The sequence below is a fragment of the Melospiza georgiana genome, chromosome 24, assembly GCF_028018845.1.
Source record: "Melospiza georgiana isolate bMelGeo1 chromosome 24, bMelGeo1.pri, whole genome shotgun sequence".
Lineage (NCBI taxonomy): Eukaryota > Metazoa > Chordata > Aves > Passeriformes > Passerellidae > Melospiza > Melospiza georgiana.
In genome coordinates this window covers 9,617,247-9,753,226 of record NC_080453.1, presented here as the reverse complement: position 1 = coordinate 9,753,226, position 135,980 = coordinate 9,617,247, and the positions used below count along the sequence as shown (strand labels likewise).

The 135,980-nt window shown below is 50.9% G+C and overlaps 5 protein-coding genes and 4 long non-coding RNA genes across 13 annotated transcripts; 5 read left to right on the top strand and 4 right to left on the bottom strand.

Annotated features, from left to right (window-relative positions):
* Positions 1-29,867: 29,867 nt before the first annotated feature.
* LOC131093225 (uncharacterized) lies at positions 29,868-30,491 on the bottom strand. The gene is made up of 3 exons (XR_009115547.1): positions 30,179-30,491; positions 30,040-30,083; positions 29,868-29,938 (listed from the first exon to the last, which is right to left on the bottom strand). It is a non-coding gene; the product is annotated as an uncharacterized LOC131093225 (long non-coding RNA).
* Positions 30,492-47,120: 16,629 nt separating this feature from the next.
* On the bottom strand, positions 47,121-50,531 carry LOC131093240 (uncharacterized). Of its 2 annotated transcripts, XR_009115551.1 has the most exons (6): positions 50,331-50,531; positions 49,479-49,543; positions 48,805-48,868; positions 48,038-48,113; positions 47,606-47,915; positions 47,121-47,265 (listed from the first exon to the last, which is right to left on the bottom strand). It is a non-coding gene; the product is annotated as an uncharacterized LOC131093240 (long non-coding RNA). The 2 variants fall into 2 exon arrangements; XR_009115550.1 differs by lacking the exon at positions 50,331-50,531 and having other exon boundaries at positions 49,479-49,715.
* A 4,035-nt stretch (positions 50,532-54,566) lies between these two features.
* Positions 54,567-58,036, bottom strand: LOC131093171 (uncharacterized). Of its 2 annotated transcripts, XR_009115543.1 has the most exons (6): positions 57,967-58,036; positions 57,285-57,348; positions 56,519-56,594; positions 56,092-56,401; positions 55,633-55,751; positions 54,567-54,752 (listed from the first exon to the last, which is right to left on the bottom strand). It is a non-coding gene; the product is annotated as an uncharacterized LOC131093171 (long non-coding RNA). The 2 variants fall into 2 exon arrangements; XR_009115542.1 differs by having other exon boundaries at positions 55,633-56,401.
* Positions 58,037-71,977: 13,941 nt separating this feature from the next.
* On the bottom strand, positions 71,978-73,388 carry LOC131093228 (uncharacterized). Of its 2 annotated transcripts, none has more exons than XR_009115548.1 (3): positions 73,037-73,388; positions 72,373-72,544; positions 71,978-72,214 (listed from the first exon to the last, which is right to left on the bottom strand). It is a non-coding gene; the product is annotated as an uncharacterized LOC131093228 (long non-coding RNA). The 2 variants fall into 2 exon arrangements; XR_009115549.1 differs by having other exon boundaries at positions 72,373-72,540.
* Positions 73,389-80,213: 6,825 nt separating this feature from the next.
* Positions 80,214-81,742, top strand: ID3 (inhibitor of DNA binding 3). Its single transcript, XM_058040322.1, has 3 exons — positions 80,214-80,711; positions 80,899-80,970; positions 81,432-81,742. The coding sequence occupies exons 1-2, from the start codon at positions 80,391-80,393 to the stop codon at positions 80,953-80,955; spliced, it is 378 nt and encodes a 125-aa protein (XP_057896305.1). The 5' UTR covers positions 80,214-80,390; the 3' UTR covers positions 80,956-80,970; positions 81,432-81,742.
* A 6,848-nt stretch (positions 81,743-88,590) lies between these two features.
* Positions 88,591-95,656, top strand: E2F2 (E2F transcription factor 2). The gene is made up of 6 exons (XM_058040345.1): positions 88,591-88,869; positions 93,732-93,819; positions 94,171-94,390; positions 94,494-94,652; positions 94,817-94,931; positions 95,171-95,656. The coding sequence occupies exons 1-6, from the start codon at positions 88,591-88,593 to the stop codon at positions 95,654-95,656; spliced, it is 1,347 nt and encodes a 448-aa protein (XP_057896328.1).
* A 3,394-nt stretch (positions 95,657-99,050) lies between these two features.
* Positions 99,051-117,204, top strand: ASAP3 (ArfGAP with SH3 domain, ankyrin repeat and PH domain 3). Of its 2 annotated transcripts, none has more exons than XM_058040126.1 (26): positions 99,051-99,258; positions 103,016-103,088; positions 103,452-103,597; positions 105,088-105,162; positions 105,287-105,336; positions 105,598-105,724; positions 107,703-107,788; positions 108,557-108,632; positions 108,756-108,842; positions 109,090-109,199; positions 109,431-109,500; positions 110,036-110,123; positions 110,629-110,677; positions 110,766-110,953; positions 111,069-111,202; positions 111,610-111,704; positions 111,968-112,148; positions 112,481-112,566; positions 112,674-112,789; positions 112,879-112,946; positions 113,119-113,226; positions 113,340-113,583; positions 113,671-113,944; positions 114,432-114,576; positions 114,724-114,846; positions 117,044-117,204. In XM_058040126.1, exons 1-26 carry the CDS (start codon positions 99,136-99,138, stop codon positions 117,179-117,181), a joined length of 3,060 nt encoding a protein of 1,019 aa, XP_057896109.1. In that variant the 5' UTR covers positions 99,051-99,135; the 3' UTR covers positions 117,182-117,204. The 2 variants fall into 2 exon arrangements, with proteins under 2 accessions (XP_057896109.1, XP_057896110.1); XM_058040127.1 differs by lacking the exon at positions 117,044-117,204 and adding an exon at positions 115,115-116,051.
* Positions 117,205-117,370: 166 nt separating this feature from the next.
* LOC131093072 (transcription elongation factor A protein 3-like) lies at positions 117,371-121,966 on the top strand. The gene is made up of 11 exons (XM_058040076.1): positions 117,371-118,681; positions 118,784-118,889; positions 119,203-119,368; positions 119,620-119,688; positions 119,894-119,962; positions 120,088-120,162; positions 120,437-120,514; positions 120,613-120,767; positions 121,060-121,167; positions 121,370-121,448; positions 121,849-121,966. The coding sequence occupies exons 1-11, from the start codon at positions 118,661-118,663 to the stop codon at positions 121,964-121,966; spliced, it is 1,044 nt and encodes a 347-aa protein (XP_057896059.1). The 5' UTR covers positions 117,371-118,660.
* A 23-nt stretch (positions 121,967-121,989) lies between these two features.
* LOC131093095 (transcription elongation factor A protein 3-like) lies at positions 121,990-123,704 on the top strand. Its single transcript, XM_058040128.1, has 4 exons — positions 121,990-122,139; positions 122,661-122,807; positions 122,885-122,956; positions 123,094-123,704. Exons 1-4 carry the CDS (start codon positions 122,014-122,016, stop codon positions 123,100-123,102), a joined length of 354 nt encoding a protein of 117 aa, XP_057896111.1. The 5' UTR covers positions 121,990-122,013; the 3' UTR covers positions 123,103-123,704.
* The last annotated feature ends 12,276 nt before the right edge of the window (positions 123,705-135,980 follow it).

The following is a 135,980-nucleotide window of genomic DNA, read 5'->3' as shown; positions in this document are numbered from 1 at the left end:
TGCCTCGGGGTGGGTGCTTGGGTATGGTGCCTAGTGACAGGTGTGACTTGTCAGGCTTGATTGGTGGCAGCTGGGGGGTACTGGTTAGGGGTGGGGTCCCTATATACTATATATAAAAAGAAGAAAAACTATATGTCTGGTGCAGCAGTAGAAAATTTCAGGCTCCCGGGGAGTAAATGCTTTGTTTTATAATTTTTTTTTTTTGCTTTACTCCCAGGGAGCCTGAAAGTTTCTACTGCTGCTTTTTTAAAACTAAAGCTAGAAAGGAAAACAACGTTAGAAATAGAGAGAGAAAGAAGAGAGAGAAAAGAGAGAAGAGAGAGGAGAGAGAGAGACAGAGAGAAAAGAAAGAGACAGGAAAAAAAAGATTAAGAGAGACAAGAAAAAAAGTCAGAGAGAAGACAGAAACAAAAGAGAAAAATAGAGAGAGAAAAAAGCAGACAAAAGAGAGAAAAGAGATAGAGAGAGAAAAGATAGAAATAGAGAGAGAAAGAAGAGAGAGAAAAGAGAGAAAAGAGAGGAGAGAGAGAGACAGAGAGAAAAGAAAGAGACAGAAAAAAAAAGATTGAGACAAGAAAAAAAGTCAGAGAGAAGACAGAAACAAAAGAGAAAAATAGAGAGAGAAAAAAGCAGACAAAAGAGAGAAAAGAGATAGAGAGAGAAAAGAAAGAAGAGAGAGAAAAGGGAGACAATAAAGAAAATAGAGAAGAGAGAGGCACAAAAGAAGACAGATAAAGAAAAACAGACAAGAAAAGACAGAGGAAAAGGAACACAGAGAAAAAAAAAGAAGACAGAGAGACAGAGGAGAAGAAAACAGAGAGAAACCAAGACAGAGACAGAAAAGAAAAGGAGAGTGGAAAAACTGAAGAACAGGAGTTAAAGGGAAAAAAAGTGGTTAGGATTAGAGTTACAGCAAAAACTCAGGGTAGAGTGAAAAAGGAAAAGACTAAGAGCAAAAAAAGACAAACCAAGGAAAAGGAGAATGCAGACAGAAAAAGAAGCAAGAAGAGCACAGGGGAAAGTTATAAAGGAAAAGAAATAAGGTCCAAAGTGAAGAGAGAAAGAGAACAGAGTTACAGAAGCAAGACAGCATCAGAAAGAGTGAGACACAGAAACAGAGGGTGGGAGACAGATGGAAGTTAAGTGAAAAATAGAAAAGGAAAGTAAGGAGCAAAAGAAAGAAACACAGAGGAAAAAAATTACAAAACCACACCAAAAAAAGACAGGAGCCTTGGGGGGAAGGGGGGGTTTAGGGAAGGGCAGGGGGTATCTTTATTAGGGGTGATTCAACTTTATTAGAGGAAATCAGCAAAAGACATAGACATAGAAACAGTGCATACAAATGCAAGCACAGATACAATCCATAGACACAATAAAATCTAATTCACGTACAAAGCAGTACAAAGCAGTACAAAGCAGTACAAAGCAGTACAAAGCAGTACAAAGCAGTACAAAGCAGTACAAAGCAGTACAAAGCAGTACAAAGCAGTACAAAGCAGTACAAATATTAACACAAACATATAACCTTTTTCTATTTCCATTACATGTTAATCTATGGTTACAGGAAACCCAAAACAACAAAACCACAGAGAAAACAACACTCACCCACCACAGACACTCGCTTCAAATAGCACACAAACCCACCAGCCCTCTCACCAAAACTACTAAATTAAACCCCAGCAATCATTGGTCCACAGGAACGTGGTTCCCGGGAGCCCCCAAAAAATCCTCCTGCCTGACGAAAACCCCGGTCCCTGGCCGTTCCGTGCCTGAACTTTGGCGATGAACGTCGCCTCGCGGACCGACCGGGACCGAGGAAAAAAAAACCCAGCCGGGGGGAAAAAAAAAAAAACCCCCCGGCTGGGGATTTTTTATTCTAATTTTAAAAATGAGTTGAAAAACCTGAAAAGCAAACAGCATACAAGGTTACAACCCTACAGATCTTCAACAGGCACACACACACACATACACACACTTCAGCTTACACACAAACCCACACTACCTCCCACATCAACCGCTCAGCTAACCCTCAGCACACATTCACACCGCTCCTCGGGAACGTGGTTCCCGGGAGCCCCCAAAAAATCCTCCTGCCTGACGAAAACCCCGGTCCCTGGCCGTTCCGTGCCCGAACTTTGGCGATGAACGTCGCCTCGCGGACCGACCGGGACCGAGGAAAAAAAAACCCAGCCGGGGGGAAAAAAAAAAAAACCCCCCGGCTGGGGATTTTTTATTCTAATTTTAAAAATGAGTTGAAAAACCTGAAAAGCAAACAGCATACAAGGTTACAACCCTACAGATCTTCAACAGGCACACACACACACATACACACACTTCAGCTTACACACAAACCCACACTACCTCCCACATCAACCGCTCAGCTAACCCTCAGCACACATTCACACCGCTCCTCGGGAACGTGGTTCCCGGGAGCCCCCAAAAAATCCTCCTGCCTGACGAAAACCCCGGTCCCTGGCCGTTCCGTGCCCGAACTTTGGCGATGAACGTCGCCTCGCGGACCGACCGGGACCGAGGAAAAAAAAACCCAGCCGGGGGGAAAAAAAAAAAAACCCCCCGGCTGGGGATTTTTTATTCTAATTTTAAAAATGAGTTGAAAAACCTGAAAAGCAAACAGCATACAAGGTTACAACCCTACAGATCTTCAACAGGCACACACACACACATACACACACTTCAGCTTACACACAAACCCACACTACCTCCCACATCAACCGCTCAGCTAACCCTCAGCACACATTCACATCGCTCCTCGGGAACGTGGTTCCCGGGAGCCCCCAAAAAATCCTCCTGCCTGACGAAAACCCCGGTCCCTGGCCGTTCCGTGCCCGAACTTTGGCGATGAACGTCGCCTCGCGGCCCGACCGGGACCGAGGAAAAAAAAACCCAGCCGGGGGGAAAAAAAAAAAACCCCCCGGCTGGGGATTTTTTATTCTAATTTTAAAAATGAGTTGAAAAACCTGAAAAGCAAACGTCACACACACAAGGTTAAATCCACTCACCCTGTGCTCACACACACAGAGACGACCACACACAGACAAACACAGCCACAGGCTCTCACACATGCTCACACGCTCTGCCCGCTTACACGCTCGCTGCGGCCCTTACCTGAGACGCTGAAGAACATGCTTCGACGCATCTTCTGGCTGCCCCTCCCTGACATCAAATGCTAGATTAGGGAAATCGGTAGCCTCGGGGACCTGTGAGACAACAGAAAGTGGTCAGCAAGTGCCAATCTGACAGCCGGGAATTGTCCCCGCTCTGAACCGATAAGTTTTCTACCCAAAACCCCACAAAACACAAAGCAACAGGAAAATTTCTATAACTGTTCCACCTAACTATGACTAGCTGCCAGGGCAGGGCAGCTCCGACCATAAGTGGTACAACATAGGTACGCATAATATAAGCCAATGCACAAAGTGCCAGTACGGACAATAAAATGCAATGCACTTACATACATTATAAGTACATACAGTATAAGCCAACACAGGTACACACAATATAATCCAACACAGGTACAAGCAAGATAAGTACATACAGTATAAGCCAACACCGGTACATGCTAGATAAGCCAACAGAGGTACATGCAACATAAGTACATACAGTATAAGCCAACAAAGGTACATGCAACCTAAGTGCATACAGTAAAAGCTGACACAGGTACATGCAATATAAGCCAACACAGGTACATACAATATAAGTACATACAGTATAAGCCAACACAGGTACATGCAACCTAAGTGCATACAGTAAAAGCTGACACAAGTACATGCAATATAAGCCAACACAAGTACATACAATATAAGTACATACAGTATAAGCCAACACAGGTACATGCAACATGAGTACATACAGTATAAGCCAACACAGGTACATGCAATATAAGCCAACACAAGTACATGCAATATAAGTACATACAGTATAAGCCAACACAGGTACATGCAACATGAGTACATACAGTATAAGCCGACACAGGTACACGCAACCTAAGTGCATACAGTAAAAGCTGACACAATTACATACAGTATAAGCCAACACAGGTACATACCATATAATTACATACAATATATGCCAACACAGGTACACGCAACCTAAGTGCATACAGTAAAAGCTGACACAAGTACATACAGTATAAGCCAACACAGGTACATACCATATAATTACATACAATATATGCCAACACAGGTACATACAATATAGGTACATAGATACAATACAAACAGGACTTAAGATCACTCTGGAAGATGAATTCCTGAGACCTATACCCTTTCAGAAGATGGAACCCATAGAACTACTGCAGTCACGTCAGGAGGGTATAAGACACTGCTCTAGAAGTCAAAGAAAATGTCATTGGGAAAAAAGGCACTACCGAAGCTGGTAGTGAGAAGGAAGACGGATGAGAACATCTTCGCTAATCCTACCTGGCTCAGAGTAAAAAGATAAAGAGGGCAGAATAAGAAAGATCCAGAAAGGCACATGAGTAGAATATAGGCAATATAGCACACATTAGTGCCGACAAAGCGTCGAGACGTAAGAAAGGCCTTAGGCGTGAAAGACAATGGACGCACACAACATAACACGGACGCAGATGACCTAACGCAAAGGCAAGCGGGAACTTTCCCCTTAGGGATCTGATATTGCAAACACAAGATGAGCCACAGGAAAGGAAGACCTGTGATGATGGCACGTGATGATGAAATGTAGCTCGCAAAAAGAAGTTAGTGTCAAAGCAGTTAGGAAGACCCTCCAGACGCTCGGCCGGCCGACGGAAGGAAGCGGACTGCCGGATGACCGTGGCGAGAGCTGCGGACCCGAAGGCGAGCCCCTCGGGGGAAACGGCCGTGACTATGCCTAGTCGAGGAAAGCTGACGACGCAAAGTCCACGAGAACGTGGAGATGGGTCGGAACTGCCCTGCCCGGCAAAGGCTCTCGTGAGGCTGAGGACAAACCCTCTCTCTTTAATTGCAAAGAGCCCATCCCGCTACAGACCTCTCAGCTAAGCTGACGTGAAACTGCCCCCTGTGATAGTAAAGGCTTTTCCCCTTCTCCCGACCGCCGCCCCGACACTTAGCTTTTGAAAGACGAGCGGACAAAATCCATCCTCGGTCGGACGTGCGCGTTGAGATGTTCTCGATGTGTGTGATTCGGTGCTGCCGCTTCCCAGCTGTGGCTACGAGCCTGCTCAGGGTACCTAAGATACAACAGAAAATGTGACTATTGCCCTCAAAAACAGTAATCCCTGCAACTCCTCTGCACCGCAGGCCCAGCTCACCTCAAAACTTGATTTGACTCAGGAGGCATCGCAGAAGACACCTGCAAAAAGAAAATGTACACACTTAGGGTGCTACTGCATAACCCTCCACTATGACTCACCCTGCCTAAACACCGACTCACCTGCCGTCCTCTGTTCCTTGGTCATGCTTAGGGCAGCGACAGCACCTGCAAGGAAACAAAGCAAAAAACCATGCTGAAATACTGGGAAAACACAACCTCCCTACCGTGACAAGTATGCCACACCGATACCTTAGGCTTGCACCCGCCTCGCATGAGCATCCTCGGCCGGGATAGATCACAAGTGGACCACCTAAAAGAATAAAAAAAAAGAAAGAAAACAAGAGGAGACAGTTAGAGCTGCGCCAGAAACTGAGACCTCAGCAATAAAACTGCGTGTGTACGCTACGCAATGCTCACCTTTCCCGCTGGCCTGGACTGCAGCTCTCTGCCTTGACTTCCTAAAAGGAAAGGCAAAAGAGCTGTGACAGCCATAATTTATGCTTCCTCTACAGAGGAAAACAGTGACTGACCTGCTTGGGGGAAGCCCCTCACCCTAGATGCAGGGCTCAGCCCTGGATTTGATCCTTCTGCATCTGAAAGACAGTTAGGAGAAAAGTCAAAGGGCTGCAGGATAACTTAGAGGCTCCAGACATGTCATGTCCATTTACAAATCCCATCTAGAGGCCAACTAGACCCCACATTACAAATTACAAGCCCCCGAGACGCCTCCGATTGCACCCGGCTACAGGGCAGGGCAGAGCAGCTCCGGCACAAATGTGTGCGGACACCCGTGACACGGGACGGGACGAGACAAACAACGAGGACAAAACACACACAGAAACCTGTAGGCAAGGAAAATGACTGCAAGGACTGATAAGATGAAAAATGAGATGACCAAAGTTAGACTGATGGTGAGCTGATGAGCCTCAGAGATGCCTGGCAAAAGAAAATGCTAAACTTAATGATTCAGTCCAAGAACTGCAAAGATGAATGCCCAGGAGCCCTAGAGTCACAATGCTCTAACTCAGCTCACATGCTCACAAGTGCTAATCAGCCATAACGGAACCTTGCAGGGTGCAAGTGTCCATACAGCTGAGAACAAGACCTGAAAAGACCTCTGACAGACTGCTTCTAAAAAGAGATGCAATTCTGATGCCTGTCTGGGCTCCCGGGTGAAGAGATCCGTGGCACGGCTGCCAGGGCAAAGAACGCTGAGATCACGGATGCTAGGAAAGGTTACTGAGAGGCCCCTCATAGTGCTAAGATAAAGAGACATGACATATCCAGACAGACAACACACAAAAGACGAGGGACACAAGACACACCGGGACTGCTCTGCCCTGCTGCCCGCCTCAGCACCGTAACCAAAACTGAGGCTTTGCTTTTGTGAGGCCTAAGGGGCCACATGTTGGCTACCCTCATCTCCAGAGCCAATTCAAACCCCCCACCCTGGGAGTCTGACCTAGCACCCCACTTTCATCCCCTCTGTGGTTCATAGCCCTCTACTTATCTCACAGACATCTGGCAATACTGCTCTGTATCGGGTGCGAAATAAGGCGGCCTCAGCAGCTGCGGAGTTCCTGCTGCCACCGGGCTGGTGTCTCTCAGACACCTAGATTAAAGAAAACCAAACATCAGTGCCTGATCTTGGCACCGCATGGGCCAAAAGCCACAAGTCTGCTACTCACTGTTGTCCTACCAATGGCCGATCGCCTGGAGTCACACACATCACCATGCTGAGACACCGATGCCACCATCACAGAGTACACCTGCATGAAGAGGACAGGAGATGATGTGGGATTGCTCAAAACTGCATGGACCCACGCTCCTCATCCCTACTTGCCCGACTTACCGGAATTCCTCAGTGGATCCAGACACCTACCCAGAAGACAGGGCTGACAAAGTCAGCAAACCCAGTCCTTCATCTGGTGGGGGATGGCAGCTTGACGTGCTCAGAGCGGCTTGACTAAGGCACAAAAACAAGAATGGAGACTTAGACTGGCCCCGGAAAGTGAGACCTCAGCAACAAGGAAGGCTACTGGTCACTGCTCACCTTGCCTTCTTGAACTTGACTGCTGAGATCCAGCTTTGCATCCTAAAAATAAAGACAAAGAACAGACCTGTAACAGGGTCACACTTAGCACACACCCTGCACAGACAACTGTTGACTAACCTGATTTCAGGAACCCCCTCACCCACAATGGGATGCACAGCCATGGATGCAATGCACCTGCACCTGAAAGAAAGTAAGAACATAGGTCAAATACCAGGAGGATAACTCAAAATCTGCAAAAACCTTCTATCAACCTAGGAATATCATCTAGAGTCGAAGTACACCCAACATTGCAAATTCCAAGTCCGCAGGATTACTCCAATTACACCAGGCTAGGCAACAGGGCAGAGCAGCTCCGGCACAAATGTGTGCAGACACCCGTGACACAGGACAGGCAGGACAGGACAGACAACGGGGACACAACAAGAACAGAAATCTCTTGGCAAGGAAAATGGCTGCAAGGACTGAGAGAATGCAAAAGGAGATGACTGAGTTCAAACTGACGGTCAGCTGATGAGGCTCAGAGAACCCTGGAGGAAGAAGATGCTAACTGAAGGATTTATTCCAAGAACAGCAAAGATCGATGCCTAGGAATCCTATGCTCAGAATCCTCTGCCTGCCCTCACATTCTTACAAGTCCTAATCCACCACAATGGATCCAGGTGGGGCATAGATGTCCGGACAGCTCAGAACAAGACCTGACAAGACACCTGACTGGATGCTTCCAAAGAGAGAACTTTTGACCGGGGAGCTCAGACAGGTATCAGAATCGCATCTATGGCCTGGGTGCCAGGCCAGGGAATGCAGAGATCACAGATGCTAACAAGGATGCCAAGGTTTCTGACAGGCCCCCCTAAGGTAAAAGACATGGCATACACAAACAACACATAATGCACAACAGACAAATGACACGAGACACACCGGGACTGCTCTGCCCTGCGCACTGCAGCACTGGGACCAAGAGTGAGACGTGGCTTTTATGGGGCCTAAGGGGCCACTTCATGAACACCACCCACCTCCAAATCGGACTCAAATACCCCTCCCAGTAATTCCTGAACCAGCACCATGCCTTCATCCCCTCTGTGGGTCACAGCCCTCTACTTATCTCTCAGACATCCGGGGATGCCAGTCTGTCTCAGGTGCAGACAAAGGCCACCTCGTCAGCTGGGAAGGTCCTGCTGACAACGGGCTGGTGTCTCTCAGACAGCTAGATTAAAGAGAACCAAACATCAGTGCCTGACCTTGGCACGGCATCGGCCAAAACCCCACCGCTCTGCTACTCACCGCGCTCCTAAGAAGGCCCGGCACCTCCTAACCCTGACCCTCTGCCACACCTGGAATGCATCTGCACCTGAAAGAAAGTTAGAACATATGTCAAACACCACCAGGATAACTCAAAAGCAGCAAACACCTTATGTCAATCTAGGAAGAGCATCTAGAGCCCAAGTACAGGCCACATTACAAATTCCAACTCCCCAGGGTTTCTCCTATTGCAGCAGGCCAGGCGGCAGGGCAAAAGAGCTCCGGCACAAATATGTGCAGACACCCGTGACACGGAACGTGACAAACAGGGGGACGTGAAACACGACACATCATGCTTGAAGTGAGGGCCTCGAGGGAAGAGGGCAAAAGGGACCCCCAAAGACACACCAGGTAACAGGCACAGATGACAACACCAGACACACCGGAGCTGATCTGCACTGCGCGCCTAAAAGCTGCCATCAAAAGTAGAGTCTCTCCCTTCACTTGTCCTAACATGCCCTTGGACATGATTGCTTCTGCCTCCGCTATTGGTTAAATCTGGCCCAAAAACTCCCAATCTCCTACACTCCCATCTCCAGGCCAAGGCCCCCGACTTATCTTTTGGATGATGAGTGATGGCAATCCACATTGGTCCTGAAATGAGTCTACCTCGGAGGGCCCGTGATAGCCTGTTAGCCTCTTGGTCAGCTACAAGAAAGAAAACCAAAACCAAAGTGTGAGTCCAGAATTATGGGGGACATACCCCAGCCACTCAGCTACTTGCCCATTCCTGAGTGTGCCTGGCTCGCTCAGGCTCCAGCTTCATCCTGATTCCAAGGCTGTGGCCTTCATTAGGGGTGGCACCTGGGTAAGAGAAAGGCAAAGTTAAAAGGCATTGCTGTGAGTGCAGTGGATGACCTTGTGTGCTGCGAGACATGGGTATGCCTCTGCTAGGCTTCTGAACAGCCTTGTGTGGGGGGGCCCTCAAATAAACACCGTTTCTCACCCTGCTGCCTGCAAACCCCCTCCCAAGAACTCCTAACTGGATACCTGATCACCCACCCTCTCCCAGTCACAATCCTCAACTCACCTGAAGCCTCAATCTCAAACATCATCCTTGACACTGGGCAGATCTCTCTTGCGACATGATCGATCCGCTGAAATATTGTTGTTCTTGAGAGCTGAGCAATAACAACCACTTCTCTCCGCTGCTCACCTAGGCTGCTGGTATCCAGATTTATTTCCTAAAAAGAAAGACAAAGAACAGAGCTGTAACACAGTCACCATACACACTTCTGCTGCAGAGACAAACGGGGCCTCACCTGCTCGGGGCAATCCCCGCAACGGGATGGGGCCCTCTGGCACAGATTTAATCCATCTCAATCTGAAAAAAAAGGTAGGACAAGAGTCAAACTGTTGCAGGATAACTGAGGAGCTCCAGATATCCTGCGTCCATCTACAAATCCCACCTACAGTCCAACTACACCCCGCATTACACATTCCAAGTCCCCAGGACTTCTCCTATCGCAGCTGGCTATGCCGCAGGGCAGAGCAGCCCCGTCCCAAATGTGTGCAGACACCCGTGACACAGGACAGACAGGACAGGACAGACAACGGGGACACAACGGGAACAGACATCTCTTGGCAAGGAAAATGGCTGCAAGGACTGAGAGAACGCAAGAGGAGATGACCGAGCTGAGACCGATGGTGAGCTGATGAGGCTCAGAGAACCCTGGAGGAAGAAGATGCTAACTGAAGGATTTATTCCAAGAACAGCAAAGATCGATGCCTAGGAATCCTATGGTCAGAATCCTCTGCCTGCCCTCACATTCTTACAAGTCCTAATCCACCAAAATGGATCCAGGTGAGGCATAGCTGTCCCTACAGCTCCGAACAAGACCTGGCAAGACACCTGACTGGATGCTTCCAAAGAGAGAAGAGAGTCTGATGCCTGTCTGAGCTCCCCAGTCAAAAGTTTTGTGGCCGGGCTGCCAGGCCAGGGAATGCAGTGATCACAGATGCTAACAAGGATGCCAAGGTTTCTGACAGGCCCCCCTAAGGTAAAAGACATGGCATACACAAACAACACATAATGCACAACAGACAAAGGACACGAGACACACCGGGACTGCTCTGCCCTGCGCTCCTCAGCACTGTGATAAAAAGTGAGACGTGGCTTTTATGGGGCCTAAGGGGCCACTTCATGAACACCACCCACCTCCAAATCGGACTCAAAAACCCCTCCCAGTAATTCCCAAACCAGCACCATGCCTTCCTCCCCTCTGTGGGTCACAGCCCTCTACTTATCTCTCAGACATCTGGGGATGCCAGTCCGTCTCAGGTGCATGGAAAGGCCACCTTGTCAGCTGGGAAGGTCCTGCTGGCAACGGGCTGGTGTCTCTCAGACAGCTAGATTAAAGAGAACCAAACATCAGTGCCTGACCTTGGCACCGCATCGGCCAAAACCCCACCACTCTGCTACTCACCGCGCTCCTAAGAAGGCCCGGCACCTCCTAACCCTGACCCTCTGCCACACCCGGAATGCAGCTGCACCTGAAAGAAAGTTAGAACATATGTCAAACACCACCAGGATAACTCAAAAGCAGCAAACACCTTATGTAAATCTAGGAAGATCATCTAGAGCTCAAGTACATCCCACATTACAAATTCCAACTCCCCAGGGTTTGTCCTATTGCAGCAGGCCTGGCGGCAGGGCAAAAGAGCTCTGGCACAAATATGGGCAGACACCCGTGACACGGAACGTGGCCAACAGGGGGACGTGAAACACGACACATCATGCTTGTGGTGAGGGCCTCGAGGGGAGAAGGCAAAAGGGACCCCAAAGACACACCAGGTAACAGGCACACGGCACAACACCAGACAGACCGGAGCTGTTCTGCACTGCCCGCCTAAAAGATGCCATTAAAAGTAGAGTCTCTCCCTTCACTTGTCCTAACATGCCCTTGGACAAGATTGCCTTTCCCTCCACTAGTTGTTAAATCTGGCCCAAAAACTCCCAATCTCCTACACTCCCATCTCCAGGCAAAGGCTCCCAACTTATCTTTTGGATGATGAGTGATGGCAATCCACGTTGGTCCTGAAATGAGTCTGCCTCGGAGGGCCCCTGATAGCCTGTTAGCCTCTTGGTCAGCTACAAGAAAGAAAACCAAAACAAAAGTATGAGTCCAGAATTATGGGGGACATATCCCAGCCAGTCAGCTACTTGCCCTCTCCTGAGTGTGCCTGGCTCCCTCAGGCTCCAGCTTCATCCTGATTCCAAGGCTGTGGCCTGCATTAGGGGCGGTACCTGGGTAAGAGAAAGGCAAAGTTAAATGGCATTGCTGTGAGTGCAGTGGATGACCTTGTGTGCTGCGAGACATGGGAATGCCTCTGCTAGGCTTCTGAACAGCCTTGTGTGGGGGGGCCCTCAAATAAACAAATAAACACTCTTTCTCACCCTGCTGCCTGCAAACCCCCTCCCAAGAACTCCTAACTGGATACCTGAGCACCCTCTCTCTCCCAGTCACAACCCTCAACTCACCTGAAGCTTCAATCTCAAACATCATCCTTGACACTGGGCAGATCTCTCTTGCGACATGATCCATCTGCTGAAAAATTGTTGTTCTTGAGAGCTGAGCAATAAGAACCACTTCTCTCCGCTGCTCACCTTGGCTGCTGGTATCCAGATTGATTTCCTAAAAAGAAAGACAAAGAACAGTGCTTTAACACAGTCACCATATACACTTCTGCTGCAGAGACAAATGGGGCCTCACCTGCTCGGGGCAACCCCCTCAACGGGATGGGGCCCTCTGACACATATTCAATCCATCTCAATCTGAAAAAAAAGATAGGACAAGAGTCAAACTGTTGCAGGATAACTGAGGAGCTCCAGATATCCTGTGTCCATCTACAAATCCCATCTAGAGTCCAACTACACCCCACATTACACATTCCAAGTCCCCGGGCCCTCTCCTATCGCACCAGGCTATGCGGCAGGGCAGAGCAGCTCCGGCACAAATGTGTGCTGACACCCGTGACGCAGGACAGACAGGACATGACAAACAAAGCACACAACACACAGACAGAAATCTACCGGCAAAGAAAATGGGCGCAAGGACTGATAGAATGCAAAAGGACAGGACCGAGTTGAAACTGATGGTGAGCTGATGAAGCTCAGAGAACCCTGGAGGAAGAAGGTAACTGAAGGATTTATTCCAAGAACAGCAAAACCGGATGCCTAAGAATCCTATGGTCGGAATCCTCTGCCTGCCCTCACATTCTTACAAGTCCTAATCCACCAAAATCGATCCAGGTGGGGCATAGCTGTCCGTACAGCTCAGAACAAGACCTGACAAGACACCTGACTGGATGCTTCCAAAGAGAGAAGAGAGTCTGATGCCTGTCTGAGCTCCCCAGTGCAAAGTTCTGGGGCCAGGCTGGCAGGCCAGGGAATGCAGAGATCACAGATGCTAACAAGGATGCCAGGGTTTCTGACAGGCCCCCCTAAGGTAAAAGACATGGCATACACAAACAACACATAATGCACAACAGACAAGTGACACGAGACACACCGGGACTGCTCTGCCCTGCGCTCCTCAGCACTGGGATCAAAAGGTAGACGTGGCTTCTATGGGGCCTAAGGGGCCACTTCATGAACACCACCCACCTCCAAATCGGACTCAAAAACCCCTCCCAGTAATTCCCAAACCAGCACCATGCCTTCATCCCCTCTGTGGGTCACAGCCCTCTACTTATCTCTCAGACATCTGGGGATGCCAGTCCGTCTCAGGTGCATAGAAAGGCCACCTCGTCAGCTGGGAAGGTCCTGCTGGCACCAGGCTGGTGTCTCTCAGACAGCTAGATTAAAGACAACCAAACATCAGTGCCTGACCTTGGCACCGCATCGGCCAAAACCCCACCGCTCTGCTAGTCACCGCGCTCCTAAGAAGGCCCGGCACCTCCTAACCCTGACCCTCTGCCACATCTGGAATGGAGCTGCACCTGAAAGAAAGTTAGAACATATGTCAAACACCACCAGGGTAACTCACAAGCAGCAAACACCTTATGTAAATCTAGGAAGAGCATCTAGAGCCCAAGTACAGCCCACATTACAAGTTCCAACTCCCCAGGGCTTGTCCTATTGCAGCAGGCTACACGGCAGGGCAGAACAGCTCCGGCACAAATATGTGCAGACACCCGTGACACGGAACGTGACAAACAGGGGAACGAGAAACACGAGACATCATGCTTGTTTTGAGGGCCTCTAAGGGGAGAAGGCAAAAGGCATGCCAAAGACACACTAGGGAAGACGGCACAGTGGACAACATGACGCAGACCGGAGCTGTTCTGCGCTGCCCGCCGGAAAGCTGCCATCAAAAGTAGAGCCTCTCCCTTTAGCTGTCCTAAGAGGCCCTTGGACAAGATTGCTTTCCCCTCTGCTAATTTTTAAATCTGGCCCAAGAACTCCAAATGGGCTACTCTCCCATCTGCAGGCCGTGACCCCCGACTTATCTTTTCAATGATGGGTGATGGGAATCCACGTTGCACCTGAAATAAGTCTGCCTCCGAGGGCCTCGTAATGACCTGCGTGCCTCTCGGTCAGCTACAATAAAGAAAACCAAAACCAAAGTGTGAGTCCAGAGTTATGTGGGCCAAATCCCAGCAAGGCAGCTACTTGCCCTCTCCTGAGTGGGCCTGGCTCCCTCAGGCTCCAGCTTCATCCTGACTCCAAGGCTGCGGCCTTTATTCAGAATGGCAACTGGGTTAAACAAAGGGAATGTCAAATGGCATTCCTGTGACTGCAGTGGATGACCTTGTGTGAGAAAGACATGAAAATGCCCCTGCTATGCTTCTGAAAACCTTGGGTGGGGGAGCCCTCAAATAAACACCCTTTCACACCCTGCTGCCTACAAACCCCCCCCCAAGAACTCCCAACTGGATACCTACTCACCCTCACTTCACCTACTCTCAATTCTCAAATCCCCTGAAGCCCCAATCTCACGCATCTTCTTGGACACAGGGACAATCCCTCTTATGACAGGTTTAATCTGCTGAAAAATGTACTGGAGTTGACACACCCTGGAATCTGTGAAAGCTGCCCTCCTACTAAAAACAATGGAAGAAAAAAAAAAACGAACACAAGAACAAAACCAGAAACTACAAACATACTTTACCCCCCCTAAACACAAAACTCAAAACCACAAACCTAAATACTCCCTGTATTCCATGGCGTTTTCTTCACTGTATTTCCCAAGCCTCTGTTACTTTAGATGCCCAGAAACACCTGCTGAAAATGAGCTGAGATAAGCTAAAAGAGACTCTTCACTGAAATGAGAGGAGAGCTCTTACCCCAGCAGTTCCCAGGGAGGGAATGAAGGCCCCCAGCCAAGGCTGGGGTTAATATACCCCTGATAGTGCCCGCCTCTTGTTCCCATGATGCCCTGGAAAAGGGAGGGGACTAATCCCACCGGGTATAAAAGCCCTCAGAAGAGCTGCAGCAGTTTGGCTCCTCTGACTCAAATTCAAGAGGAGCAAAGGGCTTGTTAAAGAAGAAAGCTCTTCATTGAAAAAACAGTGCTTTCCATTTTCACAGCGACTACTTGCAGCAGAAGAACAGAAAACTGGTAAGACATTAAACTTTTTCTTAAGGTTACATAGATAGATACATTGGGTGATAAGCTGCTGCCTTACATAATTAGTCTTTGGTAATTGCTAAGTAGAACATCATGTAGGACTGAGTAGGGTGGAGAAGAAGGATAATGACATAAATAGTCTAACTCCCATTGGGACTCCTAATTAGGCCTAACTGCATTAGAAATAAAAATGAGAAAAAAAACCTCCTGGGTGGCTTATGTGTTAAGTACACGCCGGGCTCGCTCTTCTCTAAGATACCGGCTCCAAAGGCACGGAAAAAAAGTGGCCAGAAATGAATACTTAAATCCTAAAAATGCTGAAAAAGACACAGCTTCCTTCAAGTGAACCCATAGAAATTAGACAGCGGGGCAGTTAGGTCCACTGAAACTGATAACGTGACAAATAAACTGATTCTACCCTATAATTCGTTCTCCGAAAATATTGTGAAACGAAGGGTTCTCCTCAATTTAAATTCCTCAAGCAATGAAAAAACAGAATTTTTTCTGTCAATCAAAACCCTTAACAACGAGGGACAGCTGGGGAAGGTTTGCAGGAGGCACTTACGACTCACAAACTGACCTGACTTTCCGGTGGTGACGGCTTGTGTCTGTGAGACGTCTGGCGCGAGGCACGTTTTCCAGCAAGCGGCCGGCCGCTCTGGTCCGTAGACCTCTGAACGCCGGTGCTGGCCCTTTTCCCTAGCAATGACAGCTAACTAACTCAGATTCAAGATGGCGATTTGCAAGAGGCACTTGGCACTACCAAAGTACCTTGAGGTGTCCCTGGTGCCAGCTGGAATCTGGAAGGCATACTTCACAAAACAGAATTTCAGGAGACACCGCACCGCTCCGGGCTACAGGCCCGTGAACGCGAACACCGGCCCTTTCCCCTGGCAAACGAAACTCACCTGCCTGGGTTGGTTCAGAGGAGGCGCTTGGGACTGACTACGCAGCCTGATTTTGCAGAGGTGCCGGTGTGGGCTTGAGAGGCATCCTGTGCCATGCAAAATATGAGGAGCCGGCTGGGCACTCGTGGCGGCTGAGTCCTGACCAAAAATGCCACCCCGTTTCCTAGGTAAACAAAACTAACCGTTCCGGGTTCCTGGTGTCCCTTTGCAGAAGGCGCTTGTTATTGTTAATGCAGCCTGAGTGTTCACTGCTGCCGGCTTGGGTCTGCAAGGCATCTGACACAATGCAGAATTTTAGGAGCCAAACAGCCGCTCCAGGCCACGGGCACCCAAACACCAAAGCTAGGTCTTTTCCCTGGAAAGAAAATGCAACAGACTACGTTCCTGATGGCAGATTGCGGGAGCGCCTTAAGACACTCAAACCAGCCTGACCTGCAAGTTGTGCCAGCTTACGACCTGGAAGCATCCTGTGCAATAGGGAATTTCAACAGGCAGCGGAACACGCTGGGCCTGAGGCGCCTGAAAAAAAATGCTGACCCGTTGCCCTGGGAAACGACGCTCAACGGCGCAGGGTCCTGATGGCAGATTCCGGGAGACGCTGGGCGCTGTCAAAGTAGCCTGACTTTGCAGTGGTGGCAGCTAGAGTCCGGGAGGCATCCTCTGCAATGCAGAAGTTCAGCAGGCGATGGGCCTCTCCGGACAACTGGCCCCTCAACACAGAGACCGGCCTTTTCCCCTATCAATCCACACTCACCAGATCACATTCGAGATGGCAGATTACAGAAGCCACTTAGCACTGTGAAACCAGCTAGAGTTGGAACTGATTCCACCTGAGGTCTAGGGGGCACCTGCGCAAGGCAAAAGGTCAGTAGGCAGACAGCCCCTAGGACCTGAACACAATAGGCAGCCCTTTACACAGGGAAGTGTAACTCACCGGCCGAGGTTCCTGATGGCAGACGGCAGGAGACGCGTGCTGAGGAAAAAGCAGCTGGAGTTGGAACTCGTGCCACCTTGGCTCGAAGAGGCATATTTGGCAATACAGAACTTTCAGCAGGCAGCCAGCAACTCCGGGCAAGGCCTCCTGAACACCACTGCCGGCCCTTTCCCAGAAGAAGAAAACTCAGCATCCCAGGTTCCTGATGGAATATTGCTGGAGCCATTTGGGACCCTCAACCGAGACTGACTGTACGGTGGTGGCAGCTTGGGTCTGGGAGCCATCCTGCGCAATGCAGAATTTTAGCCGGCTGATGGCCACGAAGGGCCCCTGGGCCCTGAATGTGAACACCAGCCCTTTTCTCAGGTAAGCGTGACTCAGCTGCCAGGTTCCTGATGGGAGATAGGAGACACGTGCCGAGGCCAAAGCGGCTGGTATTGGGACAGGGGCCAACTGGGTCTGGGAGGCAGATTGGGAAATGCAGAAGTTCAGAAGGCAAACAGCCGGCCACTCCGGGCCAAACGCCCCTGAACACTAATGCTGACCCTTTTCCCAGGTAAAGAAAACCGAGCAACCCGGGTTCCTGATTTCAAATTGCTGGAGGCGCTTAGGAGTCTCAAATCGTCTCGACTCAGCACCTGTGACAACTTGGATCTGGGAGGCATCCTGCGCAATGCGGAATTTCAGGAGCTAGCCGTCCACTAAGGGCCCCCGGCCCCTGAACGGGAACGCCAGCCCATTTCTCAGGGAAGCGTTACTCAACCACCCGGGTTCCTGATGGCAGATGGCAGGAGACACGTGCCGAGGGAAAAGGAGCTGGACTTGGAACTGGTGCCGGCTTGGGTCTGGGAGGCACATTTGGCAATGCAGAATTTCAGCAGGCAGTCAGCCGCTCGAGGCAAGGCCTCCTGAACAACGCCAGCCCTGTCCCAGAAAAAGAAAACTCAGCAGCCCAGGTTCCTGATGGAATATTGCTGGAGCTATTTGGGACCCTCAAACCAGCCTGACTTGGCGGCGGTGGCAGCTTGGGTCCGAGAGGGATCCTGTGCGATACAGAATTTCACCAGACAGCCGTCCACAAAGGGCCCCTGCGCCCTGGACACAAATGCCGCCCGTTACCCCAGGTAAGTGTAACTCACCAGCTCGGGTTCTTCATGGAAGATTGCTGGGGACATTCTGAACATTCAAACCAGCCTGACTTTGCGGTGCAGGGAGCTAGGGTCTGGGAGGCATACTGTGCGTTGCAGAATTTCAGATGGCAGACAGCCAGCCCCTCTGGACCAGAGGCTCCTAAACACTAGTGCTGTCCCTTTTCCCAGGTAAGCAAAACTCAGCCCCCCAGGTTCCTTGTTGCAGATTAGTGGAGGCACTTGGGACTCTCAAATGAGCTCGACGCGAGTGAGGTGGCAGCTTTGGTCGGGGAGGCATCCTGAGCGATGCAGAACTTCAGCAGGCAGACGGCCGGCCGCTCCGGGCCACGGGATCCTTAAAATTAGTCCTGTCCCTTTTCCCAGATAAGGAAAACTCAGCCACCCAAGTTCCTGGTGGCATATTGTTCGAGGTGCTTGGGACTCTCAAAAAGATCAACTAGGCACAGGTGGCAGCTTGGGGCTGGGACGCATCCAGACCAATGCAGAATTTCAGGACGCAGCAGGCCACTACGGGCCGCTAAGGGCCCGGGACACCAATGCTGCCCTTTACACAGGGAAGTGTAACTCAGCAGCTCAGGTTCCTGAAGGAAGATTGCTGGAGCCACTTGAGACTCCCAAACCAGCTTGACTTTGCGGTGGTGGCAGCTGGGGTGCGGGAGGCATCCTGCCCGATGCGGAATTTCACCGGGCGGCCGGCCGCTAAGGGCCCCTGGGCACTGGACAAAAATGCTGCCCATTACGCAGGGAAATGTAACCCAGCCACCCGGGTTCCTGATGGCAGGAGACACGTGCCGAGGACAAAGCAGCTGGAGTTGGAACTGGTGCCGGCTTCGGTCTGGGAGGCACGTTTGGCAAAGCAGAAATATCAGCAGGGAGCCAGCCAATCCAGTCAGGGCCTCCTGAACACAAATGCCAGCCCTGTCCCAGAAGAAGAAAACTCAGCACCCCAAGTTCCTGATGGGAGATTGCTGAAGCCATTTGGGAGCCTCAAAGCCTCCTCACTCTGCAGCGGTGGCAGCTTGGGTCAGGGTGGCATCCTGCGTAATGCAGAAATTCAGCACGCAGCAGGTCACTAAGGGCCCCTGGGCCCTGAAAAAAGATGCTGCCCTTTACACAGGGAAGTGTAACTCACCAGCTTAGGTTCTTGATGGCAGATTTCTGGGGCCATTTGGGACCCTCAAACCAGCCTGACTCTGCGGTGGAGGCACCTTGGTCCGGCAGGCATCCTGCGCAATGCGGAATTTCAGCAGGCAGACAGCCACTCCAGGCAAGACCTCCGGAACACCACTGCCAGCCCTTTCCCAGAAGAAGAAAACTCAGCAGCCCAGGTTCCTGATGGCATATTGCTGTAGGAGCTTGGGAGTCTCAAACAAGTTCGACTCAGGTGAGGTGGCAGCCTGGGTCTGGGAGGGATCCTGCGCATTGCAGAATTTCAGAATGCAACCGGCCACTAAAGGCCCCTGGGCCCTGTATACCAATAATGCCCTTTACACAGGGAAGTGGAACTCACCAGCTCCGGTTCCTGATGTCAGATTGGTGGAGCCATTTGGGACCCTCAAACCAGCCTGACTTTTAGGTGGTGGCAGCTTGGGTCTGGGAGGCATCCTGTGCAATGTGAAATTTCAGCAGACATCCGGCCACTCCTGTCCCCAGCCTCCTGAAGACACATGCTGACCCTGTACCCAGGTGAGCAAAACTCAACCCCCAGGTTCCTTGTTGCAGATTGGTGGAGGCGCTTGGGACTCTCAAACCAGCTCGACTCGGCTGAGGTGGCAGCTTGGGTCTGGGAGGCATCCTGCGCAATGTGGAATTTCAGAAGTCAGCCGGCCACTAAGAGCCCCTGGGCCCTGAAAACCAAAGCCGCCCTTTACACAGGGAAGTGTAACTCACCAGCTCAGGTTCCTGATGGCAGATTGCTGGGCCCATTTGGGACCTTCAAACCAGCCTGACTTTGCGATGGTGGCACCTGGGGTCGGGGAGGCATCCTGCGCACTGCAGAATATGAAGAGCCAGCCGGCCACTAAGGGCCCCTGGGCACTGGAACCAAATGCCGCCCATTACACAGGGAACTGTAACTCACCAGCTCAGGTTCTTGATGGCAGATTGCTGGACTTACTTGGGACTCTCAAACCAGCCTGACTTTACGGTGGGGGCAGCTTGGGTCGGGGAGGCATCCTGCACAATGTGGAATTTCAGAAGTCAGCCGGCCACTAAGGGCCCCAGGACCCTGAAAATCAAAGCCGCCCTTTACACAGGGAAGTGTAACTCACCAGCTCAGGTTCCTGATGGCAGATTGCTGGGCCCATTTGGGACCTTCAAACCAGCCTGACTTTGCGGTGGTGGCAGCTGGGGTCGGGGAGGCATCCTGCGCACTGCAGAATATGAAGAGCCAGCCGGCCACTAAGGGCCCCTGGGCCCTGAAAATCAAAGCCGCCCTTTACACAGGGAAGTGTAACTCACCAGCTCAGGTTCCTGATGGCAGATTTCTGGGGCCATTTGGGACCCTCAAACCAGCCTGACTTTACGGTGGGGGCAGCTTGGGTCTGGGAGGCATCCTGTGCAGTCCTAAATTTCAGAAGGCAGCCGGTCCCTCCGGTCCCCAGGCTCCTGAACAGTCATGCTGACCCTTTCCCCAGGTAAGCAAAAGTCAGCAGCCCAAGTTCCTGGTGGCATATTCCTCGAGGCACTTGGGACTCTCAATCGAGCTCAACTCGGCTGTGGCAGCAGCTTGGGTCTGGGAGGCATCCTGCACAATGTGGAATTTCAGAAGTCAGCCGGCCACTAAGGGCCCCTGGGCCCTGAAAACCAAAGCCACCCTTTACACAGGGAAGTGTAACTCACCAGCTCAGGTTCCTGATGGCAGATTGCTGGGCCCATTTGGGACCTTCAAACCAGCCTGACTTTGCGGTGGTGGCAGCTTTGGTCGGGGAGGCATCCTGCGCAATCTTAAATTTCAGAAGACAGCCGGCCCCTCCGGTCCCCAGGCTCCTGAACAGTCATGCTGACCCTTTCCCCAGGTAAGCAAAAGTCAGCAGCCCAAGTTCCTGGTGGCATATTCCTCGAGGCGCTTGGGACTCTCAATTGAGCTCAACTCGGCTGTGGCAGCAGCTTGGGTCTGGGAGGCATCCTGCACAATGTGGAATTTCAGAAGTCAGCCGGCCACTAAGGGCCCCTGGGCCCTGAAAACCAAAGCCGCCCTTTACACAGGGAAGTGTAACTCACCAGTTCAGGTTCCTGATGGCAGACTGCTGGGCCCATTTGGGACCTTGAAACCAGCCTGACTTTGCGGAGGTGGCAGCTTTGGTCGGGGGGGCATCCTGCGCAATCTTAAATTTCAGAAGACAGCCGGCAACTCCGGTCCCCAGGCTCCTGAACAGTCATGCTGACCCTTTCCCCAGGTAAGCAAAAGTCAGCAGCCCAAGTTCCTGGTGGCATATTCCTCGAGGCGCTTGGGAGTCTCCATCGAGCTCAACTCGGCTGTGGCAGCAGCTTGGGTCTGGGAGGCATCCTGCGCAATGGAGAATTTCAGCAGGCAAACGGCCGGCCACTCCAGACCGCAGGTCCCTGATCATTAGGGCTGACCCTTTCCACACGTAAGCAAAAGTCAGCAGCCCAAGTTCCTAGTGGCAGATTGTTTAAGGTGCTTGGGACTCTCAATCGAGCTCAACTCGGCTGTGGCAGCAGCTTGGGTCTGGGAGGCATCCTGCGCCATGTGGAATTTCAGAAGTCAGCCGGCCACTCTGGTCCCCAGGCTCCTGAACAGTAATGCTGACACTTCCCCCAGATAAGCAAAACTCAGATGCCCAGGTTCCTTGTTGCAGATTGCTGGTGGTGCTTGGACTCTCAAACGAGCTCGACTCGGCTTAGGTGGCAGCTTACGTCTGGGAGGCATCCTGCGCAATGCGGAATTTCAGAAGGCACACAGACAGCCACTCCGGGCCACAGGCTCCTGAAAACTAATGATGACCCTTTCCCCAGGAAAGCAAAAGTCAGCAGCCCAAGTTCCTGGTGGCATATTCCTCGAGGCGCTTGGGACTCTCAAACAAGCTCGACTCAGCTGAGGTGGCAGCTTGGATCCGGGAGGCATCCTGCGCACTGGAGAACTTCAGCAGGCAGACGGCCAGCCACTCAGACCACAGGCCCCTGATCATTAGGGCTGACCCTTTCCCCACGTAAGCAAAAGTCAGCAGCCCAAGTTCCTGGTGGCAGATTGCTCAAGGCGCTTGGGACCCTCAAATGAGCTTGACTCAGGTGAGGTGGCAGCTTGGCTCTGGGAGGAATCCTGCGCCATGTGAAATTTCAGCAGGCAGCCGGCCCCTCCAGGCCGCAGGTTCCTGAAAACTAATGCTGCCCCTTACCCAGGTAAGAAAATCTCAGCCCCCCATGTTCCTAGTTGCAGATTGGTGGAGGCGCTTGGGACTCTCAAACGAGCTCGACTCGGCTGAGGTGGCAGCTTGGCTCTGAGAGGCAGCCTGCGCAATGCAGAATTTCAGCAGACAGCCTGTCACTAAGGGCCCCTGAGTCCTCAACACCAATGCTGCCCTTTACACAGGTAAGTGTAACTCACCAGCTCAGGTTCCTGATGGCAGATTGCTGGACACATTTGGGGGCCCTCAAAGCAGCCTGACTCTCCAGTGCTGGCAGCTTGGGTCTGGGAGGCATACTGCGCAATGCAGAATTTCAGCAGGCAGACGGCTGGCCACTCCGGGCCACAGGCTCCTGAACACTAGTCCTGTCTCTTTTCTCAGGTAAGCCAAACTCAGCCGCCCAGGTTCCTTGTTGCAGATTGCTGGTGGTACTTGGGACTCTCAAATGAGCTCGATTTGGCTGAGGTGGCAGCTTACATCTAGGAGGCATCCTGTGCAAGGCAGAATATCAGAAGTCACACAGACAGCCACTCCGGGCCACCGGCTCTCTAAAACTAATGCTGACCCTTTGCCCAGGTAAGCAAAACTCAGCCCCCCAGGTTCCTTGTTGCAGATTGATGGAGCTGCTTGGGACTCTCAAACGAGCTCGTCTCAGGTGAGGTGGCAGCTTGGGTCTGGGAGGCATCCAGGTGTTCCCCCCGACCCTGTGAGAAGCTCTCGCAGTCCTTCCATGAGACAGTGCCGGGAGCGGCCCATAAACCCCTCCACTCAGCAGCTCCATGCAAAAGGGAGCTGAGGCAAAGCCTCCCCCTAAAACAGCCTCGCCCCGGCAGGAGCCACCCCCTCATCATCCTCACACTCACACCTGGGCTGCTCCCAGCCCCCATCATATATTTTTCATATTTATATTCACATGTATATTTAGAATTTATATTACTGTATAATAAAAATTATATTATATATTGCATCTCTTCATGTTACTTACATAGATTTCTATTTCTATTTCTATTTCTATTCATAGTTTGGTATTATATAATAAATATATAGAGATATAAAGATATATTTCTGTATGTCGATTTACATTTCTATAGTACTTATATTATTTAAAATAAAACCCCTGCCTCTAACGACATAAAAAGCTAAGACACCCCTTTCTTTAAAACACATTTAAAATTTTAAAAATAATTTTGTTTGTCATAATTCTATTCACATCTATATTTGTAATTTTCATTTGTTATATTTATAGATATATATATTGGAGAGAATACCTTTTTATATAATAATAGATACATTCTTTTGACACAATATATTTCTTTTACTTATATAAATATATATTAAATATTTATTGATATCGACATATATCTGATATATTTCCATTTCTAGTTTTATATTTTTTATGAAATCTCCAGCCCATACCCCAATAAAAGCCAAACAATCCCCAATTCATTTAAACTGTATTTAGACATAAATCCTGTCACAGCTGCGTTGCTCAGCAGTGCCCCAAGCTAATCTGACACTTGTTCATCTCCTGGACCTGAATCTGAACCCGCTCACCTTGATCGCACCTGGCAGAACCATTTTCGTACCTTTTTCTGGCATGTCTTGTTTTTGTTTTTTTTTGTCTTGAGTTTTTGTGCCCTTTATTGCCTCTCTTTCTTGCCTTGTTTCTTGGGGCTTTTACTCCCTTTTTCCTTGATTTTTTTCTGGCATTTCTTGGGGTTTTTTCTTCGTTTCTTCTTGCCCATCTTGGTGTTTTTTCTGGTTTTTCCTTGCCCCCCTTGGGGGTTTTTTTTCAGTTTGTTTTTTTTTTTTTTCTTCCCCATCTTGGTTTTTTGTTGTGATTTTGTTTCTTGCCCATCTTGGGGTTTTTCTCTGGTCTGTTTTCAGGGATTTTTCTTGCCCATCTTGGTTTTCTTCTGTGGGTTTGTTTTTTGTTGTTTTTTTTTTTTCTTTTCTTTTTCTTTTTTTCCCCCCTAGGTTTCTCCTTGCCCTCCTTGTTTTTGGTTTTTTTTGTCTGTCTTCCTTCCTTCCTTCTTTCTTCCTTTCAGTTCCTTTCCTTATTTTCTTTTTTTCTTTCTCTTCCTTTCTTTCTTTCTTTCCCTGTATTTCTAATCTTGGTTTTCATTTCTAGCTTTAGAATAAAAAAGCAGCAGTAGAAACTTTCAGGCTATCTGGGATTAAAAAAACTCCAAAATGAAAATGATTTAAAGAAAACTATTTATTTCCTGGGAATCTGAAATTTTCTACTGCTGCATGTGACATAGAGCGTTTATTCCTTCTTATAGATAGTTGATATTTCATACTTACTTTATACAGCGCTCCCTGCTGTGTGCACCGGCGCGCTGCAGGCACAGCGCCCCCTGCTGTCTGCACAGGCGCACTGCAGGCACAGCGGTGCGGCGACGTTCAGTTCTGTTTAATGAAACTCGGCTAGGTTCAGCTTGGTTCGGCTCTTGGTCTAAACTCATTTAAGTTCGGCTCTTCGGAACAATTCGCACAGTAACGCTTTACGGCACCTTTTTACGACAGTCGCGCTTTACGGCACCTTTTACGACAGTCGCGCTTTACGGCAGTCTTTACGACAGTCGTGCTTTACGACAGTCTTTACGACAGACGCGCTTTACGGCACCTTTTACGACAGTCGCGCTTTACGGCAGTCTTTACGACAGTCGTGCTTTACGACGTCTTTTACGACAGTCGCGCTTTACGGCACCTTTTACGACAGTCGCGCTTTACGACGTCTTTACGACAGTCGTGCTTTACTGCACCTTTTACGACAGTCGCGCTTTACGGCCGTATTTACGACAGTCGTGCTTTACGACGTCTTTACGACAGTCACGCTTTACGACGTCTTTTACGACAGTCGCGCTTTACGACGTCTTTACGACAGTCGCGCTTTACGACACCTTTTACGACAGTCGTGCTTTACGACGTCTTTTACGACAGTCGTGCTTTACGGCACCTTTTACGACAGTCGTGCTTTACGACGTCTTTTACGACAGTCGCGCTTTACGACACCTTTTACGACAGTCGTGCTTTACGGCACCTTTTACGACAGTCGTGCTTTACGACGTCTTTTACGACAGTCGCGCTTTACGGCACCTTTTACGACAGTCGCGCTTTACGACGTCTTTTACGACAGTCGTGCTTTACGACGTCTTTTACGACAGTCGCGCTTTACGACGTATTTTACGACAGTCGTGCTTTACGACGTCTTTACGACAGTCGCGCTTTACGGCACCTTTTACGACAGTCGTGCTTTACGACGTCTTTACGACAGTCGCGCTTTACGACGTCTTTTACGACAGTCGTACTTTACGACGTCTTTACGACAGTCGCGCTTTACGGCAGTCGCGCTTTACGGCACCTTTTACGACAGTCGCGCTTTACGGCACCTTTTACGACAGTCGCGCTTTACGACGTCTTTTACGACAGTCGTGCTTTACGACGTCTTTACGACAGTCGCGCTTTACGGCAGTCGCGCTTTACGGCACCTTTTACGACAGTCGCGCTTTACGGCACCTTTTACGACAGTCGTGCTTTACGACGTCTTTACGACAGTCACGCTTTACGACGTCTTTTACGACAGTCGTGCTTTACGACGTCTTTACGACAGTCGCGCTTTACGGCACCTTTTACGACAGTCGTGCTTTACGACGTCTTTACGACAGTCGCGCTTTACGACGTCTTTTACGACAGTCGTACTTTACGACGTCTTTACGACAGTCGTGCTTTACGGCAGTCGCGCTTTACGGCACCTTTTACGACAGTCGTGCTTTACGACGTCTTTTACGACAGTCGTGCTTTACGGCACCTTTTACGACATTCGTGCTTTACGACGTCTTTTACGACAGTCGTGCTTTACGACGTCTTTACGACAGTCGTGCTTTACGACGTCTTTTACGACAGTCGCGCTTTACGACACCTTTTACGACAGTCGTGCTTTACGGCAGCTTTTACGACAGTCGCGCTTTACGACGTCTTTTACGACAGTCGCGCTTTACGGCACCTTTTACGACAGTCGCGCTTTACGACGTCTTTTACGACAGTCGCGCTTTACGACGTATTTTACGACAGTCGTGCTTTACGACGTCTTTACGACAGTCGCGCTTTACGGCACCTTTTACGACAGTCGTGCTTTACGACGTCTTTACGACAGTCGCGCTTTACGACGTCTTTTACGACAGTCGTACTTTACGACGTCTTTACGACAGTCGTGCTTTACGGCAGTCGCGCTTTACGGCACCTTTTACGACAGTCGCGCTTTACGGCACCTTTTACGACAGTCGAGCTTTACGGCACCTTTTACGACAGTCGCGCTTTACGGCACCTTTTACGACAGTCGCGCTTTACGGCAGCCTTTACGGCAGTCGCGCTTTACGACACCTTTTACGACAGTCGCGCTTTACGGCACCTTTTACGACAGTCGCGCTTTACGGCATCTTTTACTACAGTCGCGCTTTACGGCACCTTTTACGACAGTCGCGCTTTACGGCACCTTTTACGACAGTTTTTTTTCTTCCCAATTTGGAGTTTTTCCTGGGGTTTTTTTGCCAGTCTTGCGGGGTTTTTTCCAGATTTATTCTTGCCCATCTTGAATTTTTTTTCTGGGTTTTTTTCTGGGTTTTTTCTTGCCCATCTTGGTGGTTTTTTTCCCTTTTTTTTTTTTCCTTTTTTTTTTTTTTTCAGGTTTTTTTCTGGTCCATCTTGCTTTTTTTCTTGCCCATCTTGGGGGGATTTTCTGTGATTTTTCTGGGTTTTTTGAGGATCTTCTCCTTGCTCATCTTGGTTTTTTTTTTTTTGCGTTTTTTTCCTGCCAGTCTGGGGTTTTTGTTCTTGGTTTTTTTCTGGGTTTTTCCTTGCCCATCTTGGGATTTTTTTTCCGTTTTTTTTTCCTGGTTTATTTTTCCTGGTTTTTCCTGGTTTTTCCTGCGTTTTTTCTGGTCCATCTTGTGGGGGTTTTTTGGGATTCTTCTTGCCCATCTTGAGGTTTTTTTCCTGGTTTTCTGTGGGTGTTTTCTGCCGTTTTTCTTGCCCATCTTGGGGTTTTTTTCTGGGTATTCTCGCCCATGTTTGGTTTTTTTCCTTGGTTTTTTCTGGGCTTTTCTTGCCCATCTTGGTTTTTTTTTCCTGGTTTTTTCTTGCCCATCTTGGGGTTTTTAGCTTTTTTTCCCGGGTTTGCTCTTGCGCCTCTTGAGATTTTTTCCCTGGGATTGTTCTGGGTTTTTTCTTGATTTTTTTCTTCCCCATCTTGCAGTTTTTTTCCTGGATTTTTGTGGGGTTTCTTTGTTGCCCATTTTGGGGTTTTTTCTGCTTTTTTCTGGGTTTTTCTTGCCCATCTTGGGTTTTTTTACTGGGTTTTTTGGGCCTTTTCTAGCCTATCTTGGAGTATTTTTCTGGGTTTTTACTTGGCCGGGACCAAAAAAAAAAAAGCAGCCAGGGTGGAAGGCAGCTGGGGATTTTTTATTCTCAATTTAACAATGAGTTGCAAAACCTGAAAAGCAAAAGTCATATACACAAGGTTAAATCCAGTCAGCATGCGCTCACACACGCAGAGACGAGCAGACAGACACAGCCACGTGCTCTCACACACACTCCTTCTTACACGCTCACTGTGGCCCTTCTCTGAGATGCTGAAGAAGGTGCTTTGACACATCTTCTGGCTGCCGCTCCTTGAGCTAAATGGCAGATCCTGGGGAAATCAGCAGCCTCGGCGACCTGTGAGACAACAGGAAGGGTCAACAAGTGGCTATCTGACAGCTAGGACTTGTCCCCACTCTGGACTGATGAATTTTCTACCCAAAATCCCACAAAAGACAGATGAACAGTAAAGTTGTTATAACTGTTCTATCTAATTGTGACTATGTGCCAGGGCAGGGCAGCTCCGATCATAAGTGGTACAGTCTACACACAATATAAGCTGACGCATACAGAGCAAGTGTACACAGAGTGTAAGTACACACAATATAAGGCGACATGCTTACATGCAGTGTAAGTACAGACAATATAAGGCGATGCACTTACATTGCATGTACCTATGCTGGCTTATACTGTACGTACTTATACTGTATGTAAGTACATACAATATAAGCCAACATAGGAACATACAATATAAACCACGACTTAAGAAAACTCTCTGGAAGATTACTTATTGAGCCCTGTATCCTTTGAGAAGATGGAACCTATAGAACTACTGCAGTCACGTGAGGAGGGTGTAAGATGCTCCCTCTAGAAGTTCAAGAAAATGGAAAAAAACCCACTACCAAAGCTGATAGTGAGAAGGAAGATGGATGAGAACATCTTGTCCCTGTGAGACATTCCTGTCTCAAAGAGTAAAAATGTAAAGATGCTGGAATAAGGGATATCCGGCAAGGAATGTGAGTAGAACATGGCACAGAAGAGAGCCGATAAAGCATTGAGATGTAACAAAGGCCTATGCCGTGGAAGACAATGGACACACACACACCATAACATAGACACAGATGACATAACACAGAGACAAGTTGCAACTGCTTGGCACTTTCCCTTTAGGGACCCGAGAGTCCTAGCACAAGACGAGCCAGAGGCCAATGAGGCCAAGGGAAAGGAAGCCCTATGACAACAGCACGTGATGATGAAATGCAACTCATTAAAGGAAGTTAGGGCCAAAGCAGTTAGGAGGATGCTCGAGAGGCTCAGCAAGCCTAGAGAAGGAAGCGGACTGCCAGGTGACTGCGGCTACAGCTCCGGACCTGAAGGCAAGCTCCACGGGGGAAAGAGCCGTGACGACTTCAAGTCGAGGAAGGCAGATGACGCAAAGTTCACGAGAATGTGGAGATGGGTAGGAACTGCCCTGCCCGGCAAAGGCTCTGGTGAGGCTGAGGAGAAACCCTCTCCCTTTACTTCCAGGGAGCCTGTCCCACTACAGACCTCTCCGCTAAGCTGACATCAGATTGCCTCCTGTGATAGTAAAGGCTTTTCCCCTTCTCCCAACCACTGGCCCCGACACTTAGCTTTTGGAAGACAAGCAGACAAAATCCATCCTCGGTCGGACGTGGACGTTGAGACGTTCTCAATGTGTGCGCTTCGGTGCTGCCGCTTCCAAGCTGTGGCTACAAGCCTGCCCAGGGTACCTAAGGCAAAACAGAAAACGTGACTATTGCCCTCAAAAACAGTAATCCCCGGGACTCCTTCGCACCCCTGCCCCAGCTCACCTCAAGTCTTGATTTGACTCCAGAGGCCGCCTGGAAGATACCTGCAAAAAGAAAATGTACACACTTAGCATGCTGCTGCATAACGCTCACCTAGGAATCAGCCCGCCTAAACTCCGAGTCACCTGCCCTCCTCTCTTCCCCGGCATGCCTAGGGCAGCGACAGCACCTGCAAAGAAACAAAGCAGAAAAGCATGCTGAGATACTGTGAAAACACAACCTCCCAACCCTGACAAGTATGCCACACTGATACCTTAAGCTTGAACCCACCTGGCATGGGCATGCTGGGCTAGGATAGATGGCAAGCAGTCCATCTAAAATAAAAAGAGGAATAATACATACCTAGAGCTGCACCAGAAACTGAGACCTCAGCAATAACAACTGTTTCGGTACCCTACTCAATGCTCACCTTGCCCACTCAGCCTTGACAGCTGCTCTCTGCCTTGACTTCCTAAAAATAAAGACAAAGAGCAGAGCTGCAGCAGCCACAATTTATGCTTCCTCTGCAGAGACAAACAGTGACTGACCTTCACAGGGGAATCCCCTCACCCAGAATGGGGGGCTCTGCCCTGGATTTATCCTTCTGCAACTAAAAGAAAGTTAGGATGAAAGTGAAAGGGCTGCAGGATAACTTATGGGCTCCACGTATCCTGTGTCCATCTACAAATCCCATCTAGAATCCAACTACACATTACAAATTCCAAGTCCCTGAGACTTCTCATATTGCAGCAGGGCAGAACAGCAGCTCCAGCACAAATGTGTGCAGACACCCGTGACACAGGACAGACAAGACGTGACAAACACTGGGGACACAACAGGAACGGAAATCTCTTAGCAAGGAAAATGGCTGCAAGGACTGAGAGAATGCAAAAGAAGAAGAGTTGAAGCTGATGGCGAGCTGATGAGGCTCAGAGAACCCTGGAGGAAGAAGATGCAAACAGAATGATTTATTCCAAAAACTGCAAAGATGGATGCCCGAGAATCCTACAGTCAGAATCCTCTCCCTAACCTCACATCCTTACAAGTCCTACTCTGCTATAATGGATCATTGCGCAGCATGGCTGTCCGTACAGCTCAGAACAAGACATGACAAGACATTTGACTGGACGCTTCTAAAGAGAGATGCATTTCTGATGCCTGTGTGAGCTCCCCAGTCAAAAGATCTATGGCATGGGTGCCAGGGCGAGGAACGCTGAGATCACGGATGCTAGGAAAGGTTTCTGAGAGGCCCCTCACAGGGCTAAGATAAGAGACATGAGATATCCAGGAAAACACACAATACACAAGTGACACAAGACACACCAGGACTGCTCTGCCCTGCTGCGCACCTCAGCACTGTGACCAAAAGGGAGACTTTGCTTTTATGGGGCCTAAGGGGCAACATCTTGGCTAACCTCATTGCCAGAGCCAACTCAGACCCCCACCTCAGGGAGTCCTGACAAAGCACCCCACGTTCATCCCCTCTGAGGGTTGCAGCCCTCTGCTTATCTCTCAGACATCAGGGGATGCCTGTGGCAGGTGCAAAGAAAGGCCACCTCGTCACCTGGTAAGGTCCTGCTGGCACCGGGCTGGTGTCTCTCAGACAGCTAGATTAAAGAGAACCAAACATCAGTGCCTGACCTTGGCACCGCATCGGCCAAAACCCCACCAGTCTGCTACTCACCATGCTCCTAGGAATGCCCAGCACCTCCTAACCCTGACCCTCTGCCATGGATGCAATGCATCTGCACCTGAAAGAAAGTTAGAACATATGTCACACACCTCCACAATAACTTTAACTTTCAAGCTGGAAACACCTTATGTAAACCTAGGAATAGCACCTAGTGCCCAAGTAGAGCCCACATTCAAATTTCAACTCCCCAGGCTTGTCCCATTGCAGCACGCCATGCGGCAGGGCAGAACAGCTCCGGCACAAATACCTGCAGACACCCGTGACACAGAACGTGACAAACAGGGGGACACCAAACACAACACATCATGCTTGTGGTGAGGGCCTCGAGGGAAGAGGGCAAAAGGGACCCCAAAGACACACTAGGGAACACAGCACACCAGACAACAGGACACAGACCAGAGCTGTTCTGCACTGCCCGCCTGAAAGCTGCCATCAAAAGAAGAGCCTCTCCCTTTAGCTGTCCTAAGAGGCCCTTGGAGAAGAATGCTTTTCCCTCTGCTGCTTTTTAACTCTGCCCCAAGAACTCCCAACCTGCTACACTCCCATCTCCAGGCCGTGGCCCCAAACTTATCTTTTGGATGATTGGTGAGGGGAATCCACGCTGCACCTGAAATGAGTCTGCCTCGGAGGGCTCTGTGATGGCCTGTTAGCCTCTTGGTCAGCTACAATAAAGAAAACCAAAACCAAAGTATGAGTTCAGACTTATGTGGGCCAAATCCCAGCAAGGCAGCTACTTGCCCTTTCCTGAGCGTGCCTGGCTCCCTCAGACTCCAGCTTCATCCTGATTCCAAGGATGTGGCCTTCCATAGGAGTGGCACCTGGGTTAGAGAAAGGCAAAGTTAAATGGCATTGCTGTGAGTGCAGTGGATGACCTTGTGTGCTGTAAGACATGGCAATGCCTCTGCTAGTCTTCTGAACAGCCTTGTGTTGGGGGGGCCCTCAAATAAACAAATAAACACCCTTTCTCACCCTGCTGCCTGCAAACCCCCTCCCAAGAACTCCTAACTGGATACCTGATCACCCTCCCTCTCCCAGTCACCATCCTCAACTCACCTGAAGCCTCAATCCCAAACATCATCCTTGACACTGGGCAGATCCCTCTTGTGACACAATGAATCTGCTGAAAAATTGTTGTGCTTGAGAGCTGAGCAATAACAACCACTTCTCTCTGCTGCTCACCTTGGCTGCTGGTATCCAGAGTTACTTCCTAAAAAGAAAGACAAAGAACAGAGCTGTAACACAGTCACCATACACACTTCTGCTGCAGAGACAAATGGGGCCTCACCTGCTCAGGGGAATCCCCTCAACAGGACGGGGCCCTCTGGCACAGATTTAATCCATCTCAATCTGAAAAAAAAGGTAGGACAAGAGTCAAACTGTTGCAGGATAACTGAGGAGCTCCAGATATCCTGTGTCCATCTACAAATCCCACCTACAGTCCAACTACACCCCGCATTACACATTCCAAGTCCCCAGGACTTCTCCTATCGCAGCTGGCTATGCCGCAGGGCAGAGCAGCCCCGTCCCAAATGTGTGCAGACACCCGTGACACAGGACAGACAGGACAGGACAGACAACGGGGACACAACAGGAACAGAAATCTCTTGGCAAGGAAAATGGCTGCAAGGACTGAGAGAACGCAAAAGGAGATGACCGAGCTGAGACCGATGGTCAGCTGATGAGGCTCAGAAAACCCTGGAGGAAGAAGATGCTAATTGAATGCAGTTATTGGAATAAATCAAAGATGGATGCCTAGGAATCCTACAGTCAAAACCCTCTACCTAACCTCGTAATATTACAAGTCCTAATCCACCATAATGGATCCAGGTGGGGCATAGCTGTCCCTACAGATCAGAACAAGACCTGACAAGACACCTGACTGGATGCTTCCAAAGAGAAAAGAGAGTCTGATGCCTGTCTGAGCTCCCCAGTCAAAAGTTCTCTGGCCCGGGTGCCAGGCCAAGGAATGCAGAGATCACAGATGCTAACAAGGATGCCAAGGTTTCTGACAGGCCCCCCTAAGTTAAAGATATGGGATACACAAACAACACATAATGCACAACAGACAAGTGACACAAGACACACCGGGACTGCTCTGCCCTGCACACCGCAGCACTGCGATCAAAAGTGAGACGTGGCTTTTATGGGGCCTAAGGAGCCACTTCATGAACACCACCCACCTCCAAATTGGACTCAAAAACCCCTCCCGGTAATTCCCAAACCAGCACCATGCCTTCATCCCCACTGTGGGTCACAGCCCTCTACTTATCTCTCAGACATCTGGGGATGCTGGTCCCTGTCAGGTGCAAAGAAAGGCCACCTCGTCAGCTGGGAAGGTCCTGCTGTCACCGGGCTGGTGTCTCTCAGACAGCTAGATTAAAGAGAACCAAACATCAGTGCCTGATCTTGGCACCGCATCGGCCAAAACCCCACCACTCTGCTACTCACCGCGCTCCTAACAAGGCCCAGCACCTCCTAACCCTGACCCTCTGCCACACAGGGAATGCATCTGCACCTGAAAGAAAGTTAGAACATATGTCAAACACCACCAGGGTAACTCACAAGCTGCAAACACCTTATGTCAATCTAGGAAGAGCATCTAGAGCCCAAGTACACCCCACATTACAAATTCCCACTCCCTATGGTTTGTCCTACTGCAGCAGGCCATGGGCAGGGCAGAACAGCTCCGGCACAAACGTGTGCACACACCCGTGACAGAGAACGTGACAAACAGGGGGGACAAGAAACACGACACATCATGCTTGTGGTGAGGGCCTCAAGGGGAGAAGGGAAAAGGGACCCCAAAGACACACGAGGGAACACGGCACACCGGACAACACCAGACAGACCAGAGCTGTTCTGCACTGCCCGCCTGACATCTGCCATCAAAAGTAGAGCCTCTCCCTTTACCTGTCCTAAGAGGCCCTTGGAGAAGACTGCTTTTCCCACTGCCAATTTTTAAATCTGGCGCAAGAACTCCCAACCTGATACTCTCCCATCTCCAGGCCGTGGCCCCCGACTTATCTTTTGGATGATCGGCGATGTGGATCCACGTTGCACCTGAAATGAGTCTGCCTCGGAGGGCTCTGTGATGGCCTGTGAGCCTCTCGGTCAGCTGCAATAAAGAAAACCAAAACCAAAGTATGAGTTCAGATTTATGTGGGCCAAATCCCTGCAAGGCAGGTACTTGCCCTTTCCTGAGCGTGCCTGGCTCCCTCTGGCTCCAGCTTCATCCTGATTCCAAGGCGGTGGCCTTTATTAGGAGTGGCACCTGGGTTAGAGAAAGGCAAAGTTAAATGGCATTGCTGTGACTGCAGTGGATGACCTTGTGTGCTGTAAGACATGGCAATGCCTCTGCTAGGCTTCTGAACAGCCTTGTGGGGGGGGGAGCCCTCAAATGAACAAATAAACACCCTTTCTCACCCTGCTGCCTGCAAACCCCCTCCCAAGAACTCCTAACTGGATACCTGAACACCCTCCCTCTCCCAGTCACAATCCTCAATCACCTGAAGCCTCAATCTCAAACATCATCCTTGACACTGGGCAGATCCCTCTTGTGACACGATCAATCTGCTGAAAAATTGTTGTGCTTCAGAGCTGAGCAATAACAACCACTTCTCTCCGCTGCCCACCTTGGCTGCTGGAATCCAGATTTATTTCCTAAAAAGAAAGACAAAGAACAGAGCTGTAACACAGTCACCATACACACTTCTGCTGCAGAGACAAATGGGGCCTCACCTGCTCGGGGCAATCCCCTCACCCGGGATGGGGCCCCCTGGCACAGATTTAATACATCTGATTCTGGAAAAAAAGTTAGGACAAGAGTCACACTGTTGCAGGATAACTGATGAGCTCCAGATATGATGTGTCCATCTACAAATCCCATCTAGAGTCCAACTACACCCCACATTACAAATGCCAAGTCCCCAGGACTTCTCCTATCGCACCAGGCTGTGCGGCAGGGCAGAGCAGCCCCGGCACAAATGTGTGCAGACACCCGTGACACAGGACAGGCAGGACAGGACAGGACAGACAACGGGGACACAACAGGAACAGACATCTCTTGGCAAGGAAAATGGCTGCAAGGACTGAGAGAATGCAAAAGGAGATGACTGAGTTCAAACTGACGGTCAGCTGATGAGGCTCAGAGAACCCTGGAGGAAGAAGATGCTAACTGAAGGATTTATTCCAAGAACAGCAAAGATCGATGCCTAGGAATCCTATGGTCAGAATCCTCTGCCTACCCTCACATTCTTACAAGTCCTAATCCACCATAATGGATCCAGGTGGGGCATAGCTGTCCGGACAGCTCAGAACAAGACCTGACAAGACACCTGACTGGATGCTTCCAAAGAGAGAAGAGAGTCTGATGCCTGTCTGAGCTCCCCAGTCAAAAGTTCAATGGCCCGGGTGCCAGGCCAAGGAATGCAGAGATCACAGATGCTAACAAGGATGCCAGGGTTTCTGACAGGCCCCCCTAAGGTAAAAGACATGGCATACACAAACAACACATAATGCACAACAGACAAAGGACACGAGACACACTGGGACTGCTCTGCCCTGCACACCTCAGCACTGCGATCAAAAGTGAGACTTTGCTTTTATGGGGCCTAAGGGGCCACTTCATGAACACCACCCACCTCCAAATTGGACTCAAAAACGCCTCCCGGTCATTCCCAAACCAGCACCACGCCTTCATCCCCTCTGTGGGTCACAGCCCTCTACTTATCTCTCAGACATCTGGGGATGCCGGTCCCTGTCAGGTGCAAAGAAAGGCCACCTCGTCAGCTGGGAAGGTCCTGCTGGCACCGGGCTGTTGTCTCTCAGACAGCTAGATTAAAGAGAACCAAACATCAGTGCCTGACCTTGGCACCGCATCGGCCAAAACCCCACCACTCTGCTACTCACCGCGCTCCTAAGAAGGCCCGGCACCTCCTAACCCTGACCCTCTGCCACACGTGGAATGCATCTGCACCTGAAAGAAAGTTAGAACTTATGTCAAACAAAACCAGGGTAACTCACAAGCTGCAAACACCTTATGTCAATCTAGGAAGAGCATCTAGAGCCCAAGTACAGCCCACATTACAAATTTCAACTCCCCAAGGCTTGTCCTACTGCAGCAGGCCATGGGCAGGGCAGAACAGTTCCGGCACAAATACCCGCAGACACCCGTGACACAGAACGTGACAAACAGGGGGACATGAAACACGACACATCATGCTTGTGGTGAGGGCCTCGAGGGAAGAGGGCAAAAGGGACCCCAAAGACACACTAGGGAACACGGCACACACCAGAGCTGTTCTGCACTGCCCGCCTGAAAGCTGCCATCAAAAGTAGAGCCTCTCCCTTTAGCTGTCCTAAGAGGCCCTTGGAGAAGATTGCTTTTCCCACAGCCAATTTTTAATTCTGGCACAAGAACTCCCAACCTGATACACTCCCATCTCCAGGCCGTGGCCCCAAACTTATCTTTTGGATGATGGGTGATGGGAATCCACGCTGCACCTGAAAGGAATATGCCTCGGAAGGCTCTGTGATGGCCTGTGAGCCTCTTGGTCAGCTACAATAAAGAAAACCAAAACCAAAGTGTGAGTCCAGAGTTATGTGGGCCAAATCCCTGCAAGGCAGCTACTTGCCCTTTCCTGAGTGTGCCTGGCTCCTTCAGGCTCCAGCTTCATCCTGATTCCAAGGCTGTGGCCTTCATTAGGGGTGGCACCTGGGTTAGAGAAAGGCAAAGTTAAATGGCATTGCTGTGAGTGCAGTGGATGACCTTGTGTGCTCTAAGACATGGCAATGCCTCTGCTAGTCTTCTGAACAGCCTTGTGTGGGGGGGCCCTCAAATAAACAAATAAACACCCTTTCTCACCCTGCTGCCTGCAAACCCCCTCCCAAGAACTCCTAAACTGGATACCTACTCACCCTCCCTCTCCCAGTCACAATCCTCAACTCACCTGAAGCCTCAATCTCAAACATCATCCTTGACACTGGGCAGATCTCTCTTGTGACACGATGAATCTCCTGAAAAATTGTTGTGCTTGAGAGCTGAGCAATAACAACCACTCCTCCCCGCTGCCCACCTTGACTGCTGGCATCCAGATTGACCTCCTAAAAAGAAAGACAAAGAACAGAGCTGTAACACAGCCACCATACACACTTCTGCTGCAGAGACAAATGGGCCTCACCTGCTCGGGGCAATCCCCTCACCCGGGATGGGGCCCTCTGGCACAGATTTAATCCATCTCAATCTGAAAAAAAAGGTAGGACAAGAGTCACACTGTTGCAGGATAACTGAGGAGCTCCAGATATGATGTGTCCATCTACAAATCCCATCTAGAGTCCAACTACACCCCAAATTACAAATTCCAAGTCCCCAGGACTTCTCCTATCGCACCAGGCTGTGCGGCAGGGCAGAGCAGCTCCGGCACATACGTGTGCTGACACCCGTGACACAGGACAGACAGGACAGGACAGACAACGGGGACACAACAGGAACAGAAATCTCTTGGCAAGGAAAATGGCTGCAAGGACTGAGAGAATGCAAAGGGAGATGACCGAGCTGAGACCGATGGTGAGCTGATGAGGCTCAGAAAACCCTGGAGGAAGAAGATGCTAATTGAATGCAGTTATTGGAATAAATCAAAGATGGATGCCTAGGAATCCTACAGTCAAAACCCTCTACCTAACCTCCTAATATTACAAGTCCTAATCCACCATAATGGATCCAGGTGGGGCATAGCTGTCCGGACAGCTCAGAACAAGACCTGACAAGACACCTGACTGGATGCTTCCAAAGAGAGAAGAGAGTCTGATGCATGTCTGAGCTCCCGAGTCAAAAGTTCTGTGGCCCGGGTGCCAGGCCAAGGAATGCAGAGATCACAGATGCTAACAAGGATGCCAAGGTTTCTGACAGGCCCCCCTAAGATAAAGATATGGGATACACAAACAACACATAATGCACAACAGACAAGTGACACGAGACACCCCGGGACTGCTCTGCCCTGCACACCTCAGCACTGCGATCAAAAGTGAGACGTGGCTTTTATGGGGCCTAAGGGGCCACCTCATGAACACCACCCACCTCCAAATTGGACTCAAAAACCCCTCCCAGTCATTCCCAAACCAGCACCATGCCTTCATCCCCTCTGTGGGTCACAGCCCTCTACTTATCTCTCAGACATCTGGGGATGCCGGTCCCTGTCACGTGCATAGAAAGGCCACCTCGTCACCTGGGAAGGTCCTGCTGGCACCGGGCTGGTGTCTCTCAGACAGCTAGATTAAAGAGAACCAAACATCAGTGCCTGATCTTGGCACCGCATCGGCCAAAACCCCACCACTCTGCTACTCACCGCGCTCCTAAGAAGGCCCGGCACCTCCTAACCCTGACCCTCTGCCACACATGGAATGCATCTGCACCTGAAAGAAAGTTAGAACATATGTCAAACACCACCAGGGTAACTCACAAGCTGCAAACACCTTATGTCAATCTAGGAAGAGCATCTAGAGCCCAAGTACAGCCCACATGACAAATTTCAACTCCCCAAGGCTTGTCCTACTGCAGCAGGCCATGGGCAGGGCAGAACAGCTCCGGCACAAATGTGTGCACACACCCGTGACACAGAACGTGACAAACAGGGGGACATGAAACACGACACATCATGCTTGTGGTGAGGGCCTCGAGGGAAGAGGGCAAAAGGGACCCCAAAGACACACTAGGGAACACGGCACACACCGGAGCTGTTCTGCACTGCCCACCTGAAAGCTGCCATCAAAAGTAGAGCCTCTCCCTTTAGCTGTCCTAATAGGCCCTTTGAGAAGAATGCTCTTCTCTTTGCTAATTTCTAAATCTGCCCCAAGAACTACCAACCCACTATTCTCTCATCTCCAGGCCCTGGCCCCCGACTTATCTTTTGGATGATCGGCGATGTGGATCCACGTTGCACCTGAAATGAGTGTGCCTCGGAGGGCTCTGTGATGGCCTGTGAGCCTCTTGGTCAGCTACAATAAAGTAAACCGAAACCAAAGTGTGAGTCCAGAGTTATGCGGGCCAAATCCCTGCAAGGCAGGTACTTGCCCTTTCCTGAGTGTGCCTGGCTCCCTCAGGCTCCAGCTTCATCCTGATTCCAAGGCTGTGGCCTTCATTAGGGGTGGCACCTGGGTTAGAGAAAGGCAAAGTTAAATGGCATTGCTGTGAGTGCAGTGGAGGACCTTGTGTGCTGTAAGACATGGGAATGCCTCTGCTAGGCTTCTGAACAGCCTTGTGTGGGGGGGCCCTCAAATAAACAAATAAACACCCTTTCTCACCCTGCTGCCTGCAAACCCCCTCCCAAGAACTCCTAAACTGGATACCTGAACACCCTCCCTCTCCCAGTCACAATCCTCAACTCACCTGAAGCCTCAATCTCAAACATCATCCTTGACACTGGGCAGATCTCTCTTGTGACACGATGAATCTCCTGAAAAATTGCTGTGCTTGAGAGCTGAGCAATAACAACCACTCCTCCCCGCTGCCCACCTTGACTGCTGGCATCCAGATTGACCTCCTAAAAAGAAAGACAAAGAACAGAGCTGTAACACAGCCACCATACACACTTCTGCTGCAGAGACAAATGGGCCTCACCTGCTCGGGGCAATCCCCTCACCCGGGATGGGGCCCTCTGGCACAGATTTAATCCATCTCAATCTGAAAAAAAAGGTAGGACAAGAGTCACACTGTTGCAGGATAACTGAGGAGCTCCAGATATGATGTGTCCATCTACAAATCCCATCTAGAGTCCAACTACACCCCAAATTACAAATTCCAAGTCCCCAGGACTTCTCCTATCGCACCAGGCTGTGCGGCAGGGCAGAGCAGCTCCGGCACATACGTGTGCTGACACCCATGACACAGGACAGACAGGACAGGACAGGACAGACAACGGGGACACAACAGGAACAGACATCTCTTGGCAAGGAAAATGGCTGCAAGGACTGAGAGAATGCAAAAGGAGATGACCGAGCTGAGACCGATGGTCAGCTGATGAGGCTCAGAGAACCCTGGAGGAAGAAGATGCTAACTGAATGATTTATTCCAATAACTGCAAAGATGGATGCCTAGGAATCCTACAGTCAGAACCCTCTACCTAACCTCGTAATATTACAAGTCCTAATCCACCATAACGGATCCAGGTGGGGCATAGCTGTCCGGACAGCTCAGAACAAGACCTGACAAGACACCTGACTGGATGCTTCCAAAGAGAGAAGAGAGTCTGATGCCTGTCTGAGCTCCCGAGTCAAAAGTTCTGTGGCCCGGGTGCCAGGCCAAGGAATGCAGAGATCACAGATGCTAACAAGGATGCCAGGGTTTCTGACAGGCCCCCCTAAGGTAAAAGACATGGGATACACAAACAACACATAATGCACAACAGACAAGTGACACGAGACACACCGGGACTGCTCGGCCCTGCACACCTCAGCACTGCGATCAAAAGTGAGACGTGGCTTTTATGGGGCCTAAGGGGCCACCTCATGAACACCCTCCACCTCCAAATTGGACTCAAAAACCCCTCCCAGTAATTCCCAAACCAGCACCATGCCTTCATGCCTACTGTGGGTCATCACCCTCTACTTATCTCTCAGACATCTGGGGATGCTGGTCCCTGTCAGGTGCAAAGAAAGGCCACCTCGTCACCTGGGAAGGTCCTGCTGGCACCGGGCTGGTGTCCCTCAGACAGCTAGATTAAAGAGAACCAAACATCAGTGCCTGATCTTGGCACCGCATCGGCCAAAACCCCACCACTCTGCTACTCACCGCGCTCCTAAGAAGGCCCGGCACCTCCTAACCCTGACCCTCTGCCACACCTGGAATGCAGCTGCACCTGAAAGAAAGTTAGAACATATGTCAAACACCACCAGGGTAACTCACAAGCTGCAAACACCTTTTGCCAACCTAGGAATAGCATCTAGAGCCCAAGTACAGCCCACATGACAAATTTCAACTCCCCAAGGCTTGTCCTACTGCAGCAGGCCATGGGCAGGGCAGAACAGCTCCAGCACAAACGTGTGCACACACCCGTGACACAGAACGTGACAAACAGGGGGACGTGAAACACGACACATCATGCTTGTGGTGAGGGCCTCGAGGGAAGAGGGCAAAAGGGACCCCAAAGACACACTAGGGAACACAGCACACCGGACAACACGACGCACACCGGAGCTGTTCTGCACTGCCCGCCTGACATCTGCCATCAAAAGTAGAGCCTCTCCCTTTAGCTGTCCTAATAGGCCCTTGGAGAAGATTGCTTTCTCCTCTGCTAATTTCTAAATCTGTCCCAGGGATTCCCAACCTGCTACTCCACCATCTCCAGGCCGTGGCCCCAAACTTATCTTTTGGATGATCAGTGAGGGGAATCCACGTTGCACCTGAAATGAGTCTGCCTCGGAGGGCTCTGTGATGGCCTGTGAGCCTCTCGGTCACCTGCAATAAAGAAAACCAAAACCAAAGTGTGAGTCCAGAGTTATGTGGGCCAAATCCCAGCAAGGCAGCTACTTGCCCTTTCCTGAGCGTGCCTGGCTCCTTCAGGCTCCAGTTTCATCCTGATTCCATGGCTGTGGCCTTCATTAGGGGTGGCACCTGGGTTAGAGAAAGGCAAAGTTAAATGGCATTGCTGTGAGTACAGTGGATGACCTTGTGTGCTGCAAGACATGGGAATGCCTCTGCTAGGCTTCTGAACAGCCTTGTGGGGGGGGGGGCTCAAATAAACAAATAAACACCCTTTCTCACCCTGCTGTTTGCAAACCCCCTCCCAAGAACTCCTAAACTGGATACCTGAACACTCTCCCTCTCCCAGTCACAATCCTCAACTCATCAGAAGCCTGAGTCTCAAACATCATCTTGGACACTGGGCAGATCCCTCTGAAGACATGATGAATCTGCTGAGAATCTGTTGTGCTTGACACAGCTTGGAATTTCAGGGAGTCTCACTCCTCCATTAAAGAAAAAAAAAACAAAAAAAAACCAATAACAACAACAACAACAACAAAAAAAACTAAACCAGAAAACAAAAATAAAAAAACTCAAAACACCTAAATCCCCACAAAAAAAAAAAAAAAAAAAAAAAAACAGAAACTACCAAAAAATCAAAGAAAGCAATGAAAACCAACCAAAAACCCCAAAAAGAAAACCTAAGAAACAAAAAATTCCACCAAAAAAAAATCCAACCAAAAAAAAAAAAAACAGTGCAAAACCAAAAATTTCAAAGGCACTTTACCACCCCTAAACACAAAACCCAAAATCACAAACCTAAATATTCCCTGTGTTCTATGCTGTTTTCTTCACAGAATCTTCCAAGCCTCTGTGCTTTAGATGCCCAGAAACACCTGCTGAAAACAAGCTGAGACGAGCTGAAAGAGCCTCTTCCCTGAAATGAGAGGAGAGCTCTTACCCCAGCACATCCCTGAGAGGGAATGAAGCCCCTCAGCCACGGCTGGGGTTAATATACCCCTGATGGTGCCCGCCTCTCGTTCCCATGGCACCCAGGAAAAGGGAGGGGGCGAATCCCACCAGAGCAGCTGCAGCTGTTTAGCTCCTCTGACTCACATTCAAGGGCAGTAAAGGGCTTGTTATAGAAGAAAACTCTTCAGAAAAGTAACCGTGCTTTCTTTTTTGCAACAACTACTTGGAACAGAAGAACAGAAAACTGGCAAGATATAAAACTTTGTGGTAAGGTTACATAGCTGGATAAATTGGGTGATTGGGTAATTTGCTGTTACCTTACATAATTATTCTGTGTTTAACAAAAGCCATCTAATAAATTCACACCCAAAACTCCAGCAGCCCAGCTGGCCCTACCAAATCTCTATGTTTATGCATACAGTAAACAAAACCAAAATCCCAGTAATACCTATGAGAACTCTGTGAAAGAAACCTATTGAAATTGATCCTACCTCAAATACAAAACAACCCATCCAAAGTTAGCTTCACTCAAAAAACAATTTACACAGAGTTAATAATACCAAGAAATAAAACAACACACCATATATCACCAATGAATATAACAGTGAAGAAAAAAAAACACTTTTTTTTTTGTTTTTTAAACTAACTTCTTTTATTAGCTAGAACAAAAGATTTTGCCAGGACTGTAACAACAACTTCTTCTCCTTCTGAAATGTCCCTTCTTCTTCCCAAATTCCTTACAACTTCTGAATTTACATCCAAGCAAAAAGCAAAATTCGTGCACTTGTGCATTCGATGCTCCTGTCAGATTCTCTGTTTCCCTCCACATCTTCTTACACTTTCAGTCTTCACGCTGTCCTGCCGTGATGAGTTTGACGGAAGAATTGGTAAACGTTAAGAGAGGATTTCCCTGCCTCCCTCCCCAGAGCTGGTTTCCTTAGCGCATTTCACTCAATCCCAAGCCGGCAACGATGCACGCTCACCTCAAGGCTCACAGCTGCTCGGCTAAACTCGGCTCTAGTCGGCTAAACTCGGGCATTGTCATCTGCATTCGGCTGGACTCGACCCTTCGGCACGGCTCGGCTCGCTTCGGCCGGACTCGGAGCTGATCAGTGCGCTCGGGGCGCCTCGGCTCGCTTCGGCAGAACTCGGAGCCGATCAGTGCGCTCAGCGCGGCTCGGCTCGCTTCGGCAGAACTCGGAGCCGCTCTGTGCGCTCGGCGCGGCTCGCCTCGCTTCGGCCGAACTCGGAGCCGCTCTCTGCGCTCGGGGCGCCTCGGCTCACTTCGGCAGAACTCGGAGCCGCTCTGTGCGCTCGGCGCGGCTCGCCTCGCTTCGGCCGAACTCGGAGCCGCTCTGTACGATCGGCGCGGCTCGGCTCGCCTCGCTTCGGCCGAACTCGGAGCCGCTCTGTGCGCTCGGTGCGCCTCGGCTCGCCTCGCTTCGGCCGAACTCGGAGCCGCTCTGTGCGCTCGGCGCGGCTCGGCTCGCCTCGCTTCGGCCGAACTCGGAGCCGCTCTGTGCGCTCGGCGCGGCTCGGCTCGCCTCGCTTCGGCCGAACTCGGAGCCGCTCAGTGCGCTCGGCGCGGCTCGGCTTCATTCGGCCGAACTCGGAGCCGCTCTCTGCGCTCGGCGAGGCTCGGCTTCATTCGGCCGAACTCGGAGCCGCTCTGTACGTTCGGCGCGGCTCGGCTCGGCTCGGCTCGGCTCGGCTCCCTGACGGCGGGCAAGCGGCGCCGCCTCACGTTAAACTCGCCCGGCTCGGGGCTCTCCTGCTGCCGCGTCCCGCGGGCGGCCCGGCCATCGCACGGACACGATCGGGAGCGCGGCGTTGCACAGGAGCTCATTGGGCTGTGACCGCACTCGCGCTAATTAGCGCGCACGAGAGCAGCGGGCTCGGTTCGGCTGAGCTCGGCTCGGTTCAGGCAGCCTCGCAAGCCTGGCCTCGGTTCGCTCGAGGCCGTCAGACTCCGCCGGTCTCGCCTTGGTTCGGCTGAGCTCGTTCCATTAGGCCGGAGGAGGCGTCGTTCGCTCGTGTTTTTTACAAATATCTTTCCATATTGACTGTATATTTCTATATTTAGTTTTATACTTCTATAATACTTCCATTATTTCAAATAAAAACCCCGTCTCTAACCAAATAAATAAAAAAACCCCTTCTTTTAAAGGATATTGAAATATTTTTTATTTATACTTTGTATAATTATACATTCATATTTTAATTTATCGTTTCTTTGGATGTATTACATTAATAATGATATATATATAAAATTTTAAAATAGATTTAAATTATTATTTAAATTATGTATAATATCTACTGCTACAACTAATTTTTTCTTATATTTTTAATTTTTATATTTATCTGTATGTATTTATTATATATTTCTAAACTTAGATTTCTACCTTTATATTATTTGTATTTATAATTTTTACTATCAAAACCCTGCCTATTGACCAATAAAGAAAACCCGCTTTATTTAAGTATTTTAAAAATATTTTCATGCTTATAATTGTCATATTTATATTTATAATTTGTTCATTATTAGATGAGAACACACCTGCTCCTGCACCCCAGTGGGGCTCCTTCTCCTTGGGACCTTGGGGTGCCCCAACGGCATCAGAGCCCCGAGTCTTCACCCCCTTCTCCTCTATTTAGAAACTACACTACAACTTTTTTCTGGAAACAAAGACATTACCTAAATCCTCTCCCCGTGTCCCAGACAGATGGATATTCAGTTATTAGTTGGCTGGGCAGCAGTTTCTTAAATATAATGATAAACAAGATGTGAACATTTTAGCTACAAGCAAATAGGCAAATCTGAACAAGGTACTGATGGCCAGCCACTGAAGTTATTTTGAAGGAATTTTTTAAACAATAAAATACTGATACCACAAAAATAAAGCAAAAAGCTAACTACTGGCTAAGAAAAAATTAACTTTTGACAGCAACAACATTCTAACCACACAGGCTTTTTCCCGATGTCATACTTTATAACTACCTCTCTTGGGAATTCTCATCATGTATCCCAAAAGGAATAAATACCTTAGAGCGTCCTAAAGCAAAACGTAGCACACATGAGCTCCTCACACTCCCGGGAGGCCAGCACAGCGTGCACTGAGTCTGCAATGAATTCTGCTCAGTGAGGGTCTGCAAACAAAGGTTCAACTGATGAATTTAACTGATTTTAAAGGGGGGTTTTCTAAGCACTGAGGCACAACAAAGAACAAGAAACAACAATTCTTAAAAAAATCTGCAAGTTTTATTTAGCATATATGCGACTGATTTCCACGCTGTTGCTTCTCACTTTGATTCGTCTGTAGGTTCAGGAAGATGACAATGCACACTCTGCCTTCCGTGAGCCCCCCACAGCAGCTGAGCGCTGCTCCGTGTGCTCAGATCATCAGGAACTGGATTACACGTGCCCGGATGGACTGGAACTGCTCTGCTGCAGATTCAGGAGACGATGGCAGAGAGGGGCTGGCCGAGGCGTCGTCCCAATTCCATTTCTGTGTGACGAGAAGCGGTTTGTTCCCAACAGCTGCAACAATCCCCAGCTCCCTTCCGTGGTGAGTACCGATGGCACACAAATGGCAGCCCGAGGAAATCGTGTTCTGGGCTCTAAGTGCTTGGGACAGGGTCTGATTTTTTGTTTTGTACTTGTATGATGATTAGTACAGCAGGGCTCTGATGGATGACATGGCAACACAGAACTAAAAACTCCTCGATAGGATTACATCGACTTCTAGGAAAAGACAAAAGCTTAGGACCCTTCTGAAATCTACTTTTAATCCAAAGCACGGGGATTGTCAGCATGCTGCACCTTCCAGCTTTTCAAAGCAGCTTACCTCTGAAGACCAGGAAACATTGATTTCTACAGAAACAATGGGCAACTCCCAGGCTAATCTCAGCACTACTGTTTAATAGGGGACCTGCCAGCGTGCCAGCCCAGCTTCAAGTGTGCTTTACTTCAGTCTAACATCCTCACACAATTCTTCGCACACCTTCCAACCCTGAAATCTTATTTTCCCCTAAAGCTTCTCTTCATTAGCCATTTCCAAGTAACATGGTATTTTTACAACATTCAAAAATGTCATGCTGGACTGTGCTAGAGAGTACTCTGCAAATATAAGCTTAGCAAAGTTTGAATTGACTTGTCCAGAGAAAAAACCTACAAGTGAACACCTACACCTGCCTACAAAGAGCTAACAAGCCCCCGGCAGCTGCCAGCATCAAAGCACAGCGGATGTTTCTAATACAGGGTAAGGATAACAACATCACCTTTTGTTCTCTCCAGCTTCTTTTCCCTGCAGTCATATTTTGCTTCTTATGATTTTTTTAGTCTCTGTATCTTCTTGGACAGCACCGAGACCGACGACAAGGATACGAGAGTCTTTCCCTGCCATAGGGAGAGAACCAGGAAAACAGTTAAAATAAGAACAGGGCAGTTTGAAATTCATACTTGCAACGAGAAGCAGCGCCTAACCAACAGAACAAAAGTAAACAAAGCACGACACCTCCCTGGGCACAGAAGACTTATAAACACTCCAGGATTTACAATTCTAGCGACCATCCCCTTCAGGACAGCAGCCAAGTGTCCCATGGGGTGGTGCTGCACCAAAGAACCATCTGAGAGTGCCCAAAGAGTGAAATGCACAATATGTTGCAAAGACAAAAAATCTTGCAAAATAACAAAAATACAATAGATGTAAACTACAGGGCAAGAGTACAAGTGTTACCTTTGGGAGCCGGAACCATCCAGGTGAGCACCTGATAACTGGATCCTCACCAGAGTTTGAACCCTTCAGGACACAGAAGGGTTTTCCCCAGAAACTTCACAGACTGAGTTTTGACAGAAGCACGCTCGCCGGATCCTCAGAAACGTCGCCCATTCTCCAGGCGTCTGGAGAGAACTGCAAATGGCTCTCACGTAGTTGGAGCTGGTTCTGTAAGGTCTCAGGGTGAATTTCACCAGATGCAACCAAATTGGGCCACTCCCAGTGGGACAGAAGGAACCCAAAGCTTGGGTAAGCAGAGCTGCAGCAAATACTGAGGAAACAAACATAACAGCGTAAAAAATAATAAACCATCCTTTTTTTTTTCTCTTGCTTTTGTTTTTTCTTTTCTTAGTCAGATCAGCATAGCAATTAAAGAGAAGGTGAAAAACTCACCATTACTGAACATTTCATCATCGGTAAGCTGAGCATCCTTAGCACAGAGGACTCCAAAGTTAAAATTCACCGATCCCTGGGAAATAAAGCCAAATATCGTATCGTAAACAATCAAACAGCAGACATAAAAATTTGTTTCCTCTCAGGACTTTCAGGTATGTATGTATCTTTGCATTACACATTAGAACATACACTTTATACCATCACCTAATACATAATAATTTACCTTTAAATTTTGATAGTATAGCATGAATTTTTAACTTAAACTGGTGATCTATCATTATTAAGTTGGTGCATAAAGTTATTTCTGCTGTCACGTTCAAAAAAACATTAATTTTTTTTAACTGTAATGAGCAATTGATTTCGAAGTCATCACAAGCCCATCAAAATACAAAGCTGGGTTCACCGGACGGGTCTGTGAGCTAGAAGAAGTTAGGCTTGTACTTCCCTCTTGTTCTTCCAGAACCAATAAATCCTGTCAACAAAACCAGGATCTTTAGCCCGCTGCTGTGAAAGATTCTACAAGGATGATGGTTTGATTTGTGTTTAGAAGTTTTGATTTGAAATGGCCAGTCCAATGGATAAAGACAGTTTAAGTAGTATTACATTACTATTATTATTATTTCTATTATTATTTTTGCTAGTACTACTACTATTATTATCACCTGCTACTGGAAGAAACAAACCAGTAGCACCTATACTTAATTACTTTTATTTCCAGGAAATAATAAAGAAAAAGAACCAAACCAAAAAAAGTCACTTCCTACCTTTTATATCAAGGGATGAAAAATTTCTCTTGGGCTCTTCTCCAATTTATCAAGACTCATAGCACTGAAAGGCAAACAAAACAGTGCTTTATAGAAGGTCAAGTGCACGTTTCAAGGCTGAACCACCAACTGACTGCAGTGACAGCAGTTACCAAATGAATCCTTCCAAGGGCCTCTCTTAAATGGAATGTTCTGTGGAACTGCCATTTCTTTCCCAAAACACTAACTTCCAACACTTCCTAAACTTATTTTGCATTTTAAAAATAGAAATTAGTAAGACTCTGTGTGGAGGTCAGGTTTATTTCCTTCTAACGCACAGAGCTCTGTTCCATCACCCTTCCCTATGGCTCTACACAGAATCATGGTGAGCTTTTTAGGTGGGCTCAATAATCAATTCTATTTCTCTCTTTTCCTAGTTCTCTCTCTTCTTCAATAATTCAAGGCAAGTCAAATGAAAAATGACAAGTTCAGCATCAGAGTCACACTTTTTCCCTTTGTCTGGTCAAGAACAGGCTCTAAATCCACTTATTGCTGCCTTCAACGATTCAGACTTGCAAAACCATTCTTACATGTTTTACAGGTTTATCATAAAACCCACAGAACGCAAGCTCTGAATTACAGGAAAAGGTACACAGGCAAATATCTAAAGGGATCACTTAATTTTAAATACATACCTTGATAGAGAGCGCACTGAGAACCTTTCCGTGGGACTCTAAGGGACGCATGCTTTCTGAGCACCCTGTAAACAAGAAAAGCTACGATATGCTACAGGACATCCCCACTTTTTCCACATATTCAAATAGGATTTTTAATAAAAACAGTTCAGTTACAAAAGAAGGAAGAAAGCCAAGCTAATTTTACTCAGCTGTATTTACTGCCGATTTAGAGAAAAATGCCGGGCCGCGTCGCCCGTTGCGTCACACGCCGCGCCGGCAGCAGGGCCTGGCGGGAGCTGGAGTCTCGGGCTGACAGCCACTCATGTGCCGCGTCAGCCGTTGCGTCACACGCCGCGCCGGCAGCACGGCCTGCCGGGAGCTGTAGTCTCGGGCTGACAGCCACGGCTCCGTCCCCCGCCACCGGGAGTTGCAGTCCTTCCCGGGCATCAAATGGATCCTTCGCCCCCGGGCAGGGAAGGACCTGAGGCAGCACCGCTCCTCCCGAATGCCCTCTCTTTTTCCCTCCAACTCTTTTTCTTTTTTTAACTCTGTTTTTCACCCCTTTCCCTTCCCTTCCCTTCTGCTCTCCTGCTTTCTTTCCTTTCCTTTCCTTTTTTTTTTCCCCCCCTTTTTTTTCCCTTTCCCTTTCCCTTTCTTTTTCTTGTATTTCTAATCTTGGTTTTCCTTTCTAGCTTTAGAATAAAAAAGCAGCAGTAGTAACTTTCAGGCTACCTGGGAGTAAAAAAAATCCCAAAACTATAATGACTGAAAGAAAACTATTTATTCCCTGGGAGCCTGAAATTTTCTACTGCTGCACATGACACAGAGCTTTTTATTCCTTCTTATATATAGTTGATATTTTATACTCACTTTATACACCGCCCCCTGCCGTCTGCACCGGCGCTGTGCAGGCAGAGCGCTGCGGCGTCGTTCGGTTCTGTTTAAATAAACTCGGCTAAATTAGGCTTGGTTCGGCTTAGGTCTAAAATCGTTTCGGTTCGGCTTTTCGTCTAAATTCGGCTTTTCCGGCTCTTCGGCAGAACTTCGGCCCGGTTGGGCTAAAGTCGGTCATATTCGGCTCTTTGCCTAAATGCGGCCAACGTCGGCTACACTCGGTACCGGTTACACTCGGCTATCATCGGCTCTTCGTCTCAAGTCGGCCGTGTTCGGCTACAGTCGGTTCTTCGTCTCAAGTCGGCTGTGTTCGACTACACTCGGCTCTTCGTCTCAAGTCGGCTGTTGTCGGCCACACTCGTCTCTTCGGCTCAACTCGGCTATTTTCGGCTGCACTGGGCTCTTCGGTTAAACTCGGCTGTTGTCGGCTAAACTCGTCTCTTCGGCTCAACTCGGCTATTTTCGGCTGCACTGGGCTCTTCGGTTAAACTCGGCTGTTTCCGGCCACACTCGGCTCTTCGGGGAAACTCGGCTGTGTCCGGCCACACTCGGCTCTTCGGCTCTGCGGAACAATTCGGCCCGGCTCGGCTCCCTCGGGGCGGGAAGGCGGCCGTGAGAGGACCCCGGCACAGCGAGGCGTTTACCCAGATGCCTCTCACAAACCCGCCGAAACACGCCCGCCCGCGGCGCCGCTGAGACCACAGCATGTGTCGGGTACACTTGAAACGCCATAGAAAATACCACCGGAGCCGCGCCGGGGTCGGTATTCCATGCAGGCAGTCCAGTTACACCCACCCCGGTCCTCCACTTCCCCGCCCTTTTCGCCGCCCTGCTGAGAAGGTCAATTAAAAGTCCGCGACATCCGCGACATCGGCCACTCCCAAGGTGGCGGCCTCTCGGTGCAGGGCTGCAGTACCGCGCTCTGCCCACGAGATGGCAGCACTGCCGCCCGCCCCGGCCGGGGGCGCAGCGCGCCTCGGGGCTGCGGGCAGCGAAGGCGGCAAAAAAGAACAGGGGCGATCCCCGCCGAAAACTGCTCTGAAATAAACGCCCCAAAACAACCGGGAAGAGGAAAAATAAACTTCTGCCTCTAATCTAATAGGATAAAACAAAACAAAACCCCAACAATTTCTTTAAAAAACAAAATTAAATATTTTATAATTTTTTTTTTTCATATTCATATTCACATTTCTATTTAATAATGTATATTGATCTACACTGTCCATTTATACATTTGTTTTTATGAATACATTTCTATTCCATATTGCATATATCCCTAAAACTTAAATTTATTTTTATATTTTTATACATATTTTTACATAGTAAGTATATATTTCTGTTAGGATTTTTACTTCTCTAACACTCACAGTACTCAAAATAAAACCCCTGCCTCTACCCCATACATGGCAAATAAAACCCCCTTTCATTTCAACTGTATTTAAATTTTTTTAAAAAACATTTTTCAAATTTATATTTAAAATGTTTACTGATGTATGATCGATTTTGCATTCATATTTAGCGATTTATTTATAAATTTATATTCTATGTTACATGTGTTCCTATTACTTATATTTTTATATACTTTTACTCAAATCTTTATATATTTATTATATCTTTCTGTGTTAGGATTTTTCCATCTGTAACACTTACATTATTTAAAATAAAACCCCTGCCTCTACCCACATTAAAGCCAAAAAGAACCTCAGTCTTCTCAACTGTATTTAAATATTTTTTAAAATTCTATTTTCCAGGTTCATATTCACTTTTACATTTAAAATGTATACTAATGTATACTCTTATTTGTATTCTCCATTACATCTCTTCCTATTATTTATATTTACTTCTATTTTGTGTTTGCATATGTATATTTATATCTTGATTTTATATCTCACTATTTAGAAATAGATAACAATAATATCTACATTCATATTATTTAAAATAAAAACCCTGCCTCTAACCCAATAATAAAAAAGACCCCAACCCTTTCTTTTAAAAAATATTTAAATAGCTTTTATCCTTATGTCTGATTTTTATATTCCTATTTGTATTTATAATAATGTATATTAATGTCTATTGCTTACTTATACATTTATCTTTACCAATGTCAAGTTATGAATAAATTTACATTCTATATTACATCTGATGCGAGTAGTTATTTATATATTTTTATACATATTTTTATACATTGATTAAATATTTCTGCGTCAAGATTTTTACTTCTCTAACACTTATAATATTCAAAATAAAACCCCTGCCTCTACTTAAATAAAAGCCAAAACATTCCCTTTCTTTTAAACGATATTTACATATTTTTATATTTATATTCCCGTATAATGTTATTTATATTCTGTACTACAACTCTTCATATTACTTACATATATTTATATATAAATTTATATTCATACTTCAGCAATTTCTCTTTATATATTTATTATATATTTCTATCTTAAGATCCACATTTCTATATTCCTTATATTATTTAAAATAAAACTCCTGCCTCTAACCAAATAAAAACCAAGGACACCCCTTTATTTGAACCAGATTTAAAATTTAGGAAGTAAATTTATTTTTCAAAATTATAATGATATTTATATGGATATTTTTATTTATTTTATTAATAGATATTATATATATTAGAGAGAATACCTTCTAATATAATCATAGATATATATTTCCTGTATTATATATATTTTCTTACTTATATTTGTTTAAATTAAATATGTATAGATATTTGTATTTCTATATATATTTGTATATCTGAATTTATATTTTATTTCTATCATTTAAAAACCCCAGCCTATAACCTAATAAACCCCCCCAATTTACTTTAACTCTATTTAAATATTTTTATATTTACAATCTATATTTATATATCTTTGTGTATATATATATATAAAATAGACTATCATTTACCTATATGATATGTTACAATTATATACCATATATTATAGTTTTACGTATGTATCTGTTATCTATATTTATGTTTACCACTCTAATGTTAGATTTATTTTTAAATGTATATTTATTTCTATTTTCATCTCTCTATTAAACCATGTCAGTTCATTAGCCCGACACACCAGAGCCACAACAATACTGTACCTTTGTCAGCACCGGCACGCAGCACACGCCCATCCCATCACAGCACAGCAAAACAAAACCTATTTCTATTACTAACGGAACCAACATCCCACAACACTGAACCCTAATAAAAACTCAAATAAACCTAACTGTAAATAAATTTTAAATCCCATTAGAAAGTAGCCCAAAACCTCCGCACATGCTCATCATAAACTTCCTCCTAAACTGGTATCTCAAAAACCCCAAAAAACTCAAACACACCTTGAAAATGACACAACTGCTAATAAAAACAAACCCCCAATAAAAATTAAATCAAACCAACTCACTAGACTCAAAAATGTACAATTGACCCTAAACATTACTAAAAAAAGTCCCCAAAGCTCTACCTTTATGTTAATGCACAAATAATAACCTATCATCTATAAAAGTTATTTGAAAAAATTAAAAAAATAATTAAAACCATGAAAATAAAAAACCTAAACTATTAAAATACTAAAAAATATCACTACCTAAATTAAAAAACTTATTGCCTATAAAAACCCACAATATAAATGCCCCTGTCCCAAAAAAATAAAAATAAAAAAAAAACTATCGAACCAGAAAGAAATCAGAACTTAGGAACACCAAAACCATAATGTTCAAAAAGTCACACCACATCCCTCATCATACACCAACTACAAACAAGATAAAACAATACAATGAATTCTTAAATCCACCTTAAGACCACTACATTGAAAAACATCTCAAAAATTAAAAACTGCATTTAACAAAAGCCATCTCATAAATTCACACCCAAAACTCCAACAGCCCAGCTGGCCCTACCAAAGCTGTATGTCTATACATACAGTAAACAAAACCAAAATCCCAGTAATACCCATCAGAAATCTATGAAAGAACCCTATTGAAATTAATCCTGCCTCAAATACAAACCAACCCATCCAGAAAGTTAGCTTCACTCAAAAAACAATTTACACAGAGTTAATAATACCAAGAAATAAAACAACACACCATATACCACCAATGAATATCATAGTGAAGTAAAAAAAAAACACTACATTTTTTTGTTTTTTAAACTAACTTCTTTTATTAGCTAGAACAAAAGCTTTTGCCAGGACTGTAACAACAAAACAACAACTTCTTTTTCTTTTTCTCCTTCTAAAATGTCCCCTCTCACTCCCAAATTCCTCTCAACTCCTGAGTTTACATCCAAGCAAAAAGCAAAATTCGTGCACTCGTGCGTCCGATGCTCCTGTCAGATTCTCTCTTTCCCTCCACATCTTCTTACACTTTCAGTCTTCACGCTGTCCCGCCGTGATGAGTCTGACAGAAGAATTGGCACATGTTAACAGAGCATTTCCCTCCCTCCCTCTGCTTTCCTCAGGCGACACTGCCTCGTCCTCTCCCTCCCTGGGGGACAGGCACCTCCAGGGTCTGTGACCGTCCGTCAGCATCCAGGTGATGTGTCAGAGCCAGAGGGCTCAATTCGAGGTGAGTACTGATGGCACACAAATGGCAGCCTGAGGAAATCGTGTTCTGGGCTCTAAGTGCTTGGGACAGGGTCTGATTTTTTGTTTTGTATCCGTATGATGATTAGTACAACAGGACTCTGATGGATGACATGGCAACACAGAACTAAAAACTCCTCGACAGGATTACATCGACTTCTAGGAAAAGACAAAAGCCTAGGACCCTTCTGAAATCTACTTTTAATCCAAAGCACGGGGCTTGTCAGCATGCTGCACCTTCCAGCTTTTCAAAGCAGCTTACCTCTGAAGACCAGGAAACATTGATTTCTACAGAAACAATGGGCAACCCCCAGGCTAATCTCAGCACTACTGTTTAATAGGGGACCTGCCAGCGTGCCAGTCCAGCTTCAAGTGTGCTTTACTTCAGTCTAACATCCCCACAAAATTCTTCTCACATCTTCCAACCCTGAAATCTTATTTTCCCCTAAAGCTTCTCTTCATTAGCAATTTCCAAGTAACATGGTATTTTTACAACATTCAAAAATGTCATGCTGGACTGTGCTAGAGAGCAATCTGCAAATATCAGCTTAGCAAAGTTTGAATTGACTTGTCCAGAGAAAAAACCTACAAGTGAACACCTACACCTGCCTACAAAGAGCTAACAAGCCCCTGGCAGCTGCCAGCATCAAAGCACAGCCGATGTTTCTAATACAGGGTAAGGATAACAATATCACCTTCTGTTCTCTCCAGCTTCTTTTCCCTGCAGTCATATTTTTGCTTCTTATGATTTTTTTAGTCTCTGTATCTTCTTGGACAGCACTGAGCCCGACGACAAGGATACGAGAGTCTTTCCCTGCCGTAGGGAGAGAACCAGGAAAACAGTTAAAATAAGAACAGGGCAGTTTGAAATTCATACTTGCAACGAGAAGCAGCGCCTAACCAACAGAACAAAAGTAAACAAAGCACGACACCTCCCTGGGGACAGAAGACTCACAAACTCTCCAGGATTTACAATTCTAGCCACCAACCCCTTCAGGACAGCAGCCAAGTGTCCCATGGGGTGGTGCTGCACCAAAGAACCATCTGAGAGTGCCCAAAGAGTGAAATGCACAATATTTTGCAAAGACAAAAAATCTTGCAAAATAACAAAAATACAATAGATGTAAACTACAGGGCAAGAGTACAAGTGTTACCTTTGGGAGCTGGAACCATCCAGGTGAGCACCTGATAACTGGATCCTCACCAGAGTTTGAACCCTTCAGGACACAGAAGGGTTTTCCCCAGAAACTTCACAGACTGAGTTTTGATAGAAGCACGCTCGCCGGATCCTCAGAAACGTCGCCCATTCTCCAGGCGTCTGGAGAGAACTGCAAATGGCTCTCACGTAGTTGGAGCTGGTTCTGTAAGGTCTCAGGGTGAATTTCACCAGATGCAACCAAACTGGGCAACTCCCAGTGGGTCAGAAGGAACCCAAAGCTTGGGTAAGCAGAGCTGCAGCAAATACTGAGGAAACAAACATAACAGTGTAAAAAATAATAAACCATCCCTTTTTTCTCTTGCTTTTGTTTTTTTTTCTTATTCAGATCAGCATAGCAATTAAAGAGAAGGTGAAAGACTCACCATTACTGAACATTTCATCACCTGTAAGCTGAGCATCCTTAGCATAGGGGACTCCAAAGTTAAAATTCACCGATCCCTGGGAAATAAAACCAAATATTGTATGGTAAACAATCAAACAGCAGACATAAAAATTTGTTTCCTCTAAGCACTTTCAGGTATGTATGCATCTTTGCATTACACATTAGAACATACACTTTATACCATCACCTAAAACATAATAATTTACCTTTAAATTTTGATAGTATAGCATGAATTTTTAACTTAAACTGGTGATCTATTATTATTCAGTTGGTGCCTAAAGTTATTTCTGCTGTCACGTTCAAAAAAACATTAATTTTTTTTAACTGTAATGAGCAATTGATTTCAAAGTCATCACAAGCCCACCAAAACACAAAGCTGGGTTCACTGGACGGGTCTGTGAGCTAGAAGTAGTTAGGCTTGTACTTCCCTCTTGTTCTTCCAGAACCAATAAATCCTGACAACAAAACCAGCATCTTTAGCCCACTGCTGTGAAAGATTCTACAAGGATGATGGTTTGATTTGTGTTTAGAAGCTTTGATTTGAAATGGCCAGTCCAATGGATAAAGACAGTTTACGCAGTATTACATTGCTATTATTATTATTTCTATTATGATTTTTACTAGTACTACTACTATTATTATCACCTGCTACTGGAAGAAACAAACCAGTAGTACCTATACTTAATTGCTTTTATTTCCAGAAAATAATAAAGAAAAAGAACCAAACCAAAAATGTCACTTCCTACCTTTTATATCAAGGGATGAAAAATTTCTCTTGGGCTCTTCTCCAATTTATCAAGACTCATAGCACTGAAAGGCAAACAAAACAGTGCTTTATAGAAGGCCAAGTGCACGTTTCAAGGCTGAACCACCAACTGATTGCAGTGACAGCAGTTACAACATGAATCGTTCCCAGAGCCTCTGTTCAATGGAATGTTCTGTGGAACTGCCGTTTCTTTCCCAAAACACTAACTTCCAACACTTCCTAATCGTATTTTGTATTTTAAAACAAAAGAAGTTAGTGAGACTCTGTGAGGAGGTCAGGTTTAAATTTATCTCCTTCCAAAGCACAGAGCTCTCTTCCATCACCCTTCCCTTTGGCTCTACACTGAATCATGGTGAGCATTTGAGGAGTGCTCAATAATCAATTCTATTTCTCTCTTTTTCTAGTTCTCTCTATTCCTAAATCATTCAAGACAAGTCAAATGAAAAATGACAAGTTCAGCATCAAAGTCACACTTTTTCCCTTTGTCTGGTCAAGAACAGGCTCTAAATCCACTTATTGCTGCCTTCAAGGTTTAAGACTTGCAAAACCATTTTTACATGTTTTACAGGTTTATCATAAAACCCACAGAACGCAAGCTCTGAATTACAGGAAAAGGTACACAGGCAAATATCTAAAGGGATCACTTATTTGTAAATACATACCTTGATAGAGAGCGCACTGAGAACCTTTCCGTGGGACTCTAAGGGAGACGTATTTTCTCAGTACCCTGTAAACAAGAAAAGCGACGATATATTACAGGACATCCCCACTTTTTCCACATATTCAAATAGGATTTTTAATAAAAACAGTTCAGTTACAAAAGAAGGAAGAAAACCAAGCTAATTTTACTCAGCTGTATTTACTGCCGATTTAGAGAAAAATGCCGGGCCGCGTCGCCCGTTGCGTCACACGCCGCGCCAGCAGCAGGGCCTGCCGGGAGTTGGAGTCTCGGGCTGGCAGCCACTCATGTGCCGCGATAGCCATTGCGTCACACGCCGCGCCGGTAGCAGGGCCTGCCGGGAGTTGGAGTCTCGGGCTGACAGCCACCGCTCCGTCCCCCGCCACCGGCAGCTGCAGTCCCTCCAGGGCATGAAACGGGTCCTTCGCCTCAGGGCGGGGAAGGACCTGAGGCAGCACCGCTCCTCCCGGATGCCCTCTCTTTTTCCCTCCAACTCTTTTTACTTTTTTCACTCTGTTTTTCACCACTTCCCTTTTCCTTTTCCCTTTCCCTTTCCTTTCCTTTCCCTTCCCCTTTCTTGTATTTCTAATCTTGGTTTACCTTTCCACCTTTAGAATAAAAAAGCAGCAGTAGTAACTTTCAGGCTACCCGAGAGTAAAAAAAAAAATCTGCAAAACGAAAATGATTTAAAGAAAACTATTTATTCCCTGGGAGCCTGAAATTTTCTACTGCTGCACGTGACACAGAGCTTTTATTCCTTCTTATAGATAGTTATATTTTACATATATTTGTAGTTTATATTGATGCATTATATTAATAACTATATTTAATATGCACCTTATTCAAAAATATACGGGAATTTTTTTTTTATTATTTACCATATCTACTGCTACAACTTATTTTTCCTTATATTTCTAATTTTTATATAAATCTTTAATGTGTTTATGATATATTTATATACTTATATTTCTACCTTTATATTATTTGTATTTGTAATTTTTACACTAAAACCCCTGCTTTGGCAAACAAAAAACAAAACCATCCATTATTTTAAACTACCTAAATTTTTTATATTTATATTTATCATAATATACAACAAATGATAGATATGTATAGATAGATAGATATATCACATCCATATTTATATCTATTTTATATCCATTTCCTATAATATTTTTAATAAAATATATACAGTATTACTTATATATTGTATCAATTTATGTTATTTTACATTTACAATTTATTATTAATTTTTTATATAGCTGCATATAGTTGCAATACATTTATATATTTGTATTTTTGTTTGGGTTGTATTTACATTTATATTCTCTATTCATATATCTATAAACATACCAATACTCTATTAAAATTAGAATGCCTTATTGTAACATATAATGACTTATGTTACGTGTTAAATTTTAAAAATTGACCGAATATATAAAAATACAATTGGCTCATTCCCATTGCTACACATCTATTTGTTTTGTTTCAATATAATTAGTCATAATTGTACATTTAAAATCCAATTCCTAAATGAAATGACAGAACAAACAGCATCAAATTCCCACCAATATCTTCCAAAAACATCAAGATACCTCCAACAGCCAAACAAGTGTCAGCGAAAAAACAAAGAACACTCTTTTCAATAACAATTCTCATCACGACAGAAAAATGGAACCAAAATAAAAGAAAATCCTATAGAAACACACACAGCAAATTACAAAAAGTACTAAAAAAAAGTCAAACCAATCTACTCAACTCAAGCCAGTGCCACTCACCCTGAACGACGTTACTAAAAAAAACCAACAAAATTCTACCTCTACACTAACTCAAAGAATAAGCAATCCTCTGTAAAAATAACTTTAAAACCTGAACTAATTAACAAAATGGAAAAACATCTCAACCACTAAAAACTAAGAAATTAACTACTCAAATAAATAAATACTTTAAAAACCCACCATATAAATACCCACGTTCCCAAAATAAACCCTGATAAACAATACTCAAATACATTAAAAGACAACAACAACAACCAAAAAAAGAAAATAAAGAAACCAACAACAAGAATAATACCAAAAAAAAACAGATAAACTGAAATCTGCAACAAAAAAATTATTCCCAACTGAAAAAACCCATAGTGCCTCAAGCTATCAAAATAAAAATACCAACTAGAAACAAACACAAAGACTAAAGACAAACGTAACCATAAACAATGTCCCCCAAATTACCCGTAACCATAAAACATACACTACAATCAAACAAACCAAACAAATAAAAGCCCTGGAAGACGATAAACACACATGCAATTATCGAGATTAAAAACCCGCTGCTATGAAGGACAGGACGCTTCCCCAAGCCCCCCAAAACAAACACTACACACTCACGCTAATAAAAGCCACCGCAACAGAATTAAAATGCGAACCGCTGCTTCGCGCTACGACCCGTAAAAACCACTGCGCGCCCTTCTAAACATAATACCCCGGCAAAAAAATATATATCCGACTACAAAACCCAATCCGAAACGAACCTTTATCATCCCTACCGGCAGCGAGAACCGTGCGCACTCAGGAAGAACCCCATATCCCTTAGCGGACAGCCGCTGCAAACCGAACCCAGCGATGCAATCAACGCCTCCAAAGCGCCTCCGAGCCACGGCACCGCCGAACTTGGAGCGGCCGAACCCCGCGCTCGCTGCCGGCCCCGGACGGAGCGCGGCTCCCGGCAGGAAAGCGGCTCCTGCGGCGGCTGCTCCGGCGCGCGGGGCCGGCGCCATCCCGGGGAGCCCCGCCCGCTGCCCCTGCCCGGCGGGGCCGGCACCGGGCCCGGGGCTACCGGCGGCGCCCGAGCCCCGCGCCCGGAGCGGACGGAGCGGCCGGCACCGCCCGGGCCGGCGCAGCAGCGCCCGCGCCGCCTCTGCCGCCCTTGGCCGGCCCGGCCCGGCTCCGCTCGGCTCCGCCCGGCTCGCACCGGCGCGGCTCCGCCACTGCCGCCCTTGGCCGGCCCGGCCGCGCCGAATCCGCCGTGCGCCCCGGCAGCTGCCCGGGCCGTGCCAGCAGCGCTCCCGAGCGGGAACGTTCCGGGCCGGGCCGCGGGCACGGGCAGCGCCCTCCAATGCAGCGGCACAGCCCCATTGCAGCCCTGCAAACGCTGCCGGAGCTGCGGCTTCCCGCAAGCCAGCCCCGAAACCGCAGACGGGGCGCACGTCACTTCAACAAGGGCAAAGAAATGCCTTCTCCCCTCCAATTTCACCCCCTAGGAGAGCAGAAAAGAAGTGGTGCTCCTCAAATGAAAGCCTTCGACTGATGGGAAAGGGCGATTTCGACCTCCATTCAAACCCTTGAAAAGGAGGGACACCAGGGCTGCCCCCGCCATTTAAACCCGAGGGTGGTGCAAATGGGGTGGCTGCCTTCAAATCAAACCCATAATACCACAAGAATACTTTTCCCATTCCCCTTAGAATAGAATGCAGGGATTCCCTGTCACCCCCGGGATACCCCTAACAGCCTGGAAAAGGCAGCTTTTCCTGCAATCAACACCCTTAAAACCACAAGTCAAGAGCGATCCCCTCAGGTCAAACACAGACAATAAGAGAAGAGGAACTGCTTCCTTCTCCTTAATCCCTTTTGTCCTCACAAGCTCCATTTTTGTTCCTGGGGACCCGGGGAGGGACTGGCAAGATGAAATTGCAAAGGGGAAGGAGAAAATTCCCCGCTCCGAACCCACACGGGCTCACCTGTTCGGCTGCTGCTCCCCGGCACAAAGATTCGTCCCTCGGCACCTCCTTTAAGCGATGCTCCACGTACCCAAGCGCGGATCCAGGTGTTGCCCCCGACCCTGTGGGAAGCTCCCGCAGTCTTTCCATGAGACAGCGCCGGGAGCCGCCCATAAACCCCTCCACTCAGCAGCTCCATGCAAAAGGGAGCTGAGGCAAAGCCTCCCCCTAAAACAGCCTCGCCCCGGCAGGAGCCGGCCCCTCATCATCCTCACACTCACACCTGGGCTGCTCCGAGCCTCCACCATCCTCACACTCACACCTGGGCTGCTCCGAGCCCCCAGCATCCTAACAGCTCACACCTGGGCTGCTCCGAGCCCCCATCATATATTTTTCATATTTATATTCGCATTTATATTTAGAATTTATATTACTGTATAATAAAAATTGTATTATATATTGCATCTCTTCATGTTACTTACATAGGTTTCTATTTCTATTCATAGTTTGGTATTATATCTTTATATCTCTGTATATTTATTATATATTTCTGTCTGTCAATTTACATTTCCAAAGTACTTATATTATTTAAAGTAAAACCCCTGCCTCTAACGAAATAAAAAGCAAAGACACCCCTTTCTTTAAAACACATTTAAAAGTTTAAAAATAATTTTGTTTGTCATAATTCTATTCACATCTATATTTGTAATTTTCATTTGTTATATTTATAGATATTATATATATTGGAGAGAATACCTTTTTATATAATAATAGATATATTCTTTTGACACAATAGATTTCTTTTACTTATATTTATATGTATTAAATATTTATTGATATCGACACATATATAATATACTTGCATTTCTAGTTTTATATTTTTTATGAAATCTCTAGCCCATACCCCAGTAAAAGCCAAACTATCCCCAATTTATTTAACCTATATTTAAACATAAATCCTGTCACGGCTGCATTGCACAGCAGTGCCCCAAGCTAATCTGACACTTGTTCATCTCCTGGACCTGAATCTGAACCCGCTCACCTTGATCGCACCTGGCAGAACCATTTTCGTACCTTTTTCTGGCATGTCTTGTTTTTGTTTTTTTTTGTCTTTAGTTTTTGTGGCCTTTATTGCCTCTCTTTCTTGCCTTGTTTCTTGGGGCTTTTACTCCCTTTTTCCTTGATTTTTTTCTGGCATTTCTTGGGTTTTTTTCTTCGTTTCTTCTTGCCCATTTTGGTGTTTTTTCTGGTTTTTCCTTGCCCCCCTTGGGGGTATTTTTTCAGGGTTTTTTTTTTTTTCTGGGTTTTTCTTTTCTGGATTTTTTCTTCCCCATCTTGGTTTTTTGTTGCGATTTTTTTTCTTGCCCATCTTGGGGTTTTTCTCTGGTCTGTTTTCAGGCATTTTTCTTGCCCATCTTGTTTTTTTTTCTGTGGTTTTTTTTTTTTTTTTCCTCTGCCTTTCTTACGTTTTTTCTGGTTTTGTTTTTTTTTTTTTGTTTTTGTTTTTTTTTTCTGGGATTTTTCTCGCCCATCTTGGGGGTTTATTCTGGGCTTTTTTCATGCCCATCTTGGGGTTTTCTTCTGCGTTTTTTTCTTGCCCTTGTTGTTGTTTTTTGGGTATTTTTGTTTTTGTCTTTATTTTGGTTTTTTTCCTGTGTTTTTTTTTCTGCGGTATTTCTGGGATTTTTCTTGCCCATCTTGGATTTTTTGGGGAGAGGGGTGGTTTCTCGCCCATCCCGAGGTTTTTTTCTGTGGGTTTGGGTTTTTTTGGTTTTGTTTTTTTTTTTTTGTTTTTTTTTCTTTTCTTTTTCTTGTTTTTTTTTTTTTTTTTTTTTTTTTTCCCTAGGTTTCTCCCTGCCCTACTGGTTTTTGGTTTTTTTGTCTGTCTTCCTTCCTTCCTTCCTTCCTGTCCTTCCTTCTTTCTTCCTTTCATTTCCTTTCCTTATTTTCTTTCTTTCTTTCTTTCTTTCTTTCTTTCTTTTCTTTCTTTCTCTCTCTCTTTCTCTCTTTCTCTCTTTCTCTTTTCTTTTCTTTTCTTTTCTTTTCTTTTCTTTTCTTTTCTTTTCTTTTCTTTTCTTTTCTTTTCTTTTCTTTTCTTTTTTCTTTCTTTCCCTGCATTTCTAATCTTGGTTTTCCTTTCTAGCTTTAGAATAAAAAAGCAGCAGTAGTAACTTTCAGGCTACGTGGGAGTAAAAAAACTCCAAAACGAAAATGATTTAAAGAAAACGATTTATTCCCTGAGAGATGAAATTTTCTACTGCTGCACATGACAGAGAGCTTTTATTCCCTCTTATAGATAGTTGATATTTTATACTTTATACAGCGCCCCCTGCCGTGTGCACCGGCGCACTGCAGGCACAGCGATCCCTGCCGTCTGCACAGGCGCACTGCAGGCACAGCGCCCCCTGCCGTCTGCACAGGCGCACTGCATGCAGAGCGCAGTGGCGTCGCCTTTTACGACACTCGCGCTTTACGGCAGTCTTTAAGACAGTCGCGCTTTAAGGCACCTTTTACGACAGTCGCGCTTTACGGCACCTTTTACGACAGTTCTGCTTCACGGCACCTTTTACGACAGTCGCGCTTTACTGCACCTTTTACGACACTCGCGCTTTACGGCAGTCTTTACGACAGTCTCGCTTCACGACACCTTTTACGACAGTCGCGCTTCACGGCACCTTTTACGACAGTCGCGCTTTACGGCAGTCTTTACGACAGTCGCGCTTTACGACAGCTTTTACGACAGTCGCGCTTTACGGCACCTTTTACGACAGTCGCGCTTTACGGCACCTTTTACGACAGTCGCGCTTTACGGCAGTCTTTACGACAGTCGCGCTTTACGGCACCTTTTACGACAGTTCTGCTTTACGGCACCTTTTACGACAGTCGCGCTTTACGGCAGTCTTTACGACAGTCGCGCTTTACGGCAGTCTTTACGACAGTCGCGCTTTACGGCACCTTTTACGACAGTCGCGCTTTACGGCATCTTTTACGACAGTTCTGCTTTACGGTACCTTTTACGACAGTCGCGCTTTACGGCACCTTTTACGACAGTCGCGCTTTACGGCAGTCTGTACGACAGTCGCGCTTTACGGCAGTCTTTACGACAGTCGCGCTTTACGGCACCTTTTACGACAGTCGCGCTTTACGGCACCTTTTACGACAGTCGCGCTTTACGACACCTTTTACGACAGTCGCGCTTTACGACACCTTTTACGACAGTCGTGCTTTACGGCAGTCTTTACGACAGTCGCGCTTTACGGCACCTTTTACGACAGTCGCGCTTTACGGCAGTCTTTACGACAGTCGCGCTTTACGGCACCTTTTACGACAGTCGCGCTTTACGACACCTTTTACGACAGTCGCGCTTTACGGCAGTCTTTATGACAGTCACGCTTTACGGCACCTTTTACGACAGTCGCGCTTTACGGCACCTTTTACGACAGTTCTGCTTTACGGCACCTTTTACGACAGTCGCGCTTTACGGCACCTTTTACGACAGTTCTGCTTTACGGCACCTTTTACGACAGTCGCGCTTTACGGCAGTCTTTACGACAGTCGCGCTTTACGGCAGTATTCACGACAGTTTCGCTTTACGGCACCTTTTACGACAGTCGCGTTTTACGGCACCTTTTACGACAGTCTCGCTTTACGGCCGGTTTTACGACAGGTTTTTCTTGCCCATGTTGAAGTTTTTTTTTTTTTTCCTTGCCAGTCTTGGGGGGTTTTTTCCGGGTTTATTCTTTCCCATCTTGGGGTTTTTTCTGTGTTTTTTTCTGGGTTTTTTCTTGCCCATCATTGGGTTTTTTCCGGTTTTTTTTTCCCTGTTTTTTTTTTTTTTTTTGGTTTTTTCAGGTTTCTTTCTGGTCCATCTTGGTTTTTTTTCCTGGATTTTTCTCGCCCATCTTGTGGTTTTTTCCTTGGTTTTCTGTGGGTGTTTTCTGGGTTTTTTCTTGCCCGTCTTGGGGTTTTTTTCTGTGTTTTTATCTGGGTTTTTTCTTGCCCATCATTGGGTTTTTTCCGGTTTTTTTTTTTCATTTTTTTTTTTATTCTTGGTTTTTTCAGGTTTTTTTCTGCTCCATCTTGGTTTTTTTTCCTGGGATTTTTCTCACCCATCTTGGTCTTTTTTCCTTGGTTTTCTGTGGGTGTTTTCTGGGTTTTTTCTTGCCCGTCTTGGGGTTTTTTTCTGTGTTTTTTTCTGGGTTTTTTCTTGCCCATCATTGGGTTTTTTCCGGTTTTTTTTTTTCATGTTTTTTTTTTTTTCTTGGTTTTTTCAGGTTTTTTTCTGCTCCATCTTGGTTTTTTTTCCTGGGATTTTTCTCACCCATCTTGGGGTTTTTTCCTTGGTTTTCTGTGGGTGTTTTCTGGGTTTTTTCTTGCCCATCTTGGGGTTTTTTTCCATTTTTTTTCCCTGTTTTTTTTTTTTCCTGGTTTTTCCTGGGTTTTTTCTGCTCCATCTTGCATTTTTTTCCTGGGATTTTTCTCGCCCATCTTGAGGTTTTTTTCTTGGTTTTCTGTGGGTGTTTTCTGCATTTTTTCTTGCCCATCTTGGGGTTTTTTTTCTGGGTATTCTCGGCCATGTTGGGTTTATTTTCTTGGTTTTTTTGGTCTTTTCTAGCCTATCTTGGAGTATTTTTCTGGGTTTTTACTTGGCCGGCACCAAAAAAAAAAAAAAAGCCAGGGTGGAAGGCAGCTGGGAATTTTTTATTCTCAATTTAACAATGAGTTGCAAAACCTGAAAAGCAAAAGTCATATACACAAGGTTAAATCCAGTCAGCATGCGCTCACACACGCAGAGACGAGCAGACAGACACAGCCACGTGCTCTCACACACACTCCTTCCACTTACATGCTCACTGTGGCTCTTCCCTGAGATGCTGAAGAAGGCGCTTTGACACATCTTCTGGCTACCGCTCCTTGAGGTAAATGGCAGATCCTGGGGAAATCAGCAGCCTCGGGGACCTGTGAGACAACAGGAAGAGTCAACAAGTGGCTATCTGACAGCTAGGACTTGTCCCCACTCTGGACTGACAAATTTTCTACCCAAAATCCCACAAAAGACAGATGAACAGTAAAGTTGTTATAACTGTTCTACCTAACTGTGACTATGTGCCAGGGCAGGGCAGCTCCGATCATAAGTGGTACAGTGTAAGTACACACAATATAAGCTGACGCATACAGTGCAAGTGTACATAGAGTGTAAGTACACACAATATAAGGCGACATGCTTACATACAGTGTAAGTACAGACAATATAAGGCGATGCACTTACATACAGTATAAGTACATACAGTATAAGCCAGCATAGGTACATGCAATGTAAGTACATACAGTACCTATGTTGATAGGTACATACAGTATAAACCACGACTTAAGATAACTCTCTGGAAGATTACTTATTGAGCCCTGTACTCTTTGAGAAGATGGAATCTATAGAACTACTGCAGTCACATGAGGAGGGTGTAAGATGCTCCCTCTAGAAGTCCAAGAAAATGGAAAAAAAAGCACTACCAAAGCTGATAGTGAGAAGGAAGATGGATGAGAACATCTTGTCGCTGTGAGACATTCCTGTCTCAAAGAATAAAAATGTAAAGATGCTGGAATAAGGGATATCCGGAAAGGAATGTGAGTAGAACACAGCCTATATGGCACAGAAGAGAGCCGATAAAGCATCGAGATGTAACAAAGGCCTATGACGTGGAAGACAATGGACACACACTGCATAACACAGACACCATAACATAGACACAGATGACATAACACAGAGACAAGTTGCAACTGCTTGGCACTTTCCCTTTAGGGACCCGAGAGTCCTAGCACAAGACGAGCCATAGGCCGATGAGGCCAAGGGAAAGGAAGCCCTATGACAACAGCACGTGATGATGAAATGCAACTCATTACAGGAAGTTAGGGCCAAAGCAGTTAGGAGGATGCTCGAGAGGCTCAGCAAGCCCAGAGAAGGAAGCGGACTGCCAGGTAACTGCGGCTACAGCTCCGGACCTGAAGGCAAGCTCCACGGGGGAAAGAGCCGTGACAACGTCAAGTTGAGGAAGGCAGATGACGCAAAGTTCGCGAGAATGTGGAGATGGGTCGGAACTGCTCTGCCTGGCAAAGGCTCTGGTGAGGCTGAGGAGAAACCCTCTCCCTTTACTTCCAGGGAGCCCGTCCCACTACAGACCTCTCCGCTAAGCTGACATCAGATTGCCTCCTGTGATAGTAAAGGCTTTTCCCCTTCTCCCAACCACTGGCCCCGACACTTAGCTTTTGGAAGACGAGCGGACAAAATCCATCCTCGGTCGGACGTGGACGCTGAGATGTTCTCAATGTGTGTGCTTCGGTGCTGCCGCTTCCAAGCTGTGGCTACAAGCCTCCCCAGGGTACCTAAGGCAAAACAGAAAAGGTGACCATTGCCCTCAAAAACAGTAATCCCCAGGACTCATCCGCACCCCTGCCCCAACTCACCTCAAGTCTTGATTTGACTCCAGAGGCCGCCCAGAAGATACCTGCAAAAAGAAAATGTACACACTTAGCATGCTGCTGCATAATGCTCAACTAGGAATCAGCCTGCCTAAACTCCGAGTCACCTGCCCTCCTCTCTTCCCCGGCATGCCTAGGGCAGCGACAGCACCTGCAAAGAAACAAAGCTGAAAAGCATGCTGAGATACTGTGAAAACACAACCTCCCAACCCTGACAAGTATGCCACACTGATACCTTAAGCTTGAACCCACCTGGCATGGGCATGCTGGGCTAGGATAGATGGCAAGCAGTCCATCTAAAATAAAAAGAGGAATAATACATACTTAGAGCTGCACCAGAAACTGAGACATCAGCAACAACAACTGCTTCGGTACCCTACTCAATGCTCACCTTGCCCACTCAGCCTTGACAGCTGCTCTCTGCCTTGACTTCCTAAAAATAAAGACAAAGAGCAGAGCTGCAGCAGCCACAATTTATGCTTCCTCTGCAGAGACAAACAGTGACTGATCTTCACGGGGGAATCCCCTCACCCGGGATGGGGGGCTCTGCCCTGGATTTATCCTTCTGCAACTAAAAGAAAGTTAGGATGAAAGTGAAAGGGCTGCAGGATAACTTATGGGCTCCAGGTATCCTGTGTCCATCTACAAATCCCATCTAGAATCCAACTACACCCCACATTACAAATTCCAAGTCCCCAGGACTTTTCCTATTGCACCAGGCTGTGCGGCAGGGCAGAGCAGCAGCTTGAACACAAATGTGTGCAGACACCCGTGACACAGGAAGACAGGACGTGACAAACACTGGGGACACAACACGAACAGAAACCTCTTAGCAAGGAAAATGGCTGCAAGGACTGAGAGAATGCAAAAGAAGAAGAGTTGAAGCTGATGGCGAGCTGATGAGGCTCAGAGAACCCTGGAGGCAGAAGATGCTAAACTGAATGTTTTCTTCCAAGAACAGCAAAGGTGGATGCCCAGGAATCCTACAGTCAGAAGCCTCTACCTGCACTCACATTCTTACAAGTCCTAATCCACCATAATGGATCCAGGTGGGGCACAGCTGTCCATACAGCTCAGAACAAGACGTGAAAAGATATCTGACTGGATGCTTCCAAAGAGAGAAGAGAGTCTGATGCCTGCATGAGCTCCCGAGTCAAAAGTTCTATGGCCTGGGTGCCAGGCCACAGAATGCAGAGATCACAGATGCTAAGAAGGATGCCAGGGTTTCTGACAGGCCCCTCAAAGGCCTAAGGTAAAAGACATGAGATACACAAACAACGCATAATGCACAATAGACAAGTGACACGAGACACACCGGGACCGCTCTGCCCTGCTGCACACCTCAGCACTGTCATCAAAAGTGAGACTTTGCTTTTATGGGGCCTAAAGGGCCACTTCATGAACACCCCCCACCTCCAAATTGGACTCAAATACCCCTCCCAGTAATTCCCAAACCAGCACCATGCCTTCATCCCCTCTGTGGGTCACAGCCCTCTACTTATCTCTCAGACATCTAGGGATGCCAGTCTGTGTCAGGCGCAAAGAAAGGCCACCTCGTCAGCTGGGAAGGTCCTGCTGGCACCGGGCTGGTGTCTCTATTAAAGAAAACCAAACATCAGGGCCTGAACTTGGTACCACATCGGCCAAAACCCCACCAGTCTGCTACTCACCGCGCTCCTAAGAAGGCCCGGCACCTCCAAACCCTGACCCTCTGCCATGGATGCAATGCATCTGCACCTGAGAGAAAGTTAGAACAATACGTCAAACGCCTGCAGGATAACTCAAAAGCTGCAAACGCCTTATGTCAATCTAGGAATAGCATCTAGAGCCCAAATACACCCCACATTACAAATTTCAACTCCCCAGGGCTTGTCCTATTGCAGCAGGCCATGCGGCAGGGCAGAACAGCTCCAGCACAAATACATGCAGACACCCGTGACACAGAACGTGACAAACAGGGGGACACGAAACACGACACATCATGCTTGTGGTGAGGGCCTCGAGGGAAGAAGGCAAAAGGGACCCCAAAGACACACCAGGTAACACGGCACACCAGACAACACGACACAGACCAGAGCTGTTCTGCACTGCCTGCCTGAAAGCTGCCATCAAAAGCAGAGCCTCTCCCTTTAGCTCTCCTAAGAGGCCCTGGGAGAAGAATGCTTTTCCCTCTGCTCATTTTTAAATCTGCCCCAAGAACTCCCAACCTGCTACTCTCCCATCTTCAGACCATGGCCCCCAACTTATCTTTTTTGATGATGAGTGATGTGAATCCACGCTGCACCTGAAACGAGTCTGCCTCGGAGGGCCTTGTGATGGCCTGTTAGCCTCTTGGTCAGCTACAATGAAGAAAACCAAATCCAAAGTATGAGTCCAGAGTTATGTGGGCCAAATCCCTGCAAGTCAGCTACTTGCCCTCTCCTGGAGTGTGCCTAGCTCCCTCAGCCTCCAGCTTCATCCTGATTCCAAGGCTGTGGCCTTTATTAGGAGTGGCACCTGGGTTAGAGAAAGGCAAAGTTAAATGGCATTCCTGTGAGTGCAGTGGATTACCTTGTGTGCTGTAAGACATATGAAAACCTCTGCTAGGCTTCTGAGAAGCCTTGTAGGGGGGGGCTCAAATAAACACCCTTTCTCACCCTGCTGCCTGCAAGCACCCTCCCAATAACTCCTACCTGGATACCTGTTCGCCCTCCCTCTCCCAGTCACAACCCACAATTCATCTGAAGCCTCAATCTCCAACATCATTTTTGCATTTTTGACACTGGGCAGATCCCTCTTGTGACATGATGAATCTGCTGAAAAAAGTGTTGTGCTTAACAATCTCAGGATTCTGTGGAAATGGAATCTCTGGAAGCTGTATTCCTCCTAACCCCCCCCCCCCCCAAAAAAAAAAAAAAAAAAAAAAAAAAAAAAAAAAAAAAAAAAAAACAACCAAAAACCTACAAAAACAAAAGAAGCACAACACCAGAAATTGTAAATGCATTTCACCACCCCTAAACACAAACCCCAAAATAACGAACATAAACACTCCCTGTATTCCATGCTGTTTTTCTCACAGTCTCTTCCAAGCCTCTGTGCTTTAGATGCCCAGAAACACCTGCTGGAAACAAGCTGAGATGAGCTGAAAAAGCCTCTTCACTGAAATGAGAGGAGAGCTCTTACCCCAGCACATCCCAGAGAGGGTATGAAGCCCCTCAGCCACGGCTGGGGTTAATATACCCCTGATGGTGCCCACCTCTCATTCCCATGGCACCCAGGAAAAGGGAGGGGGCGAATCCCACCAAGCCCTCAGAGCAGCTGCAGCTGTTTGACTCATCTGACCTGAATTCAAGAGGAGTAAAGGGCTTGTTATAGAAGAAAACTCTTCAGAAAAATAACAGCACTTTCTTTTTTGCAACAACTACTCAGAGCAGAAGGACAGAAAAATGGTAAGATATAAAACTTTGTGATTAATTAGCATAGCTAGATAAATTGGGTAATTGTGTAATTTGCTGTTAACTTACATAATTATTCTGTATTTAACAAAAGCCATTTAATAAATTAACACCCAAAACTCCAGCAGCTGAGCTGGCCCTACCAAATCTGTATCTTTATACATACAGTAAACAAAACCAAAATCCCAGTAATACCTATCAGAAGTCTGTGAAAGAAACCTATTGAAATCAATCCTACCTCAAATACAAACCAACCCATCCAGAAAATTAGCTTCACTCAAAAAACAATTTACACAGAGTTAATTATACCAAGAAATAAAACAAGATGCCATGTACCAGTAATGAATATAGTAGTGAAGAAAAAAAAACCACACTTTTTTATTTATTTATTTAAACTAACTTCTTTTATTAGCTAGAACAAAAGATTTTGCCAGGACTGTTACAACAACTTCTTCTCCTTCTGAAATATCCCTTCTCATTCCCAAATTCCTTTCAACTTCTGAGTTTAAATCCAAGCAAAAAGCAAAATTCGTGCACTCGTGCATTCGATGCTCGTGTCAGATTCTCTGTTTCCCTCCACATCTTCTTACACTTTCAGTCTTCGCGTTGTCCTGTCGTGATGAGTTTGACAGAATTGGTAAATGTTAAGAGAGGATTTCCCTCCCCCTCTCCCTTCCTCCCTCGCCCTCTCCCTTCCCCCCTCCCTCCCCAGAGCTGGTTTCCTTAGCGCATTTCACTCAATCCCAAGCTAGCAATGATGCACGCTCACCACAAGGCTCACAGCTGCTCGGCTAAATTCGGCTATTATCGGTTAAACTCGGCTTTTGTCGGCTGCATTCGCCTCTTCGGCGCGGCTCGGCTCGCTTCGGCCGAACTTGGAGCCGCTCAGTGCGTTTCTTTCTTTCTTTCCGTGTATTTCTGATCTTGGTTTTCCTTTCTAGCTTTAGAATAAAAAAGCAGCAGTAGTAACTTTCAGGCTACCTGGGAGTAAACCCAAAACTATAATGATTTAAAGAAAACTATTTATTCCCTGGGAGCCTGAAATTTTCTACTGCTGCACGTGACACAGAGCTTTTACTCCTTCTCATATATAGTTTATATTTTATACTTTCTGTACCGCCCTTTTCTCCCTACCCAAGGCGCATGAGCACACTGCCGCCATTATTGGGAGGGGCAAGTGAGTGCCGTCCCGAGACGCCATCTTGGGTGTGGCGTAAAAAGTAAGGGTTTTTTCTCTCCCCTTTCCAGTTTTCACCCCCTGCAGAGGCAGGAAAACTGCCTTGCAATCAAGTACAAAACGTGTCTGGCAAGCCCAGGATCCCAGCACCCATTTCTCCTGGATTTCCTCTCCGCAATCTTTGGTACTGGCAGAAGCCACCCCCGGCCGAGCCGCCATCTTTGTTGTGGTACCCTTAAGCATCCCCATTCCTCACACAGGCGTTTCTCTTGCCGGCTGCCTCAACCCGGTCCCGACACCGATCCCGCGCTCTCAGCGCCATTTTCTGCTGCTTTTCCCGGCGGGAGAAAACGGTTGGCGGGGTCAGCGGCACCGGAGCCCCGCGAACAGCGGCAGGGAGCGGCGGCGACGTCTCTTCCGGAGTCCTGCCGCGGCCGCCATCTTGTGTGTGGCCGGAGCCCGGCCCGGTTCATGCAGGGTCCTGCTACGCGGGCGCTTCGCCATCTTGAAATGGCAGCAGCTCTGTACCGTCCGCGCCTCCGCCGCCCGCCGAAACCGGCCCCGCCGATGTCGTTCTTCCCAGCCACCGCCCCGCACGGCGGCCGCTCAAGCCCGGCCACGCCCCTTTGCTCTCCTAACTGTGCTTCACAGCTCCCCTCTGTGCACAGTACCGCCCTGTGCCCACAAGGCGGCAGCAGCGCCCCCCTGCCCGGGCCGGGCTGGACGCGCCTTGGGGCAGGCAGGGAACGGAGGCTGAAGCTGCCGGAGAACCTTTTGTATTTATTCCCTTCGGGCCCAGCAGCTGTTCCTACAGTTTAAGGGCATTTGATTGGTTCATTCCTAGGTAAAAACGTTATAACATTGGTTTCAAAACGACTACGCATCTCTAATCAGAGTTTCCTACATTCCTGTGTACAACAGAACGGATAGATTCTTTCCAAATCATTCTTTCCAAATGGTTTTAGAGATAAATTCCAAATCTTTGCCAATACCTATAAAAACGAAAAACTTGACAGGTTTTGGTGTTCTACACCCACCCCTCCGTGTGAATTTTCTGACAGCTTTTGGTCTCTCTGGGGGAGAGTAACCCAGCATGACCCCCCCTCATTCCCCACTCATCTGCTCCTCCATCACAGCCTGGTGTGACAGTGTTCACAGGACTCTTAGGATGCGGGAAGAGATGAGGATTTGACTCCATGTTTCAGAAGGCTTGATTTATTATTTTATGATATATATTATATTAAAACTATGCTGAAAGAATAGAAGAAAGGATTTCATCAGAAGGCTAGCTAAGAATAGGAAAAGAAAGAATGATAACAAAGGCTTGTTGGTCCACCATCCACAAACTACAGCACTGACACCGTGCCTATCTCAGTTTGCCTACTCAGAGTCTGAAGAGTGGCATCTCATCACACACTGGGGCTGGAAAGGCACAATATAGGGCAGGAATTATTTGGTCCAGTCTGAACTTTCACCTGCATCCCAGCCCCATGAGGAGGCTTGGACCCCATTCCAAGATATCAGCATGTCAGGGGCCAGATGAATGGAGAGATTAGAGAGGGGCAGGGGATGCTGGCAAGATATTTATACTGAGGATACAGAGGGAGCGATCTGTGTCGCTCATTGCCAAGCAAAGAAAATAACAATTTGGGCAGGTTTGAAAAGCACCGAAACCACAACAGGAAACCCAAATTGTACAAATGCAGATGTGAGTGGAAAAAGCTCTTGAGCTGGTGGCTCTGACTTTCACCTCCACTAAAAATAAACCTGCCTTATTAGGGGCAGATGGAGGCCAAGATAAAACATCTCTCCCCCCACTCCCCACCATGTTTTTCCATGGAGGGGCTCTTTTGTGTGATGCTGGGTGATGTGGCTTTCTGGGGGTAGTGGGGATGGATGGCTTGGCCAGAGGCTTGTGTTGGGTTTTGGAGAGGATCTGGGAGGTTTAAGGGTTTTGGGGATGTGTGTCAGGTTTTCTGGAGGAGGGTTGCTGGGGTTGGTGTGATTTAGGGCTAGGCAATGTAGGGTGGGGGGTGTGATGAGTTGTAACAGCCTCTGATTATAGTAAGGGCAGCCTGGCAATGCCACATCCTGCAGCACAGAAGGAACAGGGAGGAGCAATTTGGGGTGCTGAGAAAGGGAGGGATTGGGGGCTGGGATTACAGGGAGCAGCAGAACTCCTCCTGGGACCCCAACATAACACAGGCTGGGCTCCTCGTCCCCAAGCCTGTTTCCCCGCTTTGGACCATGCCAGGGTTGCAGCACCCCATGTTTGCGGGGAGGCTGTGGCAGACAGTGCCAGGTTTGGGTGCCCATTGCCCCCCTGCTGCTGCACCCCAGCCCCCTGAGGATATTGTGGGAGTTGCTTCACTGTCACCCTGGCAGTGGCAGCAGGGCCCAGGCTCCTCTGGGCCCAGTGTCTCCACACCCGCAGCAGCCAGGGTTGTTCACGCTTGCAGCCTTTGCACCCCCAGCCCCATCCTCCTCCTCCTTTTGCAGGGATGCAATTTGGGAAGGGAGAAATCAAAAAGATTTTGGAGAGAGAAGGGAGCAGAGCAAGGGGTGGGTTGAGCACCAAATTGTGAGTGTATCTCCAGCAGTGGCACAGCAGCACCTCAGCACTTACCCTGCTGGGGACACCCTCATGGACCCCCTCAACAAGGCCTGGGTTATGGGGGTCACATGGCATGAGCTGATCAGTCTTGGCCCCCTTAGGGTAACATGAGGATGTGATGCTCATTAGGGTAACATTGGGGGTGCCCCAAAAGGGTCCCAGGAGGGAAAAGACCCCTCAGGGTGCAGATGGACTCAGAGGGGCTGCTACCGTGTCAGGGGTGGGGAGGGGAAGAGTGGGGTCTGTCCAGCCATGGGGGGAGGTGATGAGGACGGTGGCTGGGGCAGGGGGGTTGGCACAGGAAGCAGTGGCAGTGGAAGCACTGCTCCCAGCTCCCCAGATGCGCCCGTGAGATAGGGCAGCAGGAAGCAGCTGAGGAGAATCCTGGTGCTGGGAACAGCCACTGCTGCCTGCCCAACACCGCCTAGGCCCAACCTCACTGTCTCTCCCCACTCTGGGTACTACCCAGGGATGTTCCAAATGTCCCAGCCTCTCCTCTGCAGGGAACAGAGATGTCCAGGGTTTGCCCTGAAGAAGCAGCTGTGACTCCTCATGGAAATATATGGTTCCCTCTGGCTCTGAGGGTGAGGGAGACATGGCTCTGCTCTTCACAGGGCTTTGGATGAGAGGAAGTGTGGGGAAACTGAGGCATGGACAGTGACTGAGCAGCTTGGCCACAGTTCATGTCACAGTTCCTGGTTCCCTTCCAGAGAGATGAGAGTGTTCCTCTCCCTCCCTTGAGTACTCTGGAACAAGGTAATGCCTCATGGTGTTCACTTGGTCCCCAATGATCACCAGCAGGGACTGTCCTTGGTGCTGCCTCCAGGCTAGGTTGGGCTCAGGCTGAGGGGAGGGTCCTGGGGCTAATCGCGTGCACAAACAGCTGCACATTCCCCAGGGCTGGATCAGGTCTCCTAGTGACATGGCTTGGGGGGGCAGGGCACCTCACTGCTGCTTTTTGGGTGTAGATGCCACTCCTTTTCCCCCCCTAATTCTCTGCCATTTGTCTGCTCATCCAGCCCCATTCATGACCCATTACTGAGCCTCTGGCATTGTCTGGCTCTGTCAGAGGGTCCCTGTGGTGGGTGAAGGCGGTAAACTGAGGCACAGATCCTCAAAAAGAAGCCAGGCTCCTTTCTGCATGGGCTGTGGACTAACATCCATCCATCCATCCATCCATCCATCCATCCATCCATCCATCCATCCATCCATCCATCCAATCTCCCAGCTCCAATTTATAATCTCCATTGATCCTGAAACACCCCAAATCTGGGACATCGCAGCTCAATATAGGGGAGTCACTGTGGCTATGGGGACCCCAGGGATGGTTTGTCAAACTACACAGGAACCTGTCAGCGCATTCTCTGCATGACTAATGGCCAGAGCAGGGCCACAATGCCTGTCACTGCCTGTCCTTGCCTATCTTGGACTCGCTGTCCATCCAGGAGCACTTGGCCCCAGCACAAATTGAAATGTCAAGAGAGCTGCCACACAGTGTTCAGCAGGATCACCAAATGGTACTGGACTGCCTTCCCATGACCTTTGGGATAATGTGGGAAAGAGATCCCAGAGCCCTTTAAGAAGCCAGAATCCCTTTTTTCCCTTGAGTTTCCATCTAGATTTCTTCTCCAGTACCACAGCTCCCTCAAAGTGCTGCTGTGGTGTGCCATGTGGGTGCCCAAGATGGGGATGGGGGGGGGGGGGGTGGCTTGAAGCATCTCCAAAAATCTGTAAATTAATCTCTGAGTTTTTGTTCGCATTTGGGCTGAGCCAGAGCAAGCCAGCCAGGTCCCTCAGCTTCCCTTGCTCTTGAAAGATCCTGAAGGTCTCTGAAGATCCCTGGTAAATGGGATTTATACCTCAGCCCCATCTGAAAAAAAATCCAGATGACCCCTGGGGAAGAGCCCTTCTTCCCTTTGTAGCTGCCTTGGGCAGCCTGCCACATCTCCATTCCTCTCCTCTCCCGTCAAATCCCTGCCCTGCAACCAGGGCTTCCAGACAGCCCCCAGCTTCCAAAACACAAGAAATTCCTCCCAAAATGCTGGTGGTGTTCCCCCAGGACACAGGGACCCCCACACTCGCCCTCCCCGCCCTGCAGCAGCCAGGCCAAATCTGGCCATTTGCACTCCATGTTACATCCCTCACATCCTGTCACCTACAGTGACTTATTTCAGAGGGGAAAAAAAATCAAACCAAACCCAAACCCAAGGGGCAGATTATTTTGGGGTGGGGGGAAGCAGCTACTTGTGAGGCTCCCCAAGTTTTGAGGACCTTTGCAGATATTTGCAGCATGAGCAAATCCCCTGGAATTAAAAATCTGTTCCCAGGAAAAGGAGAAAGGTGGGTAGGGAGCAATAGCTGAGCTGTAGTGATGTACATGGTCACCCGTCCCACAAGGGGCTTTTTGGTATCATTTTGGGGTGCTTGCTGAGGTGAAAAATCCCAGCTCCTGCTTCTTCTGCTGCTTCTTTTCCTTTTCATTTTAACAAAACACCCAGTGTGGGCCCTTTCACCACGAAATCATCATGCTCCAGAGCATGCCCACTCCCTTCCTCCCCCATTTTCTGTTCTCCACACCAAGAAATCCACTCCTCCTGCAGCCACTGCATAAGGACACCCCAAACCCGGAGCTGACACCGCAAGGGCACCCTAAAAGCGCCGCTTTGTCCCAGTCAAAAGTGAAGTGACCCATCCGGGCGAATGAGGGGTTGTGACACAAACTTGGGGTGATCATATAAAAGCATTCTTGTGCTCCCAGCCCTCTCGCACACTTGGGGTATCCCAGGATTGGAATGACTCCCCCTGGAATACGGCGGCAGCGTGGCCGTGGCGGTGGCGGTGCGGGGGGAGGCGCGGGGGGAGGTTGCCTTGGCCACGCATCCCTCTGTGAATGCATGACGTGCGCAGGGCTGGCGCCAGGCTGTCTGGGGCCGGGAGTTAGATCAACACAGCTGGAGGGCCCGGGCCACAGCTGGGCAAAGGCAGCGGGTCCCGCCGCCCAGGCAGGGCCTGTGGGAACCGCCGCCAACAAAACCCCCCTGCAAACAAAAGCTCCCCTCCCAGTCCCTCTGAAGCCTTTCAGCGCCCCCCCCCCCCCCCGCCATCCCTTGGGAAATGAGAGGGGGTGTATGGGAATAAGCAGAGGCTGTACGCTGCTGTTTTGTATTGAGGGGAAGTCATAAGAAGGATTCAGGTGGTGGTCTGAAAAGAGTTTCTAAATGTTTTGTAAACGTTTTAAAGATCTGTGTTAATTTCATGAAGTTTTACAGTAATAATTTATTTTTAAAAGATGTTTAATTCTTTTTTAACTTTATTTTGTTCGGGTTTTTTTGGGGGGAGGGGGGGAGGGAGTTGGTTAATGAGGGTAATTATGCATCTTCCCAAGCTGCTATCCTTTACACAGAGGTGATTTCCCAGGAAAGTCATAACGAGTGAGGTGGGGGGTTCGGGGAGATGGCGGGGGGGGAGTGGAGAGAAAAATAAAAGGTACAAAAATAATCCAAGCACAAAGAGTGTTGGATGCGGCTTTCAAGGTTTTTTTGTTGAGTAGCTCATGGCTTGGGGGAGATGTGGGAGGAGGGGTGCCCTCCAGCCTGCAGTCCCCAGACCCCTTTGGGGGTGGAAATAAACCCCAGCACTACCAAACTGGGATCTGGGCAGATCTAGAATAAATCGCTGCCGTGGGCAGGAGTAATTTGGTCCAGGTCCCTGTACCCTCAGCCCCCTGCCCCCGTCATTATCAGGGACCCCTGGGCCAAGCAGGCTCCCAGAGCGCCTCCCTCCAACCCTCTTGGCTGTAACATTCCCTTCCTGCACTTTCATAACCAAGCCCCCACAACAACCCCATAACTAAATCCCACCAAAGTCAATATTTGGGGGAGAGAGGATTTTTCCCTTAGGCTCATCCTGACTCGCCGTCGGGGTGTTGCAGGGCTGTCGCTACTGCGGGACCCCTCCACGTGCCACCCGCTGCAGTGACACCCACCCGGGACCCCAGATCGCTCCAGCTTTGGGCTTTTTCTGTGGACATTCTCTGATTCTGTAAGTTTTAAGGCAGCTATGGTAGAAGGGTAGTTTCCTTCATATCCTGCCCGCCCGCTCCCCCCCCCCCCCCCCGCCGCCAATCACTTCTGCTAGGGATAACCCCTTTGCCTATAAATCTCGTCTCCCACCTCCAAAATAAAAAACCTTCCAGGCTTCTCGCAGGCGCTGACCTAAATCTGGTTTCTCCATCGTAACCTCAGTTTTACCGCAATTAATTTTTTTCTGCTGGTCACAAGATAATTCCTGACGCCAGAAAGTCTGGAGGTCAGATGAGAAGCGGATTGAGGAAAAGGGCGGCACTAATTTCCTTAAAACAGGGAGGTTGGGAGGTGGGAAACCCCATCGTCCTGTCTAAAAATAGGGGCAATTCACTGGGAAGGGGAGTGGGACAGTTTCGGGGTGCTAGGGTTTTGAAGGGGTTAGGGGGGATAATCCCCAAGAGGTTTGGCGGGTCTGGCCATGGGGAGGGGGACCTGCGTGGTCGTGTCATCCCCCGTCGGGCCACCAAGGGTCAATCTGGGGGGCTGGGGGGGGACCGGGGGGGTGAGGTAGAGGGGTTTAAGACTTCATTTATGTGTAGGGGTGGAGTTTGATGCTTCATTGACCCTCGGAGGCGGGGTTTAGGGATCGTTAACATAAAAGGGAAGAGATTAATGGTTATTTTACATAAAAGGGGGTTGCGTTGATCAAAATTTGCATGTGGTGGGCGCGGTCAAGCGGCGCTGCCTATATAATGACGGCGCGCGCGCGTCCCGTTTTCCCCGACCCTCTCCGATCACCAGCGAAGTACGAAAGTTGGGGGTCCAGGGGGTGAGAGTCAAAGCTCTCAGAGCCTCCCCTCTTTGGCGGTCTGGTGCTCGAAGGTCCCAGCAAAACCTCCGCTGCCGCGACAGCCCCTGAGGCTCCTAGGCATCCTCCCGTCCTGCATCTCCAGACCTGCTCTGAGCCCACCATGAAAGCCATCAGCCCGGTGCGATCCGTCCGGAGCTGCTACGAGGCTGTTTGCTGCCTCTCGGAGCAGAGTTTAGCCATCGCCCGGGGCAGCCACAACAAGAGCCCGGCCTTGGAAGAGCCCATGAACTTGCTCTACGATATGAACGACTGCTATTCCAAATTGCGGGAGCTGGTGCCGGGCATCCCTCAAGGCACCAAGGTGAGCCAGGTGGAGATCCTGCAGCACGTCATAGACTACATCTTCGACCTCCAAATTGTGCTGGAGGAGGGGTCCAAGGGCCGCGACCCCTCCTCCGAGGCCACCCTATTTTCCCTTAAGGTAAGGGTCGCTTCGGACTAGGGGCTAGGTATGTCGATTTGGGGAGAGAGGATCTGTTAGGTCGGAGGTGATAACAAGTCGGGCTGGGTCCCCGAGTGTGTTGGTGGGGAATGGGGAGGAGTGGGTGGGGAGGAGTGGGGACCACCCGCTGCCGGGGTAATCTTAAGCCCGTCCCTTTTCTCTCCAGGCGGCTGAACTCGCCTCAGAACTCCGCACCAAAGACGAGAGAAGTTTGTGTCACTAACGCCACCTCCACCAGGTGAGTGTCGCCTCCGATCACCACCGCCACCATCATCCGCAGCCCAGTCCCCCCCTCCCCATGTGCCCACAGCCCAGGTGGCGTCCTGGGGCCTCCTCCCGCCCCCAGCATCAAAATCCCCAGCCGGCCAAACCGCAGCAACCCATGCTCCCCTCTCTCTAATTTCCCCTCGCCCCAGTTTTTCACCACGCGCACCCCACCACCGATACCGATCCAAATAATGCAGACCAGTGCTCCCCCTTTCTGCACTCCCCCCCAAGTCTGCCACCTGAACTCCAGCACCAACCCACCCCCAGCATTCCCAGCCGGGAGCCAGATACAGTCCCCGAGAACTTGGTTTCCTGGCTCCCACCCTCTTCCCAAATTTCCATCCCCAACTCCACTTACCACCGCACTAATTACCACTATTATTTTTTTCTCCTCCCTCCCCCTCTGTTCTCTCACCTCCCTGTGCCAATTAGCAAACAGGCAGCGAGTGTCGGTTCCTGGTTCGTTATCAGCCGGAGGTAAATAGCAGCTTCCTCCGTGGCGCCGGGCTGTCTGCGACCTACCGGCCCCGGCATCGCCTCCCCCGGGCCCGGGCACCGCGAGTGGGGAGCGGCTGGTTCCGACCCCCCCAGCCTTCCACCGCCGGCATCCCACCCACGGAGCTCAGCATCCCAGTTTGGGACCCGAATTCCCATGAGATATTTTTAATGATGGACTGATGATGAAGCGGAGGTTGTCTGTATATTTTTGGATTATAGCAGCGAGTCCTTTTTTTTAAAGGTGTTTAATGGGATGGCGGGGTGGGGATTAGGGGGCTTTGGGGAGGGGGGAACAAACATTCTTGAGTATGAACTAAACTGTCTGGGGCTGTGGCCTCGTGTATTGTGGAGCTCTATACTAGAGTATAACTTTTTCTACCTTTTGTGCAGGAAGGTGATTTTCTGCGAATATGCCTTGTACTTGCTTTATAAACTTTTTATAAAAGTTATCATTTTTGCATAATAAAAACCAGATAATTTTGATTGGTTTTTCTCCTTCATCGCTGGGATGGAAGGAGCTGGGGTGTACCTCTGGGTGGGAAAACCCCCTGGGGGGTGGGAGCCTACCAAACTTTGATGGGAACTTCTAGGGTTACAGTAGGAATCTCCATAATTGTGTAATAGCATTGAAATGTCAGCTCAGGTATGGGAGGAATTAACCCTGGGCTCTCGTTCCTGGCCGAGGTGGCTGCCAGCTAGTTTGTGTGCCGCTGTGCTTACCTGATACTGAAAGAGTGAAGATGGTGCTGCAGCCCCGGGGACCATCTAGAAGTGTAGCTGGAGCCCTGGGAAGGAGGGAAAAATACGCTTTTTTCCACTTTTAGCCATGTGAAAATAGGCTGATAGGTGCTATGATACTGGATTTGAGCTTCTATTGGGCTGGAAGGGGTGATGTTGCTCCCCCAGGATATACCACATATGGGTAGAGGAGTTTTTGGACTGCTTTTGCTGCCCCAGGTAGTATTGAGAGAGCAGCCCCTGCCTGGCCCGATCTTCTCGCGTCAACACTACAGGGAAGAGGTGTTGGGAGCAAAAATGCTTTTCCCTCTCCTTGGGTAATGCTGTGGTTTCCCTTTGGCCCGGGAGCAGAACAGATGTGACCCCAGGCTGGCTCAGCTGTGGAGCTGGATCATGCTCCCTGGGGAAGGTGTTGGCCTGCCCAGGATGAAGTTAAATTGACTTCACCCCCACCTGTAGCACCATCATCTTTATTCCCTATGCTGGGCTCTGGTTTTGCTGCTGTGGGCTTAGCCAGGCATGATGTGGATCCTGCCCCCTGGCATTGGGGTGTCCCCAGGGTGCTCCAGCGTCCAGGGGTACATCATGGGAAGAGGAGAAGGGAGAAGACACAAGGGTCTCGGAGCACAGAGTGATACAAAGCTTTGCCCTAACACACTGGCTTCAGACTCTACCCAATGGAAGAACAGGAGCTTGGGGTGCAGCAGGCACCTGCCAAATGCTCCTTGTCCATGGGCATTTCCACAGAGAAAAACAGCACGTGGAGCTTCCAAAAAGCACCACCTGGTCCAACTGGATCACCAGCCCTGGGAACTTTCCTCCCTCCTCCCAGCTTGATGTCCCCAGGCTCCCCAGGGACGGTATCCTCCTGCACCTCTGGATGGGGTAGGATGCGGTGACATGGGCTGTCCGGGCATGGTGAGAGGCAGGTGAAGGTGTCCATCCAGAAACCACTGCATCTGGGAACAGAACTGCTGTTATGCTCACAGTGAAAAAATTAGCTTTTGCTATCTCCACTGGTTTTTGGCTCTGGAGGAAAAGGCAAGGGGTGGGTTAGGGGTGAGTGTCTCCACATTCACCTGGGTGTCATGGTCCTCCAGCTGTGCCAGTGCTGATGTGCCAAAGAGATTTAAGTGGGATGGGTGGGAAAAGCATCCTGGGCATGAGCCAGGGGACAGGGATGAGTCTTGGTACCTGGAAGGTGGAGCTTCTTGCAGCCTGAGCACTCCATCCCAGGTCCTAATGGGTCCCTCATCAGAGATGATGGTGGTGGAAATCCTGGACTTGTGGGAGCATTAGTGAGCCTATTTTGGGGCAGAAGTTACTTGGAGAAGTGGGGCTAGGATAGGGTGGGAGAAACCAGTCCTGCTGGGGCCTTTTGGATGGAAATGACACTGGGGAGGTGGAGGGGGACTGCAGCCCTTGGCGACTGGAGGTGGCCCCTGCCCCTATCCCCTCTCAGGCATCAGGGCAGGGGATTCCCGAGGCCAGGGGCTGTGGGGGTTCGGCTCTAGCTCCCAAGAAGCCTCCCAGGGCCGCTACCTCCTCCCCCGTGGTGGATGGATCCCGGCGCTTTGCCCGGAACAGCTACCCCGGCATTCCCAGACTCTGGCACAAGCCGTGTTCAGACCTCACTAGTTCCCTGGACTGGGCTGTCAGTGTCCAGTGCTTTCTTTGAAACGCCTCTTAAAAAATAAAAAAAAAAAATAGGACCCCCCCCCACAACTAAAAATAACTGCTGGGACTGGGATTTACCTCAGGGGGTTTGATGGGATGATTTACCCCGTGGGGCAGATGGGATTTACCTCGGGGAGAAGATTTACCCCATGGAGCAGATTTATCTTGGCTGTTGTGGGATGCCGATGCTTTCCTGGAAAACCCTGATTAAAAAAAAAAAATTAAGTAAAGAAACCGGGAAAAACACGCAGCTAAAAATAGCCGCAAGGGCCGAGATTCACCTCGGGGAGAACAGCTGGAACGAGAAAAATGCTCCTGGCCGAGTAAGCCCGGCGATACTTTTACCACCCCAACTACACTGCAGGGGTGGAGAAAAGAGGGTGAAGAGGGCAAAAACTAATACCGGGGGGGTGAGTGGTGAAGGTCGAGCGCGGCCCCGCCGCGGTGCCGGTGGCCCGTGATCCGGCTCGTTCGCCTCTTGGCAAGCGACGGAGTCTGATGCAATCGCTGCGCTGACGGAGGCGGCGGTTCCCACCTGTATTTGCCATTGTGTGCCCGGAGCTGTTTGCAGGTGTTTGCTGGCGCCGCGCTGTCTGAGCCGCACTTCCCTCCTCCTCCTTCTCCTCCTCCTCCCGCTGCTGCCCCGGCCAAGGCCTGGCCCCGCGGCCCCCCCGCCCGGCTCCGCGCCAGCCGCGCTGACACAGATGCTGCGCGCACACGCGTGACCTTGGCCAGGCGCGCTCACGCGGGGAGGGGGGTTCTGGCCGCTGAGCGCGGGTGTGCACACGCGCGTGTCTACTCACATACACTCACTGACACGTGTGGCATGAGCATATTCACATGTGTGTCCATGTATGCACACATGACTGTGCATTTGCACACACCTGTGTGCACTTACACACGTGTTTACGAACACTGACACGCATGTGTAAGTGCACGTCACACGGGCAGATGTGCATACGTGACTGTGTTCAGTTACACACAGCAATGTGCACTCACACATGTGTATTCAGATGCTGACACGTGTCCAGGCACACTCACACGCATGCATGCATTTACATCCATGCCCATAAATACTTACAATATGCCTACGGGCACTGACGTCTGTGCACACTTAAAATACAGGCACACTTATGTGGTGCATGTATGCATACGTGAGTGCACTTACACACGTGCCTACACACGTGTGCATGTATGCACAGGAGGGCTCATCCTGCAAACCAACCTGCGTAGGGGCTCAGCACCCCCTTGGTTGGACCTCCCAGTGATGCTGTGGAATTAGAGGAAGCTGTTCCTGCTCCCTCCCCACCCCGATGGAGACCATCCTCCGTCGTGGTAGCCAACCCGCTTATTCCTGTCAGCCCTGGTCTTCCCTCTCCCACAGGTGACATCAGGGCTTTGTCCCACGGTGGGACTGAGGCTTCACGCATGTCCCAAAATCTGTCGGGGACGAGGGAGGGTGGATCCGCAACGGCGCGGGCCCCGCAGCCGTGACTCGCTGCTGCCGTCTCCAGGGCAGAGGAAGAAGAGCCCGGGTCACCGGGAAGGTTCTCCCCTCGGGAAGATCTGGGATTTCAGATTTCCTCTGGTGTACCCTTGGAAACGACCAGGATTTGCCCCGATGCCTATCCCGGCAAGATTTGGGATCTCTTCTGCTGTTCTCCTTGTGAAGGATCAGGACCTTCTCTGATGCCCTTTCAGAAAGGACTGGGACCTTCTCTGTTGCCCCCATTCCAGGCACAGGGATGTGTGGCATTGGGCTGTGGGGGCTGCTGACCACGTGTGCTTGCCTAGTGGCCCATAACATGCTCTTTGGATAGTTGTTCCCCCCAGTCTGGGCAGAGCCATAGGGCAGCATCACCCCTTATACCCTCTCTCTCCTGGGAATGTTCCTTGGGGAGGAAAATTAGGGAATGGGATCTCATTTGGGGTCCACAGCCCAGCTTCAGCCCCCTGCTTTTGGGATATAGTCAACCTCCTCCTTGTGCTCTGCATCCTGATGAGGTCCCTCACCTCCAAGCTGAATATGCAAAAGAAATTCCAGATCCTGAGGTGAGCGATGGTGTGGGGGCTGTACCCCTAAGCCTCTGGTGGTGCTCTCTTGGTCTGTGCAGAGATGCAGCAGCCCAGGTGTAGCGCCACTATTGCATGTGCTGAATCTGCACTGGAAAAAACAACATAATTACTTGTTCTTCGCCATCAGCTCTTCACCCTGCTTTTGGGGTGCAGTTCAGACCCTCCCAAGACCCTCAGGGGAGAAGCTAGGAGAGGTCTCCTGGCTCCTCCTCTCACTATGGCCAGAACAGTGATGGGATCTTTCACCTTGCTCCAGGGTGAGGAGGCTGTTCAAGGGGCTGATTAGGGGTGCTTCAGGCCATCCACGAGGTCATTCCAGACCTCTGTAACATGACAGAGTGAAATAAATAGTCTCCAAGGTCCTTTCCAGAAGCTGGTGCAGGGCCTGCCCTTCTGGACACCTTGGTGTCACAGGAAGATACAAATCTGTGTCTTCCAGTATGGGAGAGGACTTTGCTGATGGAAAGCCATGGCTGTAAAAGGCTTATTGAGCAAATATTGGGTAGTGGGAAACATGCCCTTGACTCACAGCACAGCACAGCTGAGGGGATGAGGGCCAACAAGTTTTTGCACCTTCTGGGTCAGCCCTTGCCCCAGTGAGGTCACACTACCAACATGTGTGGATGTCACCTCTGCTTTGCCCAAACTGGAGGATTTGAGGACACAAGCTGCCAGGCCCACCCCATACCCCAATGTCCTTATCCCAAGAGTCATCCACTGGAGCGAGCCCAAGGCAGGCAATTGACACAAATTTATCCACGCTGCTGGTCATGGCCTTGTCTTTGTGCACTGGGATCAGGACAGCTTTGCCTTCTTCCCACAGAGAGGGAGAAGAAGGTCTGGGTGGATTGATTTGCCAAGCTCAGCCACACTCCTGGCACAGGGGTTGCACTGCCCAGCTGGGGTAGCGTCGCTGCTGCCAGGCCTTTTGTTCTGCCTCAAAGTCTCGCACGGTGGGAGGCAAATGACTATCCTTGATCCAAGGCTCCTGGCACATTTTTAGGTGCCTCTCCCAGCTGAGTGTCCTTCCTTGTCCATAGCAGAGGCCATGCCCAGCATGTGTATCCATCTGTCTGTATTCCAGGAGGCTTCTTCACACAAAAGTCCATCTCTGCACATTATTATCCTTATCCCAACCTGAGCATGAAGTTGGCTCTTCCTGGAGAGGAGAATGATGGAGAGAAGAAAAATGGAGAGGAATGAATGGGTGGAGGCATTTGTCTCCATTACCAACCAGGTAATGGAGACAAATCAGGGAATGGAAAGGAACCAGGGGACAGAGACAAACAAGGTGATAGAGAGGGACGAAGGGAAACCAACTGCTGTGGCTTGGTTGCTTCAGCAGAATTAAACCCCGGCCTGTCTCAGTAGCTGCGGTGGCCTTTTACTGGTGCCAGTAAGGGTCAGAGTTGCCCTCGCTCGGGAGTTTGCCATTGCCTCGGTGATTCCTGTTACAGCTGCACTCTGAAATACCCTGTAGGCCGGCTTGGGTGCCCTTCATCCCCTTTTTCTCTCTCCACTTATCCAGGAAGACCTGGTGCATTCATTCTAAGGACATGGGTGGGGTGCATGTGGAGCAATGGGTGGCAGGTTGAATGAACTATGAGTGAACCAGGGGCCAAATCTCCTCATGCTGAGCCCCTCTGAGATCCCTGCCCTCCACCAACAGCACTGTCACCTGTCTGCAGGGTGGGGAGGTACCTGACAGCCTCTGGCTGGTGGAGGCCAAAATTTTTGTTTTAAATAGAGGTGGCTCCCTCTCCCCTACCCTGGGTTGCTGTAACTGGGGATAGGGATGGGGGAGCGATGGCAAGGGTGGGATAAGGATGAGAAGATGAGGACTGGGGCTTGATGGAGATAAGAGATAGTGAGCAATGCGGGATGATGGGGTTGGAGGGTCGCAGCCCCCGGGGTGGACCCCACCAGATTGATGGGGGGGAGTATCTTCGAAAAAATAAGTAACAGAAAATGTATCCTAGTCCTGATGCCCAACGCAAAAGCCCTCCGCCCCCAAAACAGGCACCCCTATCCCCAGCAGGTGGTCTCAAGAAGGTCCATCCCCTTATTTGCATCGATGACCCCACCCGCCGCGCGGCCACTTTAAGGTCCCTCCCGGCCGCAGCGGAGAGGCGGGGCCACGGCGGCGACAGCCAATCAGCACGCGGCGTTTTCCGCGGGAATTCCGAATTTCGCGGCACGGGTTTTGGCGCTTAAAAAAAAAAAAAACCGGAAAAAAAAAAAAGAAAAAGAAAAGAAGCGCTCGGGGCCGGGCGCGATCGGGCGGGAGTGGAGCCGGGCACGGGGGTCCCGGCCCAGGCGGGGCCGCTCTCCGGCCACCCCGGCCCCATATGGCCCCAGTGCGACGGATTTTTGGGGCCAAAAGCGAATTTTCCGCCGGTTTCGGCGGCATCGCCGCCGCATTCGTCTCTGCGGGTTTTTTTGGGGGCAATTTGGGGACCGGCCGGTGACATCGCCCGCCGGAACGCCTTCTCGCTCCCCCAAAATGCCCCGGCTGAGATTGTGACCCCCCGCTCCCGGCTACAGAATCGCGGGGTGCTCCTGCCCCCTTCCCCGGGCCGGGCTTCTCAGAAAGGACTTTGCAATGCTGCGGGTCCCCAGGGGAGTGTCCCCCTCCCCGGGGAGGGGGGGTACCGCCCTCCCGCCTCCCCACCGCCACCCGAAGAAGGTCATGTCAGTGATGGTCTCCTGTGATCCGGGGGCTCCCAGCCTGGGCAGCCCCCCGTTATCCGCAGGCTGTTTCACCCAGGTCTACACGCCAGCGGCTGTCAGCGCCCCCGCTTTGCGGGGCGGGTGCCTCTGTGACACCCCCCAAGGTCCCGAGCTCAGGACCCTCTGTTCGGCCTCGGCGGGACGGCTGCCGGTAAGATGTCTGCATCCCGTCTCTTTCTCGGGTGCTGCTTCAGGGGCACGGGAGGCTAGGGATGGTGCTGGGTGGGAAGCAAGGGGTAGGTGGCCTCAGCATGTACAGCCCCCCTCTCAAATTTTGCAGCTTATATTGGAGTTTGCACCCTCTAATGTGTCTTTCTGGGGGTGGGGGAGGGTGAGGTCTGAAATCAGAAGTCGCAGAGAAATGGCTCAGATGTTTCTCAACTTCCCCTCGCCCCTGCGTGCCCGGGGCTCCAGCTTCCGCTTCTTGGCCTTTTTCGGCCTCATTGCCCTTCTCCAGCTTGCAAAAAGTCCGGGTTGTGCCTCCACACCCGGTCAGCAATCCCAGGCGCTTTGAGAAGCCCTTTTTATGGTGGGGAAATGAGGAATGGGTACAGGCAGAGCCCCTGTCTGCTGTGGGCAGGGGGCACCAGCCGTGCCCACTGGCTCTCCCCACTTTGGAGCTGTGACCCCCAGAGGTGACCCGGGCAGGTGGGGGGACACAGAACAGGGGTTGCTTTCTAAGCTTGGTTTCTTTCTGTGGCTACAGTGGGGCTGGCAATGTCAGATTTTTGGGAGGGGTCTCATCCTCCATGGATCACCCCAAGGCTTTATAGCTCAGACCCTGGTGCTGGGAGTTGGGTAGGGGGTTGCTGTCCCATATCCCTGCCGCCAAGCCACGGGGTCATGGTTGTGTTTATAAAGCTCAACACTAAGCTACAAAGCTACCCCTAAACAGAGAAAGTGAGGCACAAGTGAGGCTGGCCCCGTGCCCATTGTCAGGGCACATAGGAGGCTCTGCCCAGCCTGTCCCTGCTCCCGGAGGGCCCCCTCCGAGTCGTCGGCCCCACCAGCAGCTGGCATTTAATTCCTGCCTGCTCCAGCCTGGGCACACATCCAGCCCTCACTGTGAGCCTCTGTTTTCCTCAGTCCTGGGAGGGATCCCAGACCCCACTAACACTGATTTAGTGTTCCCAAAGCTTGATTTATTTATTTATTCCTCTCCCGCCCCCTCCCCTTTTCCCAATCCCTGATGCTTGGTGCCAGCTGGGGACATTGCTGCAGCGGAGGGAGAGGGAGTGTCTTTGCATCCCGTTTGTACCATGGCTGGGGGGCTGGATGCGGCTGTTTCGAGTTCCATCCCGGGGGACTTTGGGACCACCTGTCTCCTCTCCGGCCTCTTTGTCTCCAAACTGTGTGAGACATCCTGCATTGCCAAGGTCTGTTGTTTAAGAAGACACCATCATTTCTGCCCCCTCCCTTAAAAACACCCCACAGACTCCCAGTACCATTTCTGTGGGTGTGCAGAGCTGGTTTTGGGCTAGTGGCCCCTTTGTTATCATCATTATCACCCACTCCAGTGCTCAGGGTACTCCTTCCTGCCACCATCCCCTAAATGTGGCTGGGGAGTGGCCTGGGGGGTCTTGTGTTACACTTGGGACATGAGGTGCTTGTCCTTAAGTGACATCTGGGAGAAGAGGTTTTGGGCTACCTGCCTCTTTGTCATCACCACCATCATCACCCACACAAGGAGATGTTCCATGTGCTGTTGCCCACAACCATCCCTTGAGCAGGGTCTGGGGGCTCATGTGACAACTGGGGACACGACACGCTCCTCTCTCCCCCTTGGTGGCTTTGGAGAGGCATTCCCCCCTGTCCCCACTTCCTGCTGCCATTATCCCGGTTGTGGTGCTGAAGATACTGTTTCCAGCCCCAGTATGGCGCTCAAAGCCCTGACAGCTGGGGTTCCTGCCGCACACACCCTGTTTATGGCACAGCCTTTGTGTGCAGGCAATCAGATACCAGCCTTTCCTCCCAGTTCCCAAGCAGGGCAATTGCAGCCGCTCCTAACGGCTATGTGCCACATGAGTGATCTGGGATCACATGGAGGAGCCTATCACCCCACGGGAAAGCAGGATGGGTTGTCTCTCACCGTCCAAAAAAGCCTTATGTTTACCATAGTCTCCAATTTGAGGGTTCTGGAGTAATTAAATGTGTTTTCCTTCAGGGAAAAATCTGTATTTTGGAGTGGTTTTAGCCCATGCCAATCCCATCATCAGTGTTTGCCCATGTTTGGTCTCTACAGGGGCTTAGGGCTATGCGAGAGCACTGGAGAGAGGGGTGTTTCTGCCATGGGATCCCAGCTCCTCACCCTGAACAGGGACAAGAGTCCTCTGTGGTTCTGAACAAACTGGCAGGCCTGAGCCATCTGTGCAAAGAGCACCCAAGACTGGCAGCGCCTGTGGGTTGTGGGAGAACCTGCTCAGCAGCACCTCAGATTCTACAGGGGTGACATAGTCCCATCCCGCCTTGATCCCATCAAAGGGTTTTCTGCATAGGCAAAAGGGGGGATTTTTGGGGGAGGGATGGGTGGGCAAGTGGTGATTGTGCTGCTGCCCTTGGAGAGGCTTCTTTGGCTATGGCTTTTAAAACTCCTCACTACTGGGAAACATCTCCCAGGATGGGGCTGTTGGAGGGGATGCAGATATTGGCTGCACCCTAGAGTAAGGGAGCAGCGCCTGGGCTGAGGGTACTGTCTGCTTCCCCAGTGCACGGTGGTCTCACTGTCTCCCAGATCTGGGATCAGCCTCCATTCCCCTGTCTGCCTCTCGTGCACTACTAGCCCTCAGCCACCTCAAGGCAGTGGGGGACCCACCTGTGGGGGTGTGACCCAGCAGCCCCTCAGCACAAGCAGCAGGATCCTGGAGTGGCCCTTGGCGCCCAGCCCCAGGCGCTGCGTTCCCACGCCCCCGGTGAAAGAGGGAACGGGGGGAGCCCTGTGAAGGGCCGGGCAGAGCCCGGGCAAGCCCGGAGAAGGCAGCGGATGCTGCTGAAAGGAAGGTTGGCAGGAGAAGCCCTCCGCGGGGGGGCTGAGGGATGCTCTGATGCTTGGGCTGGGCTCAGGGTGTAGCCCCTGGCGCCAGGGCTGGGCTCAGGGCTGCTTGGCAGGCAGAGCTGGCAGGGGGCCCAGCCTGCCCCCTCACTGCCTTATATACACCTGAAATTTTGGGGTCAAGCCTGATTTCCCACCACCATATTGCGTGTAGATGGTATATTCCCACATCCTGGAGAGCCATGGATGGGGGCTGGCAAGTGGTGTGGGGTGGTCCTGCCACGTCTTGGAAGGGGTCTTTGGGTGTGGTCCCTGTTCCCCTACCTACTCTGGTTCATCTTCCCCCCCCCACCCTTTCCCCAGTGCCGGTAGGGTGCTGGGAGCCTCTCGCTGTGCCCCTCTCAGCTGTTGTGTGCCTAGTCCTGCCCAGCTCGGGGGATGGCAGCTGGGTCACAAGAGGGAGCCCCTTGTCCATTGTCCCTCGCTGGTGGGCCTCAGAACTCAGGGTCCTGCCGCTGTCTGAGCCCACTAAACCCCCAAAACTGCACTGGGGAAGCAGGAGTCCCCTTTATCCCCTCCTACCCATGGGGATGGGGGATTCGGGGGCTTTGGAGGTCTCTGGAAACACCAGGACCTGCTGTGGGTTGCTCTTTGCCTCAGTTTCCCCATGACTTGGGGTAGGTGGGGTGCAGCTGATCTCTCCAACAGTGATGGCAACATACATTGGCCATGGCCATCCATGCTGGAGAAGCAAGGGATACCGGCGGGGGGCAGGGTGCTGGCAGATGGATGGGGTCTTATCTGAGGCAGGTGTTTCCCATGCGCTCAGCATTAACTGTTGTGGTGCCGGCAGCTGCGGGGCAGATCTGGGGCCACGAGGCTGGGGTTGGAGGCAAGTTCACTGGGAAAAACCTGCTAGGGGAAGGGTGGGAGGGAACAGATTCCCACAGGAGCTCGGGACCAACCTGGCTCCCTGGGGGGAGGAAAACAGCCCCTGGCGCCTCTCCCACCAGCCCCCTCGGGTGGGAACGAGGCCGAGGTGCCCAACCCTTCCCTGCACAGTGCATTGTGCTCCCAAGGGAGCCGCCGCCGTCGGAGCCGGCACAGGGACCTGGGTGCCATGCGGGACGTACTGGGAGGGACCCTGTGGGACAGCCCGGCCTGGGAGCAGGTACTGCTGGGGGCTTGGGATGGGGCTGGGGGGCTTCTTTTTGCTGCTGAGCCAAAGCATTCCTCCACAAATCACCCTGCGCGTGTTTGTGCGTGTGAAGGGGTCTTGGGGGATTTGTTTGTATTGGTGGGGGGGGGCGGGGGGATTGGTGACAGCCTCCAGTTCTCCTGTGGATTTACTCTGCTGTATTTTTCCCTGGGGCCCTTTGCCCAAGTGCTGCTCAGGGTTCCTTGAGGGGTTTCAAGGAGCTGCTTGCCATGGTGAGGGGACAGCAGGTGCAGGGATGTTTGTCTCCCCTCCCAGAACCCAGCATATTTCCCTCACCCCAGTTTCCCTCCAGCTGCGTACACGTGTCCAGGGGTCCCGGGGGGGCTGAACCCAGCTGGTCCCAGGTGTGCTGGTGGCAGCTGGGTGCCCTCGGCTGCCTCAACCATGACCTGGTGGGAGGGGGGAAGTGAAATCCTGCCCCCCAGTGGGCAGGGTGGGAGGGTGAGAATCTGGCTTTGGAGCTGCTGCATTCCCAGGGGTCAGCACATGGAGCCCTGCCAGGAGCTGGGGGTGAGGGGGAATCCCGGTGGGTTCCCTTTGACTTGCCAGGGTGTGCAGGAAGTCATGGAAGGTGACAGGACCCCTTATCTCCTCTCTGTCCAGTTCTCCCAGTGGCCTCTCACCTCACTGCTGGGTGCTGCTGTGCCCCTTCCCAAAAGGAGTATTGCAACTGGATGAGCCTCTTGCAGGATTCCCTCACCCAGGATATGGCACCTGGGGCTTGGCTGATGGCCCTGGGGCAGTGTGGGGAAATGAGATGGGTGTCTGGCTTGGCCACAATGCAGGGTTTTCTCTCATGCTCCAGGCCAAGAGGAAGCTGGACCTGGAGGGCCCTGAATTTCGGACGCCCAAGGGGAAGGGCTGGACACTGGCACAGGTCCCCAGCCCCAGGAGTAAGTGATGTGGGGTGAGATGGGGCAGGGGAAGCTGGGGGGAGCAGACTCCACTTCTCTTCCCTCTTAGAACCATGTCCCCTCTAGCGCTACCTCATGTCACCTCCTGCCCATATCCCACACGAAGGAGAGGATGGGGGGGGTCTCTCAAGTCCAGCCCAGTGATACCTCCATCCCACGGGCCTGGCTAAGGAGAGGATGGGGAGATCTCTTCTCTCCAACCCTATATAATCTCTGTCCCAAATCTGACACTAAAGAAAGGAAAACGTGGCCTCTGATGTCTAGCCCCATGTTACCTCCATCCCACATCCAAATTAAGGAGAGGATGGGCGGTCTCTTTTTTCCCCACAGCCCCCAAGTCTCCTGGGGAGAAGACTCGCTACGACACCTCACTGGGGCTGCTCACCAAAAAATTCATCCATTTGCTGAACGAATCTCCCGACGGTGTTGTGGATCTGAACCGAGCTGCCGAGGTGCTGGAGGTCCAGAAGCGTCGCATCTACGACATCACCAATGTACTGGAGGGCATCCAGCTCATCCGCAAGAAATCCAAGAACCACATCCAGTGGATGTAAGTGATGGGACACAGGGATGGGGCAGGGTGGGGGACACGTAGCTTGGGGACACATGTAGGGTGTGCTGTGCCATCACTCAGATGCCATCTCCGTTGGCAGGGGGACAGGGATCTTTGAGGATGCAGCAATGGTGGCGAAGCAACAAGTGCTGCATGAGGAACTGGCCGAACTGACTAGGACAGAGAGGATGCTGGACCAGCTCGTGCAGGACTGTGCCCTGCAGATCCAGCAGCTGGCTGACAATGAGTCCAACCAGAGATATCCTTGCTGAGGGAGATGGGAGGGAGGGCAGTGTCTTGGGCATCTCTCTGAGCCCCTTCTCCTCCAGCTGTATTCCCCTGGGCTTGGGGGGTGCTTGGAGGGATGCAATGGTTATGTCCTGCTTGCAGCCCCTCCTTTTCCTATACCTAGTCCCTGTCCACGCTGGCATATGTCACCTACCAGGATCTCCGTGCCATCAGCAGCTTCCAGGAGCAGACGGTGATTGCCGTGAAGGCTCCCCCTGAGACGCAGCTGGAGGTGCCAGACTTCAGCCAGGTGTGTGTGGGTGCTGCTGGATCCGTGACACGCTTGATGGGTCCCTCTAGGGTATCCCAAGGACACAGCCTAGCATGACCCTGGGTGGTTTTGGGGTGTCTCCATGGGGCTGTTTGACTCTGAGCTGGTCCTTCAAGGGTTGCAATGCCCCAGTTGGATCCCTCATGGGTTGGGGCTAGTGGAGTTGGATATGGGTGACCTTCTGGGTGTCCCCCCTGAACCTTATTCTGCCCTCCCAGGAGAACTTTCAGCTCTACTTGAAGAGCACCAACGGCCCCATCGAGGTGTACCTCTGCCCAGAGGAGATCATGGAGGAAAGCCCCAACAAGGACCACCCTGTACCCTCTGCTGTCACTTCCCCACAGGACCACTCTGTACCCCTTTGCCTGACAAACAGCTCCCCATCAGCCACACAGCCACTCCACCCCATCTCCCAGAGCTGGGGCAGCACAGGAACTCCTCTCTCACCCCCATCTCTGCCTCTCCCAATCCAGGGGGGACCCAGCTCACTGCTGGAGATGGAGCCTGGGCTCCTGGGCTCCCCTGCCCACCTTCTGCAGCAGACAGAGGATCAGCTGCTGTACACCCCCTCCCACCTGGAGCTGGGACCCTTCATTGCTTTCTCGCCCCCCCTGGAAGAGGATGACTATCTCTGGGGGCTTGAGGGCGAGGGTGTAACAGACCTCTTTGAGACATATGACCTGGGAGACCTGCTGAAGCACTGAGTGTCCTCCAGTCCCCATTGCCTTTGTTTCCTCCGGCCACTTGTGTCCTGAGCATGTGGAATCTGTGGGGTGACTGGAGAGATTGGGGTATGTTGGGGAGTACTGGGTTTTCTGAGGACTGGGGGGAGAGGGGCCTTGTGTTGCTCACCCAGTGTGGCTTCTCTGCACTTTCCTGGGTTGGTTGTCACCTCACTGGGCTCTGAGAGTGCCTTGTGATCCATCCAGGACCCATTCCAGCATCCCCCAATAAATCCATGGGGCACCGATTCCCACCATAACCTCCCACCACCCTGGGCATGCTGGTAGACTGGGAGTGCCTTTGGGTGCCCCACATGGGTTAGGGGTGCCCTTGGGTGGCAGAGAAACTTCGTCCCAGAATGGGCTGTGTCATGGTTTGGGGTCATTCCAGTTGCTCCTCAGTTAAACTGCTTCTTCACAGTCACAACAGGTCATTTCCAGTGGCATTTTCCCCACCACGGCTGGAATAGCTTTAAAAAACCATTGAGGCAGCAAAGCTGAAGTCATCTTTGGGTGAGGGAAGGATGAAGCTCTGGCAAATCTCTAGCCTCATTTGGAGCCATATTCCCTGAGGGGCTGCAGCCCCTCTGCCCCAGTGCACACCAGCTCCCTCCAGCCTCTTGGAGTTGCTGGTGCTGGCAGTATCAAAACTGGAATGTACTGGGAACAGGTATGCCTGGGGGAGGCAGAGAGGGGCTTGGGAAACAGCTTGGGACAAGCCCTGGGACATGGGTAGGATAGGGCTTTTAACTGTAGCATTCTTTGCTAAATATCTGTAATTATTGCACTGTATTTATCCGGGTTCCCCCTTTGGTGTGGGGCTGGCAGGGCTGGGAGGGGTTGGATTTGTCAGTGGGTCTATTTAAGTTGTCCTTCCTTGGGTTGCTGGTGCTCCTCTAGGCTCAAGAGATGGTGTGGGTGAGAATATTTTGGCCTGGATAAACTTGTGGCACTTGATGTTTTCTGCCCAGGAGGGGTTGAAATAAAATAAAATTTTGGTTTTATAAAGGGCTGTTTTCCTCTAAGCAGCAAAATGTTGGAATGGTTTGGCTGGAGAGGGGAGCTGAGCTGGTTTTGCTCCTGTTTCAATGGCCGTGTTTGGGGCTTTTTAGCTGGCCAGTCTGCTCTGTAGGCACTTGTGGAGAAGGGGTTGGAGATGAAGCTTTGACTGGAGTGAGGAGAATGAGTCTGACCTGCTCAGATTGGTGATTTCCAGCTCAAATCTGGCTGGATTGAGCTTTTGCCTGAGCTAGAGCCCCTCCAACCAGGAGTGTAGGAAAAGTCCCACCAAGGCTGGGGTTCAGCTCCCTATGGATCTTGGGGCTGGGTGGGCTTGTGCACCCCAATTTGAGGTCTGCAAAGCAAGATCCTGGGGGAGCTGTGTCCATGTAAGGTCCTTCCCCATGTGTCTCCTGTGACCTGGGGATGCCACCAGTGCTGGTGGCAAAGTGATGGTCAGTGGTAGCAGATGATATCCTGTGGCATGTGGTGGTACCCTGCAAGGATCTTTGAGTCATGAGGAAATGTATATATTGTCCTAATGAATATCTATATTGTATTTGAATATATATCTGTTACTAATAGAAAAAGGGGGAAATGTAGTGAGAGTCCTATGTATTGGATTATTGGATAAGTGGGTCCTAGCTATTCTAAATGAGTCACAGCTGCGAAGTCCTTAGTTGGGCAGCAGCTGTGGCTTGTAAAGATAGCTGGGATAAAAGGGGTAGGGTCGAGAGTCCCGGATGAGCCCCTTTGGAAGCTACGAGGAATTGCACTACAGAGAACAGAAGCTATGGACTCTTTAAGAATATAATAAGAACAATACAACAGTACCCGGGTGATTTCTGGCGGTACCCGGTGATGGCTGATGGTACCTGGTGATGTCTCGTACCCGGGATCGTGGCACGTGTTGGCGTTGCATAGTCTGGTGGTGTGGAGGAGGAGAGCCCCGGGCCAGGTGAGCAGGCCGAGGGGCACAGAGGCCACATCCCCCGTGGGGATGAGTGTCCCACCGCGCCAAAGGGGATCCCCCTGGACGGTTTGTCCCCGCCCGCGCAGTCCCCAGGCCAGCCAGGAGGTGGCAGGGCCACACCGGCCAAGGGACCGCAGGTACCCGGGGGGATCGGGGGCTGCCTGTCTGCTCCGAGGCTCTTACCCCAAATCCCTGCTGCTCCAGTCCTGCCTGGGCTGCAGCCTTTTAACCCTCTGCCTGCCAGAGCCCTGCCGAGGGCTGTCCTGGGAGCTCGGCAGATGTTGGCTGCTCCCAAACGGGGGGAGGATACCCCAAACTGTGGGCTCGCCTACCTGCCGGTGCCAGAGAGCTGGAATCTTTCAAGCGTAGCTGTTCACCCAAGGCTTGTGATGGCTATTCCTGTACCCCAGTCCCTCTCAGCACCTCAGTAACAGTGTGTTAGAGGAGGACTTGGGCTGGTCCTGGGTAGGCACATACCTGTTTTACTGAGCCCCACTCCTAGCTCAGTAAAAGGGTCGAGGGTCTGATTCACCATGGGAGAGCAGTGCAAGGGGCATGGGGAGGGGTCTGCAAAGCCCCATTGCACTCATGCTGGCCTCTCTAATGGCAAACCAGTCACAGTGAGGCTTTTTGCCCCTTTCTGTTCCAGTTTGTCCACAACCCCAGTCCTGCAGTGGGATTTGCTCAGTGTCTGTTCCACCTAATTGCCTGCACCTGAGGTGCCCTGGCTTCCCCATCCTCCATGAAGAGCAAATAAACAGGAATGGGACACCAACTTCAATTGAGAGGTGGGACAAATGAGGGGACGGGAGAGGGAACAAAGAAGTTGCCTCCAGCGGGACAAAAAGCCAAAGGCTCCAGTGGTTATCCCCTGTCTAAGGTTTGTACCCTCACGGTCCTAGGAAGGGCAGGGTGGGAGTGACCTCCAGTTAAACCGGTGTTTGGAGCGGACTGGGCATAATCCTAAACCATCACTGTGTGTGGTCTCCATCTCCTACCAAGATGGGCAGAGGTGGTTGCTGGGGTGCCTGGGAGAGGTGAGTGCTGGGGTGAGGTGGGTTCCGGGCGGAGATGGGTGCTTGGGTTAGGTGGCTGCTGAGTGCTTCGGAAAGGGGGGGTGTTGGCGTTAGGGGGACGCTGGTGCCTGGGAAAGGCGGGTGCCGAGGCAAGGCTGGCGGTGCAGATCCAGAAGAAAAACCGCAGGGTTTTCTCTTCGTGCCACCAGAGCACGGGGGAACCCCGCACTCCCTGCGTCCCAGAACGGGGGTCACTGGAGCAGTTCCTGGGGAGCACCGCTGCTCTTCGCCTTTAACGTGCGGACGGGCGGGGCCGCCGCGTGACGGCGGAGGGCGGGAGCGGGCGGAGGGAGGCGCGGCGCGGGGCTCGCGGCGCGGGGCTGCCGGCGCGGGGCGGTGCGCGGAGCCGGGCTGAGCCGGCACCCTGGGGCGCTCCGCAGGGGAGGAGCGGAGCCCCCGGTGCCCTCCGCACCATGCCCGAGCAGCTCAGCGTGGCCGACTTCTTGGCCGTTGCCAGCGAGGACCTCGGTTCCCCGGCCGCCGCCTTTGCCTCCAAGATGCAGAAGTGCCGGGGGGCCGTGGGGGCTCTGGAGGAGGTGAGCGAGGCCGGGGGGTGTGGTCGGGGGGTCAGACTGCGCATCCCGCCTGGGAGCATTCCCCGCATCCCGCCTGGGAACACCTCCGCACCAATAGGTGCTAGTCCCTTGATGCTTGCGCCTCCCTCGGTCTTCTGTTTTTTAGAGCCCACCCTTTCATCCCGAGACTACGCTGGTCATCCTGAATGCGTGGTTTGGGACCCTCAGATGGGGGGCCGTTTGTATCTCCCGAGCAGACCCATCGTACTTTTATGGGGAGCTAAGCCTGTCGAAATGAGCAAAGGCTTCAAGTGCCCCCCCCCCCCCCCCCCCCACGAGGCCAGGACATATCCCCCATCACCCCGAGGCCAGGGCGGCCTATTTCCTTATTTGTAGGGCCAGAGCATCCCCACCTGCCCCTCCCGGGGACCAGGACATGCCCTCAGAGAATCAGCCCCACATTTCTGTCCACTATCGAGCTCTTGTACTGGAACCAGCCCCGATGGGATGTGGTGTCGCCGGGGGGTCTCTTCCTTGGGGAGTATTTTCAACTTCCCCCAAAGTCATCGGCAGCCTTTTTGGGAAGGGTGAAGGTAGTGGGTTGCCTTCATCCTCCTCCCGCCTGGAATAAAGGCACTTTCCAGCTGGTCCTGTGGCTTTTGCCAACTCCTCTTAGCTAAGGAATGACTTTGAAGGAGAGCCAGAGCTGGCAGGGAGTGGGGGGCCCCCAGTGCCAGGGCTGCTGGAATACCTGGGGGCAATGGGATGGGTGTCCCATGCCTGGCGATCTGGGAACACACCATGTAGCATCTTGGTCTCCATCAGCACATGCTGGTCACTATCATGGATCCTCTTCCCAGTGGGGAAGGAGGAGGGAGCAGCAGGATTTTTGTTTGGCTGCTTGGAGAGGCTGTGGTTAAGGATGCAGGGATGGGGAGAGATGCGTCCCTCGGGAATGACAGGGAATCTCTGGGATTGGCTTAGTAAAGCTCCAGCAAGCATGAGAGATAGTTGGGAATTGTGACTGCTGTGTCATATGTGCCATGGAGGGCACAGGGCTGAACCCTCCATGCCACTAGAGGGTCTGGAGAGGAGGCCAACCTCCTGCTAGACCTTTGGCATGCCCCTGGTCCTAGCACGAGGGGAGAAGGGAAATCTGAGCAAACCAGCTTCCTGCTATCTTTGGAGCTGCAACATGGTGATAGCATGAGGCAAGGGGGATAATCAGTGGCGGATTTGGGGATCACTGCAGGAGGGGAGAGACGCTCTGTGACCAAACCGAGCCATAACCCACCCTGTCACCACCCCAAATACTGGCAGGTGGCTTGGTGAGCAGGAGGGAGCGAAGGATGCTGGTCGAACTCCAGTGACTGCTGAATGGGAAGGGATGGCTACATCCCACCAGGACCCTGGGACAAAGCATGGCCACCTGCACCCAAGATAGGAGCTGTTCTCAAATCAGGGGCAGGAGTGAGCAGGGAGAGGACTGGAGATTGCTGCTCAACACTAAGGAGACATCCTGATATTGCCCAGAGCTACTTTGTGCCTCAGTTTACCTGCTGGGATTAAAGAGGGTCCTCTCCCTGGGGTTTGTGGGACTTCAGGATCCCTGGGGCTGCTGCAGAGACAGAGCCTGAGGTCTCTGGAGTGGGCTTGGAAGGCTGAATCCAGCCCTTGGTGGTTGGTGCTGTGTGCACATCAGAGGGGACTGGGTACCTCTGGGCTAGGGCAGGGTGACATGGCAGAGGCTGCTGGCAGATGAGCTCCCAGCTCGCCCTGTCCCCCAGGGCAGTGCCACATACTGCTCCTGGCCTGACAGCTTGGCACCCTGGCTCTGGCACCCGCGGCGGCTCCTTCGCTGGGTAGCACGAGCCGGCAGCAGCGGAGGAGGGAGAAGAATGGCCTCCATTGAGCATCCTGCCTGAGGTCCCTCAGCTGCAAGCCCAGCTAGCTGTGGTGCAGGTATGCATTCATCCCTTCCTCCATCCCATGGGGAATTCCTCCTGCTGACATCCCTGTTATGCCGATGTCCTCAGCTGCCCCCTGACCAGAAGCACTCGAGCTGGGCCTGGGGGATGATGGATGCCATTGGGGGCTCCAGACATCTCTGCTCCTCCACTCCTGAGCAGCCAAGGACTGTGTTCCCAGCAGCCAGTCTGGTACATTGGGGATGCCAGTGCTGCCTGCAGGTGCCAGCAGCACTGTACAGTGATTCCCTCTGTGTTAACCACCCAAATACTTGTCTCTGCTTGCCCTGTGCCCATTGGTAGATGCACAGATCCCTTCCTGAAAGCCCTTGTGTCCTTCCCTGGATAATCCCTGCTCTGCACCAGCTCTGCATTCTGCATCCAGTACCTGTGAGCTGGCACCAGGATGAGCTGCTCCATCCTGGACACTTGAAAGGAGTGTCTTCCCACATTTTCCCAGTGATGCTTCCAAAGCATCTCATGCTACTGCTACCTCAGTTTCCCCTTCCTAAGACTCTGCCAGGTTTGCAAGCCTGGAGCATCCAGGCATCCAGCCCCAAGTTCCCCCAGAGGCAGGGAATATCTCTGCTCTGGAGAGTTTGGTGCATCTGGATGTGACACAGAGATGGGCCATGAGGGGCTTTGGTGCACCCCAACATTCTCCCCTCTGTAGATGCATTGCAAGACTCCTGAGCAGGGGCTTTGGCTCCCACCTCAACCCCAGTCTGCTCCAAGCCAGTTCATCCTGGCAGCATCCCATCTGACAGAGCAGTGCTGAAGTTGGGCTGACCCTGCTGTCAGGAAATCAGCCTTGACATCAGCCCGAAAACCTTCAACAGAGCTCAAGCAGAGAGAGAGCCTCTTTATTGTAATTCCTCCGAGGTTTCATCCCTGCCCTTTCTGCTGTTCACGCCCTCTAAATATTTCCAGCCTGTTATCATGGCTCTGGTACCTGCAGCCAAGCCACCCTTAACCCTTTCCTGATGCCGGGGCCAGCGTGTGCTCAGATGCTTGTGCTGGCAGCACCACAGCCCTTTGCCCTTGGGTTGCATGGGGTGAGTTTGTCACAGGGCTTGGTGGGGTTGAATTTGTTGTGGTGCTTAGGGGGCAAATCAGAGCTATACAGATAGGAAGAGATGGGAGGATGGGGAGAGCTGCAAACTAGAGCAGGATCTGAGTGATGGGGCTGCAGGGAGACTCATGGTGCTGGGGACTATGGGGCAAGATCATGCATGAGCTGGGGGGGTTTGGAAAGACACATTGCTCGTTGTGGGATTGTTGTGGTTTAGCACACAATCAGCGCAAGGGTTTATGGGACTTAGGTCCCCATCAGCAGGATGTGGGTCCTGTGAGAGCTGAGCACCCTCACACATCTCGCCTGGTTCTGAGCCATGGGGATGGGCTTATGTGATACATGATGCTTCAACTCCTCCTTGGTTGAAACAGTCCCTGCAAGACCCAGCAAGGCTGGCTTTCTATTAAGCTTTCTATGCTTAATAGAAGCTGCTGGGATCCAAAGAGCCTCTTACCTCCTCCTACTGTCTTGCTCAAACCCTCCTCTCTGTAGCCAGCCAAAGCCCTGCTTGGCAGCAAAGCTATTGGGATTACAGCCCTGGCAGGAGACCGGCTGGACGCTGTGGTTCCAGCATCCCAGGATGCCTCCAGCTCCTTTCCCAGCCCTGGGAGCTTGGATTGCACCCCACACATCTGCACAGTAGAGTTGCAGCCTTTCCAAAGGCCAGCTGGGCTGGGGGAGTGGCAGCCATGCTTGGCTAATGAGCTCCATTTGTTTTCTCTCTTTGCTATTGCAGAGCCTGGATGGGGACCAAGCTGTGCTCCAGAGGATCAGGAAATATGTGAAAGCTATTCACATCTCCGGGCTCAGTGAGTTGGGCTTAGGGAGATGATGGGCATTCCCAGAGCATGGGGCTGTGGTTGTGTGATAGCCCCATCCTCCACCAGCAATGGTCACAACCGGGCAAACCCAAAAAAAGTAAGGAGGTGGATGCTAGCTGCTGGTGGAACCACACGATATGACCTGATAATTTGCTTAGATGCAAAAAACTGTCTGAAATATATATGAAAAGGAAAAATTGAGAACCTTAAGGAGGTTTTTTGTGGCACTGCTGCTGTCCTGCATTAGGATTGGGCCAGCTCTGTTAGAAGGGGTTGGAGAGATGGTGTGCCCCTAATGTGTTGGGTGCTGCAGGGTCACTGCATGTCCCTCTTTGGTGTCTCTCCATACAGCCCACGTGGAGAATGAAGAACAGTACAGTGAGGCCCTGGAGAACTTTGGCAACAACCACCTCTCCCAGAACAACCATGAGCTCTCTACCGGCTTCCTAAACCTGGCGGTCTTCACCCGTGAGGTCACTGCACTCTTCAAGAACCTGGTGAGCTGTCCCACATCCACTTGGATTTGGAATCCCCCACCAAACAGTGCAGCTCCCCTCCTTCCAATTTAGCTGCCCTCCACCACATGCAGCAATCCCTACCTCCTACCTTGGGCTCAGGGACATATTCCCAGTGCTCTCAGACCATCTGATACCCTCGTTACTGGATTTATAGCTCACTCCCAGCCCCCTGGGGCCATTGACACTGGGATCTAATGGGAAGCTGGGGCTGCTATTTTCATTTTTCCCTTTTTTCTTGCTTTCTGTTTTTTTCTCACATCAATTGCATCTCTGATCTTGCTTGCCAAGAGTAAATCAAAGCCATGCTGGGCTGCACAGTGGGGCCATGGGGAGCAGGCAGAGGCGGCTGTGAGCCGGGCCAGGAATGGCTCCGATGGAAAACTCAGGTCCTGAATGGAGCTGGCTTCGTGCATGCCCAGCAGCAAATCCCTGGGGGGGTCCCATGTCACCCCCTCTCTGTTCACTTTCAAATCCCCCTCTCCAAAGGGTGTTTTTGGCCCCTGGCTCTGCTTAAAGAGGAAATTGATTTCTGCTGCCCTTCCCCCAGCAAGAATTTCAGATTTTTTGTGTGTTCCTCTCCCAGTTACCCCAATCTGGGCCTCCCTCCTCCTCCCCTTCCCCATCCTGGCTGTCATAGCCTGCTGGACTCCCATGCTCCAGTAGAGCTCTGCAGAACTATCCTGATGGAGGAGTTGGACCAGTTCTGAGGGTCTCCACCTCCTGCCCCAAATGATGCTGAGTGAGTTCTGTGCCAAAACCAGATCTAAAAAGCTGTTTCCCCTCCTAGAGTCTCCCTGGAGTACCCCATTACCCCTGGTTTGGGGGTGGTCCTGTGCCCTGGGGCTGGCTTTCTCCTCAGGTGCTGCAGAGGACCAAAACCCTTTACAAGAAATCTGGGTACACTGGGGAAGTCCCATGTGGGTGCTGGAGCTTCTCTCACAGCTCTAAAATGGGGTGCTGCTCCATGGGCTGCATGGATGGAGGCCAGGACAGCAGAGGGCTCCCATGTCCCCACCACAGACCCCTGCACAGCACTGGTAGGGGTAGTAGTGGCTGCACTGCTATCCCCAGATCCCAAAAAATGGAGCCATTTTGGGAAGACCCTTTGACATGGGTGAGCTCTTTGTATCACAGGACCATGGAGGGGCTGGTCGTGCTGCTGGTTGCTGGAGACAGGAGCGGGGACAGGGATGAGGTGTCAGTGGGGGAAGACAGCTTTGTTTTCGGCAGCTGTGCTGCTGGTGTGGTTTGTGGGAAGGGCCACATTCGTCAGACATCTTGCAGCCAGTTCCAACAAGCCCCGGCGTGCCCTCTGCCAGGATCCTGGATTCAGCCACCCTCCAGCCTCTTTAACCCTTCCTGGGGCAGTGACAGAGTTGGGGGGGAGGTCCCTGGCACTGGGGAAGACCTGGGGCTCCAGCTCCCTGACTTCCCTCACCGTGGGATGGCCCTATGTCTACCTTCTGCAGGTGCAGAACCTGAATAACATCGTGTCCTTCCCCCTGGACAGCCTGTTGAAGGGGCAGCTGAAGGATGGCCGCCTGGTAAGTCCTGTCCCCAGGGTCACTCATTTGGTGACATTCTGCAGTGAGACCTCTTGGCCCATTTAGTGCCACCGGCTCTTTTGCTTTCCCTGACTGCTGCCACCCCCTTTTTCCTTTGCCACAGGATTCCAAGAAGCAGATTGAAAAGGCCTGGAAGGATTATGAGACCAAAGTGTAAGTAGCATGCTGCCTCTGGCAAAATCTACCTAATCCCACTCTGCAGAAAGGTGTTTTGTCCCTGGACTGGAGCCAGGCACCAATGGTGCCAGTCTGTCATGGAGAGGGTTCTGGTCCAGCTTTTCCCAAAGGGGAAAGGGAGAGGGGCTGGAGAGGGCCTGGAGATGTTTCTCCTTCTCCCATCCCCACTGTAGCCTCCTGCATGGGACACCCCTCAGAGCAGGGATGTCCCCAGCCCACCTTCATCCCATTCCACAGGGGAAAGATGGAGAAGGAGAAGGAACGAGCCCGCGTGGCCGGGGTCATCCAGGCTGAGCCAGCAGCAGCGGAGGTGGTCGAGGACATGCAGAAGGAGCGGCGGCTCTTGCAGCTCCACATGTCTGAGGTGGGGGCTGTGCCAAGGGGACTGGGGACTTGTCCCACCAGGAACAGAGTCCCAGGGGGCACAGGGGCCCTCTCTGCTAGAAGCTGTGCAGGGACATCAGAGCCTCTCCCAGTATCTGACACCAAAGCAGCCCCACCTGTGTGCTGTGGGGGACCCTTGTCTGTCCCCTGCTCCCTGTGCCCCAGCATAGTCCCAGCTCGGGAATCTCCATGCCATGCCATGCCATGCCATCCCATCTCCCTACTGAGGTCCCTGTGGGATGCAGCTCCAAATGGCACCCATGGTGCCCCACAAGGGTGGCCTCGGGGTTCCTTCCATGTCCCCCCAGCTCCACTCCTACCCTTCCTTGGGTGGCATTTGGGTAAAAAGTAAGCTTTTTGGCTAACATCCGTGAGGTTGCCTTTGTGGTTTTTGCCTATCCTCAAAACTGCTCCTGGCTTTGATGAAGGAGGTCACAAGTCACCCCAGATCCTTGTCAATTCTGGGTCCTTGCAGTCCAGGCTCAAGAGGTCAGATTGGAATAAATGAAGAAGACTCAATTTCAAAGCCCTGCAGCAATGAGGAACCCAAGTGTCCTGGCTCCAGACACTCAGCAGCCCCATAGACTTGCAGGGTGGCAGAGCAGGAAACAAGTCTGCCATGGGATGTTCCTGAGGTGCCGCCCCATGCCTGCCCAGCAAAGAACAGGGGTTGTGGGTAGGAGGCTGTGCCTGCCTCGGAGCTGGGACGCGGCCAGATGAGTCACTCCCTTGAATAGCTCCACTGTGGGATAAATAACAGCACATGGAGAGGTGGGAGCTGGAGCAGGGCATGTGCACCCGTGTTTCTGCATGCATGAGAGCTGCCAGCATTGGCCCTGGAAATGGGAGGGCAGTTCTTCTGGGGGGCTGGGGGCCCATATGATGCACACAGGTTTATTGGAAAGTTGGTTTTGCTACTTCCAGGGTCCTGTTTCACTCCATGGAGTGGTGGTGTCTCCTCATTGTGGGCCATTTCACACCCTCAGGGCTGTGGGAGCAGTTGGACATGGGCCCAGGGCTGCTGGGAGCATCCCTTTGTTCGCAGGTCCCAGCCACCGCTGCCTGGGATGCTCTGCTGCCACTGTCACCGTGGGATGTGGGTGGCAGGGCAGGGACATCCCACAGGAGCTGGGCACACGTGGCCTTTTCTATGTGGGACGTGCTCCCTGACGTTGACTTGGCCTCTCCAGCTGTCATGGAGCACTTCAACAGCCGTGCCCAGTCCCGTGACCCCTCAGGGTGTCTGCAGTGCCTGGGGCATGGGGAGGCTCCATTCCAGGAGCTCTGTCTCACCCTGGAAAACCCCCACAGCTCAGGGCTGCCTCCCCTCACTCCCCATTCAAAACCATTCCAGCAGCTGGAGAGGAGCTTGCAGGGGAAAATCTCTTCCCCTCCTTCTTTTACTTAGGGTGAGCTAGAGTCAGTGTGTTTCCTTCCCTGCTTACAGCTGATGGATGGGTTTGATGCATAAAGCTGAAATTCCCCATCCCACGAGGCACCCCAGCAGACCTCCAGTGCTGGTGTGCTGCAGGTGCTCACTTCTTGGAATCTGATTTTTTGGGAATAAAAGGGCCATACCTTCAAAAACATTTGGCCTTTTTTGTTGTGTTTTTTCTTTCCTTCACAAGCAGCCTTGAGTTTTGGTTATTTATTAACTCCAGAAGTAATGAGCAGTGGGAGAAGCATGCTTGGCTGGAAAGCCTGGAGGCCTGCCTCAGTCCTTGAACTTTCCATGTCTTGGAGGACTTCCAGAGCCAGGTTTTTGAGGGTGGTCCCCAGCGAGCTGCCTTCAAATCCAACATCATGACTTGACTTCTTGAAACCCAGCCAGTGTTTTAACCTTCCTCCCTGTGCTGGGAAGGGAATCAAGGGCTAGGCAGGCTCTTGCTCTTTCCTCTGGGTTATTCTCAGCTGGTCCTTGTCTCTGTCACCTAACCAGGTGTTTTCTCCCCCTCCAGTACCTGCTAAAAGCCAGAGAGTCTCAGATGAAGCAGGGACCAGATTTCCTGCAGAGCCTCATCAAGTTTTTCCATGCTCAGCACAAGTAGGTGCCACCTGGGTCAAGATGGGGCTGATTGTCACCCTTGGGTGGTCCCCTGAGGGTCTGGGGTCTTCTGCTCTCATCCCAGAGCCATAAAGCTGTTAGTGGAGATACTGGGCAGAGCCCATCACTTCTCAGTTTTCTCTGGGGAGTTGAAATGTGCTTTGTTGTCTTGAGAAGCTGTAAACGTGTCCATGGGGCAGTGGGAGGGGCATTGGCTTGAGATGTATCTGATTATTTGGTTTCTGGATAGATTTCCAGGGATGAGCTCAGCTGAGCAGCTCTGGCTTTAGCCATGGGGCTTGTAACAAGAGTGTTTGGAGTGAGGATCCACATCCCCTTGCCTTTCCCGTTGCTCCGTGGGGCTGGAATAGCAGTGTGTGGGAGTCATCATCTCCTGCAGCTCTGAAGTGGGGAAACTGAGGCAGTTTGAGACTGTCGTGGTGGTCAAAAGCATGTCTTTGACTGGGACTGTGACCCAGGGACCCCCCAGAATGTGGCTTTTGGCAGCACTGCTCCCCAGTGAGTTGAGCTGGGATTAAGCAAGAGGCCAATCCTGCATGCCAGACCTCCCAAATATTTGGGGTATCCAAACCCCATGGGCTAGGCTTGGCCTTTGCTGGGCTCTCTCCAGATCCCCGTAGCCAGGGAGCCACAAAGCAAGTACCAGGGAGGGGATCGCCATGATCTCCTGCCACAATTTCTCTAAAAACCCTCTTTTTTCCTCCATCTTCCTCATCTGCATCTTAATCACCCTCAACAAACACCCAGTTTCTTCCAAGATGGCTGGAAGGCTGCCCAGAATCTCTACCCCTTCATTGAGAAGCTCGCCGTGTCCCTGCATGCGGTAAGGCCTTCACGCTGCCGTGCAGTGCCCTCAGCCTGTCCCCCGGGATGCCCCCATCCCCGTGCCAGCCCTGGCCAGCACCTGTGCTGAGGGCAGCCCTGAGGGCAGCTGCTCCCTCCGCAGCTGCGCCAAGCACAGGAGGAGGAGGTGAAGCAGCTCACGCAGACCCGTGATTCCCTCCGCAACATCCTGCAGCTGGAGAACAAGGAGGTGAGACTGCAGGATGGGCAGGGAAGAGCTGGGAAGGAGCATTGGGAGGTGCTGGGTACGCTGGGGTTAGTTTGGGAGAGGGGAGCTGGGTTAACTTCTCCAGGGACCTGGAGACATTTGGATGCTAGGAGGGCATGGGGCTGTCTGGCATCTTCTGGACACACTGCACCCCTGTAAGGACAAGGTCACCTGGGGCAGCAGCCACCTCTGTGCCTCTCACTTTGCTTTTTTATTGTCTTTTTTTCAGGAAAACTTGAACAGGAAGAACTCTGGCAGCGGCTACAGTATCCATCAGCACCAAGGCAACAAGCAGTATGGGACAGAGAAGTCAGGATTCCTGTACAAGAAGAGTGATGGGTGAGGATGAGTGTTATCCCGGAGAGCTCTTGCCTTCGTCCTGATATTGTCAGTGCTCGTGGGAGGTCTAGAGCTGAAATCCAGCTCACAGGACATTTAGTATTCTATGAGTTAGAAAAAGCATAACCCCATGTCCAGAACTCCCATCAGGCCTCTGCATGGCTGGTTTGGGATGTGGATGTGGGTGATTGCAGCTGTGCAATCCTCACTCCTCCTCTTCCTTCTTCTCAGGATCCGCAAAGTGTGGCAGAAGAGGAAGTGTGGTGTGAAGTATGGCTGCCTGACCATCTCCCACAGCACGGTGGGGAGCGTGGGGGCTGCAGACCTGACCCTTTTTTGTGCACCCTTTGGGGCTTAATGTCCATTGGATTTCAGGTTTAATTTTGCCAAAACTGATCACAAATCTGCCTGGCTTAAAAATCAATGCAGGATGAGACTGGACTGTTCAAAGAAAGTCCCCTGTATCTGACAGGGGTCCCAGGGTGGTGCCCCGTGTCTGTCCATGGGAGAGGAGGCGATCCTGGTGGGGACAGACAGACGGACAATGCGGGTCCAGACGAACCCAAAGGGGACGGGCTGGTTGGGAGGGAAGGGCTGCCCCCTGGCGGTGCAGGCTGGAAACTGCAGGAGGGGCAGAGGCCCCTCTTGGTGCCGTGTTCTTCTGCAAAGGGTTCCTGTTCTTCTGAAATGAGTCAGACAGGGTCTAATTGGCATGGTTATCCCGAGAGAAACCATCTGTGGTGGTGGTTGTACCACCACAGTTGCCCCTGGAGATGGTGATGCCCATCCCATTCATTCCTGGTCCTTTAACCCACCTCGGTCCTCTCACCCTGCAGATAAACCGTCCCCCTGTGAAGCTGAACCTCCTCACCTGCCAGGTGCGGCCCCATGCCGAGGAGAAAAAATGCTTTGACCTGGTGACACGTGAGTACCTGGGATGAGGTGCAGTGACTGGGGTGTGAGGTGTTTGACCTGGAGGTGGAGGCTTTGGTGGGACCTTTCCCTTTTTGGAGTGGGTTTTCCCTCTGAAACACAGTGTCACCCTCTTTAATCTGGCTCTGGGTGTCTTCCTGGCTGTCTTTACAGATGAAGGACCAATCCAGTGAGTGCTAGAAAGCTGAGACAAAAAGAGATTGTGACAGGGCTCAGGTGATGGGAGAGTGATGTGCAGTGATTTAATTTGTAATTAAGCAGCTCCTTTGAAGAGATTTCAGCTTATTCCTCAGCATCCCTAGACCACAGAATCCTAGAATGGTTTAGATTGGAAGTAGCCTTAAAGACTGTTTTGTTCCACCCCTGCACTGTGGGCAGGGATATCTTCCACTAGACCAGATTGCTCCAAGCCCTGTCCAAGCTTAAACAATTCAAGGGATGTGGCAGACACAGCTTCTCTCCTTTCACCTTCTCTCTTCTCTCCCCATCCCTACAGACAACAGGACATATCACTTCCAAGCAGAGGATGAGCAAGAGTGTGTTGTGTAAGTGCCACAGCCCATCCCTCCTCCTTGACATGCCAGATCCTGCTCTGCCTTCCTCATCCTCCTCTTCCTCCTCCCTCCTGCCCAGGTGGGTCTCAGTGCTGCAGAACAGCAAGGATGAAGCCCTGAGCAATGCCTTCAAGGGGGATGGGGGCAGTGGCGGGGTGGCAGCAGGCACTGGGGTGGACGGCGGCATGCAGGAGCTCACCAGGCTGGTTATCAGTGAGGTGAAGAACATGCCAGGAAACAAGCAGTGTTGTGACTGCGGTGCCCCAGGTATGTCAGGGCCTGGAGTGTCCCCCCCGCCCTGGGTGTGAGTCAGGGTTCATGGGGGTCGCAGCGTCTTTGGGGGCTGGGCATGCCGCTGAGCCCCGCGCCGCTCCCACTGCAGATCCCACGTGGCTCTCTACCAACCTTGGCATCCTGACGTGCATCGAGTGCTCTGGCATCCATCGGGAGCTGGGTGTGCATTATTCCCGCATCCAGTCCCTCACTCTGGATGTTCTCAGCACCTCTGAGCTGCTGGTAAGCTGCTTTCTGAGCCCAGAGATCTCCTGGCACCCTGGGAACCACTCTCTGTGTGTCCCAAACCTCCTGTGACACAGGGTTAATTTCTTCTTCTCCATCCCATCTGTCCCCAGTTTGCTCCAGGGCTTGCAAACTTGCCTCAGTTTCCCCAGTGCAGTGGTGTGGGCAAGGGGGGCTCTGCAAAGCTGTTTGCTAAGCAAGGGGCTGCTGGCAGCTCCCCAGGATTTTCTGCCTCCTAAAATAGATTTCCACTGCCGTAAAAGAGCATCATCCTGGCAAAGATGCTGCTCTGGGAAAGCCCTGGATGGATCCAATGGATTCCTTCCTTCTGGGATGGGATCTGGCTGGAACAGTGTGAGTGTGACCAGGAGGGTTTATGTCCCTCTTTTCTCCTCTCTCCCTAGCTGGCTGTTAGCATTGGGAACACTCGTTTCAATGAGATCATGGAGGCCGCACTACCCACACAGGACTGTCCCAAGCCTTCAGCCAGCAGTGATATGTGAGTCAGGGACTTGGGTGTGCTGGGAAGAAGAGGAGGAGAAGGAAAAGGAGTGCATGGTGTGTGCTCTGTTCTTGTCCCCTTGCTGCCTTTGCCCATCTAAGACAGCTCTTGGATGAGGCATCCTGGTGTCATTGCTGGATTGTGGTTGGGGATCTGCACCTCTTTGGAGACTTACCCTTGATCCTGAGGCTTCAGGAGGAGGCAGGAGCACAGGGCTCCACAGCCCGTCTCCATGCCCATCTAAGCCCCCCTTCTGGCAGGGCTGCGCGCAAGGAATACATCATGGCCAAGTACATGGAGCGACGCTACGTGCAGAAAAGCAGCCAGGACAACCCCCACGGCCTCTGGGAAGCCATTCAAGCCCGTGACCTCCTGGCCCTGCTCAAGGCCTTTGCCGAGGGGCATGACCTGACCAAGCCCCTGGCCAGCCCTGAGGGTCAGGTGAGGCCTGCACCCAACAGGGAATGGATTTTCCCTCTCTGGGTGGCTGTTCTCTGGGGTGCCTTGGGCTTTGGGAAGGGATATGCTGGTTGGAAGGTGAGCATCCTTAGGTCCAGCTTTCTTTTCTCCTACACACAGGAGATGAAGTATTGTTGAGGCTAGCTCTCCTCTCCCTTCCATATCTTGGGAGATGAGCATACATGTGTCCAGCACTCCTTTTCCCTTCATTCAGGGGGGAAGATGAGCATTCTTGGATCCAGTACTTCTTTTCACTTTTTCCTGAGGAAAGATGAGCACTCTCAGGGTCATCTCTCCCTCCCATCTCTTGGCAGGATGCAGGCGAGCTGCCGCTGCACGTGGCCGTACGCCATGCCGACAGATCATCCCTTCCCTTGGTGGACTTCATCATTCAGAATGGGTGTGTCCCCAAGGGCTCCCAGTGTTCCCTGCCCCTCTCTCTCACGGGAGGAATGTACAGGGTGCTTGTATCAAAGCCTTGACTTTCCTGCTGTTGGCCCTGCACAGGGGAACGCTGGACCGAGTGACACAGAATGGGAACACGGCCTTGCACTACGGTGCACTCTATAACCAGCCCAACTGCCTCAAGCTGCTCCTGAAAGGGAAAGCCACCTTCACCACAGGTATAAGCTTGGGACAGAGGTTTTGGGGTTCTTTGGTGGGAGTGGTAAGGCTGCAAATTGGATTTGTCCCCCTTTTGTCCCTTGGGCAGTGAATGCGGCAGGCGAGACAGCTCTGGATGTGGCGAGGAGGCTGAAGTACAGCGAGTGTGAGGAGCTGGTAGGTGGGATGGAGGAATGGGGGAGAAGCTCAGAGTGGGGAGAAGGGATCAAGTGCCTGAGGAGGACTGGCATGAAGGTGGGGGGCTTTTGGAACGTGTCCCTCCAGTGCCGAGACCCCTGTGGGCTGCCCCATGCCTAGATCCTCCTGACCTGCCCTGTCCCTCTGACAGCTGGAGCAGGCGCAGGCAGGGAAGCTATCTCTGCAGATCCATGTGGACTATGACTGGGAGCCCCTATCAGAGTTGCCCTATGACAGTGAGGATGAGCTGGAGGAGAAGGTACTGTGGGATGTGGGGCCTCCACATCCCCAGTAAGGGAGCTGTGGGAGTGCACACCCTTTTGGGGGGCTGGTGGCCGCGGGACATCCCTGGAGCTGTGTGTGTACCCCCAGGTGAGCCCCCTCCAGCGCTCCTTCAAGGGCACATCACCACTGGCCGCCAGCCCGCTGCCTGCCTGCCCCCAGACCCGCTGGAGCTGCATGGGAATGGACATCACCAACAAGACCTACGAGAGCATCCTGGTGCCCTCGCGCACGGCGCCCCGCCGGGCTCACAGCGAGGAGATCCCCCCGCCACTGCCCCTCAAAAACCCTACGCGGGGCAGCTCTCGCCCCAAACCCAGCCACAGCCCCACCGGTGAGTTGGAGGAGGAGGTCATCATGGTGGGGCTGTGCCTTCCCCCAGAGACCAAGTTTGTTCTCCCCATTGCGTGTGTCCCCCCAGAGCGCCCTGAACTGCCCCGGCAGGCATCGGATCCCCACTGGTCTGGGCCAGCGGAGGCAGCAGCACCACACAGCCTGCCCTGTGCCAGCAGCACGGGTGCCCTGGATGGCACTCCTAGCACCCGCAGCCCCACCGAGAGCCAGTGGGCAGCCTACTGGGAAACCCGCTCCGAGACGGACACGAGCAGCAGTCGGCGGGGGCCAGAGCTGAGTCCCCCACCCACACAGCCCCTGCCAGGCAGCACAGTCCCTGACATCCCCCCTGTCAAGTTTGGGTAGGGACCCTGCTCCAGACTGGGGTTGCACTTGGTTTTGGGAGATCATTGTATGGTGCTGGTGGGTGAACTTCAACCTCTGCCACCCCCATGGGCATGGAGAATCGCTGTGAAGCAAAAGGGTCCCCACCCTCTGGGATCTCCAAAGAAGCTGATGGTGACCCTGGGATGCAGGAGACAAGGGCAGCTATGGGGATGCTGGGTTGTCCTTGGAGACAATGATGCAGATTATTTGGGAGGACACCAAGATCCTCTGCCAGTTATCATACGTATTTTTTCTCTCCTTTGGGAAAATGTGGTGGGATGGGCTCATTTGAGGGAGTTTGGGTGCTGGGGACCCTTTTCATCAGCAGCAAGGGGGCTGTGGGTGAGATCCAGGTCCCATGGGGGAAGCCCTAACCTCCCTGAGACCTCACAGGATGGAGAACAGGGTGGGGGAAAGCAACAGCAGACAGGGGGATGACACTGTTCCCACTGTCACCCACAGCTCAGAGAGCACCCGCTCGTACCGGCGCATTGGTGGCATGGTGGGCAAAATGGGATCAGCTGGGTCCCCCCAGAGCCCTGGTGGCCCTGAGGACCCTGCTGTCAGCAAGCTGCCCCCTGTGCCCATGCCCAGAAGATTTGCTCCGGTAGGTGCAAATCCTCCTCTGCATCCCCAAGTGTCCTGGCTCCTCTTATCCTGGGGTGGCAGATGGAGTGATCAGGGGGTCCTATCCCTGTTGCCACCTTTTGGATGGCTTCGGGGGGTATCTCACCCCCTTTTGATCCCATTTCAGGCCAAGAGGAGGCAGAAGCGAGTAAAGGCAGTGGCTGACTGCAAGGGAGACAAGGCACGAGAGCTGACCTTCTCCAAGGGGGAGGTCATCGTGGTGACACGGGAGGAGGACGAGCAGATCTGGGTGAGTCAGCATGGCATGGGCAGCTGCTGGTCCTGGTCCTTTCCCCCCTCCAGTTCTTTTCTGAAGGAGGCTGGGTTTTTCTGGGGGGGCACAGATGGGGAATTTCTGCCCCATGTATGCATGAAGGAGGGCTAGGAGGGCTCCGCTGATGTGTCACCACAGCTTTGCCTCTCTAAATGCCTGTTGGAATTGAGCAGGGAAGAAGTTCTGGGGCTGATATCTCAAGATGAGACTTGCACTCCCCTGAACCCTCTTTCTGCACCCCCAGGTTGGCTTCATCGAGGGTGATGGCTCCCGTACTGGAGTCTTCCCTGCCAGCTTCGTCCACCTCTTGCAAGACTGACCGTTTGGGGGTGGCCCATTTGTCACTGTCCCATTGACTGGGAGTAGAGCCAGCTCCCTGCTAGGGGCTTGGTAGAGCCAGGCCAAAGGGACATGTGCCCAGGATCCTGGCATGAGACCACTGCCCTCCAAGGGGGCCCTGAGATCCCCTGCACTGGGAAAACCGTCCATGGATGGCAGCAGTGGGGGGCTGAGGAGCAGAGAATGGGCATGCTTGCTGCACTGGTGGGCTGAAGTTTCTGTGCCAGCCCCTGGTCCCGCTGCTCTTCTGTCATTCCTGTGGTCTCTGCCCATCACTTGGGTTTTCTTCTTCCTTCTCTGCAAGGAATTTGGGATGGGGGAGCTGTATTTGGTATCCCCTACCCTCTGCCAGGTAGTCATGAAGCCTCCTCCTCATCCTGGGGCAGCCATGGACCACCAGCCTCCTTCTGTACCCCAACTGTGAAGCCTTTGGGATGGGCAAGAAATAGGAGAGGGGTTTTTTTTTGTGTCCATCCCCCACCCCAGGTTCTGGGAGCTGCCTGGACTGGTGGAGTTCAAGGATGCTGCAAAGCTTCTCCAAAACTGATAGCAAAATGCCATTCCTTGATTTGGAGGGCAGGGGATGTTTCAGGTGCTACCACAGAGCCCCTGCCCCATGTCCCTCAATCACTGCCCCTTCCCTGGGGGGGGGGGGGTCTCAGAGGGGGTTTTGCAACTTTTTCTAGGACCTGCAAACCCCTGTAGCAGTGTCCCCTGGGAGCCACCTGCCTCCATACCCCCTTGCTTTACCCTTCTCATTTCTGTGTCAGATGCTTCATCTCAAAAAAAGTCTTTTTTAAAGTCTTTTCTGTCTGATTTCTAATAAACCATCATTTTTTAAGCACCTGGGAGTGTGTTGGGGGGTACAACCCCTGCCCTGCCATCCCCAGCATGGTGATGCTGCTGATGTGTTCCCAAGGCTCCCAGTCCCTGGCATGTGTGATCACCCTTGGGGGCAGCCCTGTGGGGCTAGCTGGGACATGGATCCAGAGCAGGATGCTCATACTACAGCCCCCCCATGTGCGTGCTGGAGCAGGGACAAGCAAGGATGGCAAGGTTGTTGCCACCTACAAATCCCAGTGGCTTGTGCCCCGTATTGCTGCCTGTCCAGCCAGGCCTGAGGGGCTCCTGCTCCTGCCCCAGGCTGGCACACTATCAACTGGCTCTGCTGGCGCACCACCTATGCTGTGCTTCAAAGACTGCAGCGTGTCATTTGTCATCGCACAATCACGGAATGTTGGAAGGGGCCTTAAAGATCGTTCCGTCCACCCCAATGTAGGGGGGACACCTTCCTCTAGACCAGGCGGGTTGCTCCAAGCCTGTCCATCCTGACCTTGGACATTTCCAGGGATGGGGTATTCTCAGTACCAAAATACTCCAATATGTGGAGTACTCCAGTATAAGAACTATTCCTGTATAGTGGAATTCCACATATATTGGAACATTCCAATGCATGGAGTATAAAGATTATTCCCCCAGGGCTCTTGCTGCTGGATCAGCTTTGGGAAAAACAGAGCCTGCGGCACACTGTACCCGTGCCCCTGAGGATTCCCAACCTCAGCCATGCCGATGGCCAAGCCCCATCCCGGGCCCTGTGCCTGCCCGGACTCCCCACGGCCGCGAGCGCCCCAGGGCGCGCCTCCTCCGCTCCTGCAGCCGTGGCTCTCGACTATATTTAGCCCTCCCCCGTGCTATTTTGCTTTCCTGGCAGGAGTTTATAACTGGCCGGGACAGCCCCACCTCCTTTCTGCTTTCTCTCCCTTCCCTTCTCTTCCCTTCCTGTCCCTTTCCCCCTTTTCCCCTCCTCTCTGCTCCCTCCCACCCCGCTGCCCAGGACCCCATGTCAGCAGTGCCCAGCTGTGTCCACAGCCAGTGTCCTGCTCCGCTGGAGCCCCCGCCATGGGGCCCGCTGAGGAGCTGGTCCGGATTGCCAAAAAATTGGATAAGATGGTGGCCAGGAAAAGCACGGTAAGGTGGCTGAGCTCCTCGGGGCATGTGCGCATATTTAAACATACAAATTTACACGTGTACATATTTACACACATGCTTATTTACACACTTGCTTGTTTACATGCATGTTTAAATGTTGTGTGGCTTGGGAAAGGACAGGGAGGGGGGGGGTTGCTTTTTACAGCCCTCACGTTTTCCCTGGAGGTGTTGAGTGGGTTTAAGGGGTGCTGCCCGTGTCACCCAAGCCCAGCCTCAGGACATCATAGTCAACACCCATGGGATTTAATTTTGCCTCTAATTTGGCACTCTCCTGTGCCCCATTGCTCCCAGACACTGGGATTTGGGGGAAAGGGGTGTTTGTCCCATGGGTGGCAGCTCTTGACACTGCTTGGCAGTGCCGGACTGTGGGCGACAGGTGTTTGGCCCCCAGCCTGTGCACCAACACCTGATCAGTGCCAGGGCCAGAGGCTCGTGTACAGGCAAGGAAAAGCTCTGGGCTGGGGGATATAACACCCTCGGGCACAGCCCTGCCTGTTGCACAAGTATGCAAAGAGAGGGGAAGGGGTCAGACGCTGTTTCCTGGGTGGTTGTGCTCTGGGGAAGCCACGATCCAGCCTTGCCACCCTTGTGCCAAGTGAGGATCCTGGTGAGCCTGTTACATGTGCCAAGCCCAGCTCTCAGAGTTAATATTTGACTGTTTCCACTGGCCTTTGCCCTGACAAGGTGCAGGCTCCTGGCTGGGGGGGCAGCACTGCCGTCTCCATGGATCTGGTGGCTTTTTGGGATGCCAACGCTTGGTATCAAACCACATCCCGTGGCTCTGCTTGGTGCCAGGAATTACCCAGGGGTCAAGGGACAGGGGTGTTCCATACTTCTCTTGCTACACTTTGGGATGGGACAGAGCCAGGGTCCACCTACAACACAGGAATGTCCCTACACCCCTCAAACTGGGGGGATCTGATCCAGCCCCTCCTGGTGGGACTCCAGGGAACAGTGTCCCTGGAGGGGGATACCTGGGAGCTGGTGTCTGCTGCTGGGGTTCCAAAAATACCAAGGATGAGGAGGAGGAGAAAGACAGTGAGGAGGAGGAAGGCTCTGTGCTGGACTATCGTTATCTCAGCTGCCACTGCAGGGTACCAGGATGTGTCCCATGGACCTTCACACCCCTGAGCAGGGGACATTGGGAAATCCCCCAGCTGTCCCTAAGTCCCACCAGCCCAGATTTTTCTTGCAGATGGGGGTTTTCCCAAGTTTTAAGAAAAGCTCATGCTATCCAGCTGGAGATGTGACCTGGGGCTGGGATGATCCAGGAGGATTTGGGTGTGGGACTTTTCTATCGGTGTGAGAGGTCAGGCAATCCCAGGGAGCTGCCCAGGGCTGCTTTGGGTTGTCCTGTCATGCCCTTTCTGGTGCTGCCTGGTGCCTCCTCAAGGGCTCCTGTGGCTTCTCCCTGCTGTAGGAAGGGGCACTGGATCTGCTCAAGTCTCTTACTGGCTACACCATGACCATCCAGCTACTCCAGGTGAGGGGGTTTGGGTGGGGGGACACCCCATGGGGTAGCTTGTCCTGTGCCTTGTGCCAGCCACCGCATCCCTAAGGATGTGTTCCCGGTGTGTGTCCCCAGACCACACGGATTGGAGTGGCTGTGAACTCAGTGCGGAAACACTGCTCAGATGAAGAGGTGGCGGCCTCAGCCAAAATCCTCATCAAAAACTGGAAGCGGCTTCTGGGTGAGCGATGCTGGAGGGAGACGAGAACCCCCCAAATCTCAATCCTCCCTGAGCCATCCCTGCACCTCAAGCCCCAATGCTTTCTGGGGGGATGGAGTGGAATCAGTCCAGAGCCAGGACATGCAGGCTCCTATAACCTGTAACTCAGATTTTCCAAAGGCTTGTTTTCACTCTGGGATAGAGTGGTGTAAATCAATGCGTGCCCCACCAAGGGCTGAGCATCTCCACAATCATTCCCCACCTCAGGATGCAACTCTGCAGGTGCCCTATGCTGGTTTGGGCTGTGACTGTGACGCCCAAATCCTTCCCACAGAGTCCACCACCACAAAAAAAGAGAAGTATGCAGATAAGAAGAAGGAGAAGGACACAGATGGAGACAAGGAGAAGAAGAAGGAGCTGGATGTTTCCAGCTGCCCCAGTGAAGGGGTGAAGCACAGCAAGAATACAGCTGAGAAGCACAGGGAGAAGTACAAGGAGAGGTTAGGGCTCCTGCCTGCTGTTGGGGGACACCAGGGCCAATATGAGACCACCCTCTGCTTGGTCTTTAGGAGTTTATCCATCTCTGCCTACCCATGGATGCTGGCAGCACCTCTGGAGACCAAACTGCCTCTGAGACAGCACCAGGGCTGATTTTGGAGGAGGGAGAAGTGGATATTTTCTATTTTCCCTTCTCTATAACTAGGTCATTTTGGACAGTGCTTATCTGACCCGTGCTCTCTCTTATCTCTAGGAAGCCCAGCAAGTGTGACTCCCTTGCCACCACCACCCAGGGCCACTCTGCTGATTCCAGCCCGGAGAGGTACCTGCTGAAGGATGCCCCGACCCTCACGCCAGGCTCTGCCAGGCACTGCCAACCCAGAGGAGGCTTTGCTGGCAGCCTGGGGGGGGGGGGCGGGGGGGGTTCAGGGATGGGGGATGCAGATGGACAGGATCCAGCTCACAGGTTGCCAGAGTATGCTGGGTTTGCTGAGAGCTTCTCTCCCTTCCTTTGGGCCATGGTGAAGAGAGTCCAGTGATGGCAGGAGCCCCACTGCATCCTCCAAGAAATCACCTCTGGATGGCAAGAAAGAGAGGTGGGTCCTGGGGCTGCATGAGGATGGGAGAGGCAAGACCCTGGCCCCTCACTGGGTTGTGCTTGGGGTGTGGACCCATCACTTGTCCCAGCTACTGCCCTCTGACATGGGGCTTGTCCTGCCAGGAGAGCCTCTGCTGACTCCAGGTCCTCAACTGTCTCCTCCTCTTCCTCCACACAGAAGAGACTGTCAGGGGAGAGGTAAGGAGAGGGTGTCCCTGGGCAGCCTGGGGATGCTTTTAGGGTCTCCATGAACATGGAGAACATGGAGGGGGTGAGAAGTGGCTGGGAGCCCTGATCCTGCCACAGCACTGAGACATTTCCTGGGAGGAGCAAATGGAGATTCCTGTTGGCTTCCGAGCGAGCGCTCTCATCGATGTGCTGATGCCTGAGGTCCTGCCACCAGTCCCTGCCCCTGTCCTGCCTGCCCCGTCTCTGGTGTCATCCCCACTGTCCTGTTTCATGCCACTCCCAGGAGAGCCTCTGTGGGCACCAGCCTCTCTCCAGCTCCCACCAGCTCCCAGAGAAACTCCAGTGACAGCAAGGAGGAAAGGTAAGAGAGACCCACTCCACTTCCAAGGACCCCGGCAGGTCCCTGCAGCTGTACCAGGACCCTGCCACCTGCCCGTGCCCCTCCGTGTGCCCCTGCAGAGCCAACAGCAGCAAGGCCAAGCCTGAGGTGCCGCGAATGCCCAGCAGCCCCTCCTTCTCTGCCAGCCCCTGCTTCCTGGCCCCCTGCTACCTCACAGGGGACTCGGTGCGGGACAAGTGCATTGAGATGTTGACAGCTGCACTGCACATGGACGGTGAGCAGTTCTGGGGGTGCTGGACCCTACACTGGGCTATTTCTCCTATGGGACAGTCCAAATAGGAGCATTCAGCCCCAAAGGAAAGAAAAGGTTGGTAGGGTCTCTGATAAGGGGGTTGGATGTGAGGATGCATCTTGGTAAGGTTCAAGATGGGTAAAACTAGGTATTTTAGAGATAGAGGGTCTGGGGCAAGTACTGGGGGAGAGGTGAGATTTTCTGGGGGAGGTACAGTGAGACCTGTGGCTGGTTTCCCACCTGAAAGTCACCCCTTAACCTCTCTACCCTTTAGACGACTACAAGGAGTTCGGTGTTAACTGCGAGAAGATGGCATCGGAGATTGAAGACCATATCCTTTGGGAGCCTAGGGGTCCCCAGGCTTCACCTGCTGGGGGGGGATGTACGTGGGCTCAAGAGTGCTGCTGGGGACAGGACAGAGGGTGACAGGGACAAGGACAGAGGGTGACAGACTCTGCCTTGCTCGTTGCCTGCAGAGGGAGCCCAGACCTCAGTGAGAGGATGCTGAGGCTAAGGCTGAAGCTGATGCTGAGCAAAGCTTCTGAGCACATGCCTTTGTCCAGGGGTCTGTGTGTCCTCCCCAGTCCCCTCTGGTCAGGGGCCTGCCTTCATCCCTGGGGAAATAAATCCAAACCCAGCCAAAGCTTTTCCCATGAGCCTGCTGTAGGTGCCTGTGTCTCCTGCTAGAACCAGTCTGTCACAGTGTCCAGGCTGTGCCATGCTGGAAGGGATGGAGCCACCTCTGCCCACCGCCAACTCAAGGCTTGGGGTTCTCCTGGCAGCCCACTGAGACCAGGACCAACGCCAGGGTGGTTCACCTCCTGAGTGCCCTTTTTGGTGCCTCCCAGACTCTGTGCCCAAAGCTGCTACACCAACCCGTCCATACTCATATTCTTTGGGAGGAGGGAGTAGACAGAGTCCTCTGCATCATGAGCTTTTGTCCCAGCACAGGGCTTGGTGATAGTCCCTGTGCCCCATAGCCTTGCCTGGATGTTAGACATTCCAAGGTAGTGGAAAGTCATTTTCCTCCCCACATCTGAAGCTGTGCTTCGTCCTCTTAAAGCCAAGGATGGGACACTTCCCGCAGGGAGGAAAGCCCCACTGAGATCAGCCACCTCCACGTGACCATTGGCCCTGGTGACAGCAGCACCAAGCTGGCATCCCCCATCTCCCTGTGTTGATTCTTTGACGGACCCCACATATCTTCCAGGAGCTGAAGAGCACAGACATGAAGTATCGCAACCGGGTGCGGAGCAGGATCAGCAACCTGAAGGACCCCAAGAACCCTGGGCTGCGCAGGAATGTGCTGTGCGGGGCCATTGAGCCCAGCCTCATCGCCCGCATGACTGCTGAGGTGGGCACTGGGGTGCATGGGGCTGATGCCCCTGGATCTCTTCCTCTGTGGTGCCCAAGAGCTGGGTCTTGGCTTGCTGCTGTGCACAGTGGGGATGTCCCAGCACATCCCTGTCCCACTCCAGTGCTGAATGAGACATGGGGAGCATTAGGAGAAAGCTGGCACTGCTAGGTCCCCTTAAAGCCCTGCAGACCCCCAGCCTAACACAGATCTGGCTGTGGGATGTCTCACTGGCAGGAATCAGGCTGGAGTGTCCCCATTTGTCCTCCTCAGCCACAGTCCACAAATCAGGCTCCTCGGAAGCCCAGTTTCCCCTGTGGGGAGACAGATCCCTGCAGACAGCAGTTTTAGTTTGAAGATGGAATGATTTTTTCATCAGTATGGGTTTAAGCCCTCCAGCATGCACAGACAGCAGGATTAATCCTGTTTTGGGAGAGGATGGGGAAGGTGTTGGACTGTGGTACTTGGATGTGAGCAGAGCCATGGCCACACTGACCCATGTGGGCCAATGCTGGTGGCAGGAGATGGCCAGTGATGAGCTGAAGAAGCTGCGGAATGCCATGACCCAGGAGGCCATCCGGGAGCACCAGATGGCCAAGACAGGCGGCACCGTCACCGACCTCTTCCAGTGTGGCAAATGCAAGAAGAAGAACTGCACGTACAACCAGGTCAGGCCTGGTCTGCAGGGGAGCTTGCCTCGGGGGGGCTGTAAGGGTCTCACTGAGGCAGTGCTGCTCCACCCCAGGTACAGACGCGCAGCGCCGATGAGCCCATGACAACGTTTGTGCTGTGCAACGAGTGTGGGAACCGCTGGAAGGTCTGTGACTATCTGGGGAGAGGCTCTGGGTAACCCACCCCTTTCCTAGCCTTCAGGGGTAGCAGAGCCCCCTGAAGGAGTGCTTTGGGTGCTGGCTGAGGGCTTATCACCTGTTCTGGGCTCTGCTTCTCCTGCAGTTCTGCTGATGTGGCTGGCGATTGGGCTGGAGGGAACATGGTGCAAGACAAGATGCTGTGACACCACATTGGGCAGCTGGGTTGGGGAGGAGGGATCAGGGTGACCCCAGTCCCTAAGCACCAGCTCTTTGTACCCTTGCACTGGGCTCCTTCAAACATCCTGGGGACCTGGCCTCCGGCAATGTCAAGTTCACTCAAGAAGGTCCCTGTGAATTCAATGGTTCTTCCCTGCAAATTCCTGCCCTTTGATTGGCATGTGCTGGGATCCCACTGGAAACAGACTCATTCCTGGTTTGGGGGCAGGAGAGACATTGTTCCGTGGACATGGGGCTGTGCCTGGGAGCTGAGGGTGGCAGAGGGCCAGGTCATAACCCAAACACCTTCTTCCTCACCTAAGTGCACACGGAGGGAGGGGAGAGACATGGAGGGGACAGGGTGGGTGCAGCATGTCCACATGCTGTTGGGATGCCACTGTGCCCCTCTGGTCTTTGACAAATGGACCATCCATCCTGGCTTGAAGGCACCATGGCCCAGGAAAGAAGGAAGGATGGCAGGGAGAGGAGCAAGGAAGAACCCTTCCAGCCAGAGTAATAAAGGTGTGAACTATCTCTGCAGCATTGACTGTTTCTTAAGATTGGTTTGGGATGTCTGTCTCGAGTTTATAGCTCTCCAGCTTGAGCCTCAGGGTCGTGGAGAGTGCTGCTCCCATGCTTGTGTGAGCCAGAGTGTGAGAGCAGAGAAGGACAGTGAAGCTGTTAATTAACCGATCATTAATTTTTAAATCTTGGCCTGAGGTGTGAATTTTTTCACAGGCCGTGGCATTTGTACCCAGACATGGGTGCTAAACCCTCTGTGTTTGGGGGGTCCCCACCACCCTTAAGCCCTCTGAAAGAGCTCTCTGGGCTGTGGTGCTTGTTAACACTCTGAAGTGATTAATGAGCCTCCAAGGCAATTATTTACACTTGTGACAGTGTGTGTGGCTGCAATTAAGGAATATAACAGATTGTAGGGAATGAATAAAACATCAGTGTGACCTTGAGGTGTGAAGGGAGCACAGGAAGGGCAGGACTGGGGCTCCCAGCCATCCCCAGGGTGCCTCAGGGTGTGTTTGCCTGGAACAAGGCTGAAATAGGGAATTTGGACCTAATTTTTTTTGCAGTCCAGTCTAATGAAAGTGTTTAAGTGATACCAGAGGGAGCCAGACTCCAAGCATGTTATGATGGATCTCCTGGCATCCCTCTGTGTCCTTCACAAGAGCCCTCAGGACCTCTGCTGCAGCTCCAGCCCCACGTGGGGCCGGTCGTGGCCACGCAATGATGGAAAGGCCCTTACAGTTCCTGCTCAGGGGTTGATTTACCCACCCCGAGGCTCCAGGTTTGGATGCTCCAACGCTTCAGCAGAGGCTGGTGTCTCTTCCTGCCTCTCCCTACCTATCTCTGCATGAATCACAGAATCATTTCAGTTGGAAAAGACCTCCAGGATAATTGAGCACAACTGCTCTCTCAGCACTGCCAAGCCCACCGCTAACCACATGTCCCCAGTGCTGCATCAACATATCTTTTAAATCCCTCCAGGCGACTCCAAGAAGATGCTGAATCTTCTATCTGATGGAATTTTTATATTTAACCTCCAACCTGCAACACTTTTAACAACCCCACAGAGTGTCCAGCTCCAGCCAGGCTTCCCCATGAGCGGACAGCCACTACTGGTGCTGCCAGGCCACATCCCTTCCCCAAAGACAGCCCTCAGCCACCTCAGGGACACAGAATCTCCCGCATGGCCAGTTTTATTTATTTTGCAATCCTGGCTTGCCCAGGGGTCACCACCCCCCGTAGTCCAGCCCCCCCAGCTCACCCGCAGCACGGGGCTTTGCCGCTGCCCTTCTCCCCCGCATTTTTCCAGCCTTGAGAAAACAATCAGAACTTTGCTGTTCTCTGGTTTCCTTGGCAACCCCATTTCCCCATCCTCTCACTTTATGCAGCTGTATCTCCCCTGGCCCCGGTCACCGACCCCCACAGCATAGTGGCAGGTCCCTGTGCACAGGGATGGAGCAGGAGATGATGTGTCCTGTCTACCACCAGGACAGCTGATCCCAGAGGGACCCTCTGGAAAATTTCCACTCTGTCTCATCTCAGCCAGGGCTTCCAGGGCTTATTGGAAAGGAATGGAGTAGCTGGTGGTGGTTCATGTCTCTGAACTGAACTGAATTAAAGCAGTTTTGGAGCCAGTCTTTATCTCTCAGTGTGGGTCCTAGTGCTCCCGCTGTGCACAGGGTACCCAGAGAAGCTGTGGCTGCCCTATCCCTGAAAGTGTCCAAGGCCAGCCTGGTCAGGGCTTGGAGCAACCCATTCTAGTGGAAGGTGTCCCTGCCCATGGCAGGGGTGGAATGAGAAGAGCTTTAAGGTCCCTTCCAACCCAAAATATTTCATGATTCCATGACTGGCAGTCTCTGCGACAAACTGAGCAGATTCCCCCGCTCATTCCTACGCTTTCTTCCAATCAATAGGTAATGATCCCTTAGGCACAAGCACTCACTGCCTCCCCAGACCTCAAGCTTTTTGTTTTAATAAACCCCTAAGCACTGGTTTTCCTAAATTCAAGGTGCTGCCTCTGCTAGAAGGGCAGGAGAATGCAGGGCTTTGGGTCTGGATTCCGTAGGGGTGCTTGTCAAAGGATGCAGTGTATGGTGGTCCCCAAACACCCCAGGAACCAGGCAGGGGTAACCAGCAGGACACTCCCAGCATTGAATGAGGCACAAATAGCACTGAAATATAGGAGGAAAAAATTGCTGAGCCTCCTTCTGGTTCCAGCCCCAGGTTGGGATGCAAATGGAATTTCCTTTCTATTTCATTGTTTTGTCTTGATGTGAGTGATTCAATTGCTTTGGAGCAGCTCTGAAAAAATTAGTGATTGCCCAGGACAGCCACATGATCCAGCCTGGATCTTCAGCCAAGCCAAAATACTTGGAGCAAAGCCATGGATTTGAGCTGACTGGGTATTTGCTTTGGGGTGTTTTTCTTGGGAGAAAAAAAAAAAAAAGAAAAAAAAAATCACTTTTCATCTGCAGTGTTTGCAGTCCATTGGAAGGAAACGATTCGTTGAGGTGTATGGCTGCAATTCTGCACACCAGGCTTTGTGATGATTAAAAGCATCAAAAAAGCCCAAACTGGACCGAGGCCTTTATTTCTAAAGTGAAATGTGTTGCATGAAAAATTACAGAATATACCTTTCCTAAAGAAAAACCCTGTGCCTTTTCTTTTTCTTGGCCAGAGAGGTTTGCTGAGTCTGCAGAACACTTTGATCTAAGCCTGCCTAAAATCACAGTGCTTGGCATGGACCTTTTTTTTCCCCTCCATTAGCTGAATACTCAGAGAACTGAGCAAAGATCCCCCATTAAATGCAAAAATCCCTCCACAAAATCCATTTTTTCCTCACTTTCAGCTGGAACCATGCACACTTTTCCCTCTTATAGCCAGGATGGAGGAGACGACAGCAAAAAAACCCCAATAAATGCTATTAAACCCACCCCCCCCCCCAATTCCCTCAAACCGCACAAATTCCCATCTCTGTGCTTCCCACATCGACCTAAATATTGCAGAGGAAAAAAAAGACATTGGCTTTTTTGCCTGACACTTTTTTCCCTCCCTGCCAGGAGCTCTTGGGCGCTCGGCAATTAGGAGCTGTGGATTAATCTTGAGTGATATAATGAAGTGCCAGGTGGCTGGAGGACAGAGCTGGTGAACAAGGGGGGAGGGGAAGGGAGGGACAGTTGCTCTACAGATTGACATGATTTAGGACAGGTTTAGTGCAGGCAGAGCACCCAAAGTGATGGGAAAGAGGAAGAGGAGCCTGAAGAGGCTCAGTGGGATATTCAGGCTCATCCCTACTCTGTGATCCTCTGCATCAAAATGCATGGATCAGGCAGGGCTTGTGTTGCAGAGGAAAAATCATCTTTGCACATTTTCTAGCCCTCATTTGCTTGTAATGTCCCCAAAGTATCTTTCCACCTGCTTTACACCATCCCAGTCTCCCAGCCCCACGTCAATTATTTATTGAGGAAAAATGCCCCAGGAGGGCAGGTTGGCAGCTCTACCCCAGCCATATCTGTGACCCCTTTCATAGTCATAGAACCATGGAGTTCTTGCAGTGTGAGGGGACCTTAAAGCCCATCTAGTCCCACCCCCTGCCACCAAACCAGGTAACTCCAAGCCCTGTCCAGCCTGGCTTTGGACACTTCCAGGGATGGGGCACCCACAGGGGCTCTGTGGAGCCCGTGCGAGGGCTTCTCCATCCTGACAGGGAAGAATTCCTTCCCAATACCCCATCTAACCCTGCCCTCTGGCAGTGGGAAGCCATTCCCCTTGTCCTGCCACTCCAGACCCTTGTAAATAGTCTCTGTCTGTCTTTCTTGACAGCTCCTTCAGGTGCTGCAAGGCCACAATTAGGTGACCTCAAAGCCTCTTTTCCAGGCTGAACAATCCTACCTGTCTCAGCTCTTTGCCTTTTCTCCAAGGTCTCTGGAAGCCTGAAAGTTGAGAGCAGCTGGCGCTGAGGGCCACATTCTTCCAACAAAATGTCTTGTCTTTCCAAAATGAGAATATAAATAGTGTGTCCTGTAAAAACGTCATTACCCAGGAGCCGTGCCACCAGCGCCGGCCACGCGCAGCAAACCCATCACCCACAGCAGCCAATTTATTCCCAACTCTGGCAGGGTCAGCAGCCACGGGGGAAACAAATGCTAATTAATAGCACTGTGCAAAGCAGCCGGTCTAGGCATGGCATGTAATTAGTGAGCCAACTGAACTCGCCACAGTGCTGGGGCTGTGGGGAAAGAGCAGCCACGGAGGAGGGACCCGCTGCAGCTCCCAGCTATAACTCAGGATGAGGGCACTGATTGTGCTGGAACACGTGTGTCACGCTGCCATCAGTGTGGCTGTGACACTCCGTGTGTGTGCTCCCATCCCTCTGATCCCAACACCCCCCTCCCTGGTCCAGCCCCATCCCTGCTGTCTCCTCGACGTGCTCCCTCTGCACAGACGTTTTGCAGGTAAACGTGACAATTCCTCGGGGCAGGAAAGATGCTTGAAATATAAAAACTCCTGATGGTGGGAGATGCAGAGCCCAGGGAGGAATCGTGCTAATGCCCTTACATCTCTGCTGTGGTGAGTCATCCAGGCCCTCAGAGGATCCCGGCTGTGCTTGGATACGGGGAAGGTAGAAGCACAAGGCAAAATGAGAAATTGCTTTGCTCAGAAGATATCTCGGTTACAGCAAGGACTAAAAACTGTCCCCTTGGCACCCACCCTCAGCTCTGGTCCCACAGCCATGGGGAAGAGGGGGTGTTGTGTTGTTGTGTGGGTAAGAAGGGCCCCATTTGTGGGAGAAATGGGAACACTTAGCCTAGAACATTCAAGTTGTTAATGGAATGCAGTTATTAGAAGGGAGGAGAATGGGTCTTTCCATCAGGCTGATGGGAAAAATCCATTCTGGGATTGGGAATTAGGTTGGAACATCACCTTGAAGATGGTTATGGGCAAACACTGCCTCCTTCATCCCTGGCGACGTTGCTGCTCTGATGCTCCCAGTCTCTCTGCCACATCCATATGGATGTGTGTGTGTTGCTCCTTGGTGAGGACAGGGGGACAGCTCCTGGGAGCTGTGTCCATCCCTGACCAAGTTTTGCTGCCTATTGTGCCATGGGAGGGCGAGCCAAGAAGGGAAAGTTAAAAACTCAAATTTCAAAAAATCCTTTAAATCAACAACATTTTCTCTAAGCCAACACCGTCCTGAGCCAGGGCTGCTCTTGACATGGCTCTGCCTCCACCAAACCTGGCAGCAGGAATGGATTTACACATCAAATATCCTCTCCCTCAACCTGCTGAAGCCCAAACCTTGGGAGAGAGGAAAAACCTGCTTCCAGCTCTTTTCTTCTCCATGTAAATAAGCATCTATTTGCAGAGTATTTCCTTCCACCTAAGGCTTTCATTGGACATCAGTTATTTAATATTGCTCTTTATAATCCTTGTGCTTGGCTCTCAGCTCCTTCACCCATCTCAGAGCAGGGATGTTGGCACTTTGTGTTTAGAAAATATATATATGTATTTAGATAGGCAGACAGATAGCTGTGGAAGAAGAGCTGTTCCAATCATTAAATCACTACTTTCAATTTTTCCTTATTACTAGTCTTCATTTAACCACAGGCCAGGCTGGCCAAGTGCTCTCTGGAGACAGCCCAGCTGAGCGTAGCAGGTTTGCAGCCCTAAAAGGGGTCTTAAGAAAAAAAAAAATACCACAATCTGATAATCAGAGGGGATATCTTCCCTGAAAATGTCTTCCCAAGGCAGAGGCATTCAGGAAGGGGACAATGATGTGGCTGGAGTGAGATACTGGCTTCCTGCTAGGCTGGGATATTTTCAGGGAGGAAGAGTGGGAGAGGGGGTGGTGCAGATCCCAGCACATCTGCAAAATGCAGGCAGTGAAAGGGTGAGTTTTGTGCCTTTCAAAAGAAGGAAGAAAAGAGGGAGAGAAATCGCCTTCTCTGATCAGCTGTCTGAGGTTCTGCAGGCTAGAGAGGCTGCAGGAGGGGGAGCTGCCTTTGAAGCTGGGAGAGGCTGAGCACAGCAGCCTTTGCTGTCACTGCTCCTCTTCCTCCGGCTCTTTCCTGTTCCTGTCCTCATCCTGGATGGGGAGCCTACCCTCAGGATGGCCAAAACACCCAGCATTGGGATGTCAGTGGTGCTCTCATTACAGGATACAAACAGAGACAGAGATTTCCTCTGAGACCCAGCACTGATGGGTTTCAACTCCTTTCCCTGGTGTCTCTTGCTTTTCCCCGGGTATCACCATGGCCATGGAAGAGCTGTGCCATCCCACCTGCTCTCCAGAGGCTCCCAGTGCTGGCTGATGGACTGGCAATGTCGGCAGAGGCTCTGCCCCATGGCTTGGCTTTGCCCCTGGCAGCAGGGAGGGAAGCAGGTGGCTGTCCTGGAAAAATACAGCACAGGGCATGCACCCCGCGCTGCCCTCCCTGGCTGCTCTCCCAAGGCCACCAGGACATGTGGGAGCAGGCACCTGGTGGAACCAGGCTGGGAACTGAAGCAAAGCAAGATCCCCAGCTCTGAAAAAGGGCTGGAGGGGGAATCCCTAGAGGCAGCTGCATCGGGGGTGGCATCACCACAAATGTTCATCACCAACAAGTGATGCAGTTGGCTTTTCTGCTGGAGATCCAGCTCAGACAAGACAGGGATGAGCCAGGTGAAAAGCTGGCAGCTGCTGACCAAGAGTTCAGAGATAACCAGGAAAGAGCCTTAATCACATATTTAAAACACCTGTAACCACAACTGCTCCCATGCCATTGCTTCCCTGACCTCTACATCTTGGCTCCTGGCAGGGAATGACTGGCACAAAAACTAAGAGCTGGTGGGAGCTGATGCTCTTTCTGCAGATCCTGATGCCTCCAGGTACAAGTCCCCTAAACCTCAATCCTTTAGCCCCGAACTAAACCGGATCCAAACCTTCCTGTGCTTTTCCACCAGCTTTACACTGCAAGGAGGTTTCCTCTCCTCTCCCAGCCCCAAACCTAATCGTCCCATGGACTTCTGCAGGAGCATGAAAAAGGGAAGGGAAGACACAGGGTCTGAGTCCAGAGCAAGAGGCTCTGAAGCTGCGCTCTGTGATTTGGCACAGTTAGAGAGCAGCAGGATTGCAGCTGACCTGGATTCCCAACATCAAAGATAACTCCTGCCTCTTCCCCAGCATCTCCAGGGCCCTCCAAGGAGGTGAATCAATGAGCTGAGCAGCCACGTGTCCATTTCATCTGGTACTGGCATCCAGGGCTGTGGGTGATGGCAGCACCATCTCCCCTGCACTGTGGCTCAGAGCTAAAAAGCTGCAGAAAATGTAACATTTATATGCTGAGAAAGAAGCCTGCCTCCTCCATGATCAGTGTGGTCAAAGGTGGCCCTGGGGGTTTAAGCCACATTTGGCATGGGTCTAACCCCCATCCTCTTGGTACAGTGACAGACATTGGTAAATCTCCTGTCAGACTCACAGGAGACAGACAAACAGACCTTATCCCTTGGGAAACCCAGACCTAACAGTCTTACCTGTCATGTCACGACCAGCCCGAGGCACCAGGACACCTGGTTCCCATGTTACAACCAGCCCCAAGCAATAGGACACTGAGTCCCCATGTCTCAGTCTCAAAGGACCTGTTCCTTGTCCAGAAAAGCCCTGAAAGCCCCTCCGGGAGCCCAGGGGTCACATTGACATAAATTCCTTCCACCAACAGCAAAAAGCTTTCTTTTTCCATGCTGCTGTGTTTCCCTGCTCCCTGCTCATTTCTGAGATGACTCACAGGCTGTTAATGCATTGAATGGAAGCAGCTCTGCCACCTCTGAGCACAAAGCTGAGGGGGGCACAGCTCCGGCTCCCAGCTCCCCAAAATCCAGGGAGATGCTGTCAGTTCCCAGTCAATGCTCCATTGTCAGACAAAGGCAGCACAGAGGGGGCAGTGGGGTGGTGAAAATACCTAAATAAGCAACAATCAGGGAAAAAGGCTCCTGTGGGGACTGAACTCCCCAGGGATGGGGTGAAATGGCCGTCCTTCCTTCACTGCCAGCACAGCTTGGTGCCCACAAGCCATTCGCTGTCGCTGTCCCTGCCACAAGGCCAGCGATGGGTGAAGGAAAGGGGCTCATTAACCCCTCTGATGAAATAATCATCACTTTGGAGGCATTTTTCATGGAAGAAGATGAACTAGCAAATGCACTCACCCTGTGTTTGTAAGGAACCTTGCTGCCCCCAGCCCTGGGCAGGCTGGCACTGCCACCAGCTTGAGCCCGGGAGGAGAACAGCCCCTCTCATATTCAAGGACATCTCTGGGATACTGGTGGCATCACCCTCAAGATATCACCAACCTATGGGAGAGGGATTGTTGCCTGCAAGGTGGTGAGCAGAGATTTTCCATCCAGCCTCTGGACTCAGCTCCGACTCTGGCCATCTCAGTGTGCAGACACCCGGCCCCGAGGGACAGCCCCTCCACACACAGTGCCGAGGAAACAATGCTGCAAACCCCCCAGCTCACATGCAGCCACGCAGAATGGTGAGGCAGAGAAGAATCTCATCTAATTTTAACTCCCCTGACGGATGGGCTTTGTTCTTTGCAGCAGCTGCCCCGCAAGGTATGAAAACACTCAGATATGTTGACATGGGAAAACAAAACACACAAATCAGCCCATTTTCCTCTTCAAGGCTGATTTATCTGGAGCTGTCAGTGGAGGGAGGGGAAGTGATGAGCCCTGGGGAGATGGAGGAGCAGCCTGGACTCGCAACTCGGTGGTTACCAGTGCAGTTGGGCTGATGCTCAATGAGCATCTGGTCCATTCTCTCCCAAACCCCAAAACACCTCAGAGCTAGCGAAAACAAAGTGACATTTTCTGCTGCAGTTCCCCAAGGTGTGATTCTGTGCATGTCCTGGGTCATCCTTATAAATGAGGGAAGCTAGATGCCAATGGAGCCCCTGCAATGTGGTTCACCACAAGCTGAGCTCCTTCCTGGTGCCCCCATTGTGCTGACTACTTGGTTTTCTGAGTTGGGATGGGTGGGATCAGACACTGGAGAATGGAGACAGGAGCGCAGGGGGAGGAGAGGAGGCTAGGAAGGAAGGAAGGAAGGAACCTGGTCTAGTGGAAGGTGTCCCTGCCAGTGGCACGGTATGAAATTAGATGGGCTTTAAGGTCCCTTTCTACCCAAATCATTCCATGATTCTATGAAGATAGGCACTATGAAGGGGGAATAAAAAAGGCAGTTTCCCCTCTCTGGATCACAGCTCTGAATATTTTTATATATTTAAATTTTAGATACTTTTATATTTCTATCATAATTCTATACCAGGGCAGAATGTCCTGGCCCCTACCTCAGCAGAGGACACAGCTGTCCCAGTGTCACCAGAGATCCAGTGCAAGGCTCTCCCTAACAGCATCATGGCAAGGTGAGAGCCATGGTACTGTTAGGGAGTCTCAGTGTCCTTCTGAATTTCCAAAAATCCTCACGAAGAATTCATCTCCCCTGCTTCCTCCTTCATTAACCTCTGGAGGTTTCCATGGATTTTGACTGGAGTCCAGCCAGAGCAGATTAATGGCTCTTGCATGTTATTTTTATGTCCATTTTGATTAAAAGCAATAAATTCCAGAGGAGAGTATCTTCTCACTATGAAATACACTTTGTCAATTTCTCAGTCTCTGAGTAAATCAAAACACTGCCATTAGTGGCTCCAGCTGTAAATCCCCTTGGATGGACCTTAGCTCACCGGGCAAAGGAGCAACATGAATTGTGCTACTCGACAGCCTCAGCATTGCTCTCACCATCTCAATTTGATATCTTATTTATTTTTCAGGGTGTGGGTGAGAAAATAAGAGCTAAGGCATTGCCACACAGGACTTCCTAAGAGAAGCAATCCCTGCAAGACAGCAGGACTTGATCCAAGATCACAGAATTACAGAATGGCTCAGGCTGGAAGGGACCTTAAAGCCCCTCCAGTTGTCATCCCCTGCCGTGGCAGGGACACCTTTCACGATCCCAGGCTGCTCCAAGCCCTGTCCAGCCTGGACACTCCTAGGGATGCAGCAGCCACAGCTTCCCTGGGCACCCTGAGCCAGGGCCTCACAGCCCTCCCGGGGTGGCCAAAGTGGCATTGATCAAACTCGGGATGCAGAGAGAAGTCCCAGGACCAGTGCTGGGGGTCAGGACCTGCTAGACCCACCAGGCTGCATTAGGGTGATGCTCTCCCCTCCAACGTACCTCAGTTTCCCCAATTTCAGAACTCCATTCATGGTGGCAGCCAGGCTTGGCAGCTGGAGCAGCAACAGCTGAGAGCAGGCAGATGAGCACCAAAGCCCTTTAAAGATTTTTCCATTTGTTTTATGTGTCCACTGGGTTTATTTTTAACATTCCAGCTGAAAAAATTTCTAAAGAAATGTTGGAGCTGAGCCAAGAGGACATGTTTGCTGGAACCTGCCAGCATGATTAGTCCTTTGCAGATAACCCATTGGAAAAGGGTCAGTGTGGGGGCTCCAGCCATGCCAGGAGCCAAGCAAAGGGATGAGTTCTTTTCCAGAGAGCTCCTCAGCCATGCTAAAAGATATTTCACACTCCCCACCCTGATGTTTCCTTCCCGCTGGGAGAGATCAGCAACCAGCCTGCACCATAGCTGGGCACAGCAGATGCTCAACACCTCACTCTGGGTCTCGGAGGCTCTTTTCACCCAGGAAGGTGTTTAAATCCCATATTCTGGACCACACACAGCTGCAGAACATCCCCCTCTGTCCTGCCTGGGCTTGTAAAAGCACTGCAGGAATGGGAACCCCCTCCAGGTAAGGAGGCTGATGCATCCAAAGTGCAGGACCAAGATATACATGTTAAATCCATCCCTGTGCTCCCAATTCCTGCCTTGACCCATCCCACCAGCCCTGTGGGACACAGCCAGGACCACAGCCACCTCACACCGTGAGGACAGAAACACACAGCACATTGTTCCTGCCTCCCTGCTCAGAGGCCCTGGTGCTCTCATCCCATGATTACCATCTGAACCATGGGATAATTGAAAAGCCATTAATTCCCTCCTGGGTGTTTTTATGAGGCTCTTGGTGAAATGTCTGGATGCTTCAGTACTGCAGGAGTTTGATACTGGCAGAGCTCTGCGCAAACTGAAAGCGCTGTCTCCAGGGTTGAACAAGCTGCTGGCCTCTGCTCCATGTCCTGTGTCTCCTGCTCAGTCTCTCTGGAGCCAAATGTACCCAAAATTGCAGCAAATCATCCTCTCTCTCTGTGCCAGTGCTGTCCCAGGGCACAGGGCAATGAATTAATCTATTCCCAAAGCAAATAGGAGATGGGGACACCCCAAGTGTGTGTACCCACAGCCTCCACCTCCATTTGGGCTCCAGGAAAAATAAGGCTCCTGCCTCTCAGCTTTGCAGTCCCTGAAAGGAGGGAGCCCTGCCAGAGAAAGGCAGTCCTGCTCCAAGGCTGGAAAGAGTCTTTGGAAAGGGGAGGGTGACCCTCAACACCCCACAAAGCCCAGCTCTGCTAAGCAGGTGCTGCTGCTGGGTCTGTATTTGCACCTTCACTCTGCAGCATCTCCCTAAATCCCTTATTCTGCAGCAGCATCCCTCCTAAGTCCCCCAGAAACCTTTTTTAGCACCCCTAGCATTCCTTACTGCCTTCCAAGCATTTCTCTTAAATCCCCCCAACATTGCTCCACAAATCCCTCTTCAGCATTCCAGCATCATTCTCACCCCAGCACCCCTCCAGTTCCTTCCCCCACCCCACAATATCCCTCTTAATCCCCCTGCAACATCCTCCCAGACCTCCTCAGCGCCCCCAAACTCATCCAGCACTCCCTAACCCCACAACACATGGTGGGGAGAGTGAAGGAGAGGAAGAAAAAGCAAAGCCAAGGGAGAACTGGAGACCGCCCGTCTTTGCTTTGTGGACAAGAGGGCTGCTTGTCCCCCTGCTTTGTTACAGACAAAGAAAACCCAGAACAATCAGAGCGCCTGGATCCATCGTGCTCCCCCTCCAGCTGGGGACCCGTGCGGGCTCCGGGGATGGGTGACAGGCAGGGACCGGGGGAGAGACAGGGATTAGGAAGGCAGGCAGGGAGGGGAGGCAGAGGCAGGAATGAGGGAGGGGGGTGCAGGTAAGGGACTGGGTGGTGGGAAAAGAGGCAGGGGACTGGGGAGAGCGGGGCTCAGGCAGGGACTGACAAGACAAGAACTGGGAGGGGAGGCTGGCAGGGATGGGGAGGGAAAGCGACAGGCTTGGGGCGGGGGGCCGGGGAGGCATAGAGGGGGGACGCAAGGAGGGAACCGTGGGGGAGAAAGGCAGGC

Bases quoted from the DNA above. Each gene is read 5' to 3' on its own strand.
- ID3 (XM_058040322.1), top strand. From the start codon at position 80,391: ATGAAAGCCATCAGCCCGGTGCGATCCGTCCGGAGCTGCTACGAGGCT. The intron at 80,712-80,898 runs GTAAGGGTCGCT...TTTTCTCTCCAG, and splicing joins CCACCCTATTTTCCCTTAAG to GCGGCTGAACTCGCCTCAGA.
- E2F2 (XM_058040345.1), top strand. From the start codon at position 88,591: ATGCTGCGGGTCCCCAGGGGAGTGTCCCCCTCCCCGGGGAGGGGGGGT. The intron at 88,870-93,731 runs GTAAGATGTCTG...CTCATGCTCCAG, and splicing joins CCTCGGCGGGACGGCTGCCG to GCCAAGAGGAAGCTGGACCT. The intron at 94,932-95,170 runs GTGTGTGTGGGT...CTGCCCTCCCAG, and splicing joins AGGTGCCAGACTTCAGCCAG to GAGAACTTTCAGCTCTACTT.
- ASAP3 (XM_058040126.1), top strand. From the start codon at position 99,136: ATGCCCGAGCAGCTCAGCGTGGCCGACTTCTTGGCCGTTGCCAGCGAG. The intron at 110,954-111,068 runs GTATGTCAGGGC...CTCCCACTGCAG, and splicing joins TTGTGACTGCGGTGCCCCAG to ATCCCACGTGGCTCTCTACC. The intron at 111,705-111,967 runs GTGAGTCAGGGA...CCCTTCTGGCAG, and splicing joins CCTTCAGCCAGCAGTGATAT to GGCTGCGCGCAAGGAATACA.
- LOC131093072 (XM_058040076.1), top strand. From the start codon at position 118,661: ATGACCATCCAGCTACTCCAG. The intron at 118,890-119,202 runs GTGAGCGATGCT...TCCTTCCCACAG, and splicing joins AAACTGGAAGCGGCTTCTGG to AGTCCACCACCACAAAAAAA. The intron at 120,768-121,059 runs GTGAGCAGTTCT...TCTACCCTTTAG, and splicing joins AGCTGCACTGCACATGGACG to ACGACTACAAGGAGTTCGGT.
- LOC131093095 (XM_058040128.1), top strand. From the start codon at position 122,014: ATGAAGTATCGCAACCGGGTGCGGAGCAGGATCAGCAACCTGAAGGAC. The intron at 122,140-122,660 runs GTGGGCACTGGG...TGCTGGTGGCAG, and splicing joins TCGCCCGCATGACTGCTGAG to GAGATGGCCAGTGATGAGCT. The intron at 122,808-122,884 runs GTCAGGCCTGGT...GCTCCACCCCAG, and splicing joins AGAACTGCACGTACAACCAG to GTACAGACGCGCAGCGCCGA.